Source organism: Rhineura floridana, chromosome 8, assembly GCF_030035675.1.
Source record: "Rhineura floridana isolate rRhiFlo1 chromosome 8, rRhiFlo1.hap2, whole genome shotgun sequence".
Taxonomy (NCBI): Eukaryota; Metazoa; Chordata; class Lepidosauria; order Squamata; family Rhineuridae; genus Rhineura; species Rhineura floridana.
Genome location: NC_084487.1, coordinates 10,041,398 through 10,153,464, shown reverse-complemented (window position 1 = coordinate 10,153,464; position 112,067 = coordinate 10,041,398). Strand labels below are relative to the sequence as shown.

General features: G+C 42.2%; 2 protein-coding genes across 10 annotated transcripts; one reads left to right on the top strand and one right to left on the bottom strand.

Annotated features, from left to right (window-relative positions):
- Positions 1 to 5,309: 5,309 nt before the first annotated feature.
- LOC133390175 (ornithine aminotransferase, mitochondrial) lies at positions 5,310 to 53,657 on the bottom strand. 5 transcript variants are annotated; one of them, XM_061638193.1, is made up of 11 exons: positions 37,497 to 37,605; positions 30,085 to 30,182; positions 26,404 to 26,622; positions 19,724 to 19,948; positions 18,289 to 18,384; positions 16,568 to 16,695; positions 14,851 to 14,973; positions 13,561 to 13,689; positions 7,853 to 7,966; positions 6,981 to 7,125; positions 5,310 to 5,975 (listed from the first exon to the last, which is right to left on the bottom strand). In XM_061638193.1, the coding sequence occupies exons 3-11, from the start codon at positions 26,600 to 26,602 to the stop codon at positions 5,815 to 5,817; spliced, it is 1,320 nt and encodes a 439-aa protein (XP_061494177.1). In that variant the 5' UTR covers positions 26,603 to 26,622; positions 30,085 to 30,182; positions 37,497 to 37,605; the 3' UTR covers positions 5,310 to 5,814. The 5 variants fall into 5 exon arrangements, with proteins under 5 accessions (XP_061494177.1, XP_061494174.1, XP_061494176.1 ...); XM_061638190.1 differs by lacking the exons at positions 30,085 to 30,182; positions 37,497 to 37,605 and adding an exon at positions 53,343 to 53,657; XM_061638192.1 differs by lacking the exon at positions 30,085 to 30,182.
- Positions 53,658 to 73,687: 20,030 nt separating this feature from the next.
- Positions 73,688 to 93,561, top strand: LOC133390173 (ER degradation-enhancing alpha-mannosidase-like protein 2). 5 transcript variants are annotated; one of them, XM_061638187.1, is made up of 11 exons: positions 73,688 to 73,766; positions 75,882 to 75,992; positions 77,400 to 77,439; positions 78,421 to 78,526; positions 79,862 to 79,987; positions 87,914 to 88,125; positions 89,440 to 89,581; positions 90,905 to 91,029; positions 91,826 to 91,970; positions 92,601 to 92,722; positions 93,025 to 93,561. In XM_061638187.1, exons 2-11 carry the CDS (start codon positions 75,898 to 75,900, stop codon positions 93,523 to 93,525), a joined length of 1,614 nt encoding a protein of 537 aa, XP_061494171.1. In that variant the 5' UTR covers positions 73,688 to 73,766; positions 75,882 to 75,897; the 3' UTR covers positions 93,526 to 93,561. The 5 variants fall into 5 exon arrangements, with proteins under 5 accessions (XP_061494171.1, XP_061494168.1, XP_061494169.1 ...); XM_061638184.1 differs by having other exon boundaries at positions 73,705 to 73,912; XM_061638186.1 differs by lacking the exon at positions 73,688 to 73,766 and adding an exon at positions 73,920 to 74,065.
- The last annotated feature ends 18,506 nt before the right edge of the window (positions 93,562 to 112,067 follow it).

Below are 112,067 nucleotides of genomic sequence, written 5' to 3'. Positions count from 1 at the left end.
CAGGACTGGACATGGAACTGAAACAACCTTGGTCGCCCTGGTGGATGATATGAAGAGGGCGTTGGATAGGGGAGAATATACCCTCCTCGTCCTCCTTGACCTCTCAGCAGCTTTCGATACTGTCGACCACGGTATCCTTTTAGATCGCCTGGAGGGATTAGGAATAGGGGGCACTGTTTTACGGTGGCTCCGTTCCTATCTCTCAGACAGGCATCAACGGGTGGCATTGGGGGATGAGATTTCAGACCCTTGGCCTCTCACTTGTGGAGTGCCACAGGGTTCTATCCTCTCCCCCATGCTATTCAACATCTATGTAAAGCCGCTGGGGGCCATCATCAGGAGGTTTGGGCTGTAGTGCCACCAATATGCAGATGACACTCAGCTGTATCTCTCGTTTAAGTCCTCACCAGAGTTGGCTGTGGACACCATGTCCAAGTGCCTGGAATCCGTAAGTGGATGGATGGGGAGGAATAGGCTGAAACTAAACCCCGACAAGACCGAGGTGTTGCTCATGGGAGACAGGAGAAGATTGGGAGATATAGACCTGGTGTTAAAGGGGGTAAGATTGCCCCTGAAAGACCAGGTCCACAGCCTTGGGGCCATTCTTGACTCCCAGCTGTCCATGGAGGCTCAGATTTCGGCAGTGAGCCGGGCAGCTTGGTATCAATTACATCTGATACGAAGGCTGCAACCCTACCTTCCTACCCATCTGCTCCCAAGGGTGATACATGCCCTGGTCTCCTCCCGCTTGGACTACTGTAATGCGCTCTACGTGGGGCTACCCTTGAAAACGGTCTGGAAATTACAACTGATACAGAATGCGGCGGCACGATTGATCAAGAATGGCCATCGCCGTGATCATATCACTCCGGTGTTAGTAGACCTACACTGGCTACCAGTTGTTTACCGGGCCCAATTCAAGGTGTTGGTGTTGACCTTTAAAGCCCTATACGGTTTTGGCCCAGTTTATCTGAAGGAGCGCCTCCAGCATCACCAATTATGCCGCCTGACGAGATCAGCCACACAAGACCTTCTCTCGGTCCCACCAGTCAAAACAGCGAGGCTGGTGCGGACTAGAGAGAGGGCATTTTCGATTGTGGCCCCCACCCTCTGGAATTCCCTTCCTTTCGATCTTCGCCATGCCCCCTTCCTGATAGGTTCCTGCCGGGCCTTGAAGACCTGGCTGTTCAGGCAGGCCTATGGGATTTCTGGGATGGGTTAGTTTTTAATGCTGCTTCAATTTGGAAGAGTGGTGCTGAGACGAATTGTGGTTTTTATTGTTTTATTATATTGTATCATTGTATCATTGTATGTCGCCTAGAGTGGCCATTAACTCGGTCAGATAGGCGACTCAGAAATAAAATTTTATTATTATGATGATTAATTTAAGATTTCTGGGTTTAAATCACAGAACAGGAAAGGGGGCTGTATGCAGGGCCAAAAGGCTCGTTCATGTTTAATCTAGCTATTTCTCAGGTCCAAACCTGGCTCTCTACAGTGAATCACAGTTTTATTTTTCAGTATCCATGTGTAGATCAAATCTCAACTGATGTACAGAAGAAATGGAGACTTTCTTGCACTTGTACAAGAGCCACCCTGTAGCAAAACAGATGGTTGTGTTGAACTTTCATATATTGTTTCTTACAATCTTTTGCTATTTGTTTTTAAATAATGGGATGTTGATTTTAGTACGTGAGCCTACTAACCCTAAAGTTAGAAAGCAGGACAGATTTTGCTGCAAAAGTGGCAGAAAATTGATAGCTCTCACTTCCCATTTAGTAAGATAGAAGCTTAGAAGATGAGCACAAATCTCCTACTTCAATTATTCCCTCTCCATATTAAAGATGAGCATGTAGCACCACCTTTTGGCTGCTTGTTAGAAGACATACAATAATTGAGAAAGAATAGCCAAAAGACTGTGATATCAAGGTTCCAACACGGCTGTTGATCCTAACCAGCAAAGTAATGTTTAGTCTCTTATATATATCTCTTCTCAAGCCAGGGCTGCGGAGTCGGAGTCGGGAGCAATTTGGGGGGAGTCGGAAGAAATGTACTGACTCCGGCTTCAAAATAAATTTTGATTGACAAATTTTTTAAAATAGAAATTCACAATGTCAAAGAAGCTTCCAGTGAAGTCAACTGTATTTGAGCATTTCACCATAACTCAAGCTGGAAAACATTTTGTGTGTCAGTGTATGACACAGGACCCAGATGAAGACAAATGCTGTGATGCCAAGATCAGCGCATATTCAGGCAGCGATAAAAATGCTCCTATGAGAGCTTCCAATTTAAAAAGACATTTACAGCCCTTTCCAGGGCTGTGGAGTCAGAAGCAATTTTGGGTGGAGTCGGAGTCGGACAGTAGAAAAATAGAGGAGCTGGAGTTGAAGATTTGGCGTACCAACTCCACAGTCCTGTCTCAAGCTGTTCATTTTAGGTTTTGGTAGTGTTCATGAGTCAAGAACTACCTTCCCCAACCTCTTGCTCTCCAGATGTCTTGGACAACTCCTACCATTCCTGACCATTAGCAACATTTTTGGGGGTGATGGGAGTTGTAATCCAAAATATCTGCAGGGCACCAGGTTGGGAAAGGCTGGTCTAAAACAAAAGATTGGCTGGGAAATAAGAGTACACCATTTCCTAAGATTAGTCTTTACACAAATTATTTGGGAAATCAACTAGTACAATAAGGCTCATCATGCCATCTTCCTATTAACAGCAAGCAATTCATAGCTAATCCATATCATACCATTCTTAAACAATGTAGGTTTAGAACAATTTCTTATTACCCACCCTTTGCAATAAGCTCAAGATGTACCTCCAGCATGGATTCTTACCAGTGATTCCTTCTACAGACCACCTCAGTGGGTAAAGGAACTTCCCCACTTCCCACACTGGCCTGGTCAGCCCGTAGTATTGTTTCAAGTCAAGCTGCTTACAACCGAAGGCAGTTTCACAAAAAGGACAGTCATGTTATGGGCTTACCAGGCAAACCATTAGACTACAACCTACATTTAAAAATAAATGTATTCTCTATCTAGAGAACCCAACTATTAAAAAAAATCCCTTCTGAATAAGAAAATATTGAGTTAGATTCTCCAACTAGACAGATTACATTTGCACTTCATATTGTTCTTCGTTTCCATTAGTAGTTGCTGCCTACATCTTGATTTAAGCAGCACCTCATTAAATAGGCCATTTGTAAAAACTCTGCTGTTCAATAGCAAACAAGTCCTAACAAATTTGGTTTATATCATGCAGAAGTGCATTTAAAAATAAAGAGCTAAAATCTGTATAGATTTATGAAAGGCTTCTGAGAAATGTATCAGTTACTGAAGATTTCCTGGAGAAAAGTTGTAGGTACAGGATGCCAACCCATCAGCCCACCATGACAACCAATTTGGCAATACTGAAACCTTTCACCATGACTGTTCTCTTGGGCAGCTGACATGCTCAACAAGAACAGAACCTGTACTTTTATCTCTCACCACCAATTCAACCCATATTTTAAAGATAGTTTTAGATAATCTGCCAGTTTAGAGGATTTAATTCCATTCCAGCAAACGAGCCAGACAATCCTTTTTTCCCAAGCCATGAGCCAATACAAGGAGACAGTTCTGGCACTTCTTCCTCCAGCTAAGCCTCTAACAAAGAAGAAAGATTATTTTTTCAAGATGCATTTCCACAATAGCAGGAAATCAAGTTACCATAGCTGTACTTTTGAATGTGTTTGGTCACACAGTGAAGCTCGTTTAAATGGACAAATGGGTAGATTCCTCAATTTTCAATTAGTCTTTTTGGGTGCATTTAGTTCTGTTAACCTACTTCTTACCTTGAAGTATTCTCATCTGCCCTTCCTAAAGAGCAGAATAATTTATCCTATTTATCTCTCACCAAAGTGATCACGAGGGAACCAGATGATTAAAGTTCAGTAAAGGTAGCTGTCTTCCTTATGAGCTGATGATTCTGTAGTACTAGCAATTTATCAGTACTTGTTTGATTTTAGGTCACTTTTATTTTTGTGGATGAGAGGTCATGGCACTGACCAAAAGCACTAGTGTTTCTTAACAAGTGTGGATGCCCCCCCCCTTCCAGAGTTCCACGTAGCTGACAAGTCCCCAGCAGGAGACCAGACTAAAAAGAGGAACCTGGATAAAGGAACAGCAGAGCAGCTTGCTCCTGGTGCCTCTGCAACACTGCTGTAGGATGGGATTAGCTGTTGGCCAGGATGTGCAGAGCCACTGCCCAGATGGAGAAAGAGCTTCCTGCCAATGGGCATTTAAGGTCCAGCAAGAGATGACCAAGGACTTATGCCTGACAGCACTTAAGGCACTGATAAGAAGCTGGAGAAGTAAGACCAAAAAAAAGGCATAGGGTGATATACAACTCCTCACTCAGGTTGCAGAAAGAATGGAGAGAGTTCTGATCCCAAATGGGAGCATAGTTCACACTCTCAAGGACTTGACAGCGTAGGCACACACACACACCCTGGAATGGGCAGTTCGTCTGCAAGAACAGCAGACTCAGAGACATGCTGTCAGCAGCTGTGCATGAGAAACAGCAGTCTTGAAATTTAAATCTGGACAGAATGAAAGAGGTGGTATTTTCAAATGATGGGCTAGTTGGAGGTGAAGAAAGCCTTTAGGAATCAGCCGCCTTGTACAGGAGCACTTGAATGCTTCCACGTTGTTCTGCTTGTATAGTTATAAATGAAACACATCACAGGTGTAACAGAAGATTCCAGTACTTTCTTATCCAAAGGGAAACCAAACCGTGTAAATGCATCTCTCACTATTGCATATAGTGGTACGATAGCAGTCGCACAGCAATATCAAATTACACCTTCTATATTTTGATCAATAGCAGCTTGTTAAGAGAAAAGTGTCTGGAATGGCCAAGTTTGGAATGGTAACTGTAATTAGCATGCATCATTCTTCAACAGGAGAAAAGGAAAGGTTTAAGTGAAAAATCTTCAAGCACATATACTATAAAACACTGCTTTCAGAAGACTCAAGGAGGGGGAGGAGACATAAGCAATAATGTCCTGATTAAAGTTTCCAATATGAAATGCTTTCTGATAATGAAATTACATCTCTCTCAATAGACACATTACACTAGCTATTATTAACAAAGTATGTATACTCCAATTTAAACAAAAAAGTATGAATTTTAGAACATTCTTGACCTTTACATTCAAATTGTTGTTATAATCTGCAAGATGAGAAAAATCACACATGCTTGTTTCACCATTAGTCTTAAAATGCAAGGTATGTGCTTGTTATAGAAACAAAACACTGACCATTAAGATATTTCATTGGATCCACCTTTATGAACCGATACTCATTTCAAAAAGGTGAAAGGTTCTACCATTCTTGATCCTTTGAAGCAAGGATTTCCCATCAGGATACAATGTTAGCACCAACAGTAAGATTTCAGTCCTCCATACAGCACCAAATGACAAAAGAAAAAGGGTCATTTTTAAAAAATAGCTTCTTAAAATGTTAGCATTTAGTACAGTAGATTTATATAATTTATACTTTGGCTGAAATGTAAGAGGAGATGTTCAAATGCATAATTCATAGAGTGCAGCCTAACAAATTTTTCAAAGTCACAATAAACAAAATCCATTAGTCATTTGCTTTCTCTAGGTACATTGTAAAAAAGTTTAAAACTATTTGATTTTAGAAGGCTTGAGTTTTTGCACCCAACATGAATGATTGGATGAAAATTAGTAAACTTAAGGGGGGGTCTAAACATTGCTTCTGTAGTAGCATGCTGGAATCAAGCTGAAGGCAGACTTTGAACAATGTGCCTTCAGAAAGACAGAATGGTTTTGTGGATAATTTCAATGCACTCTCTGATCTCGTCCTCCTTGATGACTAGTGGGGGGGCCAGCCGGATGATATCACCATGCGTTGGTTTGGCCAGAAGCCCATTGTCACGGAGTCGCAGGCACACTTTCCAGGCATCACAGCCTTTAAAAAAATCAATACACAAAATCAGGTATTTGCTTTACCACCAATTAAAGGATGTATTACATTTATAACCCACATTTCTTCCACGGAGCTAAGGTGGCATACATGGTTCACCTCCTCCCCATTTTCCCTGTGGGGTAGGTTAGGCTAAGAGATGGTAACTGGCTCATGGTAATCTGGTGAGTGTTTTTGAACCCTGATCTTCAAGGTCCTAGTTTGCCACTCTAACCATGAAGCCACACTACAGTAATGTGAAGCATTCAGCAGATAGTCCGCAGCTTCATTTCCAAACAGGAAAGAAATCTGTTCAAAGGCTGTTTTGAAATGGCAACTTGGACAAGTAATTTGACTCTGGCCACAAGAGGCCAGATGTGCCCCTGATTTCCAGAGAGCACATAAAATTAATTGATCTTATGAACCTTCCCCAGAAGAAAACATGTCAAGAAGTTTGGATTACTACCTATGCTACCCTAGCAGGAGGACATCAGAATTTGGGATGTGCTAGACCAGGTGCAGGGAACCTTTGGCCCTCCAGATGTTGCTGAACTGTAACTCCCATCAGACCCAGCAAGCATGTCCAATACCCAGAGATGGTGAGAGCTGTAAATCAGCAACATCTGGAGGGCCAAAGGTTCCCCACACCTGAGATAGACTGTTTGCTAAACCTTTAACTTACAAGGTTTGTCTAAACACTTTCCCCAGAGCATACTCAGTTTCAGGTCTTGTGTGTCACACTTCCCTCTTCCCAGGCCCAGTGCTCTTCTTTTTGTGTGACTTAATGCTGACACATAATGCTGACTTTTTTTATTAAAAAAAAGAGAGAGAGAAGCGTGAAAACAGAATAGCGATTTCCCTACTCCAATAATATCACCATCTCATTGATTCTGGATGGATGAGATGTTGTGCTATTGCCTTTGAACTGGGATTTGCAGAATTCTCTTACAAGAGTTCAAATAGTCTTGTAGCACATTCCAGCCTCATAATACAGTATTAGGATAGTCTTACCTTTAGTTTCACGAATAACAATAGCATTTAATAATCCTTTTCCTCTGACGCAAGTCACAATATCTGAAGGAGTCTTCATAAGCTCATTTCTCAGTAAGTTCCCCATGGTTTCTGTATTCTTAACTAATTCTTCTTCTTCAATTACCTGAAGCAATTTGAAATAAAGGTGAGAGAGCTGAATGCCTGGGAATAATTATAAAGATGCAAAAATATGAAGTTCAGCATGGCTCTCAGTGTTAGTTCACCACTAACGATAAGCAATAAACCATAAAATTACAGTTGTAACACTGTACACATGTAAAACAAAAAGCGTTCCATTTTGAAGACGTGACATACAGCAGACCCATGATCACTTAGCAGTATTTGCTTACTTTCATTATTATTATGCGGGTTTGGGGAAACAACAGTCCTCTGAACATGCAGTTTTCAAGTTTATTTATTTAAGTATTTATAAGCCACACTTTTCATAGAAGTACATCAAGGCAGTTTACAACATACAAAGACACTATAAAATTTAAAAACCAATAAAACATCATTAATAATAATAATAAAAGCATCAACAAATACTGCATAGGTTGGGGGGGATTCATGGCACAAAGGCCTGACTAAAATGTTCAGTTTTCAAGAGACACCTGGAAGAAAGGAGGGATGCTTCCTGCTGAACCTCAATTGATAGGGAGTTCCACAGGGCATGGCCTGCCATACTGAAGGCTCAGTCCCTGGTGGAGATCAGTCGAACCTCAGGGGTGTGGGGAACCACCAAAAGTGCCCCACCAAAAGAAGTTAAGGTTTAATTTAGAGTTATTTAAATACTGCAGTGTTAGTATAGTCATTCATAGCATTGTAGGCCTTAAAACTATTATTTCACACACCTCAAGTGCTGCGATGGCCACCCGGCAGGCCAAGGGATTCCCTCCATACGTAGAACCATGTTCTCCAGGTTTAATGGTGAGCATGACTTCATCATCGCACAGCACTGCTGAAACCTGTGGAAAGAAATTCTGTATTGAGATAGCAGTACATTAAAAACTTAAAAGCTTGACGATTTCCCCTTTGCTCTACTTCAAAACATTGCAGAGGTTCCTCTACATTACACGAGTAATGTTTTTTTGTGTCATGTGCTTTACGTTGTCAGCCTGAGGGAAGAGACTGTCTTGGTTTTTTTTGTTTTTTTTATTGATCTCTAAGCCACTTGGGAGTGTGTTTGCCAGCTAAAGAGTAGGGTAAAAATGCTTTAAATAAAACAGCCACTTTGCTGCCTACCACCTACATCTGCTGTTGTGACACAGAGCCTAAGGCAACATTCCTATTTATATCCCATTGCTTTATGAAGTATGTATTCCTCAGTAAATGCTTTTCAGTTTACAGTGCAAGCAGATATGATTGCCAGTTTACTGTATTTACTGTATTGTATTTATTTACTGTCTTTAAACCTCTGACTCAGCTCAAACAGAGACCCAAAATGCTGGCTGTGGTATTCAGACTACCAAGCAAGATTCCCCCTCCCCATTCCAAAACCGTTTTAGCCACAGTCATTTAAACAGTCTATATAACTTGAATGCTCTGATCCCAAAGACATTTTAATGGAGGTGATAGCCACTGATTTGAACAGATCTTGCTTCCAAGTGGATATACTTATGCTTTTATACTAAGCAATCCTTGTTTAAAAACAAAACAAGCCTGTAAAACCACCCACATGTAGGCCTAGTTTCTTTGGTTCTTCCTGCCCCACTCATAACCAAACACAAAACCGAAACACAGTACAGAAGCCTCATTTTTCACCTGGTTTCCCCAGAATCAGTAAGAAACCTGAAGCAATGTGATAAAGATGTTTTCCTTCATGAACATATTTTTGTTGGTCTTGCCCAACTGAATATATTAACAATGGGGCAGCTTCAAGTATTAGTTTGGCCTTCCCCAGCCTGATGCCCTCCAGATGTTTTGGACTATTACTTCCATCATCCTAGACCATTGGCCATGCTGAACTGGAGCTGTTGCACACCAATACAGTATCTCAGGCCAGTAGTTCTAGGATGTAACAGGTCTGACCCTGGAAATTCAAAGCTACAGGGCCACTACTAAACTGGTTGACATGTAATCTAGTTACATTAACAGGTGCAGGTGAAGGGAATCAGGAGCTACAATTATTCTACATAACCAATTATTTCTGGCAAAGTGTAGGTCCAAGCCAAGTTAAGTTTGGCCAAGGACTCACCAAGGAACTTTAAGGTATAGGCTATGTCCTCTTGGAACAGAAAGACAGTTGATCCACAGGGTCCATTCTAATTCTACTTTTTTATGTAGACTGTAAGACAGAAACATTTACTTCCTTCTGTCATTATCAAAACAGCAGCTACAGAGCACCTCTTTATTCCAGAGCTGCTTCCTATGTTAAAAATGTTATCAAAGAAGCTGAGACAGGTCAGTAACACAGAAACGTTTAAGAACATTGCTTCTTCCAACAAACAAACATCTCTGCCAAGGTTACAAGCATATCTAGCAACATATATTCTCCTTAGAGATAATATTGTGGTTGCTGCGTTTCCATAAGATTTATTTTTCCACCCAGCAAGAATAGTGGGGAAGGATCATGGCTGAGTAGCAGAGCATCCTTTGCATGCAAAAAGGTCCCAGCTTCAGACCTTGGCATCTCCACACAGGGGTAGGAGAGACTCCTTTCTGAAACCCTGGAGAGTTGCTGGCTGCCAGTCAGTGTAGACAATACTGAGCTAGATCAAAGTAAGGAAGGCTCAGTGTAAAGCAGCTTCCTATGTTCCTATTTGCTGAAGCACTGCCATACTGTAAAAATTTGAATACTAGAATACAGTCTTAACTAACTCTACTTCAGCAGTTACACTTACATAGGCAAATACATGGAGGATAAGGCTATCGATGGCAACTAGCCATGATGGCTATGCTCTGCTTCCATGGTCCGAGGAGTATGCTTCTGAATGCTAGTTGCTGGAAACCGCAAGAGGGGAGAGAGCTCTTGCACTCAGGACCTGCTTGCAGGCTTTCCTTAAGAACATAAGAACATAAGAAGAGCCTGCTGGATCAGGCCAGTGGCCCATCTAGTCCAGCATCCTGTTCTCACAGTGGCCAACCAGGTGCCTGGGGGAAGCCCGCAAGCAGGACCCGAGTGCAAGAACACTCTCCCCTCCTGAGACTTCCGGCAACTGGTTTTCAGAAGCATGCTGCCTCTGACTAGGGTGGCACAGCACAGCCATCATGGCTAGTAGCCATTGATAGCCCTGTCCTCCATGAATTTGTCTAATCTTCTTTTAAAGCCGTCCAAGCTGGTGGCCATTACTGCATCTTGTGGGAGCAAATTCCATAGTTTAACTATGCGCTGAGTAAAGAAGTACTTCCTTTTGTCTGTCCTGAATCTTCCAACATTCAGCTTCTTTGAATGTCCATGAGTTCTAGTATTATGAGAGAGGGAGAAGAACTTTTCTCTATCCACTTTCTCTTTTTTTTTTTTTTCAATAATTTTTATTCAGATTTTCATAAAACATACAAGACGAAATCATAAAACATTCAAAGACAAAAAACAAAATCAAAAATAGTTAAACAAAAAAAAAAAAACAAAAAAAAAAACAAAAATAAAAATTAAAGAGTAAAATATTGACTTCCCATTTGTCAAAGATCAAATCAGTTATAAGTCTATAATATATAACAATCCTGTCTCTTAAGTCATATTATAAAATCACTTTCCTCCAGTAGTTATCTTACTTAATCATCAAATCTCATAAACATTACTTTATTCTTTCCACAAAAAGTCAAAGAGAGGTTTCAATTCTTTAAGAAATATATCTATCAATTTTTTTTTTCCAGATAAGCATATCGATTAATCCATCTCATTACTAATTATGATAATCTTATTGTCATAACCATAGTCAAAATAAACATTTCAATTAATCCATCACATCAGAATCTGTTAGGTTCAGTAATTTCAGTAGCCATTGTTCTATTATCCCTATTAGTTCCATTTTCCATCTTCCATCTTCAGTAGTCTTGTTAAGTCCAGTAGTTTCAGTATCCAATCTTCCATTATCAGTATTCCATAATAATCTTGCTGTCAAAGCCATAGTCATATAGTAAGAGTCTGATGGGAATTACCTCTATCCCAAATATTTTCTTGCCATCCATTCTGAATAGGTTGCTGAAATACTGCTGTAAAATCATATCTCTGTTCTTTTTTTCAAAATACACTGGGTCATCTCTTGAAAGTTTTTCCATTGTCACATGGCTGCAGTTAATTCCATAGATTTTCTCTATATTGGGCTCCATCACATCAATCCAGTCCAGAAGATTATCCATGCCATTGATAACTTTATCTCTAGAATCTTCATTAATTTCTTCAGAGATAACATTGAGTTCCAAACAATAGATTTTATTTCTAAAGTCCATAGACTCCAAATCTTGTTCCTGTTCCACGTTTGTTCCAATCTCCGGGATCTCCTCTCTCACAGGGACCCCTGTTCCAGTCTCCAGGGTCTCCTCTCTCACAGGGACCCCTGTTCCAGTCTCCAGGGTCTCCTCTCTCACAGGGACCCCTGTTCCAGTCTCCAGGGTCTCCTCTCTCACAAGGACCCCTATGTCTTTAATCTCCTGTGTCTCCAAACAATAGATTTTGTTTCTAAAGTCCATAGACTCCAAATCTTTTTCCTGTTCCACGTTTGTTCCAATCTCCGGGGTCTCCTCTCTCACAGGGACCCCTTCCAGGGTCACCTCTCTCACAGGGACCCCTATATCTTTAATCTCCTGCTTCATTTTACTCAATTCAATTTTCAGCTCCTTACAACCCTGTCGCAGGTTTTGTTTCGTTATCTCAATCTCATCCATTATTTTCTGAAGCATAGTTATTTCCAGATTCTCAGCCACTTTCTTAATTGCCATTTTAAAAGAAAAATATAGGAAAACCACTTCTTATTTCAGCAACAATTGGGTTAATACTCCAAACTTGGTGACATCACAGTATAAACAGAGCAGACAGCCTTATCTCTCCATGCTTAAGTAAACAAAATGCAGTTCCCAGGATCGAAACAATTAATGGCGGTCGTCAGGAAACAGATTCGTCAAAATAAAATAGACCAAAAAGAGAGTAGTCTCAGACAATATAATATTCTTCAAAATAAAAATCTGGAATAGAAATCCCTCTTCTGTGTATATCTTTAGAATGCAAATCCAGGACAGCTTTTTGCAACAAAAACAGAGATAAGCTATTAATTAGTGAGTAGCAGAGAGAAGTTATGGCTCCCCAGTGAGATGTCAAAAACCGATCAATCTGGCAAATCTCTTTTAAACAGCAACAATTTAAGTCAAGTAAAAGAAAAATATAGAAAGAAGGGTGCTTGCCTGTTAGTGCGTTCTCTCTTAGAAGATAAGATGAACGTTCGCTTTATCAGATAGAGCTTGTTGTTGAAAATCCGTCCCACCTTCGTCGGCTGGACCTCGTCCCATAAATTAATGAGATCTGGTCGTCCCAACAAAAATAGGCTTTGAGGTTAATCTCTTCGTTTCTCCCTACCCGGGAGAAGTTTAATCAGTCAAAAAAAAAAAAAAATCTGACTGATATATCTGAATAAGCTTCTTTTGAGGCAGGAGCCCGTCTCAAAAGCAGGCACAGGCTAAGTCACCCTTCCCGGAAGTCTCTCTATCCACTTTCTCAATGCCATGCATAATTTTATACACTTCTATCATGTCTCCTCTGACCCGCCTTTTCTCTAAACTAAAAAGCCCCAAATGCTGCAACCTTTCCTCGTAAGGGAGTTGCTCCATCCCCTTGATCATTCTGGTTGCCCTCTTCTGAACCTTTTCCAACTCTATAATATCCTTTTTGAGATGAGGCGACCAGAACTGTACACAGTATTCCAAATGCGGCCGCACCATAGATTTATACAACGGCATTATGATATCGGCTGTTTTATTTTCAATACCTTTCCTAATTATCGCTAGCATGGAATTTGCCTTTTTCACAGCTGCCGCACACTGGGTCGACATTTTCATCGTGCTGTCCACCACAACCCCGAGGTCTCTCTCCTGGTCGGTCACCGCCAGTTCAGACCCCATGAGCGTATATGTGAAATTCAGATTTTTTGCTCCAATATGCATAATTTTACACTTGTTTATATTGAATTGCATTTGCCATTTTTCCGCCCATTCACTCAGTTTGGAGAGGTCTTTTTGGAGCTCTTCGCAATCCCTTTTTGTTTTAACAACCCTGAACAATTTAGTGTCATCAGCAAACTTGGCCACTTCACTGCTCACTCCTAATTCTAGGTCATTAATGAACAAGTTGAAAAGTACAGGTCCCAATACCGATCCTTGAGGGACTCCACTTTCTACAGCCCTCCATTGGGAGAACTGTCCGTTTATTCCTACTCTCTGCTTTCTGCTTCTTAACCAATTTCTTATCCACAAGAGGACCTCTCCTCTTATTCCATGACTGCTAAGCCACTGGCCTGATTTCAGCAGGTTCTTCTTACGTCCTTTCCTTAGCCCACCTTTGCACTTTAAACTTGCCAAAAACCCCCAAAATAAATTCAGAATCAGTTGTTTTCAGTTCCACATTACTTACAGGATAAACTCCTCCAGACAGGGCCTTTCCAAGCAGGATGAGATCTGGTCTAACATTTTCATGATCAACAGCCAGCATTTGCCCAGTTCTAGCCAACCCAGTCTGAATTTCATCAGCGATAAAGAGAACCTGTTTTATTAAAAATAAAAATCAATATATAAGCTGCGGCTCATATTCAAAAAGTAGTATTTCCTTGATATAGCAAATTCATCCAACATCCCAAGCAAATCTATTCCAAACTACCAGAAAACTATTCTAATCATTTAACAACCAGCTCCAATGTTTTATGGCTACTAAGCAAACTGCTGTATCAAACCACATCTCGACTGCATATCTAAGAATTCTAGTCTACATGTGTGCATCTCTAGATTCTTCATAAGAAACAGTAGGTATGGAACTTCAGAAGTTGAGAATGTTTAACAGTATTTCCACTTAGTAGTCCTTTCAGACAGTTTTCAATAAAAGGCCTCAATATCACTTGCATGACATCATCAGAGTTTCATCATCCACTGGAAAGCATAAAAGAAAATGGCTGCAACGCAGACAGCCCCTTTAGACTTTCACAGACAGGGGGCTTGATGAACTGTTATTCAATGAGCATTTAGTTTTGTTCTTTCAAAAGAGAAGGCACTCCAGAGCCCCACTACAAATGCTCTTGCTATATGACTCTCTCGATCACATCCATAATTTATATTAATTCTATCTGACCTTCTCTTATGTGCTAAATAACAGAAGCAAAAAGATTATTATAAACATTCCACAGGGTGAAATTCACCTCAGCTGTACTTCAAGATAAACTAAGATGTTCTCTGAAAAGAACCCTATCAGACTGAAAAGTAAAGACAATATACTAGTTGCCCACGAGTGGGATAAAGTCCATAGTTGAGGGTACACAAGGCATATTCCAATAACTTTGTCGTCTACTTAAGATAAGCACAGGATTGATAAGATAATAGGGTTGAGCAACAGCTCACCTTTGAGAAAAGTGTTCTACCAGAACAAAGATGTCACTGGTGAGAAAAATAGAACACTGATTTCTCCAAAAATGCCGTATCACTCACTGCTGGGCCTTTGGAAGATTCAAGAAGCTATATGTTAGATTATTGGTTACTAAGACACAGGGGAAAAACCCTTTGTGTTAAACAGCAACATCAGGAAAAGGTGTCTTGAAGCAGATCACAGTATATTAAGATTATTATATTTGATCTAAAGAAGACCTATGGTATTAGTTAAATAAAAGGCTTGGCCACTTTCCACAACTTAAAACTTTTCTTTTAGTGACTTACTTACATTCTGTTTTGTGCAAAGCTCTCGCACCCCTGTGAGGTAACCTTTATCAGGAACAACCACACCAGCTTCGCCTTGAATCGGTTCCACCATGAAAGCTGCTGCATTTGGATCCTGAAGTGCACGCTAAGGACAAGTATATTGCAGTGAGGAAAGACAATGACTTATTGCAATTGTTGAGAGATGTGCAATTTAAGTCCCTGGAACAAGATCTATAACTTAGAAACATTCCTTCTCCTAAACTTCTAAATAGGTTTGCTTGTGATAACTTCATACCATGTTAGTTTTTAACATGAATAACTTAAGGGTAAGATTTTTAATTTCAGACACCAGAAAGAATGCAGCACCACTTATCTAAAAGGTCAGTTTGCTTAGGACTTTTATAAATAGTTTTGCTAATATTTTCAGTAAGATCCTCCGTGGCGCAGAGAGGTAAGCGGCAGTAACGGAGCCGAAAGCTCTGCTCACAGCCGGAGGTCAATTCCAACGGAAGGAGGAAGTCGAATCTCCGGTAAAAGGGGTCGAGGTCCACTCAGCCTTCCATCCTTCCGTGGTTGGTAAAATGAGTATCCGGCATATGCTGGGGGGTAAAGAAAGGCCATGGAAGGAACTGGCAATCCCACTCCATATATACGGTCTGCCTAGTAAACATCGCAAGACATCACCCTAAGAGTCGGAAACGACTCGCACTACAAGTGCGGGGACACCTCTACCTTTAATATTTTCAGCATGTAAAAATGTGAAAAGGAGTTGAAAAAGATCCTGAAAAATAATTAATTGCACATGTATGCAACCCAATAAGGTAGCAATGGACAAGGGACTAATGCAGGCAGAGGAATGGTGAAGGCGGGGGTGATGAAAGAAGGAAGGGGAGCAAAGCGGAGGAAAGAGAGGGACATAATAGTATGCAGAGCAGGAAACAAGGAACAGGAATGGACGGACAGGTAGGAGAAGGGAAGTGACAGACAGAATATTTTTGCTGTAGGTCTCACTTGTTTCTAACTGCAATATCAAATATTGGCAAGGATGGTATAATAATATAGTAAACATAAGATTTGCACTGTTGGCCACATTTTCCTACTTTAAGATGAACTGAAAACAGAAAAAAGAGTAATATTAACACCATGTCACAGGTATTTGTCTCAAGTATCAAAATGACTGCATTTTCTGTTGGGAAGCAGGTTTTTCCTTGAAAGTTATTAATGATTCTCCGCTGAAAAAATAATCTAAGTGGTGGTTTGTGCCTATCTTTACTGCCTTTCAAAATCTCTCCCTTGTTACCTGAATCATGACCGTATATACTTAAACAGGCTCTAGTTTAGCCCACAGCTGACAACAATGTAGGGCCAGTTTACACATGAAAATCAGCCACACGCACCTGAGAACAAGGTCACAAACTATGGGTGGGGAACTTGTGGCCCTCCAAATGTTGCTGGACTAAACTCCCATCATATCTGGCCAAGGTGACTGGCACTTATGGCAGCTGAAATCCAACAGCATCTAGAGAGCCATAAGTTCCTTGCCACTGTCACAGACAAACCTCAATGTGAAATTGGATTCAACCCAGAAGCCATTTCTGCAGTTGCAATGGCACTATCAATATTTATTAAGGACATTATTTTTATACCGATCAGCTTTCCAGGGTAATTTAGATAAAAAGAAAACATACATGGGGGGGGGAACGTTAGATTATTTCACAGAATGGAAAATGGTGAGGTACCTCAAGAGCTGGCAAATCATTGTATGGAATTACTTCAAAACCTGGCATAAATGGTCCAAATCCATCATAACTGGAAGGATCTGTAGAACTTGAGATAGCAGACAGTGTTCTTCCCCAGAAGTTGCCAGCTGGGAAGAGAGAAAAAGTTTGAACACTGAAAAAAGCATATACTGTTTAGTTACGTTATGCAGTGTAGCTAAGTCAACAATCCAAAGATGACAAAAGAGAGATTTATCACAGTTAGAGGTTTATCACAGTTGGGTTTTGACTGGGGGACTATCCTGTGGCCTTCCACAGGTTGTTGAACTACAACTCTCATCAGCCCCAACCAATATGGCGAATGGTCTGAGAAGATGCAAGCTGTAGTCCAGCAAAATCTGGAGGGCCACAGGTTAGCCAACCCTGGTTTAAATCTGTATGAACCGATTATAGTTGTCATAATGTAATTAAATGACGTTTATCTACCATCTTGAAACTATTATTTTCTGCTGGATATATCCAGCTGCATGAACACCATACCCAGGTATTAAAACCTCCTACCTAACTCGACTTTAAATGCTGTTTAAATACATGGTGAGCACAATTAAACACTGTCATTAGTTATGCATTTGCAACTAAATTGATTCCCTTAACTTTAAATGTTAAGCAAATCAATTAAGTTGTAAATACATAACTAATGATAGACTCGTGTTTAATCATGCTCAGCATATATGCCTGCCATATATATACAAGTGCCAAAAAGTTGTCGTTGTAACAAAACAGAATTCTGGATCCAATATGCTTCTTAAGGACGAGTAGTCACAGCATGCAGCCTAGCAGAACCCAGAACAGTGACTGCATCAGATTTCAGTTGACCAATACGTAGCACAATGGTAAGCATACTATCTCAACGGTAAGTCCCTCCAAACTGAGTAAGATTTTTCCTTAACAAATCTTGTTCAGGATTACAGCCCTTAGTGACCCACACCATACCCCACCCCGATCTCATGTTCATCTCTTGGCATTTATGTGTAGGTTCTTTATGGCACCAACATAGAACTAATAAATGAGAATACGAAAATATTGACAAGAGGGCACAATTCTACACATCCTTTTAGCTTAGTAAAGTTACTCATATGATGAATTCACTTCAAGCCACAAATCATTATAACGGGGTGGGGAACCTCAGGCCCAGGGACCAAATGTAGCCCCTCCGATCTCTACCCAACCCTTTGGATTCTCCCCAGGCCACACCTTCTCTTCCCAGACCATACCCAGCCCAACTCTCTCCAAGTGCTTCTGCCTGGCTGGAGGTGCGTGCCTGCAGAAACCTCTGACTTATGCATTGCTGGAATGTAGCCTTCTGTACAAAGGTAAAAGTTAAATCTTTGGCTCTACTACTTTTTTCCTCTGGCCCTGTCCACCACTGGTATGTGGTCCCCAGAAGGCTGTTGAGGAAGGAATGCAGGGCTGAGGCTACTTTATATTTACGTATAAGACACAGAACCCCCCTTCTTTAATACAAAGGTATCCCTAGTTCATGTTCAGTTTAAGATTCATCCTTTCGTAATCTACCATTCCCATCACCTTTGTTGTACCCACCTGCAGCAAGTTCTTTTTTCATTTATTAATTTTTAATGAATGCAGACAATGTAAAAAAGGGGGGGGGAAACAAGAAAAAAAGAAAAAAGAATAAGAAAAATACAATACTGATTCTTGTGATATTTAAAACTCTGACATACCTGCAAAAATAATCTTTGCTTTGTATTTGGGAATTCCTTTCACAGTATACGCCCATTTACGAGCTAGCTTACATGCTGTTTCTCCAGCCTCTACACCTAGGGCAAAACAACACAGAAGATGGGACCAGGAGAAAGGTAGAGAGAGAAGGTGAAGACACTCCTTACTATCAGAAGCCGCAGGATGAACTATTTACAGATGTATGTCATGCATAGCAGGCAGGGAAAGTGCATTCCTTATTGAGAATATAGGACAGGGAGTGCCTAGGGCCCTGGAAAAAAAAAAGGGGGGGGACACAAAAAGCAGCATGTTCTCAAAAAGCTTGATTCTGGTTGAACTCTGCATGTCTTGGAACTCTGCAACTACTTTGGCTTCCCTCCGCATAGCAACTGCAGTGTCATTGCAAAGCCACAGAGAAAGAAGCATTGGCTTAAACTAAATGACCTCTTATAGCAGCAGCAAGAACATGGAAGCATTCTGGGGAAATTAAGATGGTGGGAGGCTGGAGCTTTGCCCTATGCTGCACTCTCAATCGTGCCCAGCTTCTCTAAAAGAAACATTTCTTAAATAGCGTCACAGAATAGTAGAATTGGAAGGGGATCCCTTCCCACTGGCAACAGGTAATCTACAGGGGATAGTATGAGGAAGAAGGGAAGGATATGGCACATGTATATATATGTAATGAATGAATGGAGTGCATGTTTGTGTCTCATGTGTGTGAGAGAGTGATGGGGAGAGCAAGCTGAGAGAAAAAAGACTGGGGTGATCCTGAGAGAGTGTTTTGGGATGGGTTACACTGGAAGAGATAAAGTGTGCATTTGTGTCTGGGGTGATGATCCTGGAGAAGAAACATTTGGAGCACAGGAAACTGCCTTATACCATTAGTCGTACTGGCTCTACTTTGTCTACACTGGATGGCAGCAGCTCTCTAGGATTTCAGATAGGGATCTCTCCCAGCCCTATCTGGAGACGTTGGAGACTGAACCTGCAAACTTCTATCACTGAGCAACAGCCTTTCCCTATTGGGGGATGAGGTGGGTTGGCTGGCAGAAAGAAAAAAGTTTGCCTTCTGTGAAATGGGTGGTCTGGGTTCAAAAGTCGGTTTTGGGACTCAGTTTCTACCTCTACCTTGTACTCAAGATTCTTGGCCAAGTCACTTATATTTTAACCTCACCAGACTGCCTTCTGCAAAATGGGTATTTGCTGCATATTGTGATTGGCCACACCCCTAGAGCAGCCTTTTTTATTGCGATTCCTCAAAATTCCAAAAGGTTGGAAGCCTCTGGTCAGAGCAGACATAAAACTTTGTGCCCAGCAAATCTCCAAACACACAGAAACAATCTTCAGAGATCTACAGCTGTTCTATATAGCTTTCCACTTGAATTATAAAATCTGTTCATTAAAATGCTTTTGAGAGAACAGAACAGAAAACATTACCTGTGTTCATTGGAAGCACCTTGTTGTATCTGAACATTTTAGTGATATACTCTTCATATTCACCAAGTACATCATTGTAAAAAGCTCTTGAGGTAAGGGTAAGTTTGTCACACTGGGATTTCAGAGCAGCAACAATCTTTGGATGACAATGGCCTTGATTGACAGCACTGTAAGCACTTAAGAAGTCGAAGTATTTTTTGCCTTCTACATCCCACACATAAACACCTGGAAAAAAATAGACAAGCACAATTACAGTATTAGGAGAATACTAACAAGTGATATATCTCACACATACACACACACCTGGTGACGTAATGCAAAAAATCATTTTGAGCAGCTGCTTTGAGAAATGAGGCACAGGATGAATGGTGCAACTGATCAAGGCATTCAGCTGATCAAACACCTGGGACCAAACTTTGGCTAAATAGATTTCTGCAAAGCAGAACTTCAGTACAGATGTACTTCATAACACTGTTGCAGTATTGAGAAAAGACTGACATCTGAAATACAACATGCCGCTAAAATTACATGTGTGAGAGGGCAGTGGGGGCTGAGGAGAGAAACCTCATTATCTTCCCTTGAAAATGGCTCTGATGCTACATTTTTGACAAGCCAGTCCTTAGTGTGTGACATGGAACTGTTAGCACTGGCCTGAGGTTACATTTTTGGCACAGCCTATGGTAATCTGCTCATGCTAACTTTAGCTACAAAAGACCTTAGCCATTTGACATAGATATCAAATGTGTATTCCATGAACAGTTTCATAAAGATAGGAATTAATAGTTAGCTGAAGTGCTAGCTTCCAACCTGACCAGGATGCAACAGTCTGCAACTCAGGTGGGAAAAAAGGACAAATAGGAAACCAAACATTTCCCCATAAGGGTACATTGACTTCTCACCTGCACTGTCCAACATGCAGCTTCTGCCCAAATCTACCTAATGTAGACCAAGCAACATGTGTTTGAGTCTGATAGCCCTTTGTAGGCCGACAGAATGAACCCATGGAAAGGCCCTTTTATTTTTAAATTTCCAAGGTGAGCAGAAGGCTACATAGCTGCCTTCCTCCCCTTCTCCACCCCCCAGCAATATCCTACAGCAGGCTGCAAAATGCCAAGATAATAAAACAGCTTACTTGTCCTCACACGACTTTGTTACACCTATCTAGCAGCCAAAGACACGTTCAGTAAGATAATATTACTCTACAGAACTGCTAATTTGCAACTGGAAACCAGAAAAAAAGTTGACCTGTACATAGTTTCCAGACACTTACGTTTTACTACAAGCTTTAATCTAGCATTATGAGGTTACATAGCAGCAAGAAAGCAGTTGGACTTTGACACTATTTGAGCTTCTAATTAGACTAAACATGCACTCCCATGATTTAGTGAAGTTTTTCAAATGTAAAAAAAGTCAAGAGACACTGTGGATCCGGTGGTAAGTATGGCAAACAGCTGGTGCCCCTAGGCCTGAACACTCTAATAATATAGAGTTTTTGAATCAAGACAAAACAAATTGGGTGGGGGAGGTGAGAGAACCACATGTGCATATCTTTCAATTATTATTATTTAGACAATTATTCAAAAGACACCATTCTCCATGTGAGTAATAATTCTGATCGTGATGTTGGGAAAACTATCATATTTAGTTAATTTACTTGCTTTTCACAATGTATTCTGGTTATAAAGTTTGGTTAGGAAGAAGACACAAGTTGGTACTTCTTTTTAATCAACCAATCAATCAACTAAGCAACAGCTATGAACAGCCCGTTGGCCAGATTTGAACTCTTCCATCAACCTCTTCAACTGCATGGCTGAAGCTGCACTGAGCCTGTACTTTTACAGTTGTCGCCTATGGACTGCAGAGCTAAAGGACAGCACACTTTGGCTTCTGCTATGGATCAGGGCTATTAGGAGATTCCTCCCCACACACACTTTTCGAAAAGAAAATCAAGGCAAGGTGGGAGATCAACCTGGCTCCCAACGATCACCCCAAGAAGGAATAGCTGCAGGGAGCTAGTTTTTCCCCCCTCTGCCAAAAACAAACAACACTTTTAAGAAGTTTATAACCAGGAAACAGTTCCTGGGTTTGTTGCATCTTTTTCCCTCCCCCACCCAATCCCTTTTCCTTTTGTGCTGTGTATTTTAGATTGCAAGCCTGAAGGCAGGGACTGGCTTACTACAGAATGACATAAGCCACTCTGGGAACCTATCATGGCTGAGGAACGAGGACAAAATACTAAAGATATACTTGTAATCATCATCATTCTCATCATGGCAACAAACAAATGCTAACCCACATACACGGCATAGGGAACCAAAGTCAATCTTGGTCTAGGCTCTTGCGAGCATGTGTACATCAAATATACATTTGTTCCATGCACTTTATATGTAAAGCCTTGTGTACACGTTCAAATAAAATGTAGCTGTGTAAAAAAAGATGGAGCAGTGCTAGGTGTGTAAACTTTGAGCTTTATTTTATTTATTTATAGGCATTTGCAGCATTACATGCTCAGAACTCTCTCAATCTTTCCAGGATTTAAAGCAGGGGTGGGGAACCTGTGGTCCTCCAGATATCGCTGGACACCACCTCCTAAGGCCAACTGTCTGAAATGTTTCTCTGCCCCTAATTTAAAGGAAATGATGCCACTGCCACTGAGTTGGTCTCAAATGCCAAGCAACACTCAGCAAGACAGAAATAGAGAAATGGGCACAGATCTGTTTCAGCCAGTGACAGCTGCAGGCTGCTACTCACAACACAAAATACTATGCATCATCAGGGAGGGAAAAGATTGGCAAACCATGGACACAGGCTTTGCCTGCTGCTGCCTATCTTCCCAATTATACTTGCCTCTGTCCCGTTCAGCCTACCAGAATAACTATCCTCTGCATATTACATCCATACTGGCTAAGAGGAAGCTACTTCAACTTAAGCACCGAAATCACAACCATAGTAGAACAGTGAAACTCGAATACATAACTGACTGCCCACACACTAAAAGCACCATTACACCCCAACTCCTCACATGCCAGTCGCTTCCATCTCGACTCTTCTTGAAATTGTATGGGAGAGATAGAGACGTGATCATGTAAAACAGGAGGAAAAATCTTATTCTGACTAGAGCATCCCAGCCAGTATCCCCAGGGAGACTGCAGAAAGATTATACCATGCCACTAACAGAACAATGTCTCTCTCACTGGCACACTGCAGTCCTCTAATTTCATGGCCTTTTCAGGTAAAAAAACTGCAGGGACAAAAGCAGTGCCTGGATTTATCACCAGGCCACTTGGAGACAGAACATGCCTTTTCTATTCCCAACCCACATTCAACTTATCTCTCTCCTAATTATTCCTATGACAGAAGCATCTAATTTCCATTTTTAGATTTCTCAGACAGTCTCGCATACAAAGAATGGGAGGTCACTGCCTCTAGACACCTACCTGCTTTCCCCCAAACCCTTCTTTCAACTCTCTTGCCCCCTTCCTATATTGGTATCTGCTATACCAGTTGCTGGAAACTGTAGGAGGGGACAGCATGCTCATACCCAGGTCCTGCTTGCAGGCTTCCCATAGACTTCTGGTTGGCCACTGTGAGTACAGGATGCTAGGCTAGGTGGGCCACTGGCCTGATCCAGCAGGCTCTTCTTACATTCTTATCACATGTGAGCTTGTACCTTCTCTTTCTCCTGGCATGGGAGACAGATTCTGCTGTTTTACTCAGCTGAAGAAAAGCCAACAAAGCACTACAGCAGCTGACAGTACCAATAGTCTCTTCTGCGTTAACATGGTCAGGCAAACTGCCTCATAAAGGGGTAGATTATACCTTCTCTGGCCCCTTGATAAAATCTACAGTAAAAAAAGCACATGGCAGTCTGTTTCAAGTTCTAGTTGATCACAGGGAGGGAGTGCTCATCCTAAACTGGTGCCTGGAGGCTGTGAAGGGCTGGATGTGGGCTAACAAACTGAAACTTAATCCAGACAAGATGGATGTGTTGCTGGTCAAGGGGAAACTGCACCAGGGACAGGGTTGCAACCTATTCTGGATGGGGTTGCACTCCCCTTGAAGGAGCAGATCCGCAGTTTCGGTGTCCTCCTGGATCCTGCCCTGCTGCTTGAACATCAGGTGGCTGCGATAGCCAGGAGTGCTTTTGGCCAGCTCAAACTGGTCTACCAGCTGTGTCCATTCCCGGAAGCAGTTGACTTGGCCACAGTGACACATGCATTGGTGACATTGAGGCTTGATTACTGTAAAGCACTCTATGTGGGGCTGCCTTTGAAAACGGTTCAGAAATTAGTTGGTTCAAAATGCAGCAGCCAGAATGTTAACTGGAACACGGCGCAGGAAGCATATCACCCCTTTGCTTTATTGATGCCACTGGCTCCCAGTTTGTTTCCGGGCTAAATTCAAACTGCTGGTTCTGACCTTTAAAGTCCTAAACAGCTTTGGACCAATATACCTGAGGGACTGCTTATGCCCATATGTACCTGCCCAGGATTTAAGATCATCTGCCTCTAGTCCTCTGTGTGCATGGAATGAAATATGTAAGACTGACAGGCACACAGGAGAGAGCTTTTTCAGCTGTGGCCCCCAAACTTTGGAATACCCTACCCCAAGAATGGATGGCTTTAAAAGAAGATTAGACAAATTCATGGAGGACAGGGCTATCAATGGCTACTAGCCATGATGGCTGTGCTCTGCCACCATAGTCAGAGGCAGCACACTTCTGAAAACCAGTTGCTGGAAGCCTCAGGAGGGGAGAGTGTTCTTGCACTCAGGTCCTGCTTGCGGGCTTCCCCCAGGCACCTGGTTGGCCACTGTGAGAACAGGATGCTGGACTAGATGGGCCACTGGCCTGATCCAGCAGGCTCTTCTTATGTTCTTAAGAAGTCCGTTCTGCTTCTTCCCGGATGATTTTCCAGAGCCTTCTGAAAACGATCTTGTTCTGAAGAGCCTTTGGGAGGGACTGAGGGTAAAGCCTGACACTGATTTTATGCCTTCTATGTTAATTTGTACCTCTGTAGTCCCTTCAGTACCACTCCCTATATATATGTGTATATATGTTTGTATGTTTGTGTGTGTGTGTGTGTGTGTGTGTATATATATATATATATATATAAACGTAATTGTGATTAACAAAACAGAGGTTTTTATTGTATTAACAAAACGTTTCCGCTTCCGCCTTCATCAGCTGCTAACATACAAATGCTCTTATCAAGGTAGCAGTTATAGAGCTTTGAGGATGGAATGCTCAGAGGGGCTTCATTTGCAGAAGCTAAGTAGTGGTGGTACTGTCCTCCAGGTTCAGGCCATGTGGTGACAATGTGTCCAGAGAGTAAATCCAAAAGTTTTCCCTTTTAGTCAATGCTGCTGGATCTGCTGGTATCTCCATCGCTGTAATGGAAAAGTCCAACAGGCTGTGACCCTCAATGTTAAAATGCTTTGCAACTGGTTGCTCCACTTTTTTTGTCAAGATTGCCGACTTGTGGTTCCTGAAGTGCGTGCGTATGTCAGTTGTGGTCTTTCCTACATATTGGATATGACATCCTGGTCTTTTGCACTCGATGATGTAAACTATATTGCAGGACCTGCAGGTGATGTTCTGTTTGATGTAATATGTCCTGCCTGTCCTAGTGCTTGTAAAAGTGGCTGTCTCCCTGAGGTACACACAGGTGATACAGCGTTTGGAGTGACAAGGATGAGACCCTGGATTGGTGATAGGTGGCTTAAGCACAGCTCTCACCAACAGTCTGCGCAAATTAGGAGGTTGGCGAAATGCTATAACAGGAGGCCTGCTGATGGCTCTAGTAAGATGTTCAGAGTTTGCCATATATATATATATATATATAATTTTAATTGCATTTTAATTTATTTTAATGTTTTTGTGATCTTTATTGTGTACAATTTTTATTATGTACATGTTCATTTTATTGTAAGCTGCCCTGAGTGCTCTATTATAGGGTAGAAGGGCAGGATAGAAATGTTTTAAATAAATAAATAAATAGTTGATTACATGGACAACACCTATCCTTGAAAGGAACTTTAGCTAATCTGCCATCTAACATCTTTGAAGGTAAAGTATTAAAATGTGCCAACACAACAGCTCTTCTGTACTTAGGTACTGTTAAAAAATGCAGGTATGGCATACGCTGGTTAGAGGCAGGCTGAGGCAGGCCCAGTGAACATAGCCAATTGGCTAAAGCATGTAACTCTTGGACATCCTTATCTTTTATCCTCCATTTAACAATTGATTTAGCTTGCACTTAGTCCAAGGACAAGAGATAAGAAGGGGACAAGCCAACAGTACTCATTTTTCCAATTAGGTCTCTTTTCCAGGTATTTATTTATTTGTTAGACTTATACCCCATCCTTCCTCCCAGTAGGAGCCCATAGACATAAAAGAATCAAGTAGCACCTGATAAGTCAGAGACATTGGAGAAACACCAGATTCTAAGCTAGTAAGGAATAGTCTATACTAAGGTGCTTAATGAATTAAATCCAGCAAGCAGATGAGAGAGAGTGCACATGCAGCGGCCAGAATGCCCCACTATTTCTGTTCCCAAAGACACACCACTATTGCAGCGGTCATGCAAATGCTCCTTGCCACTGGAAAGCATTAAAGTGCATGGCTGAATATGCTTAAATCACTTGCTTAAGAATGTACTGGATGGATTAAAAGTAAGTACCTTTTCCTTTTTCAAGAGCAACAGGGAGTGGGTGGTAGTTGTGTGCACCATACTTGGCTTCACGCTCAAAGATGTAGTCAGATGATGGTGGCCCTTGGACTGTTTTCTTCGTTGCAACTGACGTCGCTGAACCCACTGAAGCATGGACACCTCGACAAAGAACAGCAAGCGACTGTGGACGGGCCAGTTTAGAAAACATGATTATAATATGGTGAAGGACTGAAAACAGAAAAGATAACACAGCACTCATGAGACTCACAGGGGAAGGCAGCTTCAGTCCCAAGGCTGCAAAGGAAACCTATAAAAATTGTTGTGATTACATGCAGGATTTTGAACAGGACTTCTTGTATTTATAGAGCATTTCAACATAGTTTAGGCAACCTAGATCCTAGTGCACTGTTAGAAACTCTTCACAGAACAGCTGATGTGTTCCTATTTTAACAAATGAGGCAGATGGTGACTTTGCAAAGATTAGCTAGAAAATGTGGGACAACATGATGGACTCAAACTTGGGCTTCCATCCCAAGCCTCAGTCGTATATGCTACACACCAATACTTACAGCTAATGCATTCACTATTGGGTGTGTGTGCACACCAGTAAGTCATATAGATGAAATTAGTCAGTGAGAAAATTACATCAAATTAAGTTGGTCAATTAAAAACCTTTGTATGGTCTCTGGCATTTTGATGTGCCACAGCGAATGTGTTACATCCAGATTTGTTCTCTATCCTTTTTCAGCCTAATGGCCACACACCCCTCTTGATCAACCTCCTAAGAATCACATGGCAGTGGCAGGAAGGGCCAGAGGCAAAAATGGATGGAAAAACAGATGTGACAGAAGCCAGCCATGCAAGAGTCAGAGGATTGTACAAACACACACACCCCTACCTACCTCCATCCAGGCAAGCAAGAGGCATCATTACAGTTCAAAAACATATTCCAGCCGAGCAACAACATTCAAAGAGGGCATGGACCAGGGCCAGTGAGAGATGTGGCTGCGGAGGGGGGCTGGCCTGTGGAGAGCACATTCAGTCCTAGGCCTCTGGTTCCCCATGTTTGACCTACAGATTGGTGCGCCAGTCCTCCTCATCACCATGTTCTAAGCTCTGAGCTATAAAACAGCACTATCATCCAGCTTTTGTAGCTTGAAAACCAACATATAAAGGTTGATTTTATTTAAATCAAATTTATTTGATTTAAATCATGATTTAAATCGCTTCTCTGAATGACTCAATTTTAATTATTTAAATCACAGTTTAAATCACTACTGAGGGCTACTAGCCATGATGGCTGTGCTCTGCCACCGTAGTCAGAGGCAGCATGCTTCTGAAAACCAGTTGCCGGAAGCCTCAGGAGGGGAGAGTGTTCTTGCACTCGGGTCCTGTTTGCGGGCTTCCCCCAGGCACCTGGTTGGCCACTGTGAGAACAGGATGCTGGACTAGATGGGCCACTGGCCTGATCCAGCAGGCTCTTCTTATGTTCTTATGTTCTTATCTATTTAATCATCATTTTTCATCAAAGTACATTATTGTTTAATATAACTTTAATATATATTCAGAGATATAGGTTTCATTATAAGGTAGGTACATACTAAGCAATTATTCCAAATTATCAAAAATGGAATGATAATTTGGTCATTTTGATACTAAAGCAGAATGACCTTGTGAAGTCATTCAGTGGATGAACCAGTTCCAGCTGTTCAATTAATCATTATGTTTTTATCATGATGTGCCAGAATCATCACCACCTGTACTAATAAGATTGTTTATCCTCCTGGATAGTTTTCTTCTTCAATAGACAGCAACATTAACAACACATGCACATGGATCTTTGAAAAAGTTAAAGTTCTTTAAAAAATAAAATTTAGGCAATTTCAACCAAATCAACATGAAAAACTTAAAATATTGGGTGGTACAGTTAACTTAGTCTTCTTCACCTTTGTCTTCCTTGTTCATTGTCTGGAAAAGAAATATAAGCTTTCCTGCTTTTTCAGTTCCCAACTTATTTCTCAATTTAGAGTGAATTAGTCCAAAGGAAGAAAAAATTCTCTCTATACCTGCTGAAGAGGCTACTGCTGTTAAGAGCTGGATTACCACTTCAGTGGTCTCCTCCTTGTTCAGATCTCCATCTCTCCAAATCCTCTATTTATTGACTTTCTCTATCTTTGCACTCAGAGAGAGGCAAGGCCAAGAGAGACAGCTCTTCATGTACACCCAGGACAGATCAAGTTATCTCCCATCTCCATAAACAGCTGTTAACATTTTCATAGGATAGAATCAGAAGTTGCAAAATTACTATTCATGATGATATCTTTGACCTAGGCTCTTTTGTTTCTAATTGTTTTAAGAAATTTTTGAAATCTGATTTTTAAATTTTTTTTAATATCATTGACTTTTATCAACTGTGTGTAAGAATAAAATGCTAGAGGATTTGCCATAGCCATTACCAACTTCATAGCTACCAATGAAGGTAAGATTTCTTTACATATACGCTACAAAGGATACGTGAACTCTAGAGATAGGAAAATTCCACTGCCTGTTTTAAAATAAATTTGTGCAACACAGAGCACCAATTTACAGAAATATAGCAGGGGAAAAACTATAGCAGGGGTTCCTAAACTGTGGTCCGTGGATGGTCCACAAGCATATTGATTTTTAATTGTTTCTTGATTCCTTCTTTTATTTCTTACATTGTTCTTGTTGTATTAAAATTTGATTCCTATGGAACTGAAATTGTCATACAATAAAATCTAAGAAACAAAAGAACCAATAAAAATACAGCTACAGATCATACAGCATCTAGCACAGTGCATTATACCTGCTACAACAGGCAGAAAAATGATTAAGTCGTCCACCAAGACCCTCAGCAATTTTCAAGAGGTCTGCAGGAAAAAGGTTTGGGGCCACTATATAGTACATGCAGAAATTTTAAAAAATCAAGTCAGCTGTAAAGATGTGATGGTTAGCAACATAAGAAACACCCTGCTGGATCAAATCAAAGGTCCCATGGTCTGTTTCTAAAAAATGTCCAGATACTTTTAGAGGGCTTACATGCAGGGCATGAAGACAAGAACCCTTTTCTATTTGTTGCCCAGCATCTGGTGTTCAGAAGTATGCTAAAGTTCCTGTACTGACAAGAATATATTACCACAACATGCTTTTCATCATTGGCATTTTAGTAGCAGATAGAAAAACTAGGAGAACTTACTTGCTTTGACTCTTTTCAAGACAAGCCTACTGAACTCTACTGGAAGCGTCCCCATAAGAAGCTTTTAAAGAACAATTAATCTGAGTTACAATACAACCTTTGTCACTAGACCACTGCAACACTGATATCAGACAGACTTATCCTCAACATAAAGATGACCTTTAACTTTTCAGTACCATTAATTTTCATAAGACCGGTGGGGGTTGTTTTTATTTTTAAATTATATAGCTTATGCAAAAGTTTCAAGAACTGAGCAATACCGTTTGCATGCAGTCCATCACTAATACATCACTATAGACAAGACACTATCTTTTAGCTTCAACTGTAGTCCCCATCTTTAATATCTATGACACTGTCAAGTGATTGATCCCTCACGACAAGCAGATCTGAAGATACTTTCTTATTTTAAACAAATCTCTTACATTTATATTTCCTCCTTTACTCCATTACGGAATCCAAGGCAACATACAGACCTGCTTTGCTTCAGCAAGGTGATGACCTCATCCACCTTTCAGAAGTGCAGGTCCCTTCATGATAGTCACAGCCATGCACCCCCTTTTTTGTCGCTGGGCTGAGAATGAGAACCTTGTTAATGCCTTCTCCCACAAAAACAGACATCCTTAGGAGCCAATAAGCATGAAAGGGGAGAGTGTTAGCTACTGAGAAGAGTCTTCTTAGTAGGTAACTCATCTCCTTTCACGCCGATTGGCTCCAATCAGCAGGAAAGGACAAGGAAGCATGTTAGGAGACTCTTCTCGGTGGCTAATACACTCTCCTATCATGCTGATTCACTCATAGGATGCTGGAGACATAGGGACCCTGCTCCCAAAAAAGTAAGGGGTCTAAGACCCCCTGAGACCCTGGACGACTGCACCCCTGGCTATTAGTATATGAACGTTTTGAAAATTGTTTATTTGTATCTTCTGATTTATTCATATTTAAGCAACCTTGAGAAATTGTTTGGAAGACAGTATAGCAATAAATAAGATACAGGAAAACCCGAAGTGAGATCTTCTAGTCAAGTCAAAATATTAAACAAGAGCTTCAGTGTTCCTTTAATAATGGCTGGGAAAGATTTCTGAACCAGCAATTTACCTACACAAGCGGGAAAAGGCCTGCCTGATGAGACAGTAAGGCACAGCAATATTGAATATGGAGACAGAGAGAGCTGTAAAATGGCTGAAGGTGAAGCACCTTGGGGTGCAGTGTCTCTCTCTGGAGAACTGATGTGACAAACAGGCAGATGTGTTGTTCTACCACTTACGTTCTGCTTATATATTTATAAATAAAGCTATTACAGATACACCGCAACTCCCCAGTGTTGTCTCACACTGAAAGGAAACTAAAACAAAGTGTAATTCCATCAGGCTACAACAGTGGGAGAGATGAGAAGTGGGACCGGGCTCTCTCATAAGAACATAAGAAGAGCCTGCTGGATCAGGCCAGTGGCCCATCTAGTCCAGCATCCTGTTCTCACAGTGGCCAACCAGGTGCCTGGGGGAAGCCCGCAAGCAGGACCCGAGTGCAAGAACACTCTCCCCTCCTGAGGCTTCCGGCAACTGGTTTTCAGAAGCATGCTGCCTCTGACTAGGGTGGCAGAGCACAGCCATCACAGCTAGTAGCCATTGATAGCCCTGTCCTCCATGAATTTGTCTAATCTTCTTTTAAAGCCGTCCAAGCTGGTGGCCATTACTGCATCTTGTGGGAGCAAATTCCATAGGTTAACTATGCGCTGAGTAAAGAAGTACTTCCTTTTGTCTGTCCTGAATCTTCCAACATTCAGCTTCTTTGAATGTCCACAAGTTCTAGTATTATGAGAGAGGGAGAAGAACTTTTCTCTATCCACTTTCTCAAGGCCATGCATAATTTTATACACTTCTATTATGTCTCCTCTGACCCGCCTTTTCTCTAAACTAAAAAGCCCCAAATGCTGCAACCTTTCCTCGTAAGGGAGTCGCTCCATCCCCTTGATCATTCTGGTTGCCCTCTTCTGAACCTTTTCCAACTCTATAATATCCTTTTTGAGATGAGGCAACCAGAACTGTACACAGTATTCCAAATGCGGCCGCACCATAGATTTATACAACGGCATTATGATATCGGCTGTTTTATTTTCAATACCTTTCCTAATTATCGCTAGCATGGAATTTGCCTTTTTCACAGCTGCCGCACACTGGGTCGACACTTTCATCGTGCTGTCCACTACAACCCCGAGGTCTCTCTCCTGGTCGGTCACCGCCAGTTCAGACCCCATGAATGTATATGTGAAATTAAGATTTTTTGCTCCAATATGCATAATTTTACACTTGTTTATATTGAATTGCATTTGCCATTTTTCCGTCCATTCACTCAGTTTGGAGAGGTCTTTTTGGAGCTCTTCGCAATCCCTTTTTGTTTTAACAACCCTGAACAATTTAGTGTCGTCAGCAAACTTGGCCACTTCACTGCTCACTCCTAATTCTAGGTCATTAATGAACAAGTTGAAAAGTACAGGTCCCAATACCGATCCTTGAGGGACTCCACTTTCTACAGCCCTCCATTGGGAGAACTGACCGTTTATTCCTACTCTCTGCTTTCTGCTTCTTAACCAATTTCTTATCCACAAGAGGACCTCTCCTCTTATTCCATGACTGCTAAACTTCCTCAGAAGTCTTTGGTGAGGTACCTTGTCAAACGCTTTTTGAAAGTCTAAGCAGGGGTGTCCCTACCGGGGTATGGAGGGTGCGGCCCGCATCCGGGTGTCACCATGAGGGGGGTGACACCCAGAGCCACCCTGCCCCGCGCCGTTGCCCGGCAAGGCTGCGCAGATTCCTCCTCGGAGGCAGGCGGGCGGACGAGAGCGGGAGCAGCGTCAGCGGAGCGAGGGAGGTGCACCGGCGTTCCCAGGCCTTCTGCGGCTGGGTGCCCCTCTGGCACGCGCCCTCCCAGGGGCATAGACAGGGTGGCTGGCCTCGAGTGCGCATGCCCAGGCGCGTGCACACAAGCCCAGCCACCTCGTCCATGCCCCTGGGAGGGTGCGTGCCGGAGGTCCGCACTCCCGCTAGTGACGCCACTGAGTCTAAGTACACTATGTCCACTGGGTCACCTCTATCTATACGCTTGTTGACATTCTCAAAGAATTCTAATAGGTTACTGAGACAGGACTTTCCCTTGCAGAAGCCATGCTGGCTCTGCTTCACAGCAAGGCTTGTTCTTCTATGTGCTTAGTTAATCTAGCTTTAATAATACTTTCTACCAGTTTTCCAGGGACAGAAGTTAAGCTAACTGGCCTGTAATTCACTCAGTTTGGAGAGATCTTTTTGGAGCTCTTCACAATCCCTTTTTGTTTTAACAACCCTGAACAATTTAGTGTCATCAGCAAACTTGGCCACTTCACTGCTCAGTCCTAATTCTAGGTCATTAATGAACAAGTTGAAAAGTACAGGTCCCAATACCGATCCTTGAGGGACTCCACTTTCTACAGCCCTCCATTGGGAGAACTGTCCGTTTATTCCTACTCTCTGCTTTCTGCTTCTTAACCAATTCCTTATCCACAAGAGGACCTCTCCTCTTATTCCCTGACTACTAAGCTTCCTCAGAAGCCTTTGGTGAGGTACCTTGTCAAACGCTTTTTGAAAGTCTAAGTACATTATGTCCACTGGATCACCTCTATCTATATGCTTGTTGACACTCTCAAAGAATTCTAATAGGTTACTGAGACAGGACTTTCCCTTGCAGAAGCCATGCTGGCTCTGCTTCAGCAAGGCTTGTTCTTCTATGTGCTTAGTTAATCTAGCTTTAATAATACTTTCTACCAGTTTTCCAGGGACAGAAGTTAAACTAACTGGCCTGTAATTTCCAGGATCCCCTCTGGATCCCTTTTTGAAGATTGGCGTTACATTTGCCACTTTCCAGTCCTCAGGCACGGAGGAGGACCCGAGGGACAAGTTACATATTTTAGTTAGCAGATCAGCAATTTCACATTTGAGTTCTTTGAGAACTCTCGGGTAGATGCCATCCGGGCCCGGTGATTTGTCAGTTTTTATATTGCACTCCAGTTGAGCTTCTAATATAGTGTTTTTAAACAACTTCCAAGCATTTTTGAGTGATGTGACCCTCTGGACTTTGTTTTTCAGCTTTCTTTCTTTCTGCACTGCTGAGAGACCACCTACATTTGTATTCTCTCCCTGAAAAGTTTCCATTCCAGCTGGTCATTAGAAGGGCTACTATTTAACTTTAAAAATTGATACCCAAGGTTCCTTTTCTCCTATTCCACCCCATATCTTTTTCCTTCTGTGCCATATTTTTTTCAGATTGCAAGCCTGCATGCAAACATTGTCTTTTGTTTTTATTGATTGTATATAAGCAACTGTGGGAGACTTTTCAGCTTAAGAGCAGGGTTTTAAACAAATATTCCTGGAATGTCTCACCACTTAGGGTTAAATGTATTAATACTGTTTTTGTTTTAATATTGTGTAAGTTGCTTGGGGACCTTTGGGTATCAAGTGACAAATAAATCTAATAAAAAACAACAACAACATTTTGCTTAAACGTTTAGCTTCTTATCATTTTCAAAGATTCAGTGCAAGTTTGACAGGCCACAAGTGCCCTTGACATAAGATCTTTTGCAGAGGACCTTACTCCATGTATCATTTTTAGTAGAAGTAAGTAACTGAAGCAACTTAGAACGGGTTTTCTGACTTTGGAATGCCCTCCCCAACAAGACATGCTGGTTACCAATATTACAGGTTTTTTAGCAGCAGGTAAAGTGTAGATTTTGGATTATTCTTGTTTTATTTGTTGGTTTTTAAATTGTATTTATATGTTGTGTGTGAATTAGTTGTTCGCACTTTTGTATACATCTCAGGAATCTTTTGGTGAAGAGCAGTAAGAAATATTTTGATTAATTTATGTGCACTGCAGTGAAAACTAGATGCTAGATTCTCTCATCAAGCAATGGATAAATCTTAAACAATGAACAGACGATAGAGTTTATTTTCCTTGTTTCCCAATTAAGGAAGCGGCACCCATCTAGTCAATTCATTGAAAGTACAGTTAAGCTTATGTAATTGTGTGTATGCTGATTAATAGCTATTAATATCCTATTAAACATGAAACTGAACACTGTGCCTTTGCTGTGAAAAGGAAGGGCACAAAACTTTTCTTCTCTCCCCACCTTTGAAGGTAACTCTTCCCTACCACGAAAGTGACCGTCCCAGATACATGTACTCACATATTATAATAGGATTGAGCAGCATACCTCACAAGCTCCTTTAATTTCAAGGCTACTCTTAGTAATCTCAGTTATGTTTGCAAATGCCTTAGATCAACTGAAAGTACATTTATCGTTATTACGCACCGCCAAGCAAAAAAAGAGGAACCCCCATTACTACAATCTTTGCACTGATTTCACCACACTGAATTTTTCCATCTTTCCAATATTTTAAAATCTATTTTACTGCACAATTTTGTACCAAAGGGGAAAAAAATCAGACACATTTTATGCCACCTATAAGAACTTGATACTTTAATACACTTACTAGGGAGTAAGGCCCACTGAACACATAAAACTTACTTCCAAGTAAATATGCAGACGACTGCACTGTTAGTGCCCTACAAAGACAAGATACAACTTCACTAGTTCTACAGGAAGAATCAGTAGCTACTCCTGTTAATATTAACACAGGATGTTAACACAGTTCCAATATGACATTTAGAGATTTCACAAAAAAAGCAATTATCTTGCCAGAAAGATTTGGATAAAGCCCAGATTTAAAATTGCATCACTGAAAGTTACATCAGGCTGAACTACTCCATATGATAGGACTGTATGAGGCTGTCCCCCACACACACCCCTCATAGAAGATAAGCTACATTTCATAATAAGATTACATGAGAAGGAAGAGGTATTAAAATGGGCAGTTCCTACATGATGAATTCAACTGTAACTGCTGTAGAAGTTACTGTTGCTTCCTAACCTAGGAAACACAACAGAATTGCATTTAAAACCCTTCTTATATAGCAACAGAACACAAGATAAGGCAATAACTTCTATATATAAAATGAAAACTATTTTAATATAGTCAGATGTTATCTTTTTGTTTGTATGGCACATTTTAAGTTGTAATATTTTTTAAAGAATGTTCTTTTTCTGGTGGTTGTAAAGGCATCCCTAATGAGAAGTAAATCTACCCAAAGTGGTACTTCCTCAAATCCATTTTTTTTATTTAACCCTTTCAGCTTTACAGCCAGGTTACCAAATGTAACTCAGTTTCAAATATTTACAAACACATCACTACTTGCAAATAGTGGAAACAAGGATAGTGATGCACATGGTTATGCTTTGAGGCTTCAAAAAACTAAGGGGGGCATATTAGCCGGGAGACGCCATCCGTTCAGTGTAACTGAGTACTGACAGTCTGGAAACACAGTATTTTTTCAGAGAGCTGGCATCAGTATAAATAAGAGACTGCTGCTCAAGACAGATATATTCATCCCACTTTTGTTTTGTAAACAGGTTTTGCAAATTTCATGTTTTAAAAACCCACAAAAGTCTGTTTGACAAACAGCAGTAGAACAAAAAATATGTATCTATAACACAGACAGGGGCCCTGTGGCTGGACTACAACTCCCATCATAACTGAGCACTGGTTACAGCTGGTGGAAGTTGGCATCTGGAAGGCTAAAAACTCCCCATCCCTGATTTATAGTATGGACAACAACGGTGGTAAGAAAAAAAGGGACTGCAATGAGCTCCAAAAGGCTCCCTCTAAACAGGGTGAATGGGTATTAAACTGGTAAACGTGATTCAATGCTAGTGTTTAATTACAGCATTTGCTTCCACAAGATGTATTAACACACACACCCCAAATCTTGGATGTCTTTAAAAAGAGGTTAGACAAATTCCTAGAGAATAGGGCTGTCAATGACAGCTGTGCAGAAGTACCTCCAGCATCAGAGGGTGTATGCCTCCGAACACCAATTGCTGGAGAGCACAAGTGAGAGGTACCCTCATGCCCTGCTTGAGGTCTTCCCATGGCCATCTGGTGGGCTCTTGTGAGAACCGACAGACCTTTAGTTGGCCCAGCAGGGCTCTTCCATACCAGTTTGCTCTTAGGAACCATGGTCCGCTCCACCTCAAGCATCTGTTATGCTGTGCCAGAATGACACACCTTTGGCGGTGAGGAGGGAGGGAAGAGCGAGAGAAAAGTGTAATACCTAACCACTGACAGTGGAGTCCTAATACATGGCTACTTAGAAATAACCTGAAAAGGACTGACTCCCAGGGAAGTGCGTGTATAGAATTGTGGTCTGAATCTGCAAACAGAAGGATACCCATTTTCTTTGCTTCTAATTTTATTTATATCTGAGGAAACTAGGAAAACTCAAGGCCCTCCTTCCTCTGTCACCAGCTGTATAGACATGGGAGAAGCAAAGAGAGCTACCCAGGCTCTCTAAGCCAGGACAGGAGATAAGGCTTCACATATTACAGCAGGTTGAAGGATGCTGTCCATACATTTCTCAAGCAAGTCTAGCCGGGAACGGCAAGCCGTTCCCTCTAGTCCCAGGTGAATACGTGCTAGTTGAAGTCAGCCGGGCAAACACTCTGCACGTGTTCAGAGACAGTCAACAGAGAGGGCTCCGGAACTCAGACTCAAATTAAGTCTGGAGATTTGGGAGGAGATTGTGGTTGGGCAAAGAGAAATAAAGGGAGACAGCAACAGGACGTTAAAAGTTAGGAAAACACCACCCTTGCGAAGGCCAGGGTCTGTCCAAGAACCCAGGCCAGGCCAACCCAGATCTCCTTTCTGTGGCGGCCACCCTTTCCTCGGCATCCTCCGGAAGCGCAGCCCGAGAATGACACCCCCATCCCGAGAGCCGCGAACGCCACATCTCCTCGCTTTACCTTCTCAGAGCCGACTTTTCTTCAGTCTCCGCCAAGAGTGCCACAAGAAAAAGGCAGCCGCCGCTTCCTACAGCGCCTGTCACGCCTCAAAAGACCGGCCACGTCACAAGCCCACTAACAAGACGCGCAGTCGCCAAAGTGCCCCATTGGCTTTGCCTACATACCTACACCAATCACGACGCGGCAAAGTAGCCTCGCCCGACAGTGCGTGCTTTCTATTGACCGGATAGCGACCCACCTCTGCCAGTCATTGATCCTCTTTAGTGAATTCCTTGCTCCGTTTCCAGCCAAGCAGTCTGTAAGCAGAGGCTTCTCTGGAGCCCCTTGTCGTCTTTTGCTTCATTTTTCCCATTCCTTCAGTCTCTCCAATATAAATTAACTATCAAGTCTGCCTAGGTATAGTTCTTTCCGGCTTTTATATCTTACCAGTCTCTACTTTTAATTGTATTTTTAGGATCATGTCGTCTATGCTGCATACAAACCCATATCATTTTAGCTATAGCCTTCACGACCCCCAAGAATATTTTATTTCAATTTTGGTATACAAATATCAGTATAGTGTAAAACAACACAAAACTTTCAACAAAGGAGGGGGAGAGAGCATTGATTGCATTGTAGCATCTAATAGTGGCGTCACTAGGGTTGATGTCACCCAGTGCGGTAACTCATGGTGTCACCCCCATGGACCTCCTCCCGTACCAGACCATACAGAATCCTTAGTAATGTTTTTTGTACTAATGTTACTCGTAAATCTTAATTCCCGTATATCACTGAATGTAATAGTGCGCGCGCACACACACACACACACACAGAGCCAGCTGTGGGATCGTCACACAAACAACCTAGAACATTTTTTCCCTTTCACAGGACATGCAAAAGATTGAACCCAGGACCTTCTGCATGCAAAGCACATGCTCAGCCTACCACTGAGATATAGGGTAGAAAAGCACTCACTGTTCTGCTGGCCTGGGGATAATTCTGAGGGCCAGTTAGAGAGGCTTGGAGGGCCACATTTGGTCTCTTGGCCTGAGCTATCCTCCCCCCCCTCCATTCTAATGAGCAGCCACAAGTGAAACAGGGCAGGGGGTGCAGAAATCCTGATTCAGTAGGTCCCCTTCCCAAGTCTGCACAGTTTTGTTTTGGCTTCAGAGGATCTTCAAATCAAGGATTACAGGGACAGAAGAGGCAATGTCATTTCCACACAGAATTGAACTGAAACCTATCTTTTTTTGAAAGGAGTGTAAATTACTGAGAAGAGCCTCCTAACATGCTTCCTTGTCCTTTCCTGCTGATTGGAGCCAAGCAGGGGCATCACTACCGGGGTGCGGAGGGTGCGGCCCGCACCCGGGTGTCACCATGAGGGGGGTGACACCCAGAGCCGCCCCGCCCCATGCCGTTGCCAGCAAGGCTGCTCCAACTCCTCCTTCTCAGAGGCGGGCGGACGGGCCGGCGAGACTGGGAGTAGCGTCGGCGGGAGGCGCACCCGCGTTCCCAGGCCTTCACCGGCTGGGTGCCCCTCCGGCGCGCGCCCTCCCAGGGGCATGGATGGGGTAGCTGGCCTCGAGTGCGCACGCCCAGCCACCTCGTCCATGCCCCTGGGAGGGCGCACACCAGAGGTCTGCACCCCCCCCCGCACTCCAGCTAGTGACGCCGCTGGAGCCAAGCAGAGTGAAATGAGATGAGTCAGCCACTGAGATGACTCTTCTCAGTAGCCAACACTCCCCCCTTTCATGCTGACACCTAGGGACGTATGTTGTTGTGGGAGAAGGTATTAACAAGGATCTCATTCTCAACCCAGCAGCAAAAAGGGTGTGGGTGTGGGTGGGAGTATCATGAAGGTGTATTCTATTGTAAACCACTCTGAGATCTTTTAGACAGTAAGCGGTCTATCACCATCATCATCTTTACTCTAAAGTAGGGGTGGGAAACCTTTTTTCAGCCCAAGGGCCACATTCTCTTCTGGGCAATCTTTCAGGGGCCATATGTTAATAGTGGGCAGGTCCAGAGGCAAAAGGGTCCAGAGCAACACATGTGAATTTTACCTTTTTACAATAAACTAGTTTTCTCTTTGACGTAAAATCCCTTGGGAGTTGCTACTGAAAAGTACAGAACTTCTTTCGAAAGTATGTAGTATTGATTGTGTGCTGGATTAAACCTTACAAGTAAATACACTGAGGTGGCTGCAGCTGTCCAGTGTGAGCATATACATGTCTACTCTGAAGTAAACCCCGCTGATTTCAGTAGAACCTCATCCCAGACAGTGGAACTGTTAGGAATTTTTGACCCTGGGCTTAGTGGGCTTAACCCCCCCCCATTCTTTAGAAGGGGAAGGGCTGTAGCTCCATGACAGAGCATCTGCTTTGCATGCAGAAAGGCCCAGGTTCAATCTCCAAAAGCATCTCCAGGTAGGGCTGGAAACGTCCTTTCCCTGAAACCCTAGAGAATCGCTGCCAGTCAGTGCAGACAGTATTGAGCTAGATGGACCCATGGTCTGATCTGGTATGAGGCAGGTTCCTATGGGGCAATGGGGCTTCACTTACTTTGTAATACACACACATACACATATTTTAATATTTACCTGTCAATTTGTTTTGGAAGTTGGACATGATAGAAAACAGAATGGATATCTGTAAGAAAACAATGTTCCGTTTAGCAGTGAAGTGAAGCTGGAAGGCCAAGTGAGGGTGATACCTGCAAAGTTTACAAGGTAAATGCCAACAGAAAGTTTTTTTAAAAAAACATACTTTCTTCTTTTATCTTCTAAATTCTCCTCTCCTTACCATATCTATCCTCTTAATATATTTTATTTATTATTAATTTATGTTATTCCCACATATCATACAATGTCAGGTTGGATCTCTTCTATTCTTCATATTTTATGGTACCTCTTTCCATTTCACAATTTTCTCTCTTTACCTTATTTCACCTCTGTGCCTTTTCTTCTAGCCCTGACCTTACTTGGCTTCTCAGCTTTGTGTCTTGGCTTCTGCCAACCTGGCAGTGTTCCATGGCTCTGAAATAACACAGGCTCTGCTGATAAATACATCTCTCACTCCTTCCACCCCAATAAAAATACTCCTGGAAACCTTTGTGATGTGCGAGAAATCCCCAGATAACCTTCCTGTGAGGACATCATAGATTACAAGACTTTATGCTGTACCAGATGATCAACACAATTCAAAGCATGTCTTCTCAGCCATAAGTCTCTTTGAGTTCAGTTGGGTTTAGTAAGTAGGTATGGACTACAGTGTTAAGGAAGTTAACCTCTCTTTATAGCTCATGGCTGGGGAACCTTTGGCCCTCCAGATGTTGTTAGATTCCAGCTCCCATCAGTCCCAGCAAGAGCAGCCAGTGATTAGGGATGATGGGAGCTATAGTCTAGAAACAATTCTCTCATCTTCTTCAGGAGGGACAAATCACTCAATTAGAAAGAATAATGAGTTCTCTTTCTTCATCTGCTCTAATTGTTCCAAATCTAAACAAATTTCTTACCAGCACCCAACTGTGATGGCTGCTTCTCAAGGTTCTGTGAAACAAACTCAAGAATTCTCATCTCCCATAAGGCAAGCAGGTTATCCCAAAACAAGCAATAACAAACACAGGCATCTATAGAAAGAAGGCTAGGCCAAAACACTTGGCTGGTTGAATACTTTTCACCTATGCAGGCAAACCCCAGTAGTATCAGCACCTCAGCCCATGTTCAACTTTTCATAATGGATGAGGGGTAGCTGGCTACAAAGAATGGCCACACGCACACTTGCTATTTGTATATTTAAAATCAGGGCAGATGTGGCTCTGGCATTAGAAACCAACAAAATAAAATCAGAAAGGGAAAAAGAAAATAAAAGTGGCAAGACAATGTTTTTGAGGAAGGAAAAGGAGAGGAGCCTGGATGGATTTTTGCTACTTTTCTTTAAGGCCTATGGAAGTTTACACAGAGGTAAGTTCTCAGTTCCTTTTCCAGACGGGTAGCCGGATTAGCCTGTTACAGCAAAAACAACAAAGTCTTGTGGCACCTTAAAGTCTAACAAATGCATTATGGCACAAGCTTTTGTGGACTACAGTCTGCTTCATTAAATGCATAAAGTATTATCCTGAGTTGCAGAAAAGTAAACATTTATTTGTCACTTGTTAACTAAAGGTCTCCAAGTGACTTACAATTCTGTTGAAAACCAAAATAAATATATCATACCATAAAACAAAATAATAAAACGACCCCACCCCCATACAGCCACAGAATGCTTTGTCAGCACACTAATACAAACATCATCTTAGTCTATCAAATGCCTAGGAAAAAAGATAAATCTTTACCTGGTGCCAGAAAGATGTCAATGAAGATGCCAGGCATACTTCACTGGGGAGCATTTTTCATAGATGAGGAGCCACAACTGAAAAGGCCATCTTCCTTGTAGACTTAGGGCAGAGACACACTTACTGTTCTGCCAGTTCCAGTGTGTCTCCACCTCTCTTTTCTGAAAACAGGCACGTAACACTAGTCAAACCCTGCCACTTTTTACTCTAAAACCTGGTGGGATCACTTCAAGTGCATATTTTTAAATTTGCTTCAAATATATTTTGCAACTGATCAGCAGATTAACCCATTCCCCCTCCAGGTGTGGCCAATGGAAACGCCATAGGCGACTAGTGTGCTGACAGCCATAGACTCATGAAACTGTAGGAACACAGCTAGGTGGGTATGTAGGAAGAGCAACTTATTTATAATGCATGCACTAGTGTTTGTTGGTTTACAGAGCTAATAAGTTGTCCCATTGTTGAGCGAGATCTAAATCAGACCTCACCGTGTCTCCTTCACCCAGGTAGACACGGAGCGAGACGGACCCTGAAACCACTTAGGAAGGAAAACACTTACACACACACACTTTGATCAAAGGGTGCTACCCACACAAAGCTACCAACAGACAGGCAACCTTGGTCAGATAGACAACTTTATTCAGAAGCCCTCAGTATTTTATAGGACTTTGGGTACAGTAAACAATAAACATCAAAGACGCACATATAGGTAGTAAAACGGTAAATAAAACACATAGCGTACTTCTTCCAAGGATTGAAGAGGATATCACATTCCGTCCATTCTCCTGTCAAGCTGACACCTACTTATCTATAAGGTCTTTGAAGTCCTTGGGAAAGAGACAGAGGAGCCAGCAATATGCTCTAACAAATTAAACAACTGCTTCTCTTAGGGCAAGTCAACGATTTTCCCTTCACCTTTGATCTACATACAGGCATACCCCGCTTAAAGTAGCTTCACTTAAAGTAGCCTCGCTATAAAGTGCATGCTCCATACTCCACCATACCCCGCTTAAAGTATGCATGCTTCGCAATAATGGACACTTTATTGGCATGATGCCGCTGCCATCTAGTGGTGATTGCATGCAGTACAAGTGAAGATAATTGCTTCACTTTAAGTATATTTTCTCTTAAAGTACACTCTCCGGTCCCATTGCGTATGTTAAAGCGGGGCATGCCTGTACTTAGCAGGGAAGATACACAGCCTTAAAGGAATAGGAATCTTAAAGGGACAGGAACACTTACAAATCCTGTGAGGCTATAGAATGATTGAAGAAGGGAATAGGGGTTTATTCTGAGCACCCATGTAACTTTTACTGATAACACCATGTTTGCATGATGTTGTGAGACAGTGCTCAACGTTGTTGTTAATATAATAAAAGGTAACAAAACAATATGGTTATGAGAGAGGTGTTGTGTCAGGGCCAAACTAGATGTGAATAATTACATGAATGCAATTAATTGTGTTTTTTAAAATGAAAATCGCAGCCAGTGAAGGAGGGAGGGCAGCAACAAGACCAAAAGTGGTGGAAAGGGGGGAGTTCAACTCCTCGCCCCTGAAGTGGTCCAGACGGAAATTTCTTCCCAGTGGAAATAGTAGGTTTGGAGAAAGTGATTTTGTGGGACCATGACAAGGAGGAAAAGAGTTAAATCCCCCTCCCCAACCTGTAGTCTCAGTGTTGCTGGGGTGATGGTAATTCAGGTAATTAACATCAGCCTAGATTAGCCTTCATTTGTCACAAGTGATGTTAATGTACATTATCCAGTTGATGCCCATAATATGCACAAGCAACCACAGTCCACATACCACTTGTTATTGCAACAAACCCGCTAGCTGGGAAGACACTGCATTTTTCTAGCAACAAAACAATACTATTTGAATGCTGAGATTGTGCTGAGTGGTAAAACAATGTGAGTTTCTTAGAGCTGAAGCATCAATGTTAGGAAAGCTATCTGGAGTTGGAGTTCAGCTTGCAGTGGTTTGAGGAAAGATGTTTGCTGTCATCTGGATTATCCATCATGCAGTACAAAATAGGGGGAAATAACCAGGCTTCACCTGTAGGAAAATTTAGAATATTATCAGGATAAAGAAAATACTATGGGTAGTATCCAGTGTTAATCATACTTGGAGCAGACTCATTGTAATGAATGGGCATGACTCACTGACATCCATTAATTTCAATGAGTCTACTCCAAGTATTACTAACACTGGATACAACCTGATGGCAGCAGATCTTATGGGCAGGATACAGTGGAGTGGGGTGTACAGCAGTCATAGGGTTTTTGTGCTGTGTGCAAGGGCAAATAAAGTAAAAATACAAAAAACAAAACTGCTTCGGTGCCACGTGGTTCACCAGAATACAGCAGATTAAAGGGACTTAAATATTTCAAATTCAGCTCTATTAGCAACATGCAACCACGCCTAAGAAGACTATCTATTTTAAACAAAATATTTGTGCATGTGTGTATGAAAGCTGTAAATCAGCTTTTGTGAAATCTCTCCATAGACAGGTCCAGACTGACTTCAGTGGAAACTTGTTTCTGTGATTAAGACTGAGGGATTGGTCCTGTGATGTTATCTAAACTCTGAACCTTGTGCTGTTGTTATATAGTTAAGTATGTTATCTTATCTGTGAAAACACACAGAGAGCAGCATATCCTAATCTGTGCTGGAACTGCTCCAACCTAACAAAGCAATGAATGATTGGCAATATCTTGAATGCTATAAAGTAAGGTATCATTTAAGCACCATCAGTCTTTCACCATCCTTGAAATCATGTGCTGAGGAAATGGTTTTCTTTTTAAGAAAAAAGGAGCATTTGGAGAAATACAAAGTGGGAAAGAGCCAGGGCTGGTTCTAAAGGGCGGCCAGGTTGGGCACTGGCCCGAGGGCCCCGGAGCTACAGGGGCCCTCTGTTCCCCTTCTGCAATCAGTGCCCCCCTACGCCCCCCACTTACCTGTCAGCCGGCTTTTTAGCATTGCCCTTAATGAAGATGGCAGCTGCAGCTTCCCTAAGGTACTGAAGCCACTGCTGCCATCTTAGTTGATGGCAGAGATGTGCACACGTAGCACACACGGGTGCCATCAACAAAGATGGCGGCAGAGGCTTCATTTCCCCTTAGGGACTACCAAAAAGGTTTTTGCATGATGGCTTCCACAATAATTAGCATCGCACAGGACATGGTTCAGATGCATTGCATTGGAGTTTCTGTGCAAGGGTTGATCTATAGTTAGTGATGATGCAGAAATGGTCTACACCACATGGCAGAAGCTGTTTACAGCAATTCTGTGAAGGACCAAGGGTAGCAAATATGTTGCTTTCAGATGTTGTTGGACACCAGCTCCCATCACCCCTACCCAATATGTCGACCCAGTGTGCGGCAGCTGTGAAAAAGGCAAATTCCATGCTAGCGATAATTAGGAAAGGTATTGAAAATAAAACAGCCGATATCATAATGCCGTTGTATAAATCTATGGTGCGGCCGCATTTGGAATACTGTGTACAGTTCTGGTCGCCTCATCTCAAAAAGGATATTATAGAGTTGGAAAAGGTTCAGAAGAGGGCAACCAGAATGATCAAGGGGATGGAGCGACTCCCTTATGAGGAGAGGTTGCAGTGTTTGGGGCTTTTTAGTTTAGAGAAAAGGCGGGTCAGAGGAGACATGATAGAAGTGTATAAAATTATGCATGGCATTGAGAAAGTGGATAGAGAAAAGTTCTTCTCCCTCTCTCATAATACTAGAACTCGTGAACATTCAAAGAAGCTGAATGTTGGAAGATTCAGGACAGACAAAAGGAAGTACTTCTTTACTCAGCGCATAGTTAACCTATGGAATTTGCTCCCACAAGATGCAGTAATGGCCACCAGCTTGGATGGCTTTAAAAGAAGATTAGACAAATTCATGGAGGACAGGGCTGTCAATGGCTACTAGCCATGATGGCTGTGCTCTGCCACCCTAGTTAGAGGCAGCATGCTTCTGAAAACCAGTTGCCAGAAGCCTCAGGAGGGGAGAGTGTTCTTGCACTCAGGTCCTGCTTGCGGGCTTCCCCCAGGCACCTGGTTGGCCACTGTGAGAACAGGATGGTGGACTAGATGGGCCACTGGCCTGATCCAGCAGGCTCTTCTTATGTTCTTAATTGATTAGAGACAGATTGGTTATAGGCATTAAGGACAAGGGAGCACAGATGAGACTGCTCCGAAGGCCTGCCTTGACTCTGCAGGAAGCCATAGACATATGCAAGGCTAGTGAACAAACCCTTGTGCAAATGCAAGAAATGCACCCTTCAGAAGCTGATAGCATGCAGTATATCAGCAAAAATAAATATTCTAACATGCATATGCCATCATGCAAAAATAGTGCTGAGCCCAGAAGATTTCAAAGTGAGAGTTGTGGATACTGTGGCAAAATTCATGATCCTAGCAAATGCCCAGCATTTGGACTATTTGCAGAAGCTGTAGTAAAAGAAATCATTATGCAAGAGTTTGCAAACAATCTAAACAGAAAACATCTGCACAGCATGTGAAACAGATAGGCAATGAATACAGTAAGTTGGACGGTGATATTTTCTACATGCATGACATCAAAACAGTGCATACTAAGATAAAAAAGTGGTTTGTCCAACTTGTATTACTAGCACCTTGCCCAGAAACTTTGCAGTCCTGGCTCAAGCAAGACACTGAATGTCAAATAGACAGTAGTGCATATGTAAATGTAATGGGTTACAGAGATTATCCGTACACTCAGACTTGAAGCCAACAGTTCCTTAGCTATGGGACAAGTACAAGTACCCAGTCAATCACTGCGCTCTGCAGGTGAGGGCCTCCTGCAGATACCATCTTATCAGGAGGTTCGTTCTGCACAATATAGGGAATGGACCTTTAGTGTGGCAGCACTAGCCTGTGGAATTCCCTCCCCTTATATATTAGGCAGGCGCCATCTCTGCTATCTTTTCAGCACCATTTGAAGACTTTCCTCTTTCAACAAGCCTTTTAAGTTGAGACCTATCCCAGTCTGTGTCTGTGTTAGAATTACTTTTAATATGTTTTCTGTAATAATATGTTTTTAACCCTTTTTAAAGATGTCTTTAAAGCTTTTTAAAATGTTTTTTATGTTGTTTAGTTTTAATGTATTTTAAGGTCTTTTTATGATGTTTTAAAGTATTTTTAGCATTTCTGTTTGCCGCCCTGGGCTCCTGCTGGGAGGAAGGGCGGGATATAAATCAAATAATAAATAAATAAATAAGTACAAGGTGGCATACCAAAGGCACAAATTCTTAAGAATTACCATGATGTCTTTGAGGGACTACGCTGTCTTCCAGGCACCTTACATTTCAAAGTGGATGACATTGTGCAACCAGTGCAACATATGCCACGTAGAGTCCCTGTCACATTCAAAGAAAAAATCATAACTGCAATAAGACAAATGGAAAAAGTTGGAATAATTGCCAAAGTGACAGAACCTACCAAGTGGATAAGCATAGAGCTTGGAAAAGTTACTTTTTTGAACTACAACTCCCATCAGCCCAATCCAGTGGCCATGCTGGCTGGGGCTGATGGGAGTTGTAGTTTAAAAAAGTAACTTTTCCAAGCTCTGCGTAAACTTTGCATCTGTATAGATTCAAATAATTTAAACAAGGCATTATTACGAGCTCACTACCAGATGCCCACCATAGAAGAAATCTTACCAGACCTTGCCAAGGCAAAAATATTCTCTGTCTTAGATGCAAAGGATGGGTATTGGCAAATCTTATTAGATGAAAAAAGCAGCCACCTTACCACATTTTGGACCCCAGAAGGATGTTACAGGTGGCTGAGAATGCCCTTTGGAATAAAACCAGCAGCATAAGAGTATCAGTGCCACAAACAAGATGCACTGGCGGGTCTCAAAGGAATCTATCAATTGCAGATGACATTTTGGTATATGGCTGTGGAGACTCAGTGGAGAATGCCATAGCTGACCTTGATCACAACCTCATCTCTGTCCTGGAAAGGGCGAGAAAAGTCAATCTGAAACTCAATAAAAATAAGATGAGGCTACGACTGACAGCAGTACCCTATATGGGACACCTCCTAACATCACAAGGCTTACAACCAGATCCAGAAAAGGTGAGAGCTATCCAGCAGATACCTAAACCATCCAATACCAAATCTCTTCAGCAGTTACTGGGATTTGTTAATTATCTGACTAAATTTCTTCCTTGCCTTTCTGATGTTTGTGAACCTCTCAGACAACTATTGGACACGGGTGCAACTTGGGTGTGGCTACCTCAACATGATGCAGCCCTCCAACAGATCAAAGACTTGGTTACTAGACATCCCGTCTTGAAGTATTATGACATGAATGAAGATGTCACCATCCAATGTGATGTCAGTGAAACTGGCCTGGGTGTTGTACTTTTGCAAAAAGGGCAGCCTGTTGTTTTTGCATCAAGGTCTTTATCACAGACTGAACAGCATTATGCTCAAATTGAAAAAGAATGCTTAGCAACAGTATTTGCTTGTGAAAAATTTGACCAATATACAGTAGGGCCCCACTCATACGGCAGGTTAGGTTCCAGACCCCTGCTGAAAAGCAAAAACCACTGAAAAGCGGATCAGCTGTAGTGTGGGGGTCTGGAACCTAACCCGCTGATCATGCCAGAGGAGGAGAAGATCCCCTATAGCACGCACTACAGCTGATCTTCCCCTCCTCCGGTGTGATCAGCTCGAGTGCAGGAGTCTGATTGCGCCAGAAGAGGAGAAGATCAGGTGTGGTGCGCTACAGCTGATCTTCCCCTCCTCCAGTGCGATCAGCTCGAGTGCAGGAGTCTGATTGCGCCAGAAGAGGAGAAGATCAGGTGTAGTGCGCTACAGCTGATCTTCCCCTCCTCCGGTGCGATCAGCTCGAGTGCAGGAGTCTGATTGCGCCAGCAGAGGAGAAGATCAGGTGTAGTGCGCTACAGCTGACCTTCCCCTCCTCGGGTGCAATCAGCTCGAGCGTGCTGGAGCCATATTAGCAGAACGCCAAAAAGCGGGGCGCCGAGAAGGGGCCCTACTGTATATGAAGTCAGAAATGCATTAAGGTTGACAGCGATCATAAACCTCTAGAAGTTATTTTTAAGAAGCCATTGCTATCAGCTCCAAAATGCCTCCAACACATGCTTCTTAGGCTACAATGCTATCCCTTGAAGGTACAATATATAAAGGAGCTGAGATGTACATAGTGGATCTCCTGTCCACCCTTGCCACACGACAGGCACACTGACAAGCAAGACTATGAGATACTCAATTCCCTTGAAGCGCAAGCCAGACAAAAGGAACTAGAACGCATTAATCTAGCTGCTTATATGCCCATCTCACATCAAGGACTTCAAAGAGTCCAGGAACATACTTTACAGGACAAAGAGCTGCATGTATTGATCTCTGTTGTCTTAGCAGGTTGGTCAGACACCCAGGACAAAGCTCCAGTGTCTACTCAAGAATACTGGAACTATTGTGATGAATTAAGTGTTCAAGATGGCATCATATTCAAAGGACAGCGAATACTCATTCCAAAGGCCATGAGAAAAGACATATTATCAAGAATACATCGCAGTCATTCTGGAATAGAAGCATGTTTGTGGAAAGCTAGAGATGTGGTATACTGGCCAAACATTACTAATGACATCAGAGACCTTGTACGCAACTGTGATGTGTGTGCTGAGTTCCAAGCCAGTCAGCAAAAAGAACCATTGCTGATCCATGGCATTCCTAACAGATCATGGAGTAAGGTAGGGATGGACCTTTTCACAGAAAATGGCAGCAATTATCTCATTCTGGCAGACTACTATACAGACTTCTGGGAAATGGATAAACTGCCAGATACAACATCAGCAACTGTAATAGAAAGAATCATGAACCCCTTCAGCAGACTTGGCATATCTGACTGTGTGATTTCCGATGGTGGACCACAGTTCACTTCCAAAGAATTTGCCACATTTTCAAAAGACTGGGAATTTCACCACATAACACCATCTCCCTACAACAGCCAGTGTAATGGCAAAGCTGAATCAGCCATCAAAATTGCAAAAAAAAAAACCTATTAAAGAAAACAGCAAGAAAACATATGGCAAGCTATCCTGGAGTGGAGAAATACTCCAACTGCTGGCATGCAGTGGCATCACTAGGGGGGTGCGGGAGGTGTGGACCGCATCGGGTGACACCATCAGAGGGGGTGACACCCAGAGCCGCCCCTAGGCACCGGGAAGTGGGGCAGTTGCCCCGGGCCCCGATGCATGTAATACACAACCCCTGGTGCGCGCGCACACCTCGCTCTTTTCTTTTGCTAGCTCTTCTTGTTCTTTCCTCACGGGGCCTCGCAGGTTTGTGGCTTCTTCAGAGTCAGGTGACTCGGAGCGGACGAACAGGACAGCCCTCTAGGGGCCGTAAGAACTGGAGAAAGCCCCTGTACTCTTAAAGGGACACCCCTCACAGCTAGCAGTGGGAATTCCCACCCTTGCCCTCCTTGAAAGGAATCGCGGGCTGAGGTTGCTGGAAAAACAGTGCTCAGTGGTTCCACGGTGGAAGGTGCCATCCTTTCCTCCTTATAGTTTTCCTCTCCCCTTCTGTTTTATTGAGCATATTCCGAATTCTTTTTGTCTTAAACCTTTCCATCTTAGATTCCCCCTTTTGACTGCATATTTTATATGTTGCAACGTTGTTAAATCATTTTGTAAAAAACTAATAATAGATGTGCTTCATGTTACTGTATGTGATATCTTTATGCTTAAGTTTATTACTATAAGAATGTCAATGTACTGCCTTCAAGTCGATTCCGACTTATGGCGACCCTATGAATAGGGTTTTCATGAGGCTGAGAGGCAGTGACTGGCCCAAGGTCACCCAGTGAGCTTCATGGCTATGTGGGGATTTGAACCCTGGTCTCCCAAATAGTTGAATGTCTACTTGTTGCTATATAAATATTATTTTGCTTCTTTGAATTTGCCAAAACATTTTTATTATCAAGGAATGTTAAGCATAACCTTGTTCACAGTCTTCATAATGAAACAGAGATTGAAGATATGAACTCTAATGCACTAAAATGAACAGAACACAATACAGTAGCACTGTTGAAAGATGATAACATTTTCTAAAGATGCAATATATATTTGGAATTTAAATGCCAAAAAGATAGAACAACAGTATAGTATCAGATACTTGGGTTTGAGATTTTCTGCTAATCCCATTTGGAAACCGCATTTTTCAGCAGTTAAATTGAAGGCCTCCCTTTCCACTCCTTCGCTCCTTCACTTTTATAACATCAAAGGTGGGGGCCTGGTTGCTCCGGTTTTAGAAGTCTATAAGAAAAAAATAGTGTCCCAGCTCCTGTATGGAGCAGAGATTTGGGGGTGTGTAAATCCTTCTTCCTTGGAGTTCATTCAGAACTCCTTTCGAAGATCCATCTTGGCTGTACCCCAAGGCACTCCAATAGCACTAATGAGGACCAAAACCAGACTTTACTCGCTACAATCAATGGCACATTCTGCCCTTGCCCTGTACTGGCTCAAGCTGGCTTGCATGAGCGAATCGCGCCTGCCCAAGAAATGCTTACTTCAGCAAATACAAAATCCATCTCCGCTCTCATGGTTCAAAAGGACCAAGATAATACTTGCAATGTATGGGATAAGCATAGACATCCTACCTACCATTCCATCGCAGCGAGCGAAGTCCCTTCTTAGGGAAAGAATATACCTTTACTCTAAAAGATGGGACTTGCACACTGTTACTCATTCGGCCTTCTCCCTATGGTATCCTTTGTTCAAAACAGGTTTTGGGATGGAACATTATTTTGTTTTTTTAACTACTAGATCTTTAAGAAAATCGTTCACAGCTCTTCGCTTTCAGACAATGCCTTCGGCCTTTCTGGAAGGAAGATACACATATACTCCAATGCATCAAAGACTATGTCCATGCAAGTCAGGGGAAGTTGAGGACATTGGCCATTATTTATTAACCTGCTTGCTGTATGACACCCCAAGGCTTAAATTTCTCCAGCCTATTCTTTTAACCCTCTCAGATAGATCTATTATGGAGCAAATCTGCATACTCCTAGCTGGCTTGGATCCGTATATAACTACACAAGTAGCCAAATTCGCCTTAGCAGCGGCTAAAATTAGAGCGAGATCCCAAAACCAATCACCTAAACTTGCTTATATCAAATCTGTAAATGGTTCTAGAATGAATGTTTAAATTATTCAACCTTAATTATTATCATCTGTTTTTTAATTCTTCAATTGCATTTTAGATATTTATATCATACCCTTTGTTGATGTATGTTTTATCTTATTGACAAGTGTAATTATTTTATATGTATTGTGGCGGCCAATGGCTATGAACAATAAACCTTACTTACAATTCTAAAAAAGATGCAATATACTTCTAGGTCTGGAAAAGATATTTCAAATTACTATCACAACAAAATCATTAGAAGACAGCATGAACATTGTAGGCATCAGAATTTTGCAAGGACAATGATTAAAATTCGTTTGCATCAGTCACACTAATCACTGAGATTTAACAATAGTTGCTCTCTAATCACATCTTCCTGCCTGCCCACTGGATATACTTGTCCTGCTAGATGTAAATGCATGAGAATCACATCTGGATATGGCATATGCTTGAAAAATCCAGCACTTAGGCTCAAATTGAGCAACTGTTCCCAAGAATAGTTGAGGGAACTTATGCTTTTCAGGCCTGTGTTGTGTACCCTACTCAAACCTTATACCCATGTATGGATGCCAGGACAGGAATACCCAACAGGCAGAGCAGGAAAATGTATCCAGAGCAGAGCTCTGATGTTGCTTCAGCAACCATCAAACTGAGACTGAACCTTATATGGCAGTAGCAGTTGCACCCCTATTACAATCTGCTCCGTTAAGGCCTTTGCTCCTGAGAGAACCTATTGTTATCACATTTATATACCACCTCCCTACTACTCAAAGTACCTTGCAACAACAGTGACAAAACATTAAACCTCACACCACAAAAACAAATAAAGGATGAGACTGATAGAGGCAGCAATTTCCAGACCTGCAGAGGTGATGCTTGACCTTGGAAGGTCAGATTTACCTCGGAATAGAATAATCAGAGCAGGTGTACAATACTGTTTCCTCCTTGTTTGTATGTGTTTTAAGGAGAAACTTTACCTACCTGATAGCTCCTGTCTTTGTTTTTACATGACACAAAATCAATCCAAGGCATACATTTTATTAAATAGCCCAGTCCTTACCATGTTGAGAAGTAATTCTTAATTATTTCAGGGGGGATTATTTACAAGTAACAATTTCGCAGTGTTGCAAAAACAACACAACACCTTGCGGGCACCTTCAAAGGCCAACGAATGTCAGTACTGCTTACAACGGCAGCCTTAGATCGTGCACGCTGTTCCGAGGCAGCGATGCTGTTTCTCTCAGTAGCGGGTGTCACTCTTGAGGGCACGTCTTGGCAAGGGATGCTCAGGCCCATTATATGAGACACAATTTCAAGAGATGCTGCCAAGGCGGCCAGTTTTGGAACTCACCTGCCACGATGCATTTGGCAGCCAACTTCACCATGATCTGCGCTGCCCCTCACCATAAGACTTTGTGGGGAACGGGGAGAGGAAGAGACTAGCACTTATTGGGGAGGGGGTGTCGGGATGGTTTCAGTTAGGGAAGCCAGGGAAGGGGCTTCAGAAGAGGCCCTCCTTAGTTTTGCGTATAGCGGTGGTTAGGCTGCAAGTCCCCTTAGGACTCTGCTAGAGGACGAGCCACCATGACGGTAGGAAGGGAGGAAGAATAGCGCAGGCTCCGAAGTGACTCCCACCACACTCTCCTTCCTCTCAGAGAAAAAAGCAGAACCTCAGCGCTGTCCTAGCAACAGGACTCTAAGACGTACAGCTTTCCCCACCCCCGCCGATACCCCTATTGGCGGAGGCTCCCCCATCGTAAAAGAAGTGATTGGCTGCGCTTTGTGCCCGCCTACATTTCCATTGGCTGTTTACTTTCACGTCAATGTCCTCAGCTCATTAGTTCTCAGTGTCGATCAAAGGAATGTTAGGTATGTATTGAGCTCCTTGCCTTGTGATTTCTCAAGCCAAGGCAATGAGCGAACAGCTCCTTCTCGGGGGCAAAAGGGAGGCGGGGCCCTAGCCATGAAAGAAAGGGTCCCCACCTATCAGAATGAGAATCCCCACCCCGCATCCTCATTGAGCAACAACGTGCAAAGCGGCGCCTTTCGGGCAAGAAGAGGGACTCGCACTTCGTGCGTACTCCCCTTGGAAACCTCGTCTCTCCAGGCAAGGAAAGAGGGGTGCTCTGTGGATCTCCTAGAACTCGTGAGTTCTTAGATGGGAGGGCCTTATTCCAAAAGTACCGAGAACTCCCCGCGAGAACAGCCCTCGCTGCAATACGCTTTGGCATTGAGCGGGATCGATCCGGCCGTCGCCATCCCATCTTCTGAGAGAGCTCGGTGGGAAAGCGCCTGGCTAAAAGAAAGTGTTCCAGGCACCCTTTGGTTCCCTTTAAAAAGGGGGGGAAGGGTCCCCGATCCTATACGCTAGACTCCTTTGTCCAGGGACATTTGCAAATGTTCCCTGGGGGGTGCAGAAAATACTGCCGCTGGCCCCTCGTTGGAGCAACAACAGTGACGGCAGAGGCAGGCGGGCAGACTGCCGGTTTGGAGGGGGTGGCTTGGACATCAGTCTGCCTCCCTCCAAGCCTGGGGGGGAGGGAATCCTGCTTCCCCCTCCCCCCCACATTTAGGATCGGGGAGAAGAATTGCAGGCGAGAGTGGAAAGGTCAGGCAACGGCGGGGAGAAACTTGCCGCGCCGCAGGGGAAGAAAAGGGCGTCTGGCTCACCAGGGCCAGGCTGATCGAAGCAATGGCTGAGGAGAGAGCTTGCAACGTTGCCCTGGCTTGGGGGGACAGAATGAATCATTCCCTGCCTTCTCGCTGCAAGCTCTTTCAAGGGAGATTAACCGCCCACCCGCTTCTGCACACACATCGAGGAAAAGGAAAGCTTCACCCGTTTCCTGTTCCCTGTAGAATTGTTGCCCCCTCACCTCTCTAGTCCCTCTGTTACAACTGACCCAAAGCAGACATAATGGAAACAATCACGTATCCTACCCCCCCCGCCGCATTTCTCCATTCTCTTTCCCTCCTTCCTGTGTTGTTTGCTTGGCTATGTATTTGGCTACCATAGACTCGTTATTGTGTGGGAAGAATTCATTAAAGCACTTGCCATAAATGTAGGTTTGCGCAATTAAGGTTGATGAAAGCACTCTCCTGCCCTGGCACAAGAAATCCACTTAAAATAAAAATAAACACGGACCTTTTGCAGTTAGGAAGCCCACAGAGCAACACACTGAAAAGTGTGGGGTGAGTGAATGATTAATGGGGAGACGTGTAAACACCCCACAGGTAAATCAGGATGAATGCTTGTAAATCAAAGGGATGCTTAAGAATGCTGAATATAGTCTAACCACTGTGTAAACTTTGTGCAAGCGAACAATGATGAATGCTCAATAAATAGAGCATTTGGAGGAGCCATTAGACAGACTGGGAGGCCTGACGGTAGATGCAGCTCACCTCCAGATATTGCTAGGCTACAATTCTCTTCATCCCCAGCCAGTGTGGCCAGTGATCAGGGGTGCTGGGAGTTCTAGTCCAACAGTATTTGGAGGGCTACAGCTTTGTCATTTCTTAGAGACTTGTCATACCTCTTCTTTGATCATAAATCATCTCTGCCTGGCCTCAGGGCTAGTACTATGAAGCATTCAGGGTATGATCTGAGAAATCTCCTGTCCCCACCCCAGTTGCTAAACACTTTTAAAAAATATTAGTACACTAGACTGGAAGTGCTAAATGTTCAAAACACAAAGAGGAAGTGGGCTTTTCCTCCGCTTCGGTCCAGGAAGTTTAAATAAGCGGGCAGGCTCCCCTTTGCCATGTAAACAGCACTGCGGGTACAATGCTATGTTAAGAGTTCTGTGGCATAGTAATTCTAATTCCAGCTGAGTTAACTTTAAAAGCACACAGTGCATGAACGGTGCGGAACATGGTCATAAAATATGGAACAGTTAGATATCTGTTATATACTCTATTTTTCAAAGGATGCTTATGGGAAATGTTACTGTTCTGATACGCAGTATCAATTGTGATTACAGAAGCAGTCACTACAGTTGTTCTAGATAATTAGTCATTTAATATGGGTTGGGGACCCACTACTGTGTTGTAGCCCAAACCAAAGTGGGTTTCCACACGATCACTACAACAAAATTCATGGGTCCCTAAATGTATGTTTGCATTACAGGTGGGTTGTCTTTCAGAAAAGGTTGAAGATAACTGTTTTAACCATAGTAATGTGTAATAGCTGGTGTTGCATTCCTAGTATACCGGCCAGTAATAACTGTAAACTGCAAAGTTAGCGAAATAATGCTCCCAGGCTGGGCATTGATGACTATGGTAAATGTTTACCCCCAAAATGACTCGTAAACAGTTCACTACTGGATGAGGATACATGACCCACCTTAGATTTCAAAATCACCATCACATTTGCCTAACAATGCCCGCAACAAGGACAATCGCCTCCTCATTTTCCACTGCTCACTGGCCAAGGCAGACCTCAGGCCATTTCCTCATCGCTGAACGGCTGCCATACAAATGGCCATTCTCTTCGTGTGTGTGGTTCCATCAACCAGAAAAGCTAAAGCAGAACGTACACATCTTTTTTTTTTTCATCAAGAAAGAAAGAGGCATAAAGGGCAGAAAAGAGAAAGATGGCGCAAAGCAAAGTGTCAGATGCTGCAAAAACTGGTTGTGGTATTTCATGGAGGAACAGGGAGATTTTGGATCTCCTTGATATATGGGGGGAAGCCAAGGTACAAGACATTCTGAAGTCCTCCCACAGAAACATGGAAACTTTTGATGAAATAGCGCGTGATATGTCCAGGCGAGGACACAGACGTACTGCTGCAGAATGCAGAAACAAGACAAAGTCTCTTCGGGGTGAGTACCGGAAGGTCATCGCACACAACCGAAAGTCGGGGAACAACCGAGTAACCTGCCCTTCTACGAGGAGCTTCACAGCATCCTGCGTGGGGATGCTAGCATAACACCCAAAAGAATCGCACGCAGTATGGCTTCACAGCAAGGGGAAAACAGATCTGCGGCAACAGACATAGATCCCTGCTTGTGGCTTGACAGAGCGCTAATTTAAATCGTGCTGGTTTGGTCAGGGTGGATGTAGAACAGTATATTGGAGAAGCAGATGTGCAAGGTAGGTCGGAAAAGATGGTACTGTTATTGTATGGTTTTCCCTTCCAAGGTCAGACCTGTCCTTAGCATGTGCGGGGCCCAGGGCAAAAGCATAGTTGGGGGCCCAACACATTCAACCTCCCGCCCAGAATAAGCCGGCAAGCGCTGCCTGTAAACGCGCTTCACAGCTGATGAGTGGGCGGCAGGCAGCACTAGGAAGCCACTAAGGCAGGGGATTCAAACCTCTCACCTAAAAGCCTCACGCACACCCGCTTCACAACTGATGAGCGGGCAGCACGGAAGCACTAGGAAGCCACTAAGGCAGGGGATTCAAACCTCCCGCCTAAAAGCCTCAGGCACACCCGCTTCACAGCTTTTGCACAATTAAGACTAGTGCGCCAACTGTGCCCGTTCCTGGAGTCGTCTGATCTGGCTACGGTGACACATGCCTTAGTTACCTTCCGCTTAGACTACTGTAATGTGCTCTACGTGGGGCTGCCTTTGAAGACTGTTCGGAAACTCCAGTTGGTGCAACGAGCTGCAGCCAGAATGTTAACTGGGGCTGGTTACAGGGACCATACAACTCCCCTGCTGCAACAGCTCCACTGGCTGCCAGTCTGTTTCCAGACACAATTCAAAGTGCTGGTTATGACCTATAAAGCCCTATACGGCTTAGGTCCAGGCTATTTGTCAGACCGTATCTCCTTATATGAACCTGCCCGGGCCCTGAGATCTTCAGGAGAGACCCTTCTCATGATCCCAACACCTTCACAAGTGTGACTGGTGGGGACATGAGATAGGGCCTTTTCGGTGGCTGCCCCATGGCTCTGGAACTCCCTCCCTGGGGAGGCAAGAATGGCTTCACAGCTAATGAGCGGGCAGCAGGCAGCACTAGGAAGCCACTCAGCCCGGGGATTCAAACCTCCCGCCTAAAAGCCTCACACACATTTAATAAGCTGTTAAAGAAAGCTCCCTTTGAAGCAATGTGCTGTGGGAATGTAATTGCCATCTCCAAAGACAGAGAATTATATTTTTGTTTTGTTTGTTGGGGTTCTTCTTTATTTGTTTCTTTCCTGTGTTACTAATGTTTCCACAGATGATTGAAACTTGCAACATTTATTTCTGTCATTATTCATCCTTGAAATCTGTCAAATTTGTTTATATGTATTTCAAAGCCATTTCATTGGCCACTGTCAAATGATGGTGAAGACAGCCTTTTGGAGGTTATGTTCTAATTATATTTTGGGTTCATTTACAGCAGAGCTTGGAAAAGTTACTTTTTTGAACTACAACTCCCAATCCAGTGGCCATGCTGGCTGGGGCTGATGGGAGTTGTAGTTCAAAAAAGTAACTTTTCCAAGCTCTGATTTACAGTTTAACTCGATACTGCAGTTTGATGTAAAATCAGACTAATTACAATATGTTGCTACTTTATGATTTTCCTTTTTACATGCAGTCCAAGAAATCCCATGTGTCGCAGCAGATAATAACATGGTCACAAACACCACTATTTCTGAGAACGAGGAAGCAAGCTTCTCAGCATTAGTCCATGGAATTCAGAATGGTGAGTTTCCAAGAAGTAGTGAACCCATGGTGTCATGTTGTTCCCCTAAATCGAATTCTTTGTTTTTCATCTAAAAGTAATGATTGCATACAAACAGGGCCCAGGAAGGCCGTATCACTTCTTAAAAGTTTGGCAATTTTAGGATTGCAATGGAACTGCCGCCAAATAGTGTGGAAGGGATAACACCTGTTATGTTTCCAGTGATGTTGGCAGGTCCACTCTTTGCAAGCCAAAGAAAGGAGATGACTTGGTCTTTCAGAAGTGATGAATATTAACAAGATTTATATTGAAATACGCAGGTGCACATCCGACAGGGGAACAGACAGAGCTCAACAGCACGTTGGTGGAACACATCATGACCGAAGAGCAGGATGGCGTTTTTGGTAAGTGTTCCCTTACACTCCATCAGTAGCTAAATTTGCATAAACAGCTCTCCAACCAGCCCAAAGTGGCACAGAGCCCCAACACCCATACAACCACAAACAACCACCAGGAGTGTCCCATGGTTATTTCCCATCAGCCCCAGACAGCATGGCCACTGGATGTTCATGATGTGAGTTGTAGTTCAAAAAAGGAACAAAATTTAGTACTTTATAGAGATATAGAGGATTTCCGTCACTAAAATCTGTCTATAGGTTTGATTATGGAACAAGGGTTGGTGGGGGTTTGCTCCATGCAAAGCAACTATGCTGTAGGTGACCCTCAATTAATTACAGTAACAGTAGTGATTATAATGTGACGAGGTATTGAGTGGGCCCCATGATTGTTCCACACCTTACTGTATATTGCTGTTTGTGCAGATCGCGCCATTCCAAATCCAGTCTCGACACTGTCACCCGCTGAACGCCTTGGGATGTTAAGAACGCAGACAACCAAGGGAGGCCGCATAGAGGTCATGCTTCATTCTATTTTGGAACATTCCAAAGAAGAAGCGAGGATCGCAAGCAGGCAGCGTCAGGAGTGCATCGTTGTCATGCGTGCCGAAGAAGGCACAGTGCTAAAATGACACATCTAGGGGAGGAGGAAATGCAGGAGTCAAGGCAGGACAGAGAACACTATGAACGGTGCATTTCTCTCAAGGAGGCTAGAGTGAGCGCCATCCTTGAGAACCTTCAGCAACTGTCTGATCATTTGTGCAAGGATAATGTAAGCAGAAATACAACACATGGAACAAGCAATGTAGAAATTGGTAACACCCCCTCCAACACCACAAGCCACAGGAACACACAAAAACCAAACACAGGTTACAGAGCGGTCCCTGTGTCCTATCAGTATTTAACAAGTTCTGATGATGAACCCATAATGCCATCATCACAGAGCCTGCTTTCAGAAATCCCCCCGGGTAATACCTTTAACGGGTCTGGTTTGAATGAGGAGTGCCTGGGAACGCACAGCCCTATTGGGCCATCATCCCAGTGCGGACAAAACATAACCCAGAGCCAGAGCTCTGAAAAAATTACAGGCCGAGAAAGGTAGCTGCTCACTTCAACACAGGCCATGGCCAGGCCATGCAGGAACATACGCAAAAGAGTTCCATGCAGCCCCTAAGCAGGGCGCTGAACATGCCTGATCAACATTTTGAGTAAATTACCTTTTCTTATTCTCCTTCAGAAGTAACCATACTTTGCTGTGTGTAAAACGCCAAGTGCTTTCTCTTTTTTGCTGTACTTTCCACTGACTGTTCCATTGAGTTATGAAAAAATAAAGGTCATATCTCCTGAAGAAATGTCTTGAGGTTATAAGGTACTTTTTACTGCAGAACTTGAAAGGTAATTTTCAGGCAGACTTATATGTGCACAACATTCCTTTTGTTTGAGTAACAATGTGTTTTCTGCTTCCAAAATAGCACAGTTCTATGTGTAGTACAAGATGCCCCTGTATGGTACATCAGAACCTTTTTGTACTGGTACTATAAGGTGGTTTTCACATTTAAAACAGTTCAGTACATCCAGAAGCAACTCAGACAGCGTTTACAGGACACAACCACGTTTCCTTAAAAATGATGCTATAACACTGTATTGATCTATGAAACTGAAATATATACAGCAGCTATGTTGGCAGGGAGGAAGTGGTACACTCTGCAATTGCCAATTTCCTCTTTGGAAAAAAAATGTCAGTTTCTGATGTTCCACTGTAATGTGATTGCTGTTAAATGTGTTATATTTTGTTATCTTGATAAATAAAAGAGAAATCATATAATAGTAAGCTTTCCACTCTGTGGCCTGCAGGGTTCGCACTACAAAACTTTTTAAGGATGGGCCATTTGTTGTTTCCAGTGCAGTAAACATTGCTGGCACCTCAAAGCCAAATGTGGAAGAGATGATCTTTGCAAAGCATTCGACCGCTTTGGTTTGTGACAATTTTGATTACGGGTGTTTTCATTAGCAGCAGGAACGGACTATGCAAACTAAAAGGGAAAGTGGTTGGGTATATCATGTTAACAAGTGTCTCTGGACACGCCGACTTCTTTGCGTTCTGCAGAACTAGAGCTTGTAAATTTCTGTTAGGCTTGCTGGTTTGCTTGCAGCAGGTCCTGCTGAGCCTAGTGCTTTTCACTTTCACTTCCCATTTGCAATTGTTTCCGGCTGAGATCTAAGAATCCATCCCTAAGCTCAGAAGGCAACCTTTGCAGTTAGAGCAAATCGCGGAGATTTCCACTGCAAAACTTGGTTTCGGTAGCAACCCTAGGATTATTTATTTCCCCTTCAGCTTTGAAAGGGATCTTGCATCCCCCCTCCCAGTGACATTGATGTTGCTGCTTCCCCAAGGAGAGTAAGTATTATTGGTCCACAGAGTGTGTCAATGAAAACACACACACACAGAATTTCTGGTCTTGACTTCATGGATTTTGTTAATGCTCACTGCTGTCACTGTAATACAATATGTATAAAAGCAATGAAGAAACAGCCACCGGTGTTTCTATGCAGAGTTGACACATGATGAGAAACAAGTTTCTTGTTCTGATTGTGTGGTAAAGAATAATGACCTCAGTAAATGTTTCAACAGTTATAAAGAGGTAAAAAGTAGTATACACAGATATGACACAGATGAGAGAAAATATAGCGATGTCTTGAAATGAAAACATTTCCTAGATCATTTTGAAATGGTAGCCACTGTAAATGAAATGTGCATAGACTTTAAATATTATAGAAAAACAAGCAGCTCTGCATAAACTCTTTGCCATGAATCGTTTACGTTATATTCCCTATGCTGATAAAAGGAAAAGATTAGCCTCATCCTTGGAAGCACAATCGATACTTTCCCCCCATTCACATTTGGACTGTTGTGAGGTCAGTCGGTCACCAAGAAGACTCTTCTCAGTGGCAAACACACCAACACCAGCTAAATCATTTGTATGGGCACCAGCCCGCCTTGCAGGATTGTTGTTCCATGGTTCCAATTTTTGGATACCGAGCCACACACATTTTAAGCGAACATCCATACAAAGGGCAGAGAAGAGCTTTCCTGTTTCACAACCGTCAGGAAAGGTTTTTTGGGCAACAGAGTATGTTACAGTGGGAGCCCCATCCTGGGAAGCACAATCGATAGGTAAGTTTTCCCCCATTCACATTTGGACTGTTGTGAGGTCAGTCAGTCATCGAGAAGACTCTTCTCAGTGGCAAACACACTCCCCTTTCATGGGGGGTGTCTCCCAGGGATCCCAGCTGTCGCACTAGCCGTGCCACCCAATCCAGTCCAGTGCCAGAATTGGATCAGTTCAGTGAACTAACTCCACACCAACACCAGCTAAATCATGTGTATGGGTACCAGCCTGCCTTGCAGGGTTGTTGTTCCATGGTTCCAATTTTTGGATACTGATCTACACACATGTTAAGTGGATCTCCATACAAAGTACAGATAACAGCTTTCCTGTTTCACAAACACCAGGAAAGTGTGAGAAGGTCAAAATAAAGGCACCAACTCACATTTGTTCAGTCAAAGCTCTATGTTAGAGAAATTTTACATCACATTCTCTTGTGAAAGCCTCAGTTCTTTCCAGTCCCATATCTTTTAACAGAGGTTTCCTTCTCAGAAAGATGTTTCCATCTTTCGGGGCTTGTAGATGAGTGAATTCCCTCTGTGAGTGTATTCTCCTACATGGTTGCAATCCTATCCACGTTTACTTCGAAGTCCATTGGATTGGTCTGCACAGCACAGGGGCATCACCAGTGGGGTGCGGGTCGCACCCGGGTGACACCATGGAGGGGGGTGACACCCAGAGCCGCCCCGCCCCTAGGCACCAGGAAGAAGTGGGGCAGGCGGATGCTGCGGAGGCCAGCAAGAAGAGCCGCCCCTGCGCGTGGGGGTTGCAGTCTCTCTTCCCAAGGAGTCTCCCGTTTTGCTTTGCAGTGGGAGGCGGCAGGGAGGTACAGGTGAGAGCTTTGCCGAAGCACCGCCTCTTCTTCGCCTGGCCCCCTTGTGGGCAGCCTCGCCTCCCTTGCAGAAGCCGCCGCCGCCGCCGAGGAGCACCTTTTGATGAAGGGGGTCCATGGAGCCTAGGGGTAGGAAGGAAGGAAATGTTGTCAAGTGGATTTCCAAGTTTACTTGTTTTCTTTGACGTACAACTGACAGTGCATCTCAGTGCATGTCTACTCAGAAGTAAGCCCCATTGAGTTCAGTGGGACTTACTCCCAGGTAAATGCGTGCAGGATTGCAGCCAGGTAAGAAGGCTAATCCCACCCCAAATATGGGGCCTGTTGGAACTAAAAGTGTGTGTGTGTGTTGCAGAGCAGAACTGTTGTGTTGTTCTGAAAAAAGGCATTCTTAAATATTTTACTCTGGCTCATGCATTAAATCTTGTCTATTTAAAAAGACTTCTCATATTCCTTAGGAATATGAGAACGTCCATAGCTCTTTTCCTCTCCTCTCTAATCCTTCATTTCCCACTGCTGACGTTTTTAGGGTACGTAAGCATTGAAAATAACCCCGTTATTTTTTTTTCTTTAATTGCATCTTTCCTAAAGCTGCTTGCATACTTTTGCATTATAATTTTTTTAAAGGCAATAGGTCTCTTCCCCCCTTTTGCTGCAGTTAAAAAACATCACATTTTTACTTCTCTTCCCCCCTCCTCAATTTTTCCCCACAGAAGGTAGTCTCCCCCCTGCTGAACTGCAAGTTGCTTTATAAAGTATTATGCATCCCTTTTAATTGACATGCACAGTACATGACCAGCAACTCCATTAGTAGAATTCATTTGAATAGTTGGCACTAAACACGCAAGATTGGGGGGGGGAGGTTGAGAGAGCAAGACAGCTGGTAGGTAAGGTTTGACTGGCACGTGTGCACACGCACACACACACCAGCATAAGGAATTGGCCCACAAAATATTTGGGGGGTTGAATGAAACGTTGACATACATAAAAATATAATATAAATTTGACATGCATAAAAATGTAAAATGTACCCGCAGTTACAGTGTGGAGGGAGGGGGGGAAATAATGTTCCACCCAAAGAAAATGTAAAGGGCCATGGAAGTAAAGTGTTACCGGAACAGCTTTGAGAAGACAACTGTTGCCAAGGTAAGAAAGGAAAGGGAGAGACAGAAAGAAGAGAGAGGGGTGGTGACATTCAGGGTATTTTAAAACACCCTTGGATTAACTGGAATGACATTCTAATTCCAGCTGGACTTCAGTAAAGCTGCAGTCTTGGCGGGTTATGGAATGATATTTTTCTCCATATGGTCTCTGTTGCAGCCTCCTGGATTGACAAAGTGCCCCTCTCCAGCCCACCCCTTTGTTGTTGTTGTTATATGCCTCCAAGTCGACTACGACTTATGGCGACCCTATGAATCAGCAACCTCCAAGAGCATCTGTCATGAACCACACTGTTCAGATCTTGTAAGTTCAGGTCTGTGGCTTCCTTTATGGAATCAATCCATCTCTTGTTTGGTCTTCCTCTTTTTCTACTCCTTTCTGTTTTTCCCAGCATTATTGTCTTCTCTAGTGAATCATGTCTTCTCATTATGTGTCCAAAGTATGATAACCTCAGTTTCATCATTTTAGCTTCTAGTGACAGTTCTGGTTTAATTTGTTCTAACACCCAATTATTTGTCTTTTTTGCAGTCCATGGTATGCGCAAAGCACTCCTCCAACACCACATTTCAAAGGAGGTGATTTTTCTCTTATCCGCCTTTTTCACTGTCCAACTTTCATATCCATACATAGAGATTGGAAATACCATGGTCTGAATGATTCTGACTTTAGTGTTCAGAGATACATCTTTGCATTTGAGGACCTTTTCTAGTTCTCTCATAGCGGCCCTCCCCAGTCCTAGCCTTCTTCTGATTTCTTGAAATCCATAAAATACAATATTAAAAATAAAGGAAGTCATAAAAATACAATTAAAAATCATGCTGCATCCAGCACAGCATATTATAATTGCAACAACAGGCAGAAGAATCATTAAGTGGTCTACCAAGACCGTAATCAATTTTCAGGTAGTCTGGGGAAAAAAGCTTAGAGACCACTGCCCTATTGTACTAATTTAGTTATTTATCTCTTTATTTGATTAATGTCCTGCCCTTTCTCCCAGTAGGAGCCCAGTCTTGTGCTGATGTGTCCAAAGCTACATCACTTACATATGAGAGGACTTGTGGGTAACCCTGAGTGTGGTGTAGTGGTTAAGGTGTTGTACTACGACCTGGGAGACCAGGATTCAAATCTCCACACAGCCATGAAGCTCACTGGGTGACCTTGGGCCAGTCACTGCCTCTCAGACTCAGAGGAAGGCAATAGTAAGGCAATAGTTTGGAAGCATCCAAACTAGGAAATGTGGTAGTAATGGGTGACTTCAACTACCCGGACATAGACTGGCCGCATATGTGTTCCAGTCATGACAAAGAAGCAAAGTTTCTAGATATTCTAAATGACTATTCCCTAGACCAGTTGGTCATGGAACCGACCAGAAGAACGGCAACCCTGGACTTAATCCTCAGTGGGGACCGGGACCTGGTGCGAGATTGTAAGTGTTGTTGAACCGACTGGGAGCAGTGACCACAGTGCTATTAAATTAAACATACATGTAAATGGCCAATTGCCAAGAAAATCCAACACGGTCACATTTGACTTCAAAAGAGGAAACTTCACAAAAATGAGGGGATTGGTAAAAAGAAAGCTGAAAAACAAAGTCCAGAGGGTCACATCACTCGAAAATGCTTGGAAGTTGTTTAAAAACACTATATTAGAAGCTCAACTGGAGTGCATACCGCAGATCAGAAAAGGTACCGCCAGGGCCAAGAAGATGCCAGCATGGTTAACAACCAAAGTCAAGGAAGCTCTTAGAGGCAAAAAGTCTTCCTTCAGAAAATGGAAGTCTTGTCCGAATGAAGAAAATAAAAAAGAACACAAACTCTGGCAAAAGAAATGCAAGAAGACAATAAGGGATGCTAAAAAAGAATTTGAGGAGCACATTGCTAAGAACATAAAAACCAACAACAACAAATTCTATAAATACATTCAAAGCAGGAGAGCATCTAGGGAGGCGATTGGACCCTTGGATGATAAGGGAGTCAAAGGTGTACTAAAGAACGATAAGGAGATTGCAGAGAAGCTAAATGAATTCTTTGCATCTGTCTTCACAGTGGAAGATATAGGGCAGATCCCTGAACCTGAACTAACATTTGCAGGAAGGGATTCTGAGGAACTGAGACAAATAGTGGTAACGAGAGAGGAAGTTCTAGGCTTAATGGACAATATAAAAACTGACAAATCACCAGGCCTGGATGGCATCCACCCGAGAGTTCTCAAAGAACTCAAATGTGAAATTGCTGATCTGCTAACTAAAATATGTAACTTGTCCCTCGGGTCCTCCTCCGTGCCTGAGGACTGGAAAGTGGCAAATGTAACGCCAATCTTCAAAAAGGGATCCAGAGGGGATCCCGGAAATGACAGGCCAGTTAGCTTAACTTCTGTCCCTGGAAAACTGGTAGAAAGTATGATTAAAGCTAGATTAACTAAGCACATAGAAGAACAAGCCTTGCTGAAGCAGAGCCAGCATGGCTTCTGCAAGGGAAAGTCCTGTCTCAGTAACCTACTAGAATTCTTTGAGAGTGTCAACAAGCATATAGATAGAGGTGATCCAGTGGACATAGTGTACTTAGACTTTCAAAAAGCGTTTGACAAGGTACCTCACCAAAGGCTTCTGAGGAAGCTTAGCAGTCATGGAATAAGAGGAGAGGTCCTCTTGTGGATAAGGAATTGGTTAAGAAGCAGAAAGCAGAGAGTAGGAATAAACGGACAGTTCTCCCAATGGAGGGCTGTAGAAAGTGGAGTCCCTCAAGGATCGGTATTGGGACCTGTACTTTTCAACTTGTTCATTAATGACCTAGAATTAGGACTGAGCAGTGAAGTGGCCAAGTTTGCTGATGACACTAAATTGTTCAGGGTTGTTAAAACAAAAACGGATTGTGAAGAGCTCCAAAAAGACCTCTCCAAACTGAGTGAATGGGCGGAAAAATGGCAAATGCAATTCAATATAAACAAGTGTAAAATTATGCATATTGGAGCAAAAAATCTTAATTTCACATATACGCTCATGGGGTCTGAACTGGCGGTGACCGACCAGGAGAGAGACCTCGGGGTTGTAGTGGACAGCACGATGAAAATGTCAACCCAGTGTGCGGCAGCTGTGAAAAAGGCAAATTCCATGCTAGGGATAATTAGGAAAGGTATTGAAAATAAAACAGCCGATATCATAATGCCGTTGTATAAATCTATGGTGCGGCCGCATTTGGAATACTGTGTACAGTTCTGGTCGCCTCATCTCAAAAAGGATATTATAGAGTTGGAAAAGGTTCAGAAGAGGGCAACCAGAATGATCAAGGGGATGGAGCGACTCCCTTACGAGGAAAGGTTGCAGCATTTGGGGCTTTTTAGTTTAGACAAAAGGCGGGTCAGAGGAGACATGATAGAAGTGTATAAAATTATGCATGGCATTGAGAAAGTGGATAGAGAAAAGTTCTTCTCCCTCTCTCATAATACTAGAACTCATGGACATTCAAAGAAGCTGAATGTTGGAAGATTCAGGACAGACAAAAGGAAGTACTTCTTTACTCAGCGCATAGTTAAACTATGGAATTTGCTCCCACAGGATGCAGTAATGGCCACCAGCTTGGACGGCTTTAAAAGAAGATTAGACAAATTCATCGAGGACAGGGCTATCAATGGCTACTAGCTGTGATGGCTGTGCTCTGCCACCCTAGTCAGAGGCAGCATGCTTCTGAAAACCAGTTGCTGGAAGCCTCAGGAGGGGAGAGTGTTCTTGCACTCGGGTCCTGCTTGCGGGCTTCCCCCAGGCACCTGGTTGGCCACTGTGAGAACAGGATGCTGGACTAGATGGGCCACTGGCCTGATCCAGCAGGCTCTTCTTATGTTCTTATGTTCTTAATAGTAAACCACCTCTGTCTGAATACTGCTTACCATGAAGACCCTATCTGGGATCAACTTGAAGGCAGTCCATTTCCATTTTGCATTACCCTAAGCTTGTGAGAAAGAATGACCTTGTCACTTCAGATGGACCTAGGAACACCCTATTTTAGGTAAGATTTCTATTTTAATCTCCAGAGAATTTTTTTTGAATGGTATGCTCCAAGCAACTGTGGTTGATACAATGTATCATGTTTAATGATGTCACTAGGGCCTGCCCCCATTTTATCAGGTTTTTGAATGGTTCTGACCTGGCAACCTTATCCATGTTGCCTGGAGCATAAGCTTAACCGGTTCCAATTATGTGGAGAGATTGCCTTATATGGAAGAGGGGCAGATACTAGGGAACCAGGGAAAAAAGCAGTGAAGGCCTAAATGTACGGGGGGGGGAGGGGGCAAGCTCAAACGCAAATGACTGGGGTTTGGACAAACGTGAGAGATCAGAGACAGTGAGATTAGGGAAATGTGAAGGAAGATAGGAAGGAGGAGCGAGGTGCTAATAATTACAGGCCAAAAAACACAGAGAAGTGGTCCTTGGTGAATACACATAGCCAGTAAATACAAGGACAGTAAATAAATGGCAGCAGAGCAGACACTCTCAGTGTTTTTAAGGGACAGTGCTGGCAATGATGCCCACATACGACACATACACACAGAAGGAGCCAGTGTACTCATGACAATAAGTTCTGGTCACCTCACCTGAAAAAGGATATTGTAGCTTTGGAAAACCCCTTCAGGATGCACACCTTAACGTGGTGAGGGGGTTTGAGAGTGTTGAAGAAGCTAAGAGCAATATTGTCAGGAGTCTAGACCAAGAGGCTAGACTCCTAGCAGGGGCACCCAAGGCAGAATGGTCAAGGCTGAGACACCAGACTAAGATGTATCCAAATTTAGAGGAAGGCAATGGTTAACCACCTCTGAATACCTCTTACCATGAAAACCCTATGAACAGAGTATCCAAAATGCAACACGAGATAGTGCTGGAAGATGAGACCCCCAAGTCAGAAGGCACTCACCGAGCTATTGGGGAAGAACAAAGGATAAGTACGAGTAGCGCTGTGACTAATGACGCAGCTGGGTCAAAGCCGGAAGGAAACCCAGAGGCTGATGTGCACAGATGCGAAAGCAGAGTCTGGAGTTGTACGAAGCACACAATAGGAACATGGAATGTGAGAAGCATGAACCAGGGAAAGTTAGAAATTGTCAAGCAAGAAATGGAACGCATCAACATTACAATACATGGTGTGAGCGAACTAAAATGGACGGGAATGGGACATTTTCAATCAGGCAACTACAAAATATTTTATGCAGGAAATGAGAAATTAAGAAGAAATGGGGTAGCTTTAATAGTGAGAAATTATGTAGCAAGAGCAATTAGAAGCTACAACACAAGGTCTGAGCGGGTTATATCAGTGAGATTAAACGGGAAACCTATCAACATAACCATCATCCAAGTCTATGCTCCAATGGCAAACACAGAAGAAGAGGAATTGGAGAGATTTTATGCAGAAGTACAGGAAGAAATTGATCACACACCACAACAAGATGTGCTGATAACCATGGGGGACTGGAATGCAAAACTAGGGAACAGAGAAGAACTAGGAATTGTGGGGAAATGGGGCCTAGGAGACAGAAATGAAGCAGGAGAAAGACTTCTTGAATTTTGTGAAGCCAATAATTTGTTTCTTGCTAACACATTTTTGAGCAACCGAAAAGACGACTGTACATGTGGACATCACCAAATGGTCAATATAGGAATCAAACTGATTCTGTAATTGGTAGCAGAAGATGGAGAAGTTCCATACTTTCTGCGAAAACAAGACCAGGAGCAGACTGCAGTACAGATCATGAACTGGTCGTATCGAAAAGAGTAAAGCTAAAGAAGACCAACAAAGCAAACATAATGCCAAAATACAATTTAGATAACATCCCAGAAGCATATAAAGATAAAATAAGGAACAGGTTTGAGGCTTTAAACTTAGTTGACAGAGAACCAGAAGAACTCCGGAACTATGAAGAAACTCTTAAAATGGTTAAAGAGAGAAGGAAAGCAAAAGCAAAAAGAGATAGAAATCACAGTCAGAACCCTAAATGCAACAATACAGCAACTAGTATGCAAGGACAAAAAGAACTCTGCAATGGCCTATGGCTAAAAGCAATAAATTTTAGGATGACGACGACAAAGAGAACTATTACAATAGTTACTGTATAGAAATAGAAGAGGACACAACAAAAGGGGTAGAACAAGGGCCATATTCCAAAACATTAGAGAAATGAAAGGGAAATTTAAACCACGAGTACGGATGTTGAATAATCAACAGGGGAACACAATGACCTACCAAGATGAAATAAAAGGAAGATGGAAGCAATACACTGAAGAACTCGAGATGCCAGGATGACAGATTCATTCATGGAGGAACCTTATGATGAAGAAACAGAAATTTTAGAATGCGAGGCGAAAGCTGCTCTTAAAATACTTGGAAGAAACAAATCACCAGGAATAGATGGCATACCAATCGAGTTGCTACAAGCTACTGAGACTGAATCTGTCCAAATTTTGACAAAAATCTGTCAAGAAATATGGAAAACTAAACAATGGCCCACAGACTGGAAGCATTCCATATGCATCCCAATTCCAAAGAAAGGGGATCCCAGGGAATGCAGTAATTATTAAACTATTGCCTTAATATCCCATGCAAGTAAAGTAGTGCTCAAAATTCTACAACAAAGGCTCTTACCATATATGGAGCAAGAAATGCCAGACGTCCAAGCTGGATTTAGAAAGTGAAGAGGCACCAGAGATCACATCGCAAACATACGTTGGATAATGGAATGGACCAAGGAATTTCAGAAGAAAATCACCCTGTGCTTTATAGATTACAGCAAAGCCTTTGACTGTGTAGATCATGAAAAACTATGGAATGCTTTAAAAGAAATAGGGGTGCCACAGCATCTGATTGTCCTGATGCGCAACCTATACTCTGCACAAGAGGCTACTGTAAGGACAGACTATGGAGAAACCAATTGGCTCCCCATCAGAAAGGATATGAGACAGGGATGTATTTTATCACCCTATCTATTTAATCTATACGCAGAACATATTATACGGAAAGCAGGACTGGACCAAGATGAAGGAGGTGTGAAAATTGGAGGGAGAAATATCAATAATTTAAGATATGCAGACAATACCATACTACTAGTAGAAACCAGTAATGATCTGAAACGAATGCTGATGAAAGTTAAAGAGGAAAGCACAAAAGCAGGACTATAGCTGAACGTCAAAAAGACTATGACAACAGAAGATTTATGTAACTTTACCGTTGACAATGAAGACATTGAACTTGTCAAGGATTATCAGTACCTTGGCACAGTCATTAACCAAAATAGAGACAATAGTCAAGAAATCAGAAGAAGGCTAGGACTGGAGAGAGCAGCTATGAGAGAACTAGAAAAGGTCCTAAAATGCAAAGATGTATCATTGAACACTAAAGTCAGGATCATTCAGACCATGGTATTTCCAATCTCTATGTATGGATGTGAAAGTTGGACAGTGAAAAAAGCGGATAAGAGAAAAATCAGCGCATTTGAAATATGGTGTTGGAGAGCTTTGCGCATACCATGGACTGCAAAAAAGACAAATAATTGGGTGTTAGAACAAATTAAATCAGAACTATCCCTAGAAGCTAAAATGATGAAACTGCAGTTATCATACTTTGGATACATAATGAGGAGACATGATTCACTAGAAAAGATAATAATGCTGGGGAAAACAGAAAGGAGTAGAAAAAGAGGAAGGCCAAACAAGAGATGGATTGATTCCATCAAGGAAGCCACAGACCTGAACTTACAAGATCTGAACAGGGTGGTTCATGACAGATGCTCTTGGAGGTTGCTGACTCATAGGGTCACCATAAGTTGTAGTCGACTTGGAGGCACATAACAACAGATTTGGAAAAGGTTCAGAAAAGGGCAACCAGAATAATCAAGGGGATGGAGCAACTCCCTTGTGAGGAAAGGTTGCAGCATTTGGGCCTTTTTACTTTGTTTGTTTGTTTGTTAGATTTATATCTCACCCTTTCTCCTTATAGGAGCCCAGGGCGGCAGTTTCGAGAAAAGGCGAGTCAGAGGCAACATGAGAGAAATATATAAAATTATGCACGGCATGGAGAAAGTGGACAGAGAAAAGTTTTTCTCCCCTCTCATAATTCTAGAACTCATGAACATTCAATGAAGCTGAATGTTGGATGATTCAGAACAGACAAAAGAAAATACTGCCTCACACAGAGCATAGTTAAACTGTGGAACTTGCTCCCACAAGAGGTAGCGATGGCCACCAATTTGGATAGCTTTAAAAGTGGCTGAGGCAAATTCATGGAGGATAAAGCTATCAATGGCTATTAGCCATGATGACTGTTTTCTGCCACGATAGTCAGAGGCAGTATGCTTCTTAAAAACAGTTGCCGGAAGCCGTAGGGGGGGAGAGTGCTCTTGCACTCAGGTCCTGTTTGTGGGCTTTCTACGGGTATCTGGCTGGCCCTGTGAGAACAGGATGCTGGACTAGATGAGCCACTGGCCTGATCCAGCAGGCTCTTATTTTCTTACGACACGTCACACAAGACAACACCACAGTGTCAGCCTCTGTGGCACCGCCAGCAACACACACACACAGCCCTCCTCAGACAAGGCTTCAAGACCCACCTAAGGAGGAAAGCTGCAAAACAAAATAATACATATAATACAAAAGAAAGTGGCTAGGAAACACAAGGGCAGTCACAGTGCCTAAATCCCTTCTCAAACCCCACCTTTTCTGCAAAACGTTTGGCACAGCCCTTTATTCCCCATGTTCTACCATAACTAAGTACATAATGTAGCTGAAAGAGACATAGCTGTCAGCTTTTAAAATCCTGCTTCCCTCTGCTTCTTTGGTCTCCTTTGGTGAATTAAAGATAGTGAGCCTCTTCAGGGCAGAGGCCTGTACCCTTATACTTTGTAAAACACCATGAACACACATTGTGAAAACAGCTAATAAAACACCATGAAACTGCATGGTGAAACTAATTCATGCCATAATAATATTTATATTTGTGTTTAGCCTTTAGAAGCAAAACAAAGAGTTTTGTAGCACCTTTCAAACATTTATTATGGTTTATGGCATATGCTTTCATAGACCACAGATAGTGTTACCGTAAATATCTACATGAGAGCCAGTGTAGTGTAGTGGTTAAGGTATTGGACTACGACCTGGGAGACCAGGGTCGCTGTAAGTCGGGATCGACTTGAAGGCAGTACGTTGATTGAAATATCTACATGAGGACCGTTGCCTTCATGACCCCATTTTGTGTGATTCTTACGTGCACCAAACAAGCTTTTATTATTGGGAACAGACTAGACTTAGACAGACCTTGGTCTTATCTAACGTGGCTGTTCTTAATGCCAGCCTCGTTTTCCCTTTTGCAATTCATAAGCAACAACCGTTGCTAGAACTATTACGCACACAGCGCCCTCAACAGGCCATACCACAGCCTCACTTCGAGCGTAAAGCTTTCTGCGCAAGCGCATTGGAGCTCACCAGCCGCACCAATCCTTTCATCTCGCGTCATCATAACCGTGGGTGTGGGAAGTGCCAGAGGTCTTGATTGGCGCTTAGAGACAGGCGGCGAAGCTAATGAAGGGGGCGGACCCCGGAAACGAGGCTCCTGGATGGCTGTGGAAGCGGAGAGAGGTAGGGCGCTGGGGTGCCCTCGCTGTACGCGCCTAATAGATGCAGCTGTCACTCCACCCGCTGGGTTGGCTCTGGCTGCGGCTGCTGCACTTATTGGGGCAGCTCTCTCCTGCCATCGGGAAGGAGGTCGATGTCGCCCACTATAGGTGAGCCAGACCAAGATCCTGGTGAAGGGAGCCCAGATCACTTCGCTCTCTCGCTGTCTCTGAGCTTTCAGGGAGAGGTGTGGCTGTTGCACAGCAACCCATCATCTGGACTTTATTTTAAAGATTCTGGGGTGGTAGGCAGAACTTCAAAAGGTGAAGCTTCTTTCAATTGCGTTTCTCTTTCTGGAGGTAATCAGACCTCACTGAATATTTGCCTGTCATCAGGCTATTAAGGGTGTGGGGGGGGACCTGTGGCAGCCCTTCTCCCAGAGGGAAACTGAGGGGGTGGACTGAGTAGGGGATCTCTTCTAACTCTGCTACTCTATGTAATACTTATTTGCAGCTGCATTTGCTTGGGTGGTATTCAATGTTAGGCTTACTCAGGGCAGACCCATTAAAATTAATACGCATTACTAACTTTGATCCATTAATTTTGGTTGGTCTGCTCTGAGTAGAACTAGCATTGGATGCAACTCTATCTGCAGTCTCTTTTTTACAAAAAGTTCTTGTTGTCTAACCTTAAGAACATAAGCACTTAAGAAGAGCCTGCTGGATCAGGCCAGTGGCCCATCTAGTCCACCATCCTGTTCTCACAGTGGCCAACCAGGTGCCTGGGGGAAGCCCGCAAGCAGGACCCGAGTGCAAGAACACTGTCCCCTCCTGAGGCTTCCAGCAACTGGTTTTCAGAAGCATGCTGCCTCTGACTAGGGTGGCAGAGCACAGCCATCACAGCTAGTAGCCATTGATAGCCCTGTCTTCCATGAATTTGTCTAATCTTTTAAAGCCATCCAAGCTGGTGGCCATTACTGCACCTTGTGGGAGCAAATTCCATAGTTTAACTATGCCCTGAGTAAAGAAGTACTTCCTTTTGTCTGTCCTGAATCTTCCAACATTCAGCTTCTTTGAATGTCCACGAGTTCTAGTATTATGAGAGAGGGAGAAGAACTTTTCTCTATCCACGTTCTCAATGCCATGCATAATTTTATACACTTCAAGATGAAATGGAAAGAAAAAAGATGGTATGAGGATGACATGTTAGAGGATTTTTTTTCTTTCTATACAATGGTAGGAGAGGACAGGGTCATTCATTTATGTATTTGAAGTATTTTAAGCCTTTTTTAGGGCTTTGGCCTCACAAAGCAATGTACATAGAATGATAGAATAGTAGAGTTGGAAGGGCCCTATAAGGCCATTGAGTCCACCCCACTGCTCAGTGCAAGAATCCTACTTAAAGCATAAAAAGGAGTAGACAAGATACAATAGCCGCATGCTTTGGGAAGCATATAAATTACTGAAGTATGCTGCTTTGACATATGTAGCTATTTATGGGCTTGGTTAAAAGTAGTAGTGAAGAGAAAGGCCTTGAATGCTCACTTAAATGTTCATTCTAAGGGAGTTTCACCACTGACTGTTGTGCATGCCAACTTAACCAATTTTAACAGTGAGCACTCAAGAAGTATCCCCAATCCTGCTGTCACTATTGTGAGGACACTCCTGGTGATCAGGGATATCCATGTGGGGAAAACATTATCAGACATTGTGGCCTTTATGTAGAGCAGCCTTTGCCAACCTGCTGGGCTAATGGGAATTGTAGTCCAACCACATTTGCAGAGCCCAGATTGGTGAAGACTGCTGCAGAGTAGTTGTTTTTTAATGGGGGGTGGAGCAGTACTCTTTAATATTTGAATTGGCCCTTTGGCAGACTTGGACAAGGTGGGCACTAGAAGGCAGTCAGGAATTGGAGTAAGACTACTAGCTGTATAGGAGTACAACATTTTTATGTAGAAGCCTTGGGGATGAAGGGATAACAGATGCTGTTGGGAGCATGACCTGGGCTGTACTTTGTAGGGTTGGTAAAGAAAATGTTGGCAACACTATGCTGGTCTTTGAGGAGTTCACTTTTTTGTTATTATTTGCTTTTCTGTAAGATTGTAGGTTTCTGATGCATGTTTTTTTCCCCTCCCCTCAGAGAGCGCGTCAAGTCCATGTTTTATCATGCTTATGATAATTACTTGGAAAATGCCTTCCCATATGATGAACTGCGTCCTCTGACATGTGATGGGCAGGACACTTGGGGAAGGTACTGGGAAGAGTGAATGTTCATTGTTTGGTTGTTTGTGGAATTTTGAAGTAACACCTTCTTGGGAAACACCTCTGTGATAGAGTAGATGTCTCCCCGCAACCTGCCATGCTGGGTGGGGCTGATGGGAGCTGTAGTCCAACAACATCTGCAGGGCACCGCAATAAAGAAGGCTGTTCAAGAGGAAATGGAGCACAAAATTTGTCTGATTCTTATTCAGATAGCCCAGAGATTCTAGACCCAAGAACCTGATGGAACAATGACAATTAAAAACATTTTCACCTCTTCCTGAGGAGGGTCATGAAGATGGTCAGTGGCATGGAAAACAAGTGACGAAAGGTTGAGGAAATGGGTTGTGTTTAGCCTGGAGAAGACAAGACTGAGGGCAACATGACAGAACTTTCCCCTAAGTTGTGGAACTCCCTCCCCATTGAGGTGCATCTGGCAACTCCACCGTACAGTTTTGAGAGAATGATGAAGATGCACCTCCTTACCCTGGCTTTTGACACCTGAGGTGTATATTTTTACGACCCATCCTATTTTGTGATTTTAGGTTGTTTTTATTGTTTTTATACTGTATTTTTAAAAGGTTGTAACGTGCCCTGGGACCTTTGGATGAAGGGCGGGTAATAAATGTTAACAATAATAATAATTCTTCAAATAGCCGAAGTGCTCTCGCATAGAAGAGGCCAAGTTCACTGCAGGACTGGATCTTATGGGTTTACGTTACAGGACAGGTAGATTTCAGCCGAACATTGGGAGAAACATCACAATGATAAGAGCAGTTCAACAATGAGACCAATTATCTACATAGGTGATGGACTGTCCCTCACTGGAGGTCTTCAAGCACAGAATGGACAGCCATGCTCTAGGTCTGGTTTTCATGCAGGTAGCTGAACTAGGTGGCCTGCAAGGCATCCTCCAGTGCTATAATTCTTTCCACCAAGAGATTCCAAGGCAACTATTTCTTCTTGCTGTGCAGTGAACTCATATTTTGGGTTGTTTCCAATGCCAGTCCTATTCAGAGTACAGCCATTAATTTCTATGGCTCTACTCTTAGTTGAATTTAGTTAGAAGCAATCGCTTGTTCATAATCTTCACCCACTAGTAGAATGGTGCCAGTGCTCTGAGAGCAGATGTGGTAGTCTCCTATATGGATATCACGTAATAGGCAATAATCAACACATAGAAGGGACTCTTGGAAATTTGGCATTTTGATTCCATATTTGGTCAGATGAGCAGTTTCAAATTATCCGAAATCTGTTTGTACCGCAGATGTGTTTATTTCTCCCCTCTCCTCACTGCAGGTGAGGAAGGATCCCATTGGTTAAATGCCAAAATATACATCTTTCCATGTAGCTGATGCCATTTTTTCTCTTTTTTATTTTGTCTTCTGCTTTATTTCAGTTTTTCTCTCACACTGATTGATGCTCTGGATACTTTACTAGTAAGTTCCATCCCTCAGTGAGGGTGTGTGTTTTCTTAGTTATCTTGGGTTCTGTTCTCAGAACAATTTATGTTCCTCAAACGTTTAATTTCTCCACTCAAGAAGTTGAGAAGGATTGTTTGCTTATTTATTTAAAGCATTTATAGGTTGCTTTTCCAGGGAAAGCCTGTCCAAAGCAGCTTTACAGACACTTGAAAACCACAAATATTTTAAAAATTGACTTTACTAAAGCAAATTCATTTATTTATTTTATTTATTATTTGAATTATATCCCGCCCTTCCTCCCAGCAGGAGCCCATGATTAAACAGATTCACAAAGTTAAAAACAAAGTTGTATCCAATGCTGTCGTTCCACTTGCTAGTGTAATGGACCTTCCCCCTCTTCTCCCTTGCAGCTCCCCCTCCCCCAGAGCTTGGAAAAGTTACTTTTTTGAACTACAACTCCCATCAGCCCAATCCAGTGGCCATGCTGGCTGGGGCTGATGGGAGTTGTAGTTTAAAAAAGTAACTTTTCCAAGCTCTGCCCTGCACACATTCAAAATCTCCTCTAGAGGCTTGAGGGAGCCTCCGGAGCAGAGTTTGGGGGCAGACAGGGATTGAAGAGGATGGGGAAGTGCCACTGCATGAGCGAAACTCTGTGTGAGTCACACTGGATACAATTCCAACTCAGAACTCCAATAACATAAAAATATTCCAAATTCGATCCACAAATTACTGTTGATGTAGCTCCAGCATTCCCAGTTCTTACGCATCTTCTGCATTTGAGAGAAGTGGGGATCACCTTCATAGCATTTCTTTATACTCCATTTCATGACACTGAAGCTGTAGCAATGCGTGCTGCTAACTCAAGGGCAAAGCTAGATTGCTCCGATGTAATATTTTGCATCTTTCCCACTGATTTCTCCCCTCACCCCCTGAATATAAATGTTTGTATCTCATGACCCATCCGCTGTGCTTTCAGTTACATTCATTTCTTCCCAGATTTTGGGGAATGTCTCTGAGTTCCAGAGAGTTGTCGGTGTGCTACAGGAGGGTGTGAACTTTGATATTGATGTGAATGCTTCTGTCTTTGAAACCAACATCAGAGGTGAGCTGGACTCTAAAAGGTAATTTGTCTTGGAAGTATTTTGCATAACAAATTAGTCAGAGTAACAGCACAGAGGAAAGATGAGCATGTAATAATGATTCCCAGAAGGCTACCCCTGTTTAGTCTATTGCAGCAAAAAAAAGTCTTGTGGCACCTTTTAAGGACTGACAATTTATTACAGCATAAGCTTTTATGGACCAGAGTCCACTTATTAAGGTGAAGCGTAATCTTTAATTGGAAGGAGTTGCACTGGGGTTGGGTAGAGAAGAAATGAAATTAATAGAACTTCAATATATCTGAAAACCAGATTAGAGAATGGATGGGGAACCATATTTTGCTGAACTCCAGTTCCCATCATCCCTGACCATTGGCCATGTTGTCTGGGACTGATGGGACTTGGTCCAACAACAGAGAGTTGCGTCTTCCCCACCTCTGTACCAGAGAGAGAAAGCAGGCAAGGACTATTGCCTTTTATGCCATGCTTGTACGGGTCCTGGAAGCACCCAGCTGCCCACTACTGGAAACAGCATGCTGGGCTAAGTCTGATCCAGCACAGCCACTCTTAACATTCTTATGACTACTCTGAATGCATATTTTTGGCTTGTGGCTTTTCTGTATTGATTACTAAGGAGCTAGTTGAATATTTCATGCCTTACATAATATATTCCTTGCAATAATCAAGGGAAAAGTTGTTGCTGGGATAAAAACAATTATAGTGTGTCCCCAGAGAAGCTTAATTGAATGGCTGGCTCTTCTGTAGCCAATGAAAAGAAAGTCATTTCTGCACACTTCCCATTGGGCAAATTTGCATGATCAAATACTGGCTTAATAAGTGCCATGCATACTCAAACACAACTCCTTTACAGTCACTTCATGTGTGTGGCTGTACAAGCCAGGATTCGGCTCCTAACCATAGCTTCCTGTTAAGTGCGGACCTGGAAACTATGGTGCATAGCTTCCAAATAAGCCTGAATATGAGGCCATGGTTTAAAGCTGGCTCCCACATCATGGCTTATTTGGAACCTATTAATCATAGTTTCTGGGTTTGTGTATAATAGGAATTATGACTAAGTGAAATCCTGGCTTGTTCAGCAGCTTGCACAAAAGGAGGAGTGAAATGGCTGCAAAGGCACTCACTGCACCCTCAAGTAGCTCATGCATATTCTGGCTTATTAAGCCAGGAAATGATTGTGCAAACCAGGCATTTCTCTGTCTATTTGCTGCACTTGAACATCCTATGATGTGGGGTTGGGAAGGAGCCAGCAATATGTTTATCCTTTGCCCTTGAGACAGCACTACTGTGCTTCTAAATAAGCTGTGCCTGTCCATTTTCAGTGGTCGGTGGCCTCCTCTCTGCTCACTTGTTGTCTAAGAAGGCTGGTGTTGAAGTGGAAGCAGGATGGCCATGCTCTGGGCCCCTTTTAAGGATGGCAGAGGATGCAGCTCGAAAACTTTTACCAGGTGAGCATCCCTGAAGAATCTGAGGACTTAATTTCCTTCCCCTCCCTCTGTGCTTCTACCTTATAGGCTAAATGTCTGCTTTAAATAAGTCGTTAAGGAATTGAATCGTAAGCAGCATTTGCCAATAACTGCAGGGAAATAAAAACATTGCAGATCACTGGAAGCAGAAGAGGTGTAGATAATAGGCATCTCACTGTGTTGAGAAGAAATATTGATACCCCTAATGTATACTGAACTGAATGTAGCTGAAGGTTGAAGTAATAAATATGGACTCAAGTGTCTGCTTTACCCTCTATCAATGAGTATACTAAAGCAGCAAAAATAGTTGTAGTGTGGCTGAGTGGTAGGCTCTGACGGGTATCTAAGATGAAATAATAATAGCTAATAATATACTAATAGCTAATGTAATGCTTACTTTCAGGAAGTAAAAAGGCACTTACTGTGCTATATATGACATGTGTCTGGCGCTATATATTCAGTGCACACTTGAACTGAGACAGCATGCAGTCTTTGCTGTCTATTTGAATAGTGATGATCCTCTTAATTTATGGTTACTAGGATTCATATCTTGTACCCTTGTGAATGGGCTACATTTTTTCTGGAATATAAACCCTAATCTATGCAACAGACACTGAACAAGTCAAACAAAGTAGTTTTTCACTGTAGAGCTATGTTCTGGTGGGTGTGTTTTGGGGAGATCTCTTAATTATTGTAATAAACCTAGGACATACCTTGGTCACTAATGTCTAGTGAGTTAGATCGCTGTTCAAATTGAGCTGTGCATTAGGCAGGTGGTTATTGACAAACCTACATTTCAAAATGCATTGAATTAGGCAAATCTCCCCAACAGTTGTCCTGACTTGTTGGCCAGCTGTTTAGATTATGCTGGATCATTTAGGCTGCCATCTAATACTTGGGAGTAAGTCCCATTGAATCCATTGGAGCTGAGTAGATATGTATTGGGTTGTTCTCTTAGTGTTGAAACTGGAAACATACATGATAAGAGATGTAAACTTGAGTGTTTGTGGAACTATCCTTGGGAGATTTCATAGTTCAAACAGTATTACCTATACTGGGCTCCCTGACCCTACATGCTGTTTCAACTCATAAGGATCAGCACAGAGATTGGTGCAGTCACTTGTGTCACTTGAGGGTGTCAGGTGTATTGACTCTGGTTGCTTAACACCCTCAAACTCCTTTATCTGGAAAAAGCCTTTTGAATCCGTGTTTAGGTTCATACTGGATTACAATGATAGGATATTTCCATGCTGCTGAGTTTGTGCCTAGTATTGTGCAGTTATTTGGGCTGCTTCAGATGTCAGCCTCTTACCCAATGGTATCCAGATATAGATTAAAACCTCCTTGATCTCAGAAGTCATCATTCAAAATTTGGTTACAACATTTTAAGAGATGTTCAAATGAACAAGCAACTTTCCAAAATCTATAGTAGATGTAACACATACGAAGAATGCAGTAATTCTAAATACTCCATATAAGTAGAACACAGGGAGAAAATTATTGGCAAAAATATGACTGTACACATGGGCATCACCAAATGGTCAATATAGGAATCAAATTGATTATATAATTGGCAGAAGAAGATGGAGAAGTTCCATACTTTCTGTGAAAACAAGCCAGGAGCAGACTGCGGTACAGATCTTGAACTGGTAATATTGAAAATCAGAATAAAGCTAAAGAAGACCAACAAAACAATAATAATGTCAAAATACAATTTAAATCACATTCCAGAAGAATATAAAGATCAAATAAGGAACAGATTTGAGGCTTTAAACTTAGTTGACAGAGAACCAGAAGATCTATGAAGTCAGAGATATTATCAGGGAAGAATGCAAAAAGACAATATCTCTAGTTAAAAAGAGAAAAAGACCTCAGTGGATGACTGACAAAACTCTTCAAATGGTTAAACAGAGAAGGAAAGCAAAAGGAGATAGAAACACTGTTAGAACCCTAAATGCAACAATAGTGACTAGTAAGTAGGGACAAAGAGAACTATTACAGTGGTTATTGTATAGAAATAGAAGAGGACAACAAAAAGGGAAGAACAAGAGCCCTATTCCAAAAGATTAGAGAAATTAAATGGAAATTTAAACCACGAGTAGGGATGTTGAATAAGCAGCAGGGGAACACACTGACTGACAGAGATGAAATAAAAGGAAGATGGAAGCAATACAGTAGGGCCCCACTCATACGGCAGGTTAGGTTCCAGACCTCCACCGGAAAGTGAAAACTGCCAGAAAGCTGATCAGCTGTAGTGCGGGGGTCTGGAACCTAACCTGCTAATCACACCAGAGGAGGAGGAGAACAGATCTTCCCCTCCTCTGGCGCAATCAGCTGGAGTGTGGGGAGCTCCAGCCCCCCTCCAGCTGATTGGCCCGCTGGCGCCGTATTAGCGGAACACCGAAAAGCGGGATGCCAAGAAGTGGGGTCCTACTGTACGCTGAAGAACTCTATAAAAGAGATGCAAGGATGACAGATTCATTCATGGAGGAACTGTATGATGAAGAACCAGAAATTTTAGAATGTGAGGTGAAAGCTACTCTTAAAATACTTGGAAGAAACAAAACACCAGGAACAGATGGCATACCAATAGAGTTGCTACAAGGTACTGAGACTGAATCTGTCCAAATTTTGACAAAGATTTGTCAACAAATATGGAAAACTAAACAATGGCCCACAGACTGGAAGCGTTCAATATACATCCCAATTCCAAAGAAAGGGGATCCCAGAGAATGCAGTAATTATCGAACTATTGCCTTAATATCCCATGCAAGTAAAGTAGTGCTCAAGATTCTACAACAAAGGCTCTTACCATATATGGAGCTAGAAATGCCAGATGTACAAGCTGGATTTAGAAAGGGAAGAGGTACCAGAGATCATATTGCAAACATAAGTTGGATAATGGAACGGAGCAAGGAATTTCAGAAGGAAATCACCCTGTGCTTTATAGATTACAGCAAAGCCTTTGACTGTAGATCATGAAAAACTATGGAATGCTTTAAAAGAAATGGGGGTGCCACAGCATCTGATTGTTCTGATGCGCAACCTAAAATCTGGACAAAAGGCTACTGTAAGGACAGAATATGGAGAAACCAATTGGCTCCCAATCAGAAAGGGTGTGAGACGGGTGTATTTTATCACCCTACTTGTTTAATCTATACGCAGAACATATCATATGGAAAGCAGGATTGGACCAAGACGAAGGAGGTGTGAAAATTGGAGGGAGAAATATCAATAATTTAAAATATGCAGACAATACCATACTCTTAGCAGAAACCAGTAATGATTTGAAATGAATGCTGATAAAAGTTAAAGCACAAAAGCAGGATTACAGCTAAACGTCAAAAAGACTAAACTAATGACAACCGAAGATTTATGTAACTTTACAGTTGACAATGAGGACAGGATGCTGGACTAGATGGGCCACTGGCCTGATCCAGCAGGCTCTTCTTATGTTCTTATGTTCTTAACTTGTCAAGGATTATCAATACCTTGGCACAGTCATTAACCAAAATGGAGACAATAGTCAAGAAATCAGAAGAAGGCTAGGACTGGAGAGGTCAGCTATGAGAGAAGTAGAAAGGTCCTAAAATGCAAAGATGTATCACTGAACACTAAAGTCAGGATCATTCAGACCATGGTATTCCCGATCTCTATGTATGGATGTGAAAGTCGGACAGTGAAAAAAGCGGATAAGAGAAAAATCAACTCATTTGAAATGTGGTGTTGGAGAACTTTGCGCATACCATGGACTGCAAAAAAGACAAATAATTGGGTGTTAGAACAAATTAAACCAGAACTATCACTAGAAGCTAGAATGATGAAATTGAGGTTATCATACTTTGGACACATCATGGGATTCATGATTCACTAGGAAAGACAATAATGCTGGGAAAAACAGAAGGGAGCAGAAAAAGAGGAAGACCAAACAAGACATGGATTGATTCTATAAAGGAAGCTACAGACCTGAACCTACAAGATCTGAACAGGGTGGTTCATGACAGATGCTCTTGGAGGTCACTGATGCATAGGGTCGCCATAAGTTGTAAGCGACTTGAAGGCATATAACAACAACAACAGGGAGAAAATGAAGTTAAATTTGAGTAACACCTGCAGACATTAAAAAGTGATGATTAAAATGTTATAGAATAACTAAAAATTATTAACCAACCAACCATTCTCTCATATATATATGAAATTATGTATATATGAAATTAGGCTTCTATCCAAAGGCGTCAACTTCTGCCCAACACCTAGAGAGCACAATATAGCACAGATGAAATGTGACATCAAAGCATTTGAAAGGAGATGCAGATTGGCTGGATTTTTTTATGATGCCTAAGAACAACATAGAGTTCTGCTATAGAGATCCTTGGCTACAGTTTCTGCCACTTAAAACTTGGACACCGAACATTAACAGGAATCCAGTCCTAGAAGCCCTTCTCTTATCAATAGACAGAGTCATTAACAACCACACACCAACTCCTACTCATGACAACCTTTCAAAAGAAGAAAGAATAGCCCTAAGGAACCTTCAGATGAGAAGGGATGTTGTCATCAAGCCTGCGGATAAGGGTGTTGCTGTTGTGGTACTTAACACTACAGACTATGGGCTCATCCAAATGGAGCGGGATAATCCACGTTTTCCATATCCGGTTCGTCATCTGACAGTCCTCACTTTGCCTGTTTGTTCGCTCTTTCCCAATAAAAAAACCGCTTTTTTTGCATCCACACATGCAGCGAGAGGACCCGTACTTCTTCTTGCTTTTTCCCAGCTCCGTCCATAACACCCCCTATCAGCCAATTGGTCCGCAAAAATAAGACGTATGCTCCTCTCCCCCTTTGTAACAAAGCACAACAAGGCGCATGCGTTTGAACGTACGAGCGCAAAAGTTTGAATTTCCTGATGGTTTGGTAGTAGTGGCTGTAATGGAGTTCCTTGTCGCTCATCACTCTGGAGCAGGGCCGGCCGGGGTGTGTGTCTCCAGGTGCTTTTGTCCATCCAGGAGGATTGTGGGCAGTGCAAGGGATCAGCGCTTGTAATCGCCAGGCGAATCCCCCCATAACCCTTGGGCTCATTCACTGCAGGGTTCAGCCCCGGACCGTTATGCGGCTCGACGGCAGGAATGCTGCCCCTGAGGGAACCAAACAGCCCCCCCCACGGGTGGCCGCTCTTGGCTCAGGCAGGGAATGTGGGCAAACAGTCCCCCAACACCACACCATTGCTCTGATAGGTTCCTTTTTCCTGGGCTTTCCCTGGACATTCGCGCACATGCGCAACAGTGGAAATACGTGATTGGCTGAGAATGAGGGAACGGATATGGGGAACCGCCCAAGAACTGCCCATCAAACGCCCACAGCTGTAAAGTCCACGGTATTGCATCCGAGCGCCTGAAGGTACAGCAGATGATTCCTGGTTTAAAAAAGCAAATCGCATGATTTGCGGTATTGCAGGAGCGGATTTAACCGCTTGAAAATGCGCAAAAGCACACGGCGTCATATGGACAACCGAAAAATAATGAAAACACAAAGCAATCATGTCACACATTTTACAGTTGTCTAGATGAGCCCTATATAGCAGAAGGTCAAAGACAACTAAAGGATGAAAGAACATATAGACTTCTTGACAAAAACATCACCACGGATCTCAATACTCGTATCACTACATCTATACAAAACCTTGCAAGTAGGAAACTTCTTAAAGAGGAAACTACTGATCTCCTTGTTAATCCAAATCCCACCCCTGAAAGGTTTTACATGCTGCCTAAAATCCACAAAGCCAACAATCCTGGTCACCCAATTGTCGCAGGTAACAGCACAGCTACTGAAAGGATTTCTCTGTACATTGATGTAAATTTACAAAACATGGTGCAAAACCTCCCATCATATATGAAAGACACCAAAGACTTCTTGCTTAAAATTGAGTCTTTAAACAAGCAGTATCAATTCCACAACAATACTATTCTGACTACTTTGGATGTCACATCTCTTTACACCAATATACCACATAATGATGGGATTCAGGCTTTAAATGAGTTCCTTAACACCAGAGATATGAACAATCCAAGGTTCTCACAACTTTAGCTACACTAGTCCTGACTTGTAACAACTTTACATTCAATGGAGAACACTACCTGCAACTACAAGGCACAGCTATGGGGACTCGCATGGCTCCATCATATGCGAATCTCTTTATGGGTAAACTGGAACAGGAGATCCTCAAAAAGGCCATCAACAAACCACTTTTATGGTGGTGATACATTGACGACATCTTTATGGTCTGGACAAATGGTAAAGAGAGTTTAGAACAATTTAAAAATTACATCAACTCTATCCATCTATTAAGTTTACATTTAATAGTACAAATGACAATCCTCACATCCCTTTTCTTGATGTCCTTTTGTTGAAAACAACAAAACAGCCACTGATCTCTACACATAGAAGATGCCCACACCTATTTAAACTGGAAATCCTGCCATCCTAAGCATATAAAGAAAAACATTGCGTATAGCTTAGCTCTGAGAATCAAACTTATTTGCAACACTGAAGATAAATACCAGAGAAGGATCAGTGAACTTAAAGAACACCTTCTTTTAAGAGGATATCCTTTACATATTATCGATTGCAACATCCACCGAGCCTCCATTCTGTCCAGAGAAAAAACTCTTCCATCATACTGAGGTGTCAAAGAGCAGAGAGAACGGATTCCATTTGTGGTAGATTTCCATCCAGCATCTCCTAACTATCACCGAGCAATCAGGGAGAGCTACCCATTGCTGGCCAACTCTAAACATCTTGCCAGAGCCATCAGCAGGCCTCCTGTTGTAGCATTTCGCCAGCCTCCTAATTTGCGCAGACTGTTAGTGAGAGCTGTGCTTAAGCCACCTGTCACCAATCCTGGGTCTCATCCATGTCACTCCAAACGTATCACCTGTGTGTACTTCAGGGAGACAGCTACTTTTACAAGCACTAGGACAGGCAGGACCTATTACATCAAACAGAACATCACCTGCAGGTCCTGCAATATAGTTTACATCATCGAGTGCAAAAGACCAGGATATCATATCCAATACGTAGGAAAGACCACAACTGATCTACGCACGTGCTTCAGGAACCACAAGTCAGCAATTCTGACCAAAAAAAATGGAGCAACCAGTTGCAAAGCATTTTAACATTGAGGGTCACAGCCTGTTGGACTTTTCCATTACAGCTGATTTGATTTTGTTTTTCGAATGAGTATTTAAAAGTTATGTTAGCTTTCATTTTCTCATATTCATGATACAAAGTTCTATATAACTAATTGATATTATTCTGTTTTGTAGAATTTTCAAATTTAGATCCCAAATTCATTTGTGGTTCATTTTGTCTGTTCAGTTGGGATGTCTTTCCTTTTTGTCAGCACTGGAATCTTGAGGGCATGAAAAAATAGGTTTGGAAAAGAAATAGCTACGTAAAGCACCCATTGCCTGAATACTGCAAGGCTTGTTATGTCTCGTTTCTGAGAATTCACCAAGCCATCCTACAATCTCACTCTCTTCTATAAAACCATGAGAGGTAGAATATCCTTATTTTAAACACAGCAAAGGTAGCTATGTTGGCTGATAAGAAAAAAAATCCTACCATGGATGTCAGCATCCTTATTTTACTTTTAGTGAAGGGTGAAATTCTAAGTATGCTACACTTTATCTCAGAAATCAGATTGTTTGCTTTTGTGCCAAACTACTGAAGGTACGGAGCACACACTGCCTCATTTAATGGCAGCTGCTATGTCTTAAGCTAGTGGTTGTTTGTTTGTTTAAAAACCACCAACAGTATTACTGTTCTGGTCCATTTAGTTCTGCTTAGGATAGGAAGTTGGCCTCGGTAACGTCTGTTCCAGCCCTGTGATTCTATAGTTTTGTTTTCAAGCCTTTCAGACCCCAACTGGAATGCCATATGGGACAGTGAACTTACTACATGGAGTAAACCCTGGAGAGACGCCAATTACTTGTACTGCTGGTATTGGTACATTTATAGTGGAATTTGCTGCATTAAGTCATCTGACAGGTGATCCAGTATTTGAGGATGTTGCCAGAAAAGCGCTTAAGACCCTCTGGAAAAATCGCTCTGATATCGGCTTGGTGAGTGGAAAAAGCTCCTGTCACATTTTCCATCATTATAATTTAATCTCTTACTGAAAATACAGCGGTTGGTGAACCTAGGAAGCTCAAATTCTTTTAAAATACTGCCATTGGAATGCATTAGTTGCAGGAATACAACAGTACCAGGAACACCATATGCCATAATTGTGGACAAGCTGGTATATGATGAATCCTTCTGCCAAACCTCTGTTTTCTGCCTACATCAAGGCTGATCTTGATGGGCGTCACCATCTTTCAATAGCTTTTTGTCTAGAATACAGTGTGCGATTATATTAGAAAGCTTGTTGAAGTTCCAATATTTAATAGCTTGTGTTATCTAGCATCATCTAGAAACCAGCATTGCCTGCTAGTAATCACTTCCTTCCTCTACATTCTTACAAATCAACTGTTTCTTAAAAACAACAAAAAAGTTTTGCCCTTATATTTTATCAGGTATTCAAATCAAGTTTACAGGTCTGCAGTTTCCTCATTGGCTGTTTGATTTTAAAAAAACACATTTTCCCCCTTACATTTAAGTCCTGCTTTTCTTTTGTCACAGAACGCAAGGTGGCGTACGTATGGTTCCTAGGCAGTCACACATCTAGTGACCAAACCCAGATATACTTAGCTTCAGCAAGAAGCCTTCAGACCATTTTTTCTCTGATTGGAACTGTTTAGTGTTCTCACTTAAAACTGGTGTGATCCACAAAGACTGGGAAAATACAAAATAACTACCACTGGAGTTAATGTGGAAGTAAAATTCACTTTGAGGGGAATCCAGTGTATTCAACTGTGTTCTTAGCTTATAGAATATTCTTGTGCAAATCCACATTTTGTAGAACTTGAAGCCAAAAAGCAGCTGCTTATCCCTGTATTTAAAGGTTTTTACTTTGGTGAAATTTGAGATTTGCAGTTTTAACAGTAATAGTTCATGCCATGATGAGAATTCCCATTTGAAAGGTTGTGATAATAATTAATGTTGCGTTTTAGATATGTCTGGTAACATGCTGACAAAAAGACTTGTGCTATTTTAAATTGGGCCGTTTTATGGGACAGAAAAAGACTTTTTAAAAAAAACCTGCAACACTGGCCTTGATGGTATGTATGTACAGTGTTGGCACTACATGCGTGTTGGAAGGGCTGCAGAAGTTAAGATTTTTGTGGCTGAAATCATGTTACATTTTTCTTTATGCTTTTTAAAAGCGTGTATAGATGGCTAACCAAATGCAGATCTATTTTTACTGAAAGACAGATTAGCATAGCCTTGCATTTCTATAATTATAGCTTTTAATAGGAGAGTTTTTCTTTCTTCAGGTGGGTAATCATATCAATGTGTTAACTGCCAAATGGGTAGCCCAAGATGCTGGGATTGGAGCTGGAGTAGATTCCTATTTTGAGTATCTTGTTAAAGGAGCCATCCTATTGCAAGATGAGGAGCTGATGTGCATGTTTCTAGGTGAGTTGGGAATAGTCGTAGCTCAGTAGTAGGATGTCTGATTTGCTTGCAGAAGGTCCCTGGCACCTTCAAGTAGAGTTTGAGATTGTCTCCGGACTGAAGCCCTGGAAAACCACTGCTAATCAGTGTGGACACTACTGAGCTAGCTAGATCAATGGTCTGACTTTGTGTAAGGCACTTTCCTATCCTTTTTTCAATGATTTGTCAATGCAGAAACATATAGTATATCTGGATGTATGATAAGAAAGCTACTCATAGTACCAACAACTTAAAATACTTTAGACCAGTATGAGAGTTTATCCCTCACTCACCTGACCTCTTGACCTTTAGTGACTCAAAACTAGATGGAGGATTTGCCTTCCTTCCCAGAGCTTCCATCCTGACATTTGCCTCCTGATCCTCTTTTCCTTCAGAGCCCCCACTCATCAGCCATCCAGGCCTTTTAAAGAGTTGTTGCCGGCATGTGTATATGCAGCAGGTTTAAAGCCCTTTTTACCCCAGCCTCTTGCAAGATTCCCTGGACCTAGTTCTGTTTGGAATGCACTGCAGCAGCCTTCCCCAACCTGGTGCCTTTCAGAAGTTGTTGGTCTCCAGCTCCCTTCACTGTCGACCATTGTTCATGCTGGCTGGGGCTGATAGCAGTTGGAAGTCCCAAGAATATCTGGAGGGCCCCAGCTTGGGTAAGATTGCATGACAGTGATGCAGTTAGCAGTTGCGTTCACTGTTATCAGCATGTTCTTGTGCCTGCCCCATCACCTTTAAGGCAGCCTTGTAAATAAGACCATAGAAGTTACTAGCCTGCTAAGAGGCTGGTAGCCTGCATTTCCATGCCTGCCACGGAGGGAAGAAATGGAGGTGACTACCTCTTAGCCTTCGACCAAGCAATCTGTCCCTCCAACCCCACTTGCCTGCATGGAATTCCTGGTTTCCTATGCTTACCAGCAAGTCATTTAGTTCAAGGTTGCTTTAATGATACCCTGTGAGCCTTTTGTCTTTCTCTCCCTGAATAGCAGCTGATCTGTGTAAGCTCATGGGCTGCAAGAAGAGTTCCTACTTTAAAAAAAAAACTGTCATGTTGCTATTCTTTTGTTAAGCATGAAAGGAAATACTGGTAATAAATTTGTTCCTTGGAATGTGTGAATAGAGCATGTGTTAGGAACTTTTAGTCTTTCAGATGTTGCTGAACTACAACTCCCATCAGCCCCAGCAGGTTCCCCACACCTGAATAGAGTATATGAAATCCAGTTCATTTTCTAGTGCTCTGAAATTTACATTTTTCATCCAGTATTTATCAGTGGTTTTGACTTGCACTTATCTCTGTAGACTACAACAAAGCTATAAGGAACTACACAAAATTTGATGATTGGTACCTCTGGGTTCAGATGTACAAAGGAACAGTCTCAATGCCTGTTTTTCAGTCCCTTGAGGCCTACTGGCCTGGCTTGCAGGTAAGGATTGCTGAAAAATAGCTATGTTTTAACTCGGGGATGGGGAACTTCTGGTTCTTCAAATGTTGGATCCCAGCTCCCATAATCTCTGACCACTTGTCATACTTGATGTGGCTGATGGGAATTGTGGTCCAGCATAACTTGGTGGCCACAGGTTCCCCATCCCTGTTTTTATTGCTTGTCTACTTTCTGTATCTATTTGTACAGTAAAAAACAGAACCTGCATCAGAGTATGCTTTCAACATAGCGTAACATGAATCCAAGCTCTTTGCATCTATTGGATAATCCTCTGTGTAAATTAGAAGGGTTAAAGCAGGCGTGGGCAAATGTCTGCACTGAGGAAACTGGCTGCAACTTTTTTTTTTTGCGAGAAAACAGTAACAAAGGAAGTCGATTTTTACCTTCTTGCTATCTTTTCTTATCCATTGTGAGCTGCCATTCCCATTGAGAAGCTTACAAAGCTGTTCCAGTATACAGGAATTAAAAATAATAAATTCTTAAAATGGAGTAAACATATTGAATTGGAACCCAATGTTACCTCCATTGGGTTTTTTCTTTTCAGACATATAAGATATCCTGGTTGCCACTAAGTGCCCCCGGGTTTCCTTAAATCCTAAGACTTCTAACAGACGTCCTTTCAGTGCATGATTCATTAAGCTATTAATGGCTTTTTTTTAAAGCAGATCTACTGTTATTTGTGGCTTCTAGTTGTACCATCTGCTTGGTTGATGTCTGCCATGTTCCTTCTTTTCTCTGTTACCTCACTGGTGTTTTCTGGTGTTGTTTTTCCTCCCAGAGCCTCATTGGAGACATAGATAGTGCAATGCGAACATTCCTCAATTATTACACTGTTTGGAAGCAGTTTGGTGGGCTGCCTGAGTTCTACAATATTCCCCAGGGCTATACAGTGGAAAAGCGTGAAGGGTATCCACTTAGACCTGGTAAATATGAAATCAGCATTTTTATGCTACAGCTTTCATTTGCTGGGTACAAGGCAGCTAAATACTCAGAGCTTGGAAAAGTTACTTTTTTGAACTACAACTCACATCAGCCCCAGCCAGCGTGGCCAGTGGATTGGGCTGATGGGAGTTGTAGTTCAAAAAAAGTAACTTTTCCAAGCTCTGTAAATACTGCACGTTTAGATAGTTTTCTTTTGGATGATCTCCAAGTTGCTTTACTGTTTGCCTTGGTTATAGATCTATCCATAGTTCAAAAACAGTTATATTTCAGCTCCAGAATCTCTTGCTATTAAAAATAGGGTGCAGGGTGAGGAAAACCCAAATGGCTAAACTGTTGAACAAGTTCCAAATGAGTAATGTTTACTGGTGTTTTCAAAGGCAGCCACTTTAAACAGCAAGCTACCTCTTAATACAGACTAAAATGAGTTCTAAACTACAAGCAGCTGGATGAAAGAGATGGCATGTGTTTTAAGGGAAACTGATGCCTCTGTACCTCATTAAAGCAATAGCTGACCTCTTGCGTGTTCTCAATTTTTGGAAAACTATGCAGGTGTATTCTGTGTATGGAATAAATACAACATACTTATTTTTTTTCTTTTTAAATTGTTGCAGAACTGATAGAGAGTGCAATGTATCTGTATCGTGCTACACAAGATCCCACCCTTTTGGAGCTGGGCAGAGATGCTGTAGAGTCAATAGAAAAAATCAGCAAGGTGGAATGTGGCTTTGCAACAGTTAAGTATTTTTCCTGTACTCTCGCCCTTTTGGGTAATGTGCCAGCTCATCCCTCTCAAGCTTCCTTTTGTCACTAGCAAAAGTTAGCCCAACAGAATGTGTCTCCTTATTTTTGTGTGTGCATATTTCCTTCTATGGTACAAATACAGGACTGATTCTACCTCAATTCTGCCGATTTTTACAGTAAACTTGAACAAATCTCCTGGTTTTTGTGCCACTTCTAAAGGTTGCTGCTGAAACAATTGTATGTCGGGTTCTGGTATATACGGTGTAACCACTGTCCCCTCCCTTTATTTTAAAGATCAAAGACTTGCGAGATCACAGACTAGATAACCGCATGGAGTCCTTTTTCCTGGCTGAAACAGTGAAATATTTGTATCTACTGTTTGACCCTGACAACTTCATCCATAACAATGGATCATCCTTTGATGTCGTCCTGACACCATATGGAGAATGTGTCCTTGGTGCTGGTGGATATATCTTCAATACTGAAGCTCATCCTATAGACCCTGCTGCCCTGCACTGTTGCAGAAAACAAAAGGAAGAGCAGTGGGAGGTAGAAGATCTGATGAGGGAGTTCTATTCTCTGAAAAGAAGCAAAAAGTTCACTTTTGCAAGAACTTCCAGTGGAAGGGAAGAAGAGAAGCATAAAGATTCTGCAGATAGTTCCTCTGAAGGCTGCAAGGAGCAACTGAACTCTAAACAGAAAGAGAAAAGGAGAATCCCGCTACTGAGCTGCCCTAGTCAACCCTTTAACTCAAAACTGGCTGTTCTAGGGCAGGTCTTTTTAGACAATACATGATTCCTTTGCTCTGATTCAGAGTTGTATTCAATAAACGTGTATTTTATTTGCACTTCCTGGTGCTGTTTCCTTGGTTTTTCCGGCTGGCTGGCTGGATCGATGTCTTCAAAATGAGGACATTCTATTTTGACATACATACACTCTGGAAAGCAGAGTTATTTTGAGAACAACAACAAAAAGCAATTGTGGGACAATTCTGTATAGCTTTGCAGTTATACAGATTGTTCCAGCTCCTTGCATGCCTTGTTTTTTAACTTCTGCACTCTTTCTTTTTCAGTGTTGATACTCTTTAACCAAGGCAGGAAAGAAAAGCAAGTTTGAACTAATATTAAATTGCCATATTGGTCTCATGTAATGAGGAATTGAGAGAATCTTATTTTTTATTCGATTCTCTGTTAAAAAATATGGCAAGCAAGTTTTTGAACTATATGTTCTTTGGGCGAAGTATGTTACATGGCCGGGTTCACCTGTTACTGCGAATGAAATAAAATCCCTAATAGATACACTAAAAAATGGGAAAGCTCCAGGAGAGGATTTCCTACTGCCCGAGATTTTCAGACAATTTCCCGAGTGGTGGGCCCCTCTTCTCGCTCGACTATTCACCAGTATTAACGACTCTGGTATGATCCCAGAAGGTTGGAAAAATAGTATCATCATCCTTATCTATAAGAAAGGAGACCCTTTAGCACCTTCCAACTATAGGCCCATCAGCTTATTGAATGTAGCTTCTAAATTATACAGCAAATTTCTGCTCAATAAGCTGAATGACTGGGTTGACACTCACCAGATAATTTACCCAGAACAAATAGGCTTCCGAAAAGGGTCTTCTCCAACTGACCACTGTCTGTCCCTATACTTTTTAGCGAGACAGAGTATCGTAGGCCCAACTAAACATCTATACGCGGCTTTTGTGGATCTTGCCGCAGCCTTCGATTCGATCGATAGGAATTTATTATGGTCCAAGTTATATGATCTGAACATTGATCCGCGTCTACTCTATCTCCTCAGAGCACTTCATATTAATACCTTTGCTCTGGTGAGAGACAGCAGGACAGGAGCTCTATCTGACCCAATAAGGGTTGAGAAGGGAGTTAAACAAGGTTGCTTGTTAGCTCCCCTTCTCTTTAATTTATTTTTGAACAATGTCATCACTGCTCTATCTGGCCCGCAATTTTTTCCACCATCCGTTGGCAGTAGGAAAATATCTGTCTTACTCTATGCCGACGACATGGTCCTTTCCTTAACACCTCTTGGCCTACGAAGGTTATTAAATAATTTACAAATTTATTGTACTAACGAAAACTTAAAAGTAAACTATGATAAAACAAATATCCTAGTTTTTGGAAAGAGATATAAAGGCCACCGCTGGCAGATGGCTGATACCCAGCTTGTGCAGTCTCGAACATATAAACGAAATTGCTGGACACTTTCAAGATAAGATCGCATGTATCTGCAGGGACCTTGACTCTGATGTTGTGACAGATGAATCCATTGAAGTGTCCGGAGCACGGCCTTGTCCTTCTTTATTGGATGAGTTTCAGTTGATGCAGCTCGAGGAAGTGGACAAGGTGCTTGGAATGGTTCGGGCTACCACGTCTGTTCTGGATCCTTGCCCATCTTGGCTAGTGAAAGCTAGCAGGGCTGGGACCACCGGTTGGGCCAAGGAAGTGGTTAACGCCTCCTTGAGGGAGGGAGTAGTCCCTGGTAGCCTCAAGGAGGCAGTAGTGAGACCTCTTTTAAAGAAACCCTCCTTGGACCCAGATAATTTGAATAACTATAGACCGGTGGCGAATGTCCCTTTTTTGGGCAAGGTTTTGGAGCCAGCTAACTCCAGGCGCTCTTGGATGAAACTGATTATCTCAATCTGTTTCAATCCGGTTTCAGGCCCGGTTTTGGCACCAAAACAGCCTTGGTCGCCCTGTATGATGACCTTTGTCGGGAGAGGGACAGGGGGAGTGTGACTCTGTTGATTCTCCTTGATCTCTCAGCGGCGTTTGATACCATCGAACATGGTATCCTTCTGGGGAGACTCGCGGAGTTGGGTGTTGGGGGCACTGCTTGGCAGTGGTTCCGCTCCTACTTCGCGGATCGTCACCAGAAGGTAGTGCTTGGGGAACATCACTCGACACCATGGACTCTCCATTGTGGAGTCCCCCAGGGATCGGTCTTGTCCCCCATGCTTTTCAACATCTACATGCAGCCGCTGGGTGCGGTCATCAGGAGTTTTGGAGTGCGTTGCCATCAGTACGCTGATGACACGCAGCTCTATTTCTCCTTTTCATCTTCCTCAGGTGAGTCTGTTGATGTGCTGAACCGTTGCCTGACCACGATAATGGACTGGATGAGAGCTAATAAACTGAGACTCAATCCAGACAAGACTGAGACATTGTTGGTGAACGCCTTCCCTGCTCAGATGGCGGATGTTTACCCTGTTCTGGATGGGGTTACACTCCCCCTGAAAGAACAGGTACGTAGTTTGGGGGTTCTTTTCGACTCTTCCTTGTCTCTCGAGGCCCAAGTGGCCTCGGTGGCACGGAATGCGTTTTACCATCTTCGTCTGGTAGCCCAACTACGCCCCTATCTGGACGGGGACGACCTCGCCTCCGTTGTCCACGCTCTGGTAACTTCAAGATTGGATTACTGTAATGCGCTCTACGTAGGGCTGCCCTTGAAGACAGTTCGGAAGCTTCAGCTGGTGCAGAACGCAGCTGCCAGATTATTGACGAGGACCAGTCGGTCTTCGCATATAACACCTGTTCTGGCGCGTCTGCACTGGCTTCCTATTTGCTTCCGGGCGAGATTCAAGGTGCTGGTTTTGACCTATAAACCCTTACACGGCGTGGGACCTCAATACCTTGTGGAACGTCTCTCTCGCTATGAACCTACCCGTTCACTTCGTTCAGAATCTAAGGCCCTCCTCCGGGTACCAACCTATCGGGAAGCCCGGAGGGTGGTTACGAGATCCAGGGCCTTTTCTGTGGTGGCCCCTGAGTTGTGGAACAGCCTCCCCGAAGAGGTACGCCTGGCGCCTACACTTCTATCTTTTCGGCGCCAGGTAAAGACTTTTTTATGCTCCCAGGCATTTTAATCTTCTTAACTTTTTAATCTTTTAATCTGTATTTTTAATTTTTGTAGTATTTATTTTGTTTTTGTTGCTTTTTTTGTTGTTTGTTCGTATATGTTTTTGTATTTTTATTATGATATATTGTATTTTATCTCGTTTGTTCACCGCCCTGAGAGCTATTTTGCTAAGGGCGGTATATAAATTGAAATAATAAAATAAATAATAAATAAATAAATAAATACTTGGGGATACTATTTTCTGACACCTTATCCTGGAAACCTCACATACAATACATCAAAACTTTGGTATCTAAAACAATAGGAGCTTTATTAAAATTCTACCGCACTTCAGGAGGCCATTTAATTTCTCCTATTTTGAAAATCTTTAAAGCTAAAGTGATTCCTCAAATGCTTTATGGCGTAACAGTTTGGGGATGGGAAAATAATAATTTAAAGACTTTAGAATCCTCTCAAAATGACTTCCTTAGGCGCATATTGTCATTGCCAAAAGGAACATCAGCTGCTATGATGCGTTCGGAGACTGGTCTCCCCCCGATCTCTGCCCGTATTCATTTTGCACTTATGAAGTTCTTGAGATCGTTTGATTCTATCCCGGACGAAAAACTTCTAAAACTCTGCACTACTCAACCTTTGGCTTCCAAACTGTGGAATAACAATCTAGGGAATTTGATATGTAACTATCATATTTCCCCTTGGGAATTTAATTCGATCTCAAACCCCATCCGCCTTCAAGAAGCCATCTTCCATCATTCCTACAAAATCGATAGATTATCGCTCATCAACTCCAAGGCTGCTCCATGGTTCTGGAGTTTCAAGATGACTCTGAATGTTCACTTTACCTTTTATCCTCTCTCCCCATAGCTTTAAGACAAGCCTTTACTGCCTTGCGTTTCTTCTCGCTGCCTAATGCAGTTAGAGAAGGTTGGCTTTCCGATACCCCTAATGCCCAAAGGCTTTGTATTTGCGGTTCTTCTGATGAAGATCTTCCCCATATATTATTCTTTTGTCCAATATATCATAATCCTCGAATTAGATTTCTTAGGAATTGGTTGTATTATGACAGGTCGATCTCAATTGAGGAACAAATAAAATTTTTAATGTCTGATTCTAACCCTGAGATCACATACAATGTTTCGTTGTTCACCATAGCTGCCCGAAATTTAAGGGCCAATTTTAAAAGTTCCCTGATTCCTTGACTCTGATAACAATGGAGCAAATCCATAGTCAAATTTTATCAATGTGACCTTATGTCTTGTGTTTAGCAGTAATTTATTTAGAATGTTTTTTATTAGATGCTATTTTAATCTTGTACGTTGGTCTGTATGGATTCTGTATTCCGTTGGCCTTTGGCCCTGGAAATAAACTTTACTTACTTACTTACTTACATGGCCGGGTTGTTGGGTACCTCGATGCAACACCATCACCTGGGTGAGGCTCGTACAAGTAACATAGAGCCTAAACAGCTGCAACTGAATAAGATGCAGTTTGGAAACTTGCCATACACTGTTCCGGTAAAATATGTCGTCTTGTTCAATTGTCGCCAAGATCCATGTTTACGGGATGGTGGCAGGGGAGACGTTTAACTCTGATGTGCTGAAGATATGGGGTACTGTAGTAGCTAAGTGTTAGCTGTGTCTTGGAAAGGTTGTAACTCAGTGGTAGAGCATCTGCTTTGCATGCAGAATGTTCCAAGTTCAATCCCCGGCATCTCCAAGTAGGGCTGGGAGAGTTCCCTACCACTGTCAGTCTAGACAATAATACTGAGCTAGATGGACCAATGGTCTGTTTCAGTATAAGGCAGATTCCTATGTTCCTATCCCTGTTTTCACTCCAGCCAAGAGTTTGCTACTTGGCCCTTAGCCTTTACCTACTACCTGCAAAATGGAGACAACATACAGCCCTAATTTATAGAGCTGTTGTAAAGATTGGTGAGATCATGTATGCTGACCGCTTTGAATATTTAAGCACTGTATATAAATGTTCAATTAATGGTGATGATATCATTCCTATCATGGAAATCAAAGAGAAGGGTAATAATTATCTTGGGACCTTCTAAGTGGGACACAACAGTGGCTGCTGATTAATATGCAATTATTTTTGCAAAGACATTCCAATCTATCTTACCCCATAGTTAGTAGGACTTGTTGAAAGCAGGCCCTCCATATTATAAAAGGAGGGAATTTAAAGGCATTTAAGGCATATTTTCTTTATTTGGAGAGAAACAAACCATGAAGCTGGCTTTTGTTCCCTAGCGTGGCAACATCAGGAACAAAAAAGAAGTGAAATGGGGATTTTTGAGCAGTGTGCAAAACTAGCATGCTGCTTGTTCACATAAACCATAGTGTCTGGTCTGCTTCACGCATAACATTAAACCATAGTTAGAAACACCATCTCATTTTGCAGAATTCATCTTAGTCTGTTCTTTGCCTGCATTGTTTGTTTCTGATATTGAAGTAGAAAGAAGTGCTGCTTCATATACATGCAAGGAATGATGTAGATCACTTGAAAATTATCCAAAACTTGCTTTTTCTCTTACATCTCCTGCTTGATGTTCTATTTTACTTTTTATTTTTTCCTACCCTAGATTGATTTCCTACTCCTAGGCTTGGTTTTTATATATAATGTTAATAATTAATAATAATATATTAATAATGCATATTAATAATTAATAATGTATGTTAATTCTCCTCCCCCCCCTTCCAGCTAGCAAACTTTTTTTCTCCAACTCCTCTTTCCTTTTGTGGACCTGCAGGCAGGGACTCGTGTCTCTTTCTAGTACCCATTTACATAACAGGTGGTACTTTTTATAAATAATAAATGGTGATAAATGAGCTAGTCAAGGGTTACAAATCCTGGAACAGGTAAAGATGAGACTGGAAAAAGTTCCATGTTGGCAATTCGTAGGACTTCTGCTCATGGAAACTAGATTCTGACCAGATAGTGTGTCTGGAAGGAGGAACAAAGTTCCCATTTTGTGATTGTGGGTCATTATAATTGCATAGGAGGGGCTTGTGTGTACTTCTTTCTACCAATATATCATTTATTTATTATTTATTATTTGTTTCATTTATAGACCGCCCATAACGAGTGGCTCTCTGGGCGGTGTACAAAAATGATGTTCTTTTTAAGAGCATGCATTGCATTGAGGGTTAGTTAAGGTTGCAGCTAGAGAGAGGAGGACCGTCCAAAGAGAACTCCATATAAGCCACTTTAGGGTAATTCCATGAAAATGTCAACCTACAGACCCATTTTTCATTTTTAAAGATAGTTAACATGTTCCATATCATTGTAAAGATTATTTTTCAAAGTTTCATTGTCTAGTAACAGTTTTTCAAAATGGCAGTTTACACATGAGTAAAAAGATAACCAGAAATGTGGCATGCTTGTTTGTTCAGAATTTTTTTTCTAGTATTCCATTAAAGACCTCTCCAAGAAAATAAATAAAAGGTTAATGATCCTTTATCGTATTGATAGTTTTGCTTTCTCATTTGGTAACTGAAAATAAATTTTATGTTTTGATAAAAATCAGATGACCTTAGGACAATAAAACTTATTTTGGTTTAGCATGTTATGTTGGTCACAAAAACACATACACCCCCCATACACACAACAAATGAAAAGAAAAATCTTATATTTTTAACTTTATTCTCTTGAGTTTGTTAGCATTAAGAAAATATGATGAGATGTTGCCTGCAATGTGTTTTACAGGCAACAGCCTTTGTGACCAACATAACACCACAATATGCAGCTTGCATAGCACAGATGGACAGCCACCACAGGTAGCTGGACAGCCACCTGTTGGGTATGCTTTAAGATGGATAGTTGCATTAACCAGGGGGGTGGAATTTATGGCCTTATAGTCTCCTTCCAACTCTACTATTCTATGATTCTATGAAATGTGTTGTCATGTGTCATATAAATCCTTTTCTATCATAATTCCTTCCCTGAAAATGTAATAATTATTAGGCCTATTATTTGTACCTTACCATCAATGTAGCAATGCTTAGCAGTCATGGAATAAGAAGAGAGTCCTCTTGTAGATCAATAACTGGTTAAGAAACAGGAAACAAAGAGTAGGAATAAATTGACAGTTTTCCCAATGGAAGGATAAGAACACAAGAAGAGCCTGCTGGATCAGGCCAGTGGCCCATCTAGTCCAGCATCCTGTTCACACAGTGGCCGACCAGATGCTCATGTGAAGCCCACAAGCAGGAGTGCAAGAGCACTCTCCCCTCCTGTGGTTTCTAGTAACTGATACTCAGAAGCATACTGTCTCCAACTACGGTGACAGACCATAGCTATCATGGCTAGTAGTCACTGATACAGAAAGTGAAGTATCCAAGGGATCTGTATTGTGACTTGTGCTTAACTTGTTCATAATCTACAGTTAGGGATGAGAACAGTGAGGAGCCATGTTTGCTAGTGATACCAAATTGTTCAAGGTGGCAAGAACAAAAAGGGATGGGGAAGAGCTCCAAAAGGGTACCTCCAAACTGAATGGGCAGTAAAATGGGAAAAAAACAATTCAAAAGTAAGTAAGTGTAACGTGATGCACACTGGGGCAAAATCATCATCATCCAAATTTCACACATACGCTCATGAAGTCTGCGTTAGTGATGACTGACCAGACTGAGATCTTGGGGTTAGGGTTACCAGGTGTCTGGGTTTTGGCTGCATACTCCAGCTTTTGGGGGTCCTCTCTGGGTGACTCATCTTAATTTCCAGACTCTCAGCTTCAGTTAAAAAAAAATAAGTGTCTAGGTAGTCTGGTTCCCAAGATATACACCAAAACATCAGCAGCCGCACCTCATTGCAACATCAGAAAATTGTGGTTTTTTCCCTGTTTATCTGAAAATCTCATAAATTGGGTAAGTATATAGGTTTTAGGGTTTTTTCCTCTTGTGCGCAAGAGTCAAACCCTGAGCTGTTGAAGAGGGCAGTGTTTTGAACACCTTCCCAATATGAAAGCTTTAATCCAATACTTGCTTTTCTGGGAGTAAAGCCATGCTAATCCCATGTACTTAGAGTAAACCCCACTGAATTCAATAGGACTTACTTTTGAATAAACATGGTTAGGATTGTGCTGTAAATTAATGGGACTTCTGAGTGAACACAGCAAAGAATTGTGTTTGTGTCGTAAATCTCTCCCCCTCTAATCCTATTTTAAAGCAATTAGGCAGGGCTTACTTAGGTATCACAGTTTTTATTATGTAGGAAACTAATACTGATTTTGTAAAAAAATATTCTGCAATGACCAACTGGTTTGACACTAAACTGTTATAAGGGATGTATTTTTACATCTGCTCTGTGTGTGTGTGTGTGTGTGTGTGTGTGTGTGTGTGTGTGTTTTCAACAACCCTGTGAGGTAAACTTGGTGACTGGAAACCAAGGCAGCTCATAATAAGAAATAAATCCCTTTAAAATCCAGTAACCATAAAACAAGTATAAACAGTTGCGAAACAGTTTAAAGTAGCATGATTCTGAATTTTGGGTTGGGTAAATGAAGTTTATTATTGACACTTGAAGAGAGACACTGCTTACAAGTGCCTGTACGCTAATGCTAGGAGCCTGCGAACCAAGATGGGAGAACTGGAGTGCTTGGTCTTAGAGGAGAGCATTGATATAGTGAGCATAACAGAGACCTGGTGGAATGGAGAAAACCAGTGGGATACGGTTATCCCTGGATATAAACTATATCAGAAGGACAGGGAAGGACGTATTGGTGGCGGAGTCGCTCTATACGTGAAAGAAGGCATTGAATCCAGCAAGCTCGAAACCCCAAAAGAGGCAGACTCCTCCACAGAATCGTTGTGGGTGGTGATACCATGCCCCAGGAGGGACTTAATACTGGGAACGATCTATCGTCCCCCTGATCAAAATGCTCAGGGAGACCTGGAGATGAGATATGAAATTGAGGAAGCATCCAAACTAGGAAATGTGGTAGTAATGGGTGACTTCAACTACCCGGACATAGACTGGCCGCATATGTGTTCCAGTCATGACAAAGAAGCAAAGTTTCTAGATATTCTAAATGACTATTCCCTAGACCAGTTGGTCATGGAACCGACCAGAAGAACGGCAACCCTGGACTTAATCCTCAGTGGGGACCGGGACCTGGTGCGAGATGTAAGTGTTGTTGAACCGATTGGGAGCAGTGACCACAGTGCTATTAAATTAAACATACATGTAAATGGCCAATTGCCAACAAAATCCAACACGGTCACATTTGACTTCAAAAGAGGAAACTTCACAAAAATGAGAGGATTGGTAAAAAGAAAGCTGAAAAACAAAGTCCAGAGGGTCATATCACTCGAAAATGCTTGGAAGTTGTTTAAAAACACTATATTAGAAGCTCAACTGGAGTGCATACTGCAGATCAGAAAAGGTACTGCCAGGGCCAAGAAGATGCCAGCATGGTTAACGAGCAAAGTCAAGGAAGCTCTTAGAGGCAAAAAGTCTTCCTTCAGAAAATGGAAGTCTTGTCCGAATGAAGAAAATAAAAAAGAACACAAACTCTGGCAAAAGAAATGCAAGAAGACAATAAGGGATGCTAAAAAAGAATTTGAGGAGCACATTGCTAAGAACATAAAAACCAACAACAAAAAATTCTATAAATACATTCAAAGCAGGAGACCATCTAGGGAGGCGATTGGACCCTTGGATGATAAGGGAGTCAAAGGTGTACTAAAGAACGATAAGGAGATTGCAGAGAAGCTAAATGAATTCTTTGCATCTGTCTTCACAGTGGAAGATTTAGGGCAGATCCCTGAACCTGAACTAACATTTGCAGGAAGGGATTCTGAGGAACTGAGACAAATAGTGGTAACGAGAGAGGAAGTTCTAAGCTTAATGGACAATATAAAAACTGACAAATCACCGGGCCTGGATGGCATCCACCCGAGAGTTCTCAAAGAACTCAAATGTGAAATTGCTGATCTGCTAACTAAAATATGTAACTTGTCCCTCGGGTCCTCCTCCGTGCCTGAGGACTGGAAAGTGGCAAATGTAACGCCAATCTTCAAAAAGGGATCCAGAGGGGATCCCAGAAATTACAGGCCAGTTAGCTTAACTTCTGTCCCTGGAAAACTGGTAGAAAGTATGATTAAAGCTAGATTAACTAAGCACATAGAAGAACAAGCCTTGCTGAAGCAGAGCCAGCATGGCTTCTGCAAGGGAAAGTCCTGTCTCAGTAACCTATTAGAATTCTTTGAGAGTGTCAACAAGCATATAGATAGAGGTGATCCAGTGGACATAGTGTACTTAGACTTTCAAAAAGCGTTTGACAAGGTACCTCACCGAAGGCTTCTGAGGAAGCTTAGTAGTCATGGAATAAGAGGAGAGGTCCTCTTGTGGATAAGGAATTGGTTAAGAAGCAGAAAACAGAGAGTAGGAATAAACGGACAGTTCTCCCAATGGAGGGCTGTAGAAAGTGGAGTCCCTCAAGGATCGGTATTGGGACCTGTACTTTTCAACTTGTTCATTAATGACCTAGAATTAGGAGTGAGCAGTCAAGTGGCCAAGTTTGCTGATGACACTAAATTGTTCAGGGTTGTTAAAACAAAAAGGGATTGTGAAGAGCTCCAAAAAGACCTCTCCAAACTGAGTGAATGGGTGGAAAAATGGCAAATGCAATTCAATATAAACAAGTGTAAAATTATGCATATTGGAGCAAAAAATCTCAATTTCACATATACGCTCATGGGGTCTGAACTGGCGGTGACCGACCAGGAGAGAGACCTCGAGGTTGTAGTGGACAGCACGATGAAAATGTCGACCCAGTGTGCGGCAGCTGTGAAAAAGGCAAATTCCATGCTAGCGATAATTAGGAAAGGAATTGAAAATAAAACATCCGATATAATGGCGTTGTATAAATCTATGGTGCGGCCGCATTTGGAATACTGTGTACAGTTCTGGTCGCCTCATCTCAAAAAGGATATTATAGAGTTGGAAAAGGTTCAGAAGAGGGCAACCAGAATGATCAAGGGGATGGAGCGACTCCCTTACGAGGAAAGGTTGCAGCATTTGGGGCTTTTTAGTTTAGAGAAAAGGCGGGTCAGAGGAGACATGATAGAAGTGTATAAAATTATGCATGGCATTGAGAAAGTGGATAGAGAAAAGTTCTTCTCCCTCTCTCATAATACTAGAACTCGTGGACATTCAAAGAAGCTGAATGTTGGAAGATTCAGGACAGACAAAAGGAAGTACTTCTTTACTCAGCGCATAGTTAAACTATGGAATTTGCTCCCACAAGATGCAGTAATGGCCACCAGCTTGGACGGCTTTAAAAGAAGATTAGACAAATTCATGGAGGACAGGGCTATCAATGGCTACTAGCCGTGATGGCTGTGCTGTGCCACCCTAGTCAGAGGCAGCATGCTTCTGAAAACCAGTTGCCGGAAGCCTCAGGAGGGGAGAGTGTTCTTGCACTCGGGTCCTGCTTGCGGGCTTCCCCCAGGCACCTGGTTGGCCACTGTGAGAACAGGATGGTGGACTAGATGGGCCACTGGCCTGATCCAGCAGGCTCTTCTTATGTTCTTATTATTTGATTTATATTCCTCCCTTCCTCTCAGTAGGAGCCCAGGGCAGCAAACAAAAGCACTAAAAACACTTTAAATCATCATAAAAACAGACTTTCCAATATATTAAAACAAAACATCTTTAGAAACATTTATTAAATGCTTTAAAAAACATTTAAAAAAATGTTTAAAAATATTAAAAAGCAATTCCAACTAGGGTTACAGATCTTTGTTTTTCAGCCAGAGACTCAGGTTTTTGCGGGTCCTCTCTGGGTCTCTGGGTGACTCACCTTAATCTCCGGATTTTCAGCTTTCATTAAAAAAGTTTCTAGGTGGTCTGGTTCCAGAGATATACACCAAAACATCAGCCAACCCCCCACACAACTTCTTAGCTGCTCTAAGTTCTGCTCTAATCCCTGCCCTTTCAGGTTTTTAGCCAATAAGAAGTCAGGTTTGTGATTGACAAGGAATTATAGAGCAAAAACACGATAGAGTCAAATTGAATTGTCTGCCTTCAAGTTGATTCCAACTTATGGTGACCCTATGAACTGGGTTTTCATGGTAAGCCGTATTCAGTGGGGGGGTTACCATTGCCTCTCTCTGAAGCTGAGAGGCAGTGACAGGCCCAAGGCTCAGAAAATGTGCTTTTTCCTGCTTTTCTGGACATCTCACAGATTGTATAAGTAAGTTTTCAGTCTTCTTCTCTCTTGTGTGTAGGAGTCAGACAGGTTTAAACTTTAAAGAGGGCAGTGTTTTGCAAACTTCCCAATATGAAGCTTTAATTGATTACTTACTTTTCCAGAGTAAACATACCTAGAGTAAACCCCATTGAATTCAATAGGACTTCCTTTTGAGTAGACATGTTTAAGATTGTGCTGTAAATTGAGGGGACTTTTGAGTGAACATAGCAAAGAATTGTGTTTGTGTTGTATAACTTTCTCTCCCCCTCCAATCCTATTTTTAAAGCAATTAGGCAGGGCTTACTTTAGGTATCACTGTTTTTATCATGTAGGAAACTAATACTGATTTTATTTTTTTAATGTTCTGCAATGATCAACTGGTTTTGACAATAAACTATTATATGGGGTGCATGTATTTTTACTTCTCCAGTGTGTGTGTGTGTGTGTGTGTGTGTGTATGGGAATCTTTCCAACAACCCTGTGAGATAGGGTTGCAGTCTGGAAACCAAGGCAGCTCACAATAAGAAATAAATCCCTTTAAAATCCAATAACCATAAAAACGTATAAACAGTTGCAAAACAGCTTAAAGTGGCATGATTCTGAATTTTGGGTTGCGTGAATGAAATTGCTTATCACTTGAGGTTGCAATTCTGTATCTGTTTGAGTGAGCCCCACTGAATACATTGGGACTTGCTTCTGAATAAATAAACGTAGGATTGCACTATAAATATATTTACATGTTGTATAAGTAATAAACATATTTGATAGTCATGCTTATACAAATATTTCTTCATACTATGTCCCAATAAGTATCTGATTTCACACTATGGTTTACAATACTTCCCCTACATTTTAAGTGTGTCCTTCCTTGTGGTGTTCATGGTTCCTCTCAGTTGTTTTCATCCTGAGGGGCAGATTAAGCTGAGAGATGGTGAGTAGCCCATGGTCACCCAGTAAACGTTATAGCTCATTTACATTTTAAAAAAATAATTAAAACAATTTACATGCAGGCAAAGTTGATAACTAGATCCACACAATATGTATAAAGCACATCCAACTTCTATTTAAAGCACACTACTTCCCCGAAAGAATCCTGGGAAGTGTAGTTTCCCCCTCACAGGTATAGTTCCCACCACCCTTAACAAACTACAGTTCCCATGATTCTGTGGTGTGATTCTTATGCTTCAAATATGTGTTGCATGTGCTTTAAATGAATGGTGTGGATCTGCACTAGTTATGATGTGCATTCATTAGTGAATTGAAAAGAACAACTGTAAAAAAAAAATTAAACAGGGGAGGGTTGTAGCTCATTGGTAGGGCATATGCTTTGCATGCAAAGGTCCAAAATTCAATTTCTGGAAACGACTATTGCCTGGAATCCTGGAGAGCCAATGCTAGTCCATGTCATCATTACTCAGCTAGATGGCACCAAATGGCCTCAGCGGTATAAGGCAGATTCCTTTGTTACTAAAAGTGGGAAGAGACTCAAGGGCCACAGTGACTCCAAAATTTATTAATGTATTTTATTTACAACATTTATATACCACTTTATTGTAAAAAATCTCAAAGCAGTTTCCAGAAAGAATTAAAACAATAAAATTATTGGCAAAAACAGTTAAAAGACAGGTATTTAAAAACCTTCAAAATAATAAAACCAACAATGAGTTAAAAACATATAAAAACACAGTAGCTTCTACATGCCTGGATAGACTTGCCTAAACAAAAATGATTTTAGTAGCTGTTGCAAAAAGGCGTCTGTCTAATGTCAATAGGCAAGGAGTTCCAAAGCGTAGGTGCTGCCACATTACAGGACTGATTTCTTACAAGAGCAGAACAAGTACTATGTGGCACCCATAACATGGAAAGCACAGCTTGAACTTGGCCTGGTAGCAAATCAGCAACCAATGCAGATTTCAGAGCAAAGGTATTATATGCTGATAGGATCTCACTCATGTCAGCAATTGTGCCACAGCATTCTGCATTAACTGCAGCCCCCAGATCGGGTTGTGTTGTACGGTGATTTCTGTGACCCTGGCTGCCCGGCTGCCAGGGATTTTTTAGTTTTGGTTTTCGGTTATGAATCCTGACTGGTTGTGGGATGCTGAGTTGTCTGCCTTACTCATAGGAATCTTGTTGTGGTTGGTATGGTATTGCATTTAGGAAAACATCATTGTCTTGTTTTTGCATTTTATTTACCTTTAACCTCAGTCCCTTACATCCATTGAAGCAACAGCAGTGGTTCCATGCACTCAACTCAACCCCCTAAAACCCATTGATGATGCACCTTGTTGGTTGCATGGCAGTTTGTTTCTTGCCCAATAGTGAAAAAACAGAATTCGCATATTTGGAAGTGTGGCTGCAGTTGTTGTTCCCAAGCTGCTGCCTGTGAAGGTAGACCAAACCACATGTGTTTTCTCTGTCAATTATTACTTACTGGAATTGGGTTGTCTGTCAAAGTGAGTTTATAGCAGCCCCCAGGGGAGACAGAAAGGGTAGAGAATCTTCTTACTCTTACTCATTTCTCAGACCTCTTTCTGAGGTGAAGGGTCAAATCTGAAATAAGTTTGGAGCAGCCATGTTAAAAGATAAAGGCAGGGCATTCCAGGCAGAGCTATACTTTTCTGGAACAATCCTGACTAGCAGAGGCCTGAATGGGGCTTTCTAGAATCTGACAAGCGCTCAGTGTGAATTCCACTTCAAGATCAGCTACACCTTACAAACATTTGTACAAGAAAAAGTTCCTTCTGCATCAAAACTTTTGCAGTTCTCATGTGGAAGTGTTAACTAGTGACAGCCCTACATGTGTGTAAATAGTTTCCAGAGAGGTAACTGTACAAGTCCATAACAAAAACAACAAAAGAAACGTGTGGCACCATAAAGGCTGAGAGATTTATTATGGCATGAGCTTAGCTTTTGCGGACTAGAGTCCACTTAACCAGTTTCATGAGACATCAGTGTATATATATAAACACATGCATACAGCAGAGGGAAATATAAGTATGAGATCAAACGGCAGTGTAAAGCAAAAAGTCTTTTGACAGTTTTATGTAAAGCATAACACCTGTAAGCAGGACAGGAAACAATTATTTTGCCTTGAAGTTAAGTGGATAGAATCAAACTCCTTGATAAGATCTAATTAAGCAGTTTTATGCTGGAATCTAACCCTTAGAAAGTCACTTACAGGGGAAAATGCCTTATACTGGCAAGTTGGACTTAAATTTGAACTTTCCACCTCGTGGATAATCATGCTCTTGATGAAGTGGGCTCTGTAGTATCCAAAAACTTAGATCAAAATAAATCTGATAAAGGGTACCACAAGCATTGTTTGTGTGTGTATGTGTGTGTAAATGGCTGTGTATCTGTATGTATGTGTATAGGATTTTCTATGAAGCATCTCTCAGAAGACCCCCTTTGTTACAATAAGCAAATATCATGTATCTCCTTCTAAGGAAGAAACCAAGTTAACATGACCAAGCCTCTAGAGCTGGAGAAAAGAAATGCGAATCTTGTCATTTAAGCATCTTTTTCTGCTACGGAAGTAGCTGCTGCTGGAAAACAGCTTTCTTGTTTGAATTTCTTCCCTCATAGGTCTCAGTCTGAATGCTATAAACAGAATGGGGCTCTCAGGAAGGTAAAATTCCTAAACAGGCATCAGACGTTCCAAGCTCACAGTGCTAATCATGTTTGAAGTTGAGCTTTAGTTCCTAAGGCCCTAATGGCAACAGAATGGCATGCATATTATTGTCTGTTAAAACACAGGTTTGCAGCTAAGCATCACATATGTACTACCTGGTTGCTCACATGTGAAGAGGAGCTGGTGTGGAAGCTGGTTTCTGTGCACAGATCACTCTTGCTAAAGTAGGGCATTTAAGTAGTTGTTTGTTTAAGCTGTTGGAAAAGTTTGTATGCAATAAAGCATGCATCTAACATAAACATTTTGAAGGCAATCAGCAAGCCTTCCTCAAGTGGTAGGTTCTTGTGGACGGAATCTCATGTTATTGTTCCCGAGATGTTTCATGCAGGAGTATTATGCAACAGCTAAAATGGAGTAATTTGGGTGGTCATGGTGATCGGGCAGTTAGCGTAGAAACAGAGTATCTGCAATTTTTGTTGTTTTGGGAGAGACTGATAAACATAGCTATAACTTAGCTACATGCTCTCAGAGGGATTTATCATACACTGTGCAGAGGCTCTGTTTGCAGCACAAACTCAGCTATGTTAATGAGCAATTCAGTTGAAGAGTAAAGACCCACTCTCTCATTTTTGTTGTTTTCTGGGCATAGATGTAGAATCTTCTAAGTTATTATGGTGTATGGATGCTCAAATGTCAAGTTGACCCTTTCCTTGTTGCTTTTTTGCATTTCAGGTGCTCTCCCAGATAAGGCAGACCTGCTGCTTGACCCACATATGGATCAGGAACTAGAGAAATTGTAAGTCCTTTTCCAATGGAGAAAGATCTCACAAACTAGAAACATAGGAAGTTGCCTTACACAGTAAGACCAACAGTCTGTTTAGCTCAGCACTGTTTACACTGCTTAGCAGTGGGTTTTCAGGTTTCCAGATGGGGTATGCCAAGCCTTCTGCCTGCAAAGCATGTGCTCTAGCACTGAGTTAGGGTTGTAGGCTATGCAGCATCACTTTTCTGTGCACCTGTCTGAGCTTGGTGGTGCAGTTGATGAGAAGCAGCTGCCTTTTTGCAGTTACTGTTAGGCAGGGATAAGGCACCTCAAGCCCAGGGACTAAGTGCAGCCCTGCCGCATCTCTTCTGGCCTTTGGGACTATCCCCAGGGAACCCTCACCCACCCACCCAAGGTACTACTGCACCGCAAGTGCTTTTGCCTGGCTGGAATGTATTCTTTAACTGTGATTATTTGCCTGCCTCGATGGAGTGTGCGTTTGTCTGCACACGTGTACAGAAACCTTGTATAGCTGGAACACTCTTTCCTATGGCCCCCAGATAATTGCCCATGAGGAAATGCCATTCCCAGCCCTCCTCTAATGCTGAGACTGGACTGAGCCCTTTCCCAGCAACTTGTTAACAAATACCTCCAGTAACAAACTTTACCAAAGGTAAGCTAAGGCCGGAACATATTTTCTTCTTTCAGGATAGCCCAGGTTTCAGGGCTGTCCATTTCCCATTCCAGCAATGCTAGTGGGGATGCAGTAAATTTGCCTCCCCACCCCTCCCCCCGGATCAGTTCCCCTTGGAGGCCTTTCCACCACCGACGCAAAATGGACACAGAAAGTGATGGCTCTAATGAAGAGACAGTCTTCTGAGAACTGATGGATAGAAAAACTAGCTTATTTCCAGATCCTTGTAACTGAAGTCAAGTAGGTATTGATGAGAATCAGCAACTTTAGCACGTCTCTCTCCCCAACCTCAAACTGTGGCGAACTCCCTTTTACTGTTCATCAGTATTACAGTGCATGCACACTCACACATCTCCCTCTCAGCAAGGCAGACTCCATTCTATCTTAACCAAAACTGCAACATTTTCTTTGTCTATACTGGAAGAGGAATTGGATATGCCATGAAGGCTGATCTGTGGCAGGGTTATACTGGCCCCTAGTGCCTAGCAAGTCAAATTGGTAAAAATATTCCAGCACTAGGGAAAGTACAGTCTAACCTTTGCCTTCAAATTTTCAAAGCATTAATTCTAGGCCAAAGCTTCATCCTCATCCAAGGGTGGGGGAGATACATTTTTACAATACGGAGCTTGTACTCAAAACGCTCTGCTGTTTATTTTACCTTTTTCTGGTATATACTCTATTTGCTAGCTAATTTGATATCCTCATACTTCCCAGTATTTTGCTGCAAAATGCAGACTAGATAGTACAGCATGGTCTCAGTTAATTTAAAATTTGGTGAGAGGCTTCTATATTTTGTGGTACTCTGATCGATGATCATTTTCAAACACTTCTTACTAGCTTTATTGTAGGAGAAACGAGTAGAACATTATTTGTTAATATGTAAAGCTTTGAACTTCAGTGTAAACAAAGTATAATATATAGTAAATAAAGCATGTTGTACAGGTCAAGTGGTGTGTCAGATTTATTCCCGCAGAGTTGTAATGTGAAAAGCAACAACACTGCTCAAAACCCAGTTATAATTGTTCTTAAGGGCAGGCAGCATGGATACTTGGGAAATGTCTCTTCCACCCTAGGGATGAGGAATTTAAGGACAAGCATAAATTGTATCCTGATAATGGAGTGTGCAATACCAAATATAAGGCAGTAGGGGGCGATGGTCTTTATAGCTGTA

Coding starts and splice junctions, on each gene's coding strand:
- LOC133390175 (XM_061638190.1), bottom strand. CDS start 53,376: ATGGTGAAGTTGGCTGCCAAATGCATCGTGGCAG. Junction 7,967..13,560: donor TGTCTGGAGGAGTTTATCCT/GTAAGTAATGTG, acceptor TTCTTTCCACAG/GTTTCAGCAGTGCTGTGCGA. Junction 7,126..7,852: donor TGGCCATCGCAGCACTTGAG/GTGTGTGAAATA, acceptor AAATTGCTTCAG/GTAATTGAAGAAGAAGAATT.
- LOC133390173 (XM_061638184.1), top strand. CDS start 73,806: ATGCAGCTGTCACTCCACCCGCTGGGTTGGCTCTGGCTGCGGCTGCTG. Junction 75,993..77,399: donor GGGCAGGACACTTGGGGAAG/GTACTGGGAAGA, acceptor GCTTTATTTCAG/TTTTTCTCTCACACTGATTG. Junction 91,030..91,825: donor CCTACTGGCCTGGCTTGCAG/GTAAGGATTGCT, acceptor TTTTCCTCCCAG/AGCCTCATTGGAGACATAGA.